This window comes from Elaeis guineensis, chromosome 1 (genome assembly GCF_000442705.2).
Source record: "Elaeis guineensis isolate ETL-2024a chromosome 1, EG11, whole genome shotgun sequence".
Classification (NCBI taxonomy): Eukaryota; Viridiplantae; Streptophyta; class Magnoliopsida; order Arecales; family Arecaceae; genus Elaeis; species Elaeis guineensis.
Window position 1 is genome coordinate 156552761 of NC_025993.2, and position 144179 is coordinate 156696939.

The following is a 144179-nucleotide window of genomic DNA, read 5'->3' on the forward strand; positions in this document are numbered from 1 at the left end:
CACCGTCGGCTGGTTTGGCACATTGCGGGAGTCGGACGTCGGCTGCCAACTCCGTCCGACAGTGGGTCGGTAATCTGGGCTCCGTCGCTCGGCTAGTCGGGAACAGAACGGGTCTGTCCGACCGGCATACCTTCGGTCGGATGATGTCGGCTGCTACTGTCGGCAGTCGTCGGTCGGCGCAGTCGGTAGAGTCGAGCATCGGTCGGACAGGCCCGAGGATGAGTCGGCGTAAAAGGGGTCGGTCGGTATATCCCAACAGTTGCCTCCCCCCACTCCTGAGTCGGATGTCGTGCTGGCCAGCGTTCCCGCATGGGCGACGGCTTCGGATGAAAGGAGTGGATATCCATCACATCATGCTCCGACTCTGACGATCGTACCAATGATCAATCCGGCGTCAGACGTCCCATTGGTGTCAAACGTTCCATTGGCATCAGACATCCCATTGGTGTCAGACGTCCCATTGGGAACAGGAACCGTCATTTCCATCGTTTTCTCGGAAATGCAAACCGCCGTCGGTTAGTGAATCCTGAGACGTGATTTTTTTCGCCACATGGCAGGGGACCATTGGGCCGAACCCGTTTAGGCAGATGGAGGCGACGTGGCTTGATCTGGGGCAGGTACGTCGAATCGTCGAACCGAGGAAAGGCCCAGATGCTGCCACATGTCAAGATTCGGGAGACCCTCGTTGGGTGTGCTCTCATCCCGACCGTCGAGGGGCACTATATATAGGGTCACCTGTATCCAAAACTCCACTTTTCACAGCCCTATTGTCGAGACTCTGGTCGAGTGGTCCCCCAGTTTCAAGTTTCAAATAGTTGTGCCTGTCTCCCTCCTCGAGGAGCTTTCTTTGAGATTTCTGTCTCTTTGCATCTTTTGTTTCCTTCGCTTCTTTTGGACCTTCTTTCTTCTTCTTCTCCATCCTCCGACCTCGGTTCTAGCATCATGGCCAGAACCTCTCCAAGAGGGAGTCAGTCGGGGAACCCGACCGATGACTCACGGTCGACCCCGAAGGTGGAGGTTTCTTCAGTTTCGGGGGCAAACGTCGAACGGCTCAGGGAGCAATATAGTATCCCGGAGCAGTTCGAGCTCTTCGTCCCTTGGGCTGAGGGTCGGGTTAACAACCCACCTCCGGGCCAGGTGGCCTTCTATATCGAGGACCTTCGGACAGGTCTTCGTTTTTCGATTCTGGATTTCGTCCGGAACGTCTTGGATTACTACGGGCTCAGTCCGGCTGGTAATCAGTTTCGCCTTGTTGTGTCGGCTTTTGCCGACTCATCCTCGTATTTTTTTCTTTCGGGCATTCTTTGTCCTCCGACCCCATCCGAAGGTCCGAGGGTGGTGGTTCTTCAACCCCCGGAAGGATCTCTCGTTTATCACTGGTCTTCCATCGTCAATCCACGGATGGAAGAACTAGTTTTTCTTTGCTTCTTCTCCGCTTCCTTGGAGGTTCCCTTCCCGCTGGGGGGACCCCCGGACTCAGTCGAATGAGAACAGTCGGGTGGAGGACGAGGATCGAGAGGACTTCCACCGACTAAAGGATATCTCGGTGCCGAAACAGAGAGAGCTCGTCACCGAGCAAGCTCTGTACGATGCCGGCCTAAGCTCGGTTCCTCGTTTAGGTACATCTCAGTCTGTCATTTTTTATCTTTTTTCTCTGTCATTGGACTGGTGCTGATCCTCTGTTAAAATTGCAGGTATGCCGTCGAGGGTGAGGCTGACGGATGCCGACATTCGGCAACATGCGGTGAGGAAGAGGCCAGCTACCAGGGTCGGGCCCTCACGGCCTCCTAAGAGGCCTCAGATAGCATCGCCGACCGACCCCGCGGCGACGGAAGCGCAGCCCGACTCCGAACGTGCGTCAGGCCATGAGCCGGTTATTGCACTGTCGGTGCCAACGATGCCTCCCGAAGCACCGTCCAAAGAACGGGCGGCCGAGGGAGTAGCCGAAGATGTGCCGGCTGCACAGCCCATAGAAGAGGTTCGGGCTAAAACACGCGAGCCCGAACGACCTGCGTCGGCGGCCGTCGCGGCTTCGGGAGGGGCCCAGTCGAGCTCGAGCCTCCCATCTTTTCCTGACTTCAGGGCTTAGGAGGCCGAACGAGGGAAGGCCCCGATGGCGCCAGGCGACGACAGAAGGTCGACAGGCCGTGCCGCATCATCCGACGTCCAACTTCCCGAAGGAGCGTCGGCGCTGGCCAACCATGATTTGGCCAGGATGTTATGTCAGGCGACCATTCTCCCGACCGACCGGGAGATCATGAAGAATCGGCGGGTGTCCGACATGCTTTCTTCCTTCTACTTGACCATGATCCAGGTGAGCTTCTCTCCTTCACTTTTCATTCTCATCGTTGTCTTCTATCAGTTCAGTCCTTAGACGATCGACCTGTTATTTGCAGTTGATCTACAACATGTCCGAGGTGGAGGCCGGATATCGAAGGTTCGGCGATTTTCGGATGGCCTAAAAGAATAGGGCCGAGGCCGCCGAGGCCGAGAAGGCGACAATGGTCGAGCAACTGAAGCAGTCAGTCGACCGTGAGGCCCGACTCGAGGAGGAGATCTCCCGCCTTACCGATGCCCTGACTGCCTCGGATGCCGAACTACAGTCGGCTCGCGAGGAAGTCAAACGAAAGTCCCATACCGCTCGCCGGCTGCGGCGTGAGCGGGATGGTTGCGTCAGTGAGTTGAAAGCCGAGCGCGAGCAACTCCGGGTGAGTCTGGGGAATCTCACCAAGGCCGAGGAGAATTTGTCCACCGCTCAAGCCGATGCGGACATAGCGAGGGCAGAGGCGGAGTCGACGAGGGAGGCTCTAGGTCGGGCAGTGGAGGACTTTCATGACTCTGACGAATATCGCGAGGAGCTCCTAGAGAGTGGCTTCGCTTCATACCGAGTGGGGTACGAGGATGCCCGGGAGGCAGTCTGGGGCCTGTATCCGGAGCTTGATCTCAGCAGCGTCGTTCTCCCAGGGTCGGAGGGCTAAGCCACGGAAGAGGTGGCTGACCCGTTGTCGGGAGATCACACTGCCATGGAGGAAGCCATTCCAGATCAGGTTACCGAAGGTGAGGCGGCTCCAACCCCTGATGCTACTCCGGCCCGAGCGGCCACGCCAATCGCCCCCGAACTTCTCCCGGTAGAAGAAGTTGACTCCGACGAGTAGTCAGAGCATCTTTTGTTTTCTGTTTTTATTTAGTATACTTGTAATCGGACTTTGGCTCAATTTTGTAAACTCAGTTCACACTTGAATGAAATTGAGAACTTTCCAACTTTTTTCTTTTATGCACCCTGGAATGTATCTTGGAATGTACGTTTCGCCGAAACATCCCCGAGCGTATAAGTCGTAGGCCCGACGTACCTTATTAGGACGTTCGATAGGATCCCGGGTAGTTAGCTGAGACAGTCGGTAGCGTGCGCCACGGTAAAGGCAGAGTGAGCTCTGATTATAGATCGACGTCCTGATTGTCGTACGGCTCGACGATCGAGAGTCTAAGTCGAGCATCCGTTGCCCAGACCTGAGTCGGGCATGTTTGTCGAGTCGGGTGTGTTTGTCGAGTCGGATGTCGATCGACCTTCGATCGTAGCTCATTGACCCGATCATCCCGTAGAGTCTGAATAGTATCTGACGCATTCGGTTAAGATGATGATGACAAGTCAGTCATCCGTTGCCCGATTCTTTGTCGGGCGTATACGTCGCGACGTGTGATAAACAGTGGTAAGCCGAATATTCTTCGACTGGTCGTGACCTGGTTGGTATGTCGCGAACGTGACGTTGGTCGCGTCGGCATTTTGCCTTTCTTGGCCGGAGCCAAGTCGGCAAGTTAGCCAGTCGTCTTGCTCGAGAGCTGACTGTGGAAGGAGCGTGGCTTCAACTTAGGAGGGTTTCATCGCCATCGTCGGCCTTCCACCAACGTAGATATATCGGTTCTCGTAAGAGTCCGATGCATCGTCGGTGATCGGGCCACAGATTTTCAATGGAACATTGGGTCCAAGTCGAGGTGTCAGGGCTCGTACTACTGGTGAGCGCCAGCCCATAATCGGAGAGTCGAAATTCTAGACTCCGGAGCTTTGAAACTGAGTTTGTATTCCGAACAAGGACACACAGGGTTCACTGGTAGTACAATCTCAGGTTGTCGACATTTCAAATCCGGAGAACGGCCATTCCTTCTGGAGTCTCCAGTCGGTAGGCTCCCAGCCTATAGGTGTCCGCTATCTTGTAGGGTCCTTCCCAGTTCGGAGATAATTTTTCTTGGTCCAGAGGCTTCGAAACTTCTGCCTTCCTTAAGACCAGGTCCCCAGGCCTGAAAAACTTCGGCTTAATCTTAGCATTATAGTATCGGGCCACTCTTTGTCGGTAGGAAGCCATGCGGAGTTGAGCCTCGTGTCAGAGTTCGGATAGGAGGTCCAAGTCGGCTCTCCGACACTCAGAGTTGCCCGGCTCGCAGTACTGCTCAACTCTAGTCGATGGTAGCTCGATCTTGAGTGGAATCATCACCTCCGTCCCATAGACCAAGCTAAAAGAAGATTCTTCGATCGGGACACGGGGTGTCGTTCAATACGTCCACAGGACGGAATTCAATTCCTCAACCCAGAGGCCTTTGGCTTCATTCAGTCGGATCTTCAGTCCATACAGAATGGTTCGGTTGGTTACTTCGACCTTGCCATTGGACTGTGGATGCCCGATCGAGGTTAGTCTGTGCGCGATATGAAATCTCGCACAGAACTTTCGGAAGTCTCGATTGTCGAATTATCGTCCATTGTCGGTGATAATAGTGTACGGTAGTCCGAACCTGAAGATGATAGACTTCTGGACGAAGTCTTCCATCTTTCGCTCGGTGATTTGCGTCAGAGGTTCGGCTTCCACCCACTTAGTGAAGTAGTCGATTGCGATGACTATAAACTTTCTTTGGCCAGACGTCGGAGGGAAAGGATCGAGTATGTCGATTTCCCACTGGGTGAAGGTCCACGGGACGACAATGGGAGTGATTTGGTTGGCGGGTCGGTGTTGTATATTAGCGTACCTCTAAAACAGCTCACACCTCTGAACCAACTCAGCCGCATCCTTTCTCATGGTGGGCCAGTAGTAATCCTGCCGTAGGACCTTGTAGGCCAAGGACTTGCCCCCCAAGTGATTTTCGCAAATCCCTTCATGCACCTCTCTGAGCGCGTAGTCCGCGTCAGTCGGTCCCAGGTACCTCAGCAAGGGAAGGGAGAACGACCTTTTGTAGAGTCGGTCATCCATCATTACATATTGGGAGGCCGCCCATCGGAGTCGTTTGGCTTCCGCGAGGTCTTCAGGGCTGGTTCCGTCGATCAGATACTGAACGATCAGATCCATCCAGGTCGGCTCGATCGTCAGTTGCAGCACCTCCTCGGCCCTATCGATGCTCGATTGCTCGAGACTCTCCACAAGTGTCCGGCCCAAAGTGTCATAGGCAGACGTCGCAAGCCTGGAGAGTGCGTCGGCCCGAGCGTTCTCCGACCTGAGAATATGGAAGATCTTGAAATACTTGAGGTGTGCCACGAGATCTCTCACCTTCTGAAAATATTTTGCTATGGTCGGGTCCCGTGCCTTGAATTTGCCTTTAACTTGTCCTACGATCAGCTGAGAGTTGGAAAAGACTCTGAGGCTGTCGATCCCGAGCTCCTTCACTACTCTCAAGCCAGCGAGGAGCGCCTCGTACTCGGCTTGATTATTGGAGGCTTTGAAGTCGAATCAGAGGGCGTACTCGGTAACCACTCCCTTCGAGTTGGTGAGTAGGAATCTGACCCCGCTCCCTCGAGCGTTGGAAGCTTCGTCGATGTGCAACACCCAGGTAGACCTGGGGTCAGGTTCGGAGACTGCAACCTCTTTGGAGCTCCCGCCTTCCAATCCTTGGTCGGTTGTCGGGCACTCCGCAATAAAGTCGGCCAAAACCTGAGCTTTCAAGGTAGGTTGCGGTCGGTACTAAATATCGAACTCACTCAGCCTCACTGCCCATTTCGCCAGTCGTCCTGATGTGTCGAGGCGACGCAAGATCGCCTTCAGGGACTGGTAGATGAGGACCACAATAGCGTGCGCTTGAAAATACGGACGGAGTCATTGTACAGACACGATTAAGGCGAATATCATTTTCTTCATCTTTGAATACCGAGCTTCAGCTTCGTAGAGCACTTTGCTGGGTAGTATATGGGTTGGTGAATTCGGCTCTCGTTCTCCCGGACGAGCACTGAGCTAACCGTCCCTGGGGAGGTTGCCAAGTAGAGGTACAGTATTTCTCCAACTTCTGGCTTTACAAGCAGTGGCGGGGAGGCCAGATATCTCTTCAGATCCTCGAAGGCCTGCCGGCACTCGTCCGGCCAAGAGAAGTCCTTCGCCTGCCTCAGGATTTTGAAGAATGAGAGGCATCTCTCAGCCGACCGAGAGATGAATCGGCTGAGCACGATGATCCTTTCGTTAAGCTGTTGTACCTCCTTTTTGGTGTCCGGGTGCCGCATGTCGATGATCGCCTTTATCTTCTCGGGGTTGGCCTTAATTTCTCGTTGAGAAACGAGGAACTCGAAGAACTTCCCCAAAGTCACCCCGAAGGCGTACTTAGCCGGATTCAGCCTCATCCGATGTCGTCGAAGAGTGCGAAAAGTTTCTTCAAGATCTTGGATATGATCTGAAGTCTGCGCGCTCTTCACCAGCATGTCGTCCACGTACACCTCCATGTTGCATCCGATTTGATCTTTGAAGACCTTATTGACGAGTCGCTGGTAGGTGGCTCCGACATTTTTCAGTCCGAAGGGCATTATTCTGTAGCAGTAAAGGCCCTTAGCGGTCATGAAGGCTGTGTGCTCCTCGTCTTCGGGTGCCATCCGAATCTGATTGTATCCGACAAAGGCATCCATGAAGCTGAGCAGTCGATGGCCGGACGTTGCGTCTACCAGCTGGTCGATTTTTGAAAGTGAGAAGCTGTCCTTTGGGCAGGCACGATTCAAGTCGGTATAGTCGATGCAGATCCTCCACCTTCCGTTGGCTTTTTTTACCATGACAACATTGACGAGCCAATCGGGATACGTGGTTTCTCTGATAAAATCCACCTCGAGTAGCTTATCCACTTCCTCGTCGATGGCCTTCTGTCTTTCGGAAGCAAAAGACCGCTTCTTCTGCCTCGTCGGCCTCATTCCAGGGTCAATGTTGAGTCGGTGAGTCATCATCTCCGGGGGGATGCCGGACATATCCATCGCCGACCAAGCGAATACGTCGGCATTGGCCTTCAACAGCTCTATTAGCTGCCATTGCTCAAGGTCGAATAATTGGGATCCGACCCAGACCACTCGTTCGGGATTCTCTGCTATCAGGACGGAAACCAGTTGTTCGATCGGTTCGCACCGTTCTTTGTCTCCCCATTGGTCCAACTTGTCAGCCGTCAAGGAGTCCTTCGCTTCATTGCCTCGAGCAGAGATTTGGAAGCATCGCCGAATGAGCTATTGATTCCCACGCATCTCTCTGACTCCATTTTTGGTCGGGAACCGAACCAGCAGGTGTTAGGTCGAGACTATCGCTCTGAGGGCGTTTAGTCTGGGTCTTCCAAGTATGGCGTTGTAGGCCGAAGGTACTTGGACGACTGCAAAGGTTAGGTGGATGGTGCTTTGTCGTGGTTCGATTCCGACTGTCACGGGGAGAATAATTTCTCCTTCCATCGTGACAGCATCTCCAGCGAAACCTACTAGGGGTGCAGAGACTCTCTCGAGCCGATCAGCCGACAATCGCATTCGGGAGAAGGTCGAGTAGAATAAAATATTAGTCGAACTTCTATTATCAATGAGGATCCTTCTTACATCATAATTTGCTATTGTTGCCGAGACAACAATAGCGTCGTCATGGAGAGTTTGGATTCCCCGAGTATCTTCATCTGTAAAAGTAATTACATCATCTTGGCGTAGCTTCTTCGTTGACTCCCCTCCAGTGATTGTCCCCCGGTTCAGTCATTTTGAGATCATGTTGATGACCCCGGTCGTAGGCTGGTTGTTTGCTGCCTCTTCAGTCGGTTGGGATCGTCGGTCGGGGATGGGTCGAGTCGGCGGGTTCCTTCGAAATTTTTTGAGATACCCTCGACGTTTGAGGGCCTCAATTTCATCCTTGAGTTGGATGCACTGTTTGATGTTGTGGCCGTGGCCCCGATGAAATCGACAGTATTTTCGCCGGTTGAGGCCCTTTGCCTTCAAAGGCAGAGGCCGTCGCAGATATTCCTCTTTTTCGATCTCCATCAAAATCTGCTCACGAGGAGCAGAGAGAGGAGTATAGGAGTCATACCTGCGACGCATCGGCCTCGGACTCCACCGTCGGGGCGATCTCGGGCTCTGTCGCTGGGGTGAGATCTGTTTATCGGTCGGGGGCCCGCTAGGCTCGGCAGGAGCCCGACCTTTCCTTCGCTTCTCCTTCGGGCCCTTGGTCTCAGTCAGGTGCCGGTCGGAAGCTCCTTCGTCTGCGCGCATATATTTGTACGCGCGCTCCAGCAGTTCGGCATATGTCTGGGGGAGGGTCTTGTCCAAGGAGTATGTAAATCAGGACCCCCTCAGCCCCCTCTTCATGGTCGAGATGGCCATGTCTTCGTTAAGGTCCCGAACCTCAAGCGTGGCCGCATTGAATCGCGTCACGAAGTGTCGGAGCATCTCATTTTCTCCCTACTTGAGGGAGAAAAGGCTGTCTGAGATTCGTGGCGGCTTCCGGCTGGTGCTGAAATGGGCCACGAAGGCATGCTCAAGCTGTCCGAAGGAGTGGATGCTCCCTGAGCGGAGGCCGGAGTACCAGGTCCTGGCAGCTTTGCGAAGTGTGGCGGGGAAGCCGATGCAGAGGAGGGCATCGGTTGCCCCTTGGATCGTCATGAGAGCCTTGTAGCTCTTCAAATGGTCAACTGGGTCGGTGGAGCCGTCGTAAGGCTCCACATGAGGCATCTTGAACCGATTAGGAATCGGCTCGTTGAGGATGAGTCGGGAAAGAGGTTGGGCGGTCTGGAAGTCGACGTCGTTCGAAGACTTATGTCCGTCCACCTAGAGCTGGGCAAGCCGACAGTCGATTTCTTCGAACCTACGTTCGTAGTCGTCGATCCACCGATGTTGGGAGACCCCAGGGGTCGAGTCTCCCGATGAATCTGAGAGGGAGGCGGACGGTGTCCGCGGCCGCTTCTCCTTCCTCGCTCGCTCCAGCTGGGAGGGAGAGGGTCGCCGAGACCGGTGGGTGTCACGCCGTGGCCGCCTCTCTCCCTCTCGGTGGGAGTGCTGAGACGACTGCTCCTGGGGTGGAGACGGAGACCGACGCGGGCACCGACGGCTGCTCCTGGACGGCATCAGGTGCGCTGCCGGTTGCCCCACCGGTGAGTGTGACAACCGGGTTGGTTGTTGTTGAAGGCTCTTGACTGCATCCATCAGCACAGTCATCTGCCGCACGATCGCCGCGATCTGCACCTCCGTGGTCACCACAGGATGCGGAGAGCTGGGTTCCGCCATGGAGGGTGGAGGAGAGGCCTCTTCCCGGTAGGAAGAGTGCCTCGTCGATCCGATGGCTCTCGATCGCTGAACCCTGGTTCTTGTCATCTCGAAAGGATTTTTCAAACTCTGTGGAGGTCGTGATCACATCCCTACCTGGCGCGCCAAACCTGTTGCGGTCAATCCCCTCGTCGCCTGATCATCGGGAATGAGCACCTGTAAGAGAAGTCCACACTGACCGGAGATGCCTCCGGCAGGGACCCTCCGACAGTCAAGTCAGAGAGGAGACTAGGCAACAGTAGAGAAGAATCAGGGGCTCGACGGGAGAGGGCCAGAGCGAGAGAGAGAGAGAGAGAGCTCAGGGGCCTCGAAAAAATCTCCTCCAACACTGTTGCCTTCCCCATTTTATAGTAGAGCGCGGCGTGGTCCCGCCATTAATGGCGCAGACAACTTGAGAGTTGTCAAATCGTCGGAGGCTGTTAGAGTCACCGCGGACTGACAAGTCACCGTGGGCTGTCAAATCATTGGGGCTGACCTGTGTCCTTGGCAGGACGATGCCCCCAGGATGGTCACATCGCATCTCCTTGTCAGGACAGCAGCCCATAGCAGTCGTACGGCATTTGGGGGAGCTGACCGACCATACGTCGGCATTCGGCTGCGGGATGTGGGGTGAAGATCCGGGGACACCGTCGGCTGGTTTGGCGCATTGCGGGAGTCGAACGTCGGCTGCCACCCCCGCCCGACAATGGGTCGGTAATCTGGGCTCCGCCGCTCGGCTAGTCGGGAACAGAACGGATCTGCCCGACCGGCACACCTTCGATCGGATGATGTCGGCTGCTACTGTCGGCAGTCGTCGATCAGCGTGGTTGGTAGAGTCGGATGTCGGTCGGACAGGCCTGAGGATGAGTCGGCGTAAAAGGGGTCGGTCGGTATATCCCAACAGACCGATTGGGTGTGCGAAAAAGATTTCGGTAAATTTCATTTACTGAGTTATAGGAGAAAGTAATATGATCATTTTAGATTTTTAAAATAATTTGATTAAGTATAGATTTTGAAAAACAGTAGGTATAATTGTAATAATGCAAATCTCAAAAGAATTTTTGTAATTTATTTTTTTTTATATGTATCTTATCTGATCCGATCTCTATTATTTATCCGATTTGATCTGACCCATGATAGATATGAGATGAATATGGATATAAAAATTTTAATAATAAAATAAGTACAAATATGGATCAACTTCACTCGTATCCAGCCCTGTGGCGTCACCTATACGACACCTCTTTATATTCACGTTGCATTCTGTCGCTTGCCATGTAGGTTAGCAAGGTTCAAAGAGATCCATCTTAGGCATTTGGTGACCCGCCATCTCTCTCTCTCTACTTTGTGTCAACACAGCCTTGTGTACCAAACGTTGTTAGTATGTGCCATATATGATATGCAGGGTAAGGCTTTTTCTCAGATTGTTCTTAAATACAATATAATAATATAATAAATTATAATAAATTAAAAAATTCGATAGTTAAATTTATGTAGCACATTAAGTATGAATTTTAATAATGGCCAATTTGAAACTCCCATTATCAATGTCGACTATAAGGTAAGTAAAAATTTCTATTCAAGTTGAGTCTCAATGAAGAAACTCTTATCATTAATACCGACATTAAGAATGTCAGACCTACATAGTATACTAAGTATTTTTTTTTCCTATTTTGGATGTTAAATACAATATAACAATATAACAAATCATAATAAATGAAATATTTCAATAATCAAATTTTTGTTATGCATTAAACAATGAATTCACTAATGACCCATCATCAATGCCGACGTCTATAAGGTAAGTAAAAATTTTTATACAGGCTGAGCCTCAATGAAAAAACACTTATCATTAATACTGACATCAAGAATGTCATCAGTCCTACACAATACACTAGGTATCTTTTTTATCTTTTTTGGATATTAAATACAATATAACAATGTAGTGAATCATAATAAATGAAATATTTCAATAATCAAATTTTTGTTATGCATCAAGCAATAAATTCACTAATGACCGGGAGAAATTTCCATCATTAATACCGTCAGCCATATGGCCAATGGACAATTTTCTCCTTAGCTCACACTTTTGTAAATGTTTTCATGTTCAACTTGAACCATGACATTCTACCCTCTTTTGTTTGAAAAATGAAAGAAAAAACTATATATATTAAAATAAATTGGCAACATTAACATTTGTCAAGTAATATTTTACACACTTATATGGACTTTCTAACATATATCCTATAACATGTTGCAATTTATAACATGTTGCAGTTCTCTAATTTATAGGATTTATAAATTACTTGAAGAAACAGTATGACAACAATACCAAAAGTTGGGATCTCCCTGGGGCCACATTAGACGGGCGAATTCCTCAACCTTCTCAAGATTGGGCGCGCCGTCCACGCGCAGGCTCTCATAGGTCATGGTGGGAATCTGACCGATGTAGCCTTGATGGGGCTTGTTTGAACCATTCTGCCTCTTGGTCTCTAGGGGAAGCACGAACAACTGCCCTATCGCCTGCCCGAAGAGCGCCTCCTTTAACTCCGGGCACACCCCATCGTAGACGGCCTCGAAGCACCCGAATGACTCCAGCTCTCGCATCGCCTAGATGCGCACCGACTCCCAGTCATCGCCGCCGGGGTTGCCCGGATCCAACCCACGGAAGTCAACCTTGGGAATTTGGAAGAGCTGTTTTTTCTCCGGAGCCCATTGAAGGCTACCTGAAATATGTAGCTACAGTGTTTTGCTCGTTATCGAAGTACACAGCACCGGCATCCTTTTATAATTAATTTAAGGTTAACTACGTTTCTAATCCCTAAACTGAGATAGATTTTCTTAATTTAATGCGGTCGTTTCTTCGGATTCTGATAATTTTTTCTTACCAAAAATCCCAACCGACACTAACCAGTACTTACATGATGAAAAACGTGTGACAAAAATGATGTGGCATAGATAACATGGCATATGAGTGATGGTATGCCATAATGGATAAAAATTTTTAATTTACTAACATGATATGGCTGATGATGTGATATCTAATCTGAAATTTTCTAAAAAAATCTAATCATCGAATGATATATCAGCACTCATAGATGATATGATATAAATAATGTGGCATGGGTAATGACGTGGCATCTGCTATGAAATTTTTTATAAAAATATCCAATCATAGAGTGACACATCAACACTCATAGGTGATGTGGTATAAATGATATGGCATGAATGATGATGTGGCATATGTTGTAGAATTTTTTGAAAATATCCAATCATCGAATGACATTAACACTTATATGTGATGTAGCATAGATGACGTGGCATGGATGATGATGGCATCGACCATAGATTTTTTTTCTGAAAATGTCTAATAACCGAGTGATATATCATCACTCATAGGTGATGATATGGCATCTGATACGGATTTTTTAAAAGTATCCAATCACTGAGTGATATGTCAGCACCTATAAGTGATGTGGCATAGACGGCGTGATACATCGGTGATAACGTGGCATACAATGTGAAATTTTTTTTGAAAGTATTCAATCACCGAGTGACACATCATCACCCAAAAGCAATACATTGGTGATGGCATGGCACGTACGGTGAATCTTTTCGAAAGTATCTAATCATCAAGTGATATGTCAACATCCATATGCCATATGATCATCCATATACTATAAATTATATTTTGCACTCTAAATTTCACAAATATTCTTAAATGGTCTTTATACTTAAAAAAATATTAATTAGATCCTTTGATTTTTTAGTATAATTTAGTTTAATCTTTTTAACATGATGGGAGAGAAGGTGATAACTTTGATGTGAGACAAGTCATTTGATGCATTTAAAAAGCCAAAAGTAAAAGTAGTATTCAAAATAGGGAGTTAGGTCTCGATCCAAAGATGGTCTTAAAGCAAATCAAATTTTAAGACTACTATTGTGAACATAGCGGCAACAACGAAAAATTATATAGGCTCAGAATTCTCAATTTTGCCATTGTCGAGCTCGCTACCACTGCAAAATTTCTTCTTGAAAAAAAAATAGATCAGTAATCATGGAGTAGAATAGATCTCTTAATTAGGATCTCAATCATTACTTTATTGTTTAAAAAAATTCTAATTAGGTTTCCTAATTTTTAAATATGATTTAATTTAAACTAATATAATTTCAAGAGTTGAAACTAATACAAAGAGATAATACATAAACTAAAAATAAAAAAATTTATTTTGATAATGTATTATTATATTATTGATTTTACTCTATTTTCAATCATACTCTTAATCCATCTTCTTTTTCCTTCTATCTTTTATTAGAATAGATATAAATATATATAAGAAAAAAATTACATCATCATGACTCATATATAACACTTCATTGAAAATATATAATAAACATAAATATATACAAGACAAACATAGTAAGTTTGATATGAACCTAAGGAGAATAAAAAGCAATAGAGGATAAACAAAAGAAAAACAAAATAATTTCTACTTTTCATTCATTTGTTCTGTTGACTTGTCATGCTACTCCAGTTAGAGTAAACGCCTAAGATTTTTGGTTGCATAGTCCATGATTATCAAACAATTTTTTTTAAGAAAAAATTTGATGGGAGTAGTGAGCTTGGCAATGGCAAAATTAAGAACATCGAGCCTGCATACTTTTTCGTTATCACCGCTATGTTCATAAGAGCGGTCTTCAAATCTCCGAATCTAATTTGCTTTGATACAATCTCCAAGTTGGATCTAGCTCCCTATTTTGAATACCACTGCTATGTTCAGCTTTTTGAATGCATCCAATAACTCGTTCTGTGTCAGAATCATCATCTTCTCTATCATGATATTAGAAAGGTGAAACTAAATCATACTTAAAAATTAAAAGACCTAATTAAATATTTTTTAAGTATAAGGACCATAGAAGAATATTTATAAAATTTGGAGGATGAAAAATATAATTAATCAAATATGAATGATGATGTGGCATGGGTACTGATGTGACAGTCAGTTCCTAATGCATCACTTAAAGATTGGACACTTTCTAAAAAAATTCATAGTCCATGTCACATCATCACCCATGTGCCACATCATCTTTGCCACAATACCTATGGGTGCTGATATGTCACTTGATGATCGAATACTTTTGAGAGAAATTGCATATCAGTTGTCACATCATCACGCATGTGCCATGCCATCTACGCTGTCTCCTATAAGTGCTGACATGTCATCCGATGATTGGATACTTTCGAAAAAATTTCGTAGCAGATGCTACATCAACCATGCCATATCAGCAAAATAAAAATATTCATCTATGATACTATAGTTATCACTTATATGCTACATCATCTATACTATATTATCTTCGTTGAATATTTAAACCATATAAGTATCAATTATTACTGGCTGGGATTTTCAATGAGAGAAAATAGTCAAAATCTTGAGAAAAGATCATATTAAAATAATTCACAAAATATATGAACTAAATTTTAATTTTTTATAGTTTAGTAATCATTTAAAAAAATATAACTTAGTTTAGAGATCCAAAATAAAATTTATTCTTAATTTAATTACTTGCCAGCTCTCCATTGTTGGTTAAAGAGTTGTTACCGCCATTATTTTTTGAATGAAATATGAAGGAAGTAAGATGCTTCCCTCATAAATATATATACTAAATTATAAAGGATGAGTACATAGGCAATAAAGAGTGGATGTTTACATTAGCAGGGTAGCATGGTGTAGGGAGAATTAAGTAAGAGGCTTATCCCAAGTGGATTGGGACAGGAACGCAGCAATGCAAGTATCAAAGCAGCGGAAGAAGATATCCATCGGGCAAGAACAAGATGACTCGGTAGTTGCCTTTCAAAGAACCTGCCTCTAATATCTGACCAAAATTTTATCTCTTATTAGCAGAGATAGATCATTAAAAGGACTTACATGTGGGTGTCACTTCACAGAGTGGATATAAGCCCTTGTGAACAGGTAACCGATAGCATTTGAAACACATGAACCGTATTTTCCAAGGACCTCAGGCAACCACCTTTTCACTTGATCCTACTTGAATGCCACCTTCCATAATCCAACAACGATATGGCTCGATGCTGATACTATTAATCTCATCCGCTTCCGATCGCTGGGAGAACTCTGAGCTAGTGGTGGAGGATCTTGAGTTCTAATATAAGGGCAACTTTGAGAAGTGAAGACGTTAGAGTCATCTGAGTCCCAATCTGGAAAGAACGAATATAGATCTACCAAGTTTGAGTTTTTGGTTCAATCTTTTGTGAGGAAAATAACCGACCAAATGGTCTCATTAAGGGATCTAGCCTCAAAGCGAAAGAATCTATTGTTTCTTTCTTTCTAGAGAGTCCATAGCGTGACTGAAGCAATAACTTTCGGAGTTTTAGATTTTATTGATTTTTGGTGTTTGTGTATCCATGCATCCCAGAGTTCATCAATGTTAAGAGGAAGCTCGGTGTAATGACAACTATCCAGAGATCTCTTCCAAACCTCAGTCGAGAAGGTGCAGTGGATCATAATGTGATCTATTGATTCATTGTCAACGTAGCAAAGGGAGAATCTGCTAGGACCATGAAATCCTTTTTTTGCTAGGATTTCAACTGTAAGTATCTTGGGGTTGTAGCACAACCAGTTGAACAACTTGCATTTCTCTGGTATTTGAAGCTTCCAAATGATTCTTCCAAATTGGGAAACCACTCCTCCATGAATAAGAAAATAATAGCAAGCTGATACAGAGTATGAGAATTTGGAAACCATTTCCAAAGTCTTCTATCCTCCCGATCTGATAAGCTGAAATTTCTCAACATTCCTGAAAGCACCTAAAAATTGGATTGGGCAGTTATTAAGGTGAGGTTGAAGAAATTTTGGGACCAACTTTCCTTGTTTAGGAAGTATGCGACCGTGCAGTTCTTGTCTGTTGCTAGCCAGTATAAAATCAGAAAGATTGTTTTGAGATTAGGATCTGAAATCTACTGATCAGTCCAGAACATGGTATGCTGTCCGTTGCCAACCTGAACTAATGTGAAAGGCGAGATAAGGCTACCAACGTCCATCACCGATCTCCAAAAGGGTGAAGCCTTCCATCTGATATGAGAAGATGCAGTAAAAGATATCCCTTTTGGATGGTAGAAGTGCTGTAAGAGAGATGTCCATGGTCCTTGGCTAGTGGAATAGAATTTATCCCACCATTTCAGGAGCATTGCCCGGTTGAAAAGTTTAAGATCTATAATGTCATGTCCTCCCAGGACTTTGGGATGACTAACCTGTGACCATTTGGCCAAGGTCTTGAAGGTCAAATAGTTCCCGTTTTCATTCTAGAGGAAATTTTGGCAAATAGAATCTATTTTTTTGATGATACCTTCTGGGATTCTGAAGATTGACGTCCAATAGATAGAAATTGTCCTAAGAATGAAATTTATAAGAGTAAGTCTTCCGGCCTTGAAGAGAATCTTTCTTTTCCATCCTGAGAGTTTCCGATTAATCTTCTCCACCAAGAAATTACATTGATTACTGGTTAAAGATTTATAATGAAGTGGGATACCAAGGTATTGAATTAGGATATCAGATTTCTTACAACCAATATAGTAGTGCATTCCAAGGATTCCTTTGAGGTTAATCCCAACCCAACCAACTGTGACTTGAAGTTTATTTTCAGACCGGATACCATTTCAAAGGAGTATAAAATGAACTTAATGATATTGAGTAGAGATTTTGCAGCGTGACAGAAGAGAATTGTATCATTTGCATACTGTAACGCATGCAAATTACTATGAAAATGATTCGGCCCAATGGAATCCAACAAGTTTTCGGTATGAGTCTGGATCAACATTCGATGTAGGATGTCAGTAATCAAGATGAAAAGAAGTGGGGAGAGAGGGTTACCCTACTTAAGACCCCTTTTGCTTTGGAACCATTTGCCTGGATTGCCGTTGAGGATAACAGCAGACTTAGAAGTCGTTAAAAGCTTTGATACCTAAGAAATAAACCTTGGTCCAAATCCTCGATTTTGAAGCAGTTTAAATAAGGTTGCCATTGTTGCCGCCATTGTTGCCACCTCTAACCTATCATGCTGCTACTAATACCACCCACCGCCTTTGCTCAGAGTCCATAGCATCCACGTCTTTTTATAATTAATTTAATTGGTTGCCAGCTTGCTATCGTTGGTAAGAGTGCTATTACCGCCATTGTTGCCACCTCGAACATGCTTCTACTAATTCAAACAAAATTTTGCAAGGTTATATGCAGATTCTCTCAGTCGACAGCTGCTTTGGACCATTCGCTGTACAACCCAAGAGAACCTCACCGACGTTCTACCAGAAAAAAAACCTCACCGACAGACTAAAAGAGAAAGTTCGGCAAGGTGAACAAATGATATTTACTCGATGAGTCAAAGAACAGGGAAAAGTTACACCCAGCACGATCCAGTGATTTTTATAACTGCTTCACTTGCTTAGAACCTTTTTCACGACAGATCTCTGTGCACATGTTAGACTTTACAATAATTAAATGAAACAAAATTTTATATCTGTTGTAGCCTGTCTCCAGCAGGATAGTCGGTTGGGAGCCGAGTCGTCGTGCCTGAGCACCGAACATCGAAAAATCAAAAGAGAATATCTGCTCATCAGAGAAAGGGCACCGTTGAGAGGGCCAAAAATAAGAGCAAGAGCTTATAATCTGGTGAACTAAAAACTAGACAGGAGTTAGATCAACTGGAGCCAGATGGAAAGACGGGACGGCGGCATCTAGAAGCGATGGCAGGACCTGCAAAATAAGTTTTGGTCGGAGCTTGCTTCGGCGAGGATCATCCGACACTCAAGTCAATTTCTAGCTCAACAAACAAAAGAGCAAGAGAGGCTGAGTTTTGGCTTATGTGTTTACCTGCGTACCTAGAGAGTCTCTTCTTACCTCTATTTATAGAGAGATTAAGGTCAAGAGGGAGAAAGGGAGCCCATTCCCAATTTTTTGGCTGTACTGAGCAGTACAAGCCATCCCTCTGACTCTGACGGTTGTCGTATCTTTTATTTGACACACAGGTGGCCGCGACGGTGGACCTTACTGCGCGTGTGGCATAATCAATGACGTTGTAGTTTCTCATCACGACGTACAGCTGGCCGCTCAGGATATGGCTCCTGGGTGACATGACTTGATATGACCCGATGGGATAGCAGGGCAGCCACGCTCGAGGTTCAGCTGCTCGGCCGATGTCCATGCCTTGGGATCCTGGCTCACAAGCGGGGGCTGTGGCCGACAGGAAGATGAGAGTCTAGAATCGAGATTGGGCCCGACGTGCATCAGAGGAAGAGGACACAAAAGTTGGCTAAATGAGCCTGTCGAGTGGTGCCACCCAGTCATCAATTTAGGTCGGCTGCAAACCAGAGTAAAATAAAGAAGATCGAAAGCAAACCAAGGTGAGCATTCTGCATACTAGCAGTTCTGGGTTGTCGATCAACAAATAATATTGGGGAGGCAGGTCGGTCATTTGCCGATGCAACATTTAGCTAAGATAATAATAATCTACTGCCATGTGTCCAGGAGATATTGAGGTCAGACTTATGATGGGCCCGTCTGTCAGCCTTCTAATGAGGTCAGTCTTCTCTATAAAATCGGCTTTCTGATAACCTTAACCTTCTAGTGAGGTTGACCTTCCGATTAGATTGATATCTGATAACCTCGACTTTCTGATGAGGTCGGCTAATCGACGACGATCTATCCCAACAATATCTTTTTAGAATAATAAAATCATCAAGGTAGAGTAATATCCTTCCAAAGAAAAAGTAAAATGGAGTGATGCGCTGATCTACCCAGCAAAGATAATTAAAAAGAGATCCTCACTATTTGATAAGTTCATGTTGGATAATTTTAATTTCTGTTATGCCTGGATCGTGCTCATATATTTATACAAAAAATCAAATTATAAATAAACCATACCTTGCACCACCGTCTATGCAATGCAACGATCACATAGCATGTATGACACTTGATCTTCTCATGTGGGGCATCTGGTCTTCTCTTTTCTCACCCTCCTCCTTAATGTGGATGATTGATGAAAATTATTCACACCCTCCTGAGAGTTGGAGAAAGGGACTAAGGCACCTCTATTTATATCTACACTTGTCTTATTCCATCAAAAGACTAACTTTTAATTAGAGTCAAACTTACGGTCCAAATCTTATTAAGAATAGATCTCTTTAATTAATTGGGCTCACCATAATTGATTTAGTATATGTGACTGATCCAAAAAGTTAAACCTGACTAAGTGATAATTAGGCCATACGTTAGGAGTCAAATCTAATATTCTTCCACTTGGCCTATATTATTACTTAAAAATAACTCTTTGATTTTTCAAAAATATTTTACTTTAAAAATAAAATACTTTAATTTTCAAAAACAACAGTCATGAATCAAATTTTGAAATCAATCCGACGAGTGCACACTCATTTTTAAAAATTATCCAATTATCTATTCCTTAGAAGATCCTTTATACTTTGATTAAGCAAAAATTACTAATGTAAATCTGGTGGTTATACATCTCTAGTGACATACTTCCTTTCATGTATCATGACATTAATAATTCTCACTTAATCCAGTCTTATATACTGGAGTACATAGGCTATCAAAAATCATAATGCCTATGATAATGGTCCCACTATTATATCATATGAATGACACTTCTATTTATTTTAATTTTGACAAAAGTCAACCATAATGTATACAAACAATAATTAAATAAAAGTAATAGTAGTCATTAAGCTATTAAGAGATCTCAAAATAAGTGTCTATTATAAATTAAATATCCTAATAATAAATGCCCATAACTTTTATATGCTTTTTGAAAATTTTGAATATCAAACCTTTAGTCAAAGGATTAGCTATCATACAAGCAGTACCAATAAATCAATAGACACCTGATGACCACTAATCCTCTTATTTATAGCAACATACTTAACATCAATATGCTTGTTTGTATTGGTCATCTTGCTACTATTAGAGAAAAAAACTGTAGCAGAATTATCACAATAAATTCTCAGCGGCTTAGAAATAGAATCCATAACACCAAGTTCTGAGATAAATTTTTTCAATCATAGAGCATGTGAGGAAGCCTTGTAACATTTTATATATTCGATTTTCATAGTAGAGTAAGCAATAATGCACTATTTATGCTCCTCCATGAATTGCTCTACCAGCCAACAGGAAGATGTAATCTGTAGTGGACTTCCTACTATCGAGGTAACTAATATAATCTGCATCTGAGTAACCAATCATCTCTAACAGATCAATCATTTTATAAGTGAGTATGTAATCCTCAGTCTCCTGAAGATAGTGCATCACCTTCTTGGCAGCTTTTCAATGGTTCATACCTAGATCACTCTGATATCTACCAAATATTTTTAAAGCAAAACTAATATCAGGATGAGTACATATTTGAGCATACATCAGACTATCCCCTGTAGATGCATAGGGTATATCCTTCATTTGATTTCTCTCAATCTCATTCCTGGAATAATGAAATTTACTGAATTTATCATCCTTAATAATTGGCACTTCACTTAATGAGTAGCTAGATATTCTAAATCTTTCAGGATCCTAGTAATATAAGTCCTCTGAGATAAACCAAGCAACCTCTTACTCCTATCATAATGGATTTCTGTACCAAAAATATAAGAAGCATCTTTTATATCTTTCATACCAAAATATTCAGAAAAAAAACTTTTAGTTTCATGCAAGAGACCCAAATCACTACTAGCTAGTAAGATATCATTCACATATAAAATCAAAATTATAAACTTACTCCCACTCACCTTCAGATACATACATTGATCACCAATATTTTTCTTAAATCCGAAAGAAGCAATGATATGATTAAGCATCAAGTACCATTGCGTGGAAGCTTGTTTAAGATTATAGATGGATTTTCTTAATTTACATACCAACCTTTTATTTTCTTGCACTGAAAACCTTCAAGCTATTCTATATACACCTCTTCTTTTAAATCTCCATTTAAGAATGCAGTCTTGACATCTATCTGATGTAGCTCTAAATCAAAATAAGCTACTAATACCATAATGATCCTGAATGAATCCTTTCCAAAAATAGGAGAAAATATTTTATGATAATCGATGCCCTCTTTTTGAGTAAATTCCTTTACTACAAGTCTAACCTTATATCTTTCGATATTATCTTTAGAATTTTATTTCATTTTAAAAATCTATTTATAATCTATAGGCTTAAATTCTTTAGGCAATTTGACAAGTTTTCAGATTTAATTTTTAATCATGGATTTTATCTCATCATTCATAGCATCGAATCAAAGTTCAGAATCATCACTATTTATGGCATCCTTAAATGAGACTGTATCATCCTTCATCCTAATATCATAATCACATTCTTGTAGGTAAACAATATAATCATTGAGAATAGTCAATCTTCTATTTCTAGTAGATCTCCATAATATTTCAGATTCAGTATCATTATTATGATTATTTTCAATTGAATCAAGTTCATTGACAATCTGTTCATGAAGTGGCGTATCAACCTTCTGTTGATGTTCCACAATCTCAAGTTCAACAGTTCATGTGGAATATCTCTAGGTGTTACTATAATAGAAAAAAATTTTCTTATTTCTTCTAACACCGTATTATGCGGTTAACCACTCTCACTATTTTTACCATCCTTAATGAACCTAGCTGTTTTAATTTCAAAAATTTTAGTGGTGTGCAATGGATAATAAATCTAAAATTCTTTGACCTTTCTGGATACCTTATAAAATAACAACTAATAGTTTTTGGATCTAATTTATTTTTTTATGGGTTATATAATCGAGCCTCTTTAGGACAACCCAAACATGTAAATGCCCTAAACTTAGTTTCCTATCTGTCCATAATTCAAAATGAGTTGTTGGAACGGCCTTACTAGGTACCCGATTTAGGATAAACATAGCGGTTTTTAAGGCTTCTTTCCATAAATTTAAGGGTAATGAGAAATTACCAATCATACTCCTTACCATGCATATCCAACAAGATGCGATTACACCTTTGAGCCACACCATTTTGTTAAAAATTTTCTGGCATAGTATACTATGCTACAATACTATGCTATTCAGAATTTGGCAAAAGATCTACGATTATGATTAGATTCATCATATCTATCATAGTATTCACCATCCCTATCAGATCTTACAACCTTAATCTCCTGTTCAATTGATTTTCTACTTTAGCTTTGTATAACTTAAAAGTTTCCATAGCTTTAGACTTTTTATGCAACAAGAAAATATAACTATAATGTAAGAAATCATCAATAAAGGTGATGAAATATCTCTGCCCTCCAAAATAAAGTAAAAAATAGTCACAAATATCGATATGTATCAATTCTCAGAGTTCTTGACTTTTAGTGGCATGTCCTTTATGACTTTTAACTTATTTTTCTTTAATACAATCTATACAATACCAAAATCACTAAAATCTAGTTTGGTAAAACACCTTCTATAACCAATTTAGTCATCCTTTCTTTTGATATGTGACCAAATCATCTATGCCATAATATTGAAGAGCTCTCATTCACAATACCATGTTTAATTCCGATATTGACATTCAAAACAAGTAAAAATTCAGTATAAAAAAGTTAATAATTAGCAACAACTAATTACCATCACTAATAGTCAGTTTGCTGTCGCTAATGCTATTAGGGACAGCTGACCATCGCTAAAAATCTGACGATAATATCTTAGTCGCTAATTACCTTTATTAGCAACGGTAAATCCATCATCACTAATAACAAGTATTAGCGACGGTATTAGCTATAAAAATATCATCATTAATAATTTTAACTTTTTAATTAAATTGATAAAAAATTATTAGCGATGGTATTTTTGTCACTAATATCATCACTAATAATTTTTAATTTTTTTATTAAAATTCAAAAAAATATTAGCAACAGCAAGCTAGTCGTTAATACCATTGCTAATAGTTTTTTGAAATTTAAAAAAAAAAATTAAAAAACTATTAACGATGGTAACTTTCGTCACCAATGCTGTCGCTAATTATTTTTAATTTTTTAAAAAAAAATTAAAAAACTATCAGTGGTGGTAGTTTTCACCACTAATGTCGTCATTAATAGTTTTAAATTTTTTTTAAAAAAATTATAATTAAATATTTTAAAATCTACTTTAATCATTAATATTTTTTAAAATTTATTATAAATAAGATAATAATTATTTAACATAAATATAAATATAAAATTAATTATATTATATTAAAAATATAAATTATATAATTTGACATATAGATATTGCTTTACAAGTATCAAAATTGCTTACATATCAAAAAAAAATCATGTAAGATCCTATTCATCCTCCTCCTCCTTCTATTCCTATACGTCCTCTCCAGCAGCTAGTGGATGAGAGATGGATATCTCAGCATCCTATAATGAAAAAAAATAAAATATTATTAATAAGTTTCGATACGAAAGCGTATATATCGATATGGAGATGTATATTTCAATATACTACTTCAATTCTTGAATAAATTATTTCTATATATTTTATTTGATGATATGAAGCTATAGACACTCTCAATCCATCATTTGAATGATTAGATTAAATTTTTACCTCCTAAATTTTATTTTTAAATTATTAATAAGTTACAATATGAAAGCATATATGTCGATATGGAGACGTATATTTTGATATACTACTTCGATTCTCAAACAGATTATTCCTATACATTTCATTTAATGATATGGAGCTATAGACACCTCTAGCCCATCATTTGAATAATTAGATTGAATTTTTACCTCCTAGATCCTATTCTCGAATTATTAATAAGTTTTGATACGAAAGCATATTTTTCGATACGAAAACGTATATTTTGATATACTACTTTAATTTTTGAATAAGTTATTTTTATATATTTTATTCGATCATACAGAGCTATAGACATCTCCAACCCATCATTTGGATCATTAAATTAAATTTTTACCTTCGAGAGACTTAAGTTTCAATACGGAGGTGTATCTTTCGATACACTCCTTTGATTCTCGAACAGATTATTTTTACATATTTCATTCGATGATACACAGCTATAAATATCTCTGGTCCATCAATTGAATGGTTAGATTAAATTTTTAACTCTTAGATCCTCTTCTCCGACTCTAAGCCTAAATATGTGAAGCTTCTAAATATGAAAACTTAAAATAAATAAAAGAGTTTACTAATAGAATTACCTAATATGATAGCTGGGATAAATAGCCCTACTGATCATGCAACTATAAGTCTCAGAGAATCTTCTTGACTGTATCATGGATGGCATCTAGAAAACTCTTAGAAATCTCGAATCGATAGTACATCTACAAGTAGAAGCAACCGTATATTAATAAGTAGAATACAAATCTACAGTAAATTTAAAAATTAAATATGTTTGACTTATCTAGAATATCTCCTAGACTGCATCACGAGCTCCAGACGATCAGCTGGAGAACTTGTTCATCGACCCCAATATTAAGTATCGGATGATGTCAGTAATCACATGAGATACTCCAGACTCTTTAAACATGCTACAAAATTAATTTTAAAAAATAAATATTATCTCTAGAATGGCTAAATTCTAAACATATTAATTGAAGTTATAGTACTTACGAGTGGCTCTGAACATAGATGAGTTGTCTGTCCTTTGGTTGAGTTGAAGGTGCCACGAGCCGGGTGGGTCCTCGACCATGGCTCTGTGTCTAAGTTTCGGTCGCTACTACATGTGATCGTGGGGTCACTGGTGATCCCCTGTCGTCCGAATCTGAGCACAAAATATCTAATATAAAGAATGTTATATTAGTTAACAAAGAATAAAATAACATAAATGAGAATATCTAAAATATTAGAGTTTACCGTCTGATGTGAGAGGTGCATGAGAACCATGCGAGTTGGCCACATGATCGGTCTCTCCTCGAGAGCTTTGTCCTCGACTGGCATGGCTCCAGCCTCTGAAAGATATGATGTATAATCTTTAAAAATAAAAATAAATATATTTATCAAATTAATTATATAATTATGGATCGTAATGAATGGTTCGAGACTTAACTCGGCAAACAGTCCACTAACCTTTTCTTCCTCTCTCCTTTGTTGGAAAACAAGTATAATACACTTGAGTAGCAAACATATTTCAATGGTTCCATGCAATGAATTTTTTTTTTAAATTAACACTTAATTAATTACTTAAATTAACACCCTTGGCCCTGTGTCTGCAATGCTGCCCAACATCTTCCATTGGCCTGAGCGTGCAGGGCATACGAGGGCTAGATGCTTTGGACGACAGTTAGGACCCGAGGCCCAAGTGCGTAGGGCACGCCCCGACTCCATATTTGTAATGCTGACCGGCACCTTCCCTCGATCTGAGTACGCAGGATGCAGAGAGCTGGATGTCTTAGATGCCAACTGAGATCCGAGGCCCGAGCATACAGGGCATGCCCTGACCCTGTGTTTGCAATGTTGCTCGGTACCTTCCCCATCGAGACCCAAATCCCATACTTCTAATTAATTAATTAATTAATTAAATATCTAACTAATTAATTAAATAAATATTTAATTAATTAGTTTTTAATACTTAATTTTACTTAATTAACATAATTTACATAAAAAAATAATTTTTAGTGACGCCATTAGCCGTCGCTAATGCCGTCGGTAATTCTCACAATAGAAGGCAGGCTACCATAGGGACTGAGAGGCTCAGGGATGACTAGGGGATGGGATGCTGGCTTGGGGACGGCTCAGGGCGCTCTGTGGCAGGAGAAGAAAGGGAGGGGAGGGGGAGGAAAGAGGAAGGCGGGGGGAAGAAGGGGGGAGGTGGGCTGGGGGCTCAGGGAGATGGGTTGGGGGCTCATGGAGGTAGTCGATGGGGGCAGGCTGGAGACTCGGGGAGGCAGTCGGGGGGCTCGGAGAGGCCTGAGGGCTCGAGAAGGCCTAAGGGCTCGGGGACTGAGACGCGAGGGGAAGGGGAGGCGGCTGGGGGATCTGAGGGGCTCAAAGAGGCCATCGGGGACTCGGGAAGGCGGCTAGCTGGGGCCTCAAGGAGGCGACAGGTGGCTCGAAGAGGCGGTTGGGGGCTCGGAGAGGCGGGAGGCAACCGGGGACTTAGAGAGGCAAGCCAGGGGCTCAGAGAGGTGGGAGGTGGCTGAGGGCTCACGATTGGGAGCTCGGGGAGGCGGGAGGCGATCGGGGGCTCACGACCAGGATCTCGGAGAGGCAACTAGGCGCTCGGAGAGGCGGGAGATGGCAGGGGGCTCACGGTCGAAGGCACGGGGAGGTTGTCGGATGCTCGCGATCAGGGGCTCGAGGAGGCGGGAGGAGATCGGAATGCTAGAGAGACAGTGCGGGGAGGGAGGATAGGGGGGTTGAGGGGGTTTGGGGTTGGTTTGAGCACCGACGAGAGGAGAATCAAGAAGGAGAGAGGAGAGGCATGCGAGCGAAAGGTTTTTCCCCCACGGTATTTGTATTTTAGGTGAAATATTAGTGACGGCAAAATGACCGTCACTAATACTGTCAGTAAAAGTATTAGCGATGGCTACTTTCATCGCTATAAACACAGAGCCGTCACTAATACTTTTATTAGAAAAAAATATTTTTTCATAAGTTTTTAAATATATTTTTTTTAAATTATTAGCGATGATAAAAGTAGGCATCGATAATTAATTAATTTAATTATAATTATAATAAAAAATATTTTAAAATTTTAAATTTATTTGTAATAATTTTTTTCATCGCTAATAGTCAGTCTTCCATCGCTAATATTGACTATTAGTGACGGCAAAAATATCGTCGCTAATAACCCTTTCTGTTGTAAGTTTTATACTTCACTACTATAATAAGGGCCTATGACAGCAGTTGATATGGCAGTGGTTGATAAACTACTGCTATACAATATATGATAGTGATTCTGCAATCGCTGTGATAGACCTTTAGCAGCAGTTATTATGCAACCGTTACTATAGAGGTAAAATATAATTTTTTTTTAAAATATGATATAATTTTAAAATTTAAAATTTATCTTCATTATTTATTATCTAAATAATTATCGTTAAAGTATCATCATAAAAGATCACCTCGATCTGGTAGCCCTAGCTATATCGATCAATAAAATTTAATTTCGACGATCATGAATGATCATATAATGATCTAATAGATAGAGACCATCGATGAATCTAAAAATTTACAATAATATCGATGATATTTATAGTATATTATCAAAATTTTACTTCAATCAGATATCATTATCATGATCAATTTAGCACGAAATGATTTCAATCATTAAATAAAAAATGAGTGATCAAAAGATCAAACGGCATCCGATTAAGATGATTTTTTAGATAAATGATCTTTGCTACTATTTTAATTATTTATATGATGATGATCATAAAATTCAAACAGTACATATATGAATCATCTATATTAAGCAAATCTTACAAAAGTATGATTATAATTACTTAAGGACTTTAAGAATGAATATCAAGAGATATATAGTTTTAGATCGTTCATATACATGTAGTTTGAATTTTATGATCATCACAATATAAATGATCAAAGTAGTAGTAAATATCATTTATCTAAAAAATTATTTTAATCGAATGTCGTTTGATCTTTTGATTACTCATTTTTTATTTAATAGTTGAAATCATTCCGTGCTAAATTGATCATGATAATGATATCCGATTGAAGTAAAATTTTAATAGTATACTTCAAATATCATGGAGATTATTGTTGCAAGTTTTTAGATTTATCGATGGTCTTTATCTATTAGATCATCATATGATCATTCATAATCATCGAAATCAAATTTTATTAATCGACATAGCTAGGGCTACCAGATCGAGATGGTCTTTTGTGATGACACTTTAATGATAATTATTTAAATAATGAATGATGAAGATAGATTTTAAATTTTAAAATTATATCATATTCAAAAAAAATTAAAAAAAATATATATTTTACCTCTTTTGATCACTCATTTTTTATTTAACAGTCTAAATTATTTCATACTAAATTGACCATGATAATGATATTTGATTAAAGTAAAATTTTAATACTGTGCTACAAATATTATCAAGATCATCGTTGTAAATTTTTGGATCTATTGATTATCTCTATCTATTAGATCATCACATGATCTTCGTGACTGTTAAAATTAAATTTTATTGATCGACATAGCTAAGGCTAACAGATCGAGATGGTCTTTTGTAATGATATTCTAATAATAATTATTTAAATAATGAATGATGAAGATGGATTTTAAATTTTAAAATTATATCATGTTCAAAAAAATTAAAAAATTATATTATGCCTATTATTAGCGACGACAGATACCGTCCTAATACTCATCCTGCCATCATTAATAAGTTTAATAAATAAAAAAAATTATTTTTTATGATGGATGCTCCATTGCTAATAGTACCATTGCTAATGATTATTAGAGACGACGACAACCATCGCTAATATTCTTTTCATAGTCGCTAATAAGTTTAATAAATTAAAAAAAAATTATGATGGCTATTTCTATCGCTAATAGTGCCATCACTAATATTATTAGGGACGGCAATCATTGTCACCAATACTCATTTTGCCATTGCTAATAAGTTTAATAAATAATTTTATTTGCAAAGGCTTATTTTTTTATCACAATAGATGGTTGATAAAAATTATTATTAGTGATGGCTTGTTTGCCGTCGCTAATAGCCGTCGATAAAAAAATTATTAGCGATAAAAAAATTACCATCAGTAATGCTGTCGCTAATATCCACTAATAGTGATGGCGAAAATACCATCGCTAATACCTTAATTTCTTATAATGATTATGTAAAAAAAATTCTAAATTTATTTTATATAATCCATTGCATAATATTTCAGTACCAACCAAAATAAAATTTTTTATTATTTTAAAACTTAAATTTATAAAAATAAATAAAAAATCTTTCAAATCAAGTTTTGATTAAAAAAATTAAATTTTTAGATACTGAAGGAACATAAAAAAATATCATGTAGATCTAATTGAAATCTGGTGTCTATGATAAGTCTGTAGGTCCTAACTGAAATGATCTTGGACTTCATCTGGTTCTTTATAAAGATCCATCGCTCTCTATTATTTGGCTTCCGACTTGAAATGAATCTCTGTAATAAATTAGAAACATAAATTATAGCATACGAATCAATCCACCAGGTATTAGAAGGAACATCAATAAAATTGGTTTCGAAACAAATAAGTGATAAGAGAATATCCTTCTTTTCAAACTATTTTCTCTTTTTCTCACAATCCTTCTTGATATGTCCCTCTTTGTTATAGAAGAAACATTTCAATTTGTAAAAATTTTTCTTTGGTAGATTGCTGGATCCTTTATTTTCTTTCTTAGCCTTCTTTCTTTTAGGACGCTCCTCTGAAACTATATGAACAACTAGGACTCCTTCCTGTTTCAATCTCTCTTTCTCTTATACACACTGGGGGATGAGTTCATTTATTGACCATGATTCCTTATGTGTGTTGTAGTAAATCTTAAATTAGATAAATTGAGATGGAAGAGAATTGAGAACAAACTAGATAAGAAAATTTTTAGATACTATCATACCTAAGTCATTCAATTTTCTAGCTATATCATGCATTTTCATAATATGCTTTGGTACTCCTAAAATTCCATCATATTTTATAAAGGTTAACTTGCTCATTATGGTACCAGCTAAGACTTTACTTGATTTGGTAAATTGATGTTCTATAGAGAAAAGGTACCCAGAGACCAATTCGTTATCAGGAACAGATGCCTAATGTCACTCGCTGTAGTACTTTTAATGATCATGAAAGACAATCTATTAGAATGCTCCTACTTTTTATATAATTCCTTCTTATCAGAAAAACTAGTGCGAGTAGGTGGATCAGGTTAAGGCTTATGAAGGGCCAAATCTAAATTTAGGTATCCTAAGATAATAAGAAGCTGCTCGTGCCAATCAGGATAATTAGATTCATTCAGTATGGAGATACTAGATAGATGCGATGAGAGTGAAGTAGGGATTATAGCTGTAAATAATAGAACATACTCATAATTACGATCATGATGTAGATTTTATAATACAATTCTGTTAATAATACTTATTATATAACTATAATAAAATACTTATTATATAACACTTAGTATATAATAATTGTCGCAACTACTTTAATCATAAATTTAAACATAATAAACAATGCCAAAACATGCATCACATAAATCATAATCAATAATAATATGAAATATGTAAGCAAGAACAATAATTATGGCATGAACACATAATTTTTGTTTAAATTGTGACCCATCATATTAGTTACACTTTCAGTGGTTTAACTAACTACGATTACAAGAATCTAAGATTCTTCCTATCTTTGAGTGTAGAACTCTCTGTCTTTATGCAATTCAAGTTAGTCAACCTATTTTTATTAATTTTATATTCGATTACAGTCACCTTTAGGTCAACTATAATAGATACACCTTTATGTAATTATAAATCTATAATGAGAGAGAAAATCATGAGCCCTCAATGACTTAGCTACCCAAGATCCATAGAGTGCTTTGAGCCCTTTGATGCTATACGAAATATACATAAACATTGCAATAGTGAGCAAAATTATCAAATAAATAATTTAAATATTTTATATTATGAGAAACTAAATCAAAATATTTTTCAAGCTATCATGAGTCCAACAGTTCAAAAATCGCTCAAATCGAATGTAAACAAATAAGATACAATGATTTTACCAAAAACTTTAACAATAAACAACTCTACCATAAATAACAGAAAAAAAAAACTTTTTTGTAAAATAGTTATTTCAAAATAAACCTATCAGCAAAATGTAGGAATCTATTTATAATTAACTATTCTTCAGGGGGTTATTTGCAAAATAGTTTTAAAAATAGTCCTAGATTACTGGGTTCGAGTCTAATTCGAAACCTTAATGAATCAAAACCTGAAACCCGATAGGCCTTAACGAGTGGATCTGAATTGGAACGAGTTCGGATCTGGATCCGTTAAGATCCAAAACCCAATACCCAAAACCCTTTTCTTTTTCCTCCAATGCATTTCTTATTCTGCATCACATGAGCGGTCGAACAGTCACCCCTTGCTACCCCAGCCGTCGGAGAAGACCGCAGGGAGGGTGGCAGATTGCCGCCCTCATAGGAGGGCAGCGGGAAGACCCACTGCCACCTATTTGCCACGACACAAGTTGCAGTTCCTCGCGGCTGCACGAGGACGTGTGGGCGGTGGACTGCTGCCGCCGCCACTGCCACCATCGAGGACCATAGCTTCCCTTCCCTCACCATTGCACCGAATCACCGCTCGCATGGCGGCAGCCGTGGTTGCTTCCCCATTTGCTGGATGATGCAGGTCGACCTACACGACCAACCCCAATCCTTTTCTCCTTTTTTTTATTATTTTTTATTTTATTTTATTTTTAAAAAATTAAGCAAAAGCTATAATTTAATTTTCTAAACTTTAATTTGAAAAATTCAAAACTTTAATTTTAATATTTCAAAAAATAAGCCAAAATTTGTCGAAAAAATTTTTACATGAATACGAAGCATAAAATCGGAGCTCTAATACCACATGTTAGATAATTTTAATTTTTGTGATACCCGAATCGTGCTCCTATATTCATGTAAAAAATCAAATCTTAAATAAACCATACCTTGCACCATCGTTTATGTAATGCAATGATCACATAGTCTGTAGAACGTCTGGTCTTCTCACATGAGGCATCCGATCTTCTCTCTCCTCACCCTCCTCTTTGTTCACACCCTCCTGAGAGTTGGAGAAAGGAATCAAGGCATTTTTATTTATATCTGTACTTATCTTGTCACATCAAAAGACTAACTTTTAATTAGAGTTAAACTTTTAGTCCAAATCTTATTAGGAATAGATCTCTTTAATTAATTAGGCTTGTTACAAAAAATCAAGCCACTGTGGTACATCTGAGATTAATCAGGAATAAGAGAGAAGGAGATTAATGATGCCCTAGGACGTACAAGAGGAGAAGAGGAAGAGAAGAGAGACAAGAGATTGGGATAAAGAGCCAAAATTTCATTCACCATATCTACTTAACCCAATTTATAATGTATAAATACTATATAAAAGGGTCAAGCCCAATGCTCAAGAAAACTCCCGAATGGCTAATCCGATGCAATGCAATCTTCGAGCCCATGTACATCCATGACTCACATGCACACATCCCATTAGACTAAATCCCAACCCAATTATATGATTAGCCCTCTTTAGACCTATCAAACCAAGGCCTAAAGTCTCTAGAATCAAATTCGATCCTAAACCAAAATAGAAATCCCATACAGCTTCAGCTTGTGAACTGTATCAGCTCAACTGAAACTGAGTCGGCTCGGTATACCACTTAGTCGACTCATTCCTGAACTGAGTCAACTAAGTCTGCTGCCACCAGCAAACTCTCAAAAATATACCTTTTTGTTTGTTCTCAAAGTTAGCCGACCCAGAATATGATTGAGTCGACCTACCTGAATTGAGTCGATCCACAAGAAACTGGGTCGACTAAATTACCATGCCATGCCAGAACTCCAATACATCATGCTTCTGTCTGACGATTTTCTCAAACTTAGTCGACCCATGCTGAGACGGGATCGATCCATCTTTAACTTAGTCAATCCAGTCTGAAGGTGAGTCAACTAAGCTTCTGCTGTTGTCATCTCTCTAGCTTCTTCCTTTTACTGGCCTTCTTATTCCTCTGAGGCTTTGGAGTGCCATATCAAATTCTATAAGGCTCACCGTAATTGATTTAGTATATATAATTGACCCAAAGAGTTAAACCTAACTAAGTGATAATTAGGCCACACATTAAGAGTCAAATCCAACAAAGTTGACATGGAAGTTTGTGAGAAAATCTGCCAGCTTGATTTGCCAAAGAAAATAGAGTTATATCGCCAAGGAATTAAAGAGCAGATTTGATGATTGAGTTTTTTTAAAAACATATTATTTTTTTAAAAATTGATTCCAAAAAATATCATTAATTTAAACTTATTTATGGATCTATGGTTGTTTAGATTACATAGGATGCCATGCTTGAAATCGTGGCTCAAACCCATGATTTCACTATCCAGGAAGAAATCATGGGTTCAGCTCATTATTTGTTTTTGCTAAATTGGTATTGAAATCATAGGTTCAATCCATAATTTTATTTCATATTTCCTCCCTCTTGACAGTCCCCTCTACTCCCCACTCCTCCGACTGCCCCTACCCTCCACTCCTTCATCAGGCCCCTCCTACTCTCCACTCCAACCAACCCCCTACTCCCCATTTCTCTAATGGATCCCCTCGTTCCTCTCTTCTCGTGGTTCCCTTGTTCCTCTATTTTCATTTTTCCCCTCCCCTCTATAAGTCATCTTCATTTATTTTGATTTTTTTATTTTTGTAGTATACTAAATTTAGTTTGATATTTTGAATTGTTTTATGTTATAGCTGTAGTTTTGTGTTTGATTAGGAATTGTCTCTTTACCCTTCTGTTTATTATTATGTTTTAATTTGTCTTCATGTTTAATGATATTTTTTTACTCCTTGGTTCCTAGATGTTAAATAAACAAGGTTTGATAAAACATGCTTTATTACATTTTACTAATTCTTAGGTTTGGCGAGATGCCAAGTGGGCATTAGGTAAATGAAATATATTTGATCTCATCATAGACATAGAGAGAACCATATTTTTCAAAAAAAATATTCTTATAAATTGACATCCTACATAGAAAAAATCAAATTTAAAAATTTAAAAATAGCTCCTTAGAGTTTTTGTGATCTTGCTCAACTACACAGGGTTACAAATGAATTTTACTCTTAAAGATTTGAAGTAGTAGATTTATTTTGTACTATTTTAGTGTTGTATGTTTATTTGAGCATGCTAACAATAGTCATAAAATCCAACTTATTTAATATATAAATAGCAATTTTATGCTAAGCAGGCTAAACTTACTCTATTTATTGTATATATAGTGAAATATGAGAGAAACCATGCCAATCCATCCTGAACTTGGTGGTTAAACTCTATTGCGGTGACTATCACGGCCTTATATTATATTAATGATTCTATGGTTAATGGACTATATGGTATTAAGTATAATGGATGATCGCAAAGGCTATTAGGATTAAATATGAAATAAAATTTGAGGAGTTGAAGAATAAGTTATACAAAGTCTTCTGTATAAACAAAAAAAAATAAAATAATGATAATATATAGATATCCACACATTGTGCAGTCAATAGTATTAAAGTATCAATCTATTCAGATTATCAAAGATAAGAATATTGAGATAATCTTTTCAACTGCAAGTAAGGCTGCAAATGGGTCGGGTTGACCCGCAACCCAACTCGACCCATGGAGATCCAACCCAAACCATTTAAAAGGATCCACAAATCCGAGTAGATTTTAAAATTAGACCCATTCTATTTTTCGGATCGAATCTGGATCTACTGAATTTTGACATGACCTAATCCATTTGAATTTCTAGATTTATATAGATCTTATGCTAAATGACTCAATTTGACTTGAATCCATTATATAACCCAAACCTATTTTATACTAGCATAAGCTAGGCATAAATTACAGTGAGCTACCCATCTACATAATATTATCTTCTTCCTTTTTCACCTCCACAATTGAGTAGCATCTACTAGTTCAAGCTGATGGAGTCCCCAACAAACATTATCTTCTTCCCTTTTTACCTCCACAAAAAACTTCACATCAAATCTACACAACCTTTCCAACTCAAGAAATTTAGAGGATTAGTAGGAAATAAAAATTTTACTTCTAGTTGTATCCCACGATCGGCTTTCATATGTATATAAAGTATATCTTGATAGTTTCTTAGGATGTAATTGTGACATATTGATGACCACTCCAAAAATCATTGCATCGTAAGTATCATTGAATGGTAAACTTGTAAGATCAACTTCACCAACACTCATGAAAATCGATTGAATAGTTATAGCTGATACCTGTTAGTTAATTTGACCCATGATCCAACCCAGACCCAGACCCAATCTGAATCCGAATCCGAATCGGATCCATATTTTATAGATTAGGATCGGATTATACATGAACTCGATCCGACCAGAATGACCTGTTGGGTCAAAAAATTTGATTATGAATCTGATCCGATCTTTTATTGGGTCGGATATGGATCCAATATCAAGATCCGATCAAAGAACAGAATTAGATCGAGGTCACTCATGACCCAATCTGATCCGACCCATTTGTACCCCTAACTGTAAGTTCTTGTCATATTTATTTGATACAAAGTTGTACCTAAATATATAATCTATTGAAGACACTGGATTTGTTCATGATTGGAATGATTATGAAGCAGTTGATCGGGACATAGGATTGCCAACTCAGGACAGCTAACAGATTGTTTGCTTTAGTCCATACATGGTGGATAATTTTCGAACGGATATCAATTCAAGACATACAAAGGATCAGTTCCTTATAATAGACAATGATGCACTACAAACTATTATCAAACAAGCATCATTGTACATAATTGCTGATGATATGGTTTATATAAATAATGGATTTTTTTAGAAAGATGATGTATCTAGCAAAAATAATATGAAAGATGATGCTCAGCAAGCTGGCACATCATATAATGTAAAAAGTCCATATGACATAGGAATTTATATGATAGAGGAGTCCCAAATTCTTCAATGTTTGAAGCTCTTTTTGAAACATTCAAGAGGGTTGATTGGGCAGCTGCTAATGTATCAATGTCTTCTATGTTGTAGCACAGTATAATATATGAAAAAGAGGTAAAGAGTTATGTAAAAGGCTTTATTTTATGGATATGGTAGAACTACAAACTGCAGTAAAATAGTATCTAATTAATAGACATCATAAATTTAAGATTCTTGAGTCAAAGCCAAAGCTTTGGATTGTTAAATATAAAAGTATATAAGGAGTTGAGATGCAATTAGATGCTTCGAGTGATTAAGCACAATGATTATTTTGAAATCACATGATATGTTGGTCTACATACATATGCATCAGCTATGCTTTCTCAAAATCATTTTAAGCTAGACCCCAACTTAATCACCAATGAAATGCAAGATCTTATAAAATAAGTACCCATAATTTCTATCATCGGTATTGATGCCATCTTTAAGAATAGATTCAACTATATCCCCAATTATAGAAAGTTATAAGAAGCCTAATAAAAAGCAATGGCTATGACACATAGATATTGGTATAAGTCACATGACTTATTGCCAAAATGATTGTATACTATAGAAGAATTTAATCCTGATTTTTGGATGAAATTTATCAGTACTCCTATCGATCCCCCAATGTATGCTATATTTGATCATATTTTTTAAAGTTTTGCACCATCAATTGAAGGCTTCAAATACTGTTGATCTATAATCAATATTGATGCAATATTTTTATATGAAAAGTATGAAGAGAAAATGATAATTACAACCGCTGTGGATGGAAACAATCAATTTTTTTCATTTATATTTGCTATAGTAAAGAGAATGGTCAACTTTAACTTAGAGGATTCAATGAAAACATCAAATGAAGAAATTATTCAAGATAAATATTGTTAACTATTATACAATAAAATCCTACTTCGCTCCTCAACAAATCTCATCATAATTATAAAAGTCTTCCTCATTTAAAATATCATCTAGTAATCATTTAGACTATTTTGTTTCCATTTTCTACCTTTTTAGCAAGAGAACTAAACTCTTCCAATTTTCCATTAATTACAAACCTCATCCATAACTTGCTACGTGATAACCCTCAACAAAATTAAAATTGTTATCGATAAATATATAAGTTTAGAATCTCAAAAATAAACTAAATGCTAATACAACATTATACAACTCATCTAGATTACTCAAAGTATATCCTCGTTTGTCAGTTATTTAACTTCAATGATTTTTTTTCCAAAATTTTAACTATGTCAATCTTCTATGCTTCAATATTAAGGCCCATATCAGACATTGTGTAACAATTCCATCGACTTTCAATACCAGTAATTATATTGAGATATCTAACCAAAACATAAATTCTACCCCACTCTCACTTACCTAAGTTTCTATGATCCTAAATCTAGCTCTGATACCATTTGTAATAATCCGAGACCTTATCCAAAAAAGCTAGCTAGAAGGTGTTATTTAGGTTCCTTGCTCCTATATAAATATTCAAGATCTTACTAGCGAATAACCGATGTGGGAGTAAATATACGTCCGCATGGATCCTCACATGCTCCTCCATTTAAGCCTTGGCATTCTCGTCAAACTGAAGGTCCAAATTCATCCATTCATTCATAAACACCGCAATCAATCCGTGGTCAGCCCAATGAACTCGTGCTGTAGTATCTCTAGGTCCATATAGTTATAGGCTGGATTCATTCTGATATCATTTATAATAATCTAAAATCTCATCCAAAAAAATTAGTCAGAAGATATTATTTAAGTTTATTAATTTTATGAAAGTGTTTAAGATCTTTTCAATAAATAATCAATATGAGACTAAATACATGTCTGTACAGATTTTCACATAGATAGCCTCCAAACACCCAAATGACTCCAGCACATATATCGCCTGGACTGCACCGAATCCCAATCATTGCCATTAGGTTGCCCAGATCCAACCCACAAAACTCAACCCTGAGAATTTGGAGGAGCTAAGTATTTTCTCTGGAGCCCATCAAAGTTTGCTTAAGATCTGTACCTGCAGCATTTTGCTCTTTATCAAAATCCACATCATCCGCATCTTTTTATAATTAATTTAATTGCTTGCTAGCTTGCCATCATTGGTAAGAGTGTTGTTACCACTATTGTTGACATCTCAATATGCTGCTACTAATACTACCACTACTTGTACTATCTCTTTTTCACCGTCCCACACCCTCCCCCCCAACCCCCTCCCGGGCATGTGCTAATGCACCATGTGTTATTAGTATAGATACATAGGATATGATTTTTTTTTTTTGATTTTTTTTTTTCAATCATTCTTGGAATACAATAAGCAATGTAACAAATTATAAAGAATGGAAAGCGCCAGTACTTGATAGCTAATTTTTTATTATACATTGAGCGATGAACTTCTATAAAAAATTGAGTTTTCATACAAAAACTCTTATCATAAATACTCACATCGCAAATACATATTCTACATGATGCATTAGGCTTTTTTTTTTCTAATTCTTAAAATACAACATACCAGTGTAACAAATTATAATAAATGAAAGATTTCAATAGTCAATTTTTTTACCTACTAAGCAAAATTTTTTAATAAATTAAAAAAAAATTTATCATTGATACCGGCATCCATAAGGTCAATAAAAAAACTTTCTCCCGAATGCATACATTTGTAAATGATTTCACATTCAACTTGAACCATGATATTCTCATCCTATTTCATTTTTTAAATTAAAAAAAAAAAACATCCACCAAATTACATCACTATATATGTTAAAAATAAAATGGAAACATTAACATTTATGAAGTAATATTTTCAAAAACACGGGCATATTATGTTCTTATGTAAAACTCTCATTAAGCGGCAGCTCTTCTTTCTGAGATTAAAAAAAAAAATCAATTGCATCAACAGATACAGCCAAGAATCATAAACAAATACATCATTTTGCCAAACCATCTTAATGATATGGCCCTCGATAATAATGACCATTGCTGTACTTGCTACGGTTCTTGTTATTCCGCAACGCGCAACACCCAACACAGTAGACGATGTTGAGGAATACAAAGAGGGCAATGTTGAAGATGGCAAACTGCTTCCATTTTTTCTTAACAGTTTCTAGCACTCCTGCCTTGCATGAGTTGCATTCGTAGCACAAGCGTTGCTGATCATTGTTCCACATTTTACAATCAACATCCGTTGATTTAAGCCCAGATTCTGGGATTGTCCAATATGTAGCGTTCTTATACACGTATCCGCAGTATGTAGGCGGTTTGCAGCAGCCAGACTGTAATATAAAATTCGTAAACAAGATGAGATGACTATCACTCAACATAACCATATAGCAACGATATTGACTTTAAATAACAAAAATGACAACCGTAGCACGTGAATATACACATGTACGTAGTTGTATAATAAAGATATATGAATGTCTACTAATTATTATGACTGGTTTGTGCGAGAACATATGCTCAACTTTTAAAGTAAAACAAGAAAATGAAATGAAAAAATTGAGCTCTCTTTGTAATGACCGAGTCTGGATTTTCTTTTTATATATTTTTTTTAAAAAACATATTCCAATGAGTAATAACTGTAAATTTTTCTAAAGAAAAAGGTTTAGTTCATTGTTATTTTTTTTAAGCCTATGTAGACTATATACCGATTATACTTTCTTGGTCCTCCAGCCAATACCAAGATTTTCGTCCTATGAGTTGGTATCAGATATAGGCCCAATAAAAACATGGTATTTAAGATTTAGATTTAACCCATCATGTTAAAGATAATTAGGACCTATGGATGAAATTATTGATAGCGGTGTTAGAAGAAATAATTTTAATTTTTTGATTAAAACATTGTCAGAAAATATCACTAAAAACTAACAAGTCTTTAGATTCGATAGGGATCTAAATTCAGAGAGTAAATCCAATAAGGAAAAGAATCTGAAAAACAAATCCTTGATTATCTTATCAATTTCATATTTGGATCCTTCTTGGATCCAACCTGAACACAACATGGCTATATCCTCCAATCAATCGTATCTTTTTGGAAGTGAAAGAGGAAGGAGGGAGCAGGCTCTTCCACCTCCCCATTCCCAAAAATTACCAATTGCAGATAGACTTGTATTTCAAATAAAACCAATAGGAACTATGTACTAATATAAACTTCTTTTTTTAATAAAAAAAGATTCATCAATCTGAAAATTCAATATGAAGCACCTGTAAGGGTGATAGGTGTTGCTTGTAAAACTCATCAGCCTTCAATCCAATTTCAGTGTGGAATCCTCCACACACCTTGGCATCCTTCAGGCAACTTTGGATATCCTTCCAAGTGTTATCTTCCCCCACCTTTTTCTGTAGCCAATTTGAGTAGTCCCCAAGCCTATACTCCTTATACCCCGTCCCTGATATTGCCTGCCCTACGCCCTTGTTCGTGACAATAAAAGCAAACACCGTAAAGCCAAGCATCCCAAGGATCAACACAAACATCACAAACAGATAGATCCACAAGAGGAAGGACACACGACAACATGAGCCAACCATACCAAAGAGAGACACCACCATTAGAAATATGCCAAAGGAGAACATGGGCAGCTGTAGGAATTTTCCACATTCGGTGGATGAGACAAACTTGAACCAGAACCCGATGCCGATGATCGGGAAGGAGATTAGAAAGGTTACAAAGTTTAAGAGGCCTAGAAGGCTGTTGCTGAATTTAACCATTGTTAAAGCTAGCTAGTAGACCTCAAGCAATAATGCCAACCTTGTGCTATTAAAAACAATGATCCAAAGAATGCATCACAAAAGAAGGTTTGGAAGGAAGAAGGCAAGAGATACGTAAGCAGAGGAGATGGTGAGAATCTCTCTCTCTCTCTCTCTCTCAATATTACTGTGAGGGATAGGAAAAGAGGAGACAATGTAAAAATGGAGGATGAGGTGGCTGATATTCCATACCACAATAGGGAGCCAGTTTTGATAGGGTTTTTTTTTCTGAAAATGTCTCTTTGTCCGTGGAATCTAGTTAGATTTTCTCCTAGGTCGTTGGAGCACACAACATAAATGTCAGTGGTGTTGCCATAAAACGGGCGTTAAAAAAGGAGAGGCATTAGGACTTGGGAAAGTTGTTGGAGTGCAGCAAGATAGGATAAAACGGGCTGTGGCTTGGCTGGATTTTCTAAAACGGTGGCAACCGTTGGAGCAGGAAGAGGGAGGGAGAGAGAGAGAGAGATCTGTGGTAACGGGAGCGGCTGCACCGGCTCCCTCGGCAACAGGGCTCACTGCCTCACAAAAGCTACGGTAGATTATGCATGACAACAGTTGGTCCATGAGCAAATATTGTTCCCTTACCTTAAGAAACACAACTATTTTTCCTATGGTAATCAGTTCCATACGATGAAGAAGCTAAGGTTATGATCATAAATGGCAAGGACAAAGTTCCCTGGCACACTAATTCTAGTTTTTACACCGAGAAGTTACCTATGGTAACCGGTTTCATATTAGAAGCAATATTCATGATATTATACGGCAAGGACTAATTTCACTCGTACACTAGATATATTTTCTACGTCCAGATATTATCTAGATCACGAAGGCAGAATTCTGTGCGCTGTTGTGAAAGAAACGTAATGGCTTAGACTTATCTGATTTATAGCTGTTAGGGAAAACTCTGGCATATTGTAGATGTAAATAGCATATATACTGAACAAAATCTTATGATAACAAATATTACATGATATGGCGGTTATGTTGCCTGTAGTCTAACATTTCCATCGTCCATAAAATTATAATATTAACTGATGTAGAGAAATCTGACCATAATATCAACTATTAGTGTTTATTTGGAAAGGCAACTATTGAGTATCATATCCCCATTTATAAGACACCTGAATATCCCATAAATGTTGCAACACTGGGACAACTTGGGAATTATAGTTTAACAAACATGAAATATTTTATAATTGTGCAAGAGATAAGAAAGTAAGCAAGGGTCTTGAAATAATTTCCCCAGGGAAACTAGCTTCTAATAAGCCATTGACCTTAACTTTTCCGTAGTGCTTGACACAGCTCGCAAGTTCATTATCATTGTTCACTGCATACTATGAGGATGCAAGAGAACAATTTATAATGCATATGGAACTGCACCTATTTATAATGCATATGGAACCACATCCATCCATCCCTAATTCTCAGAGAGCTTGGCCATCTAACCCCCATCAAGAAGGTCCCTCAAAGTTATTAAGAATTTCAAACTAGCATCCTCAAAGCCCTAATTATACCACTGAAACTTGCTAGCTGGATCATACTTATAAAACTTTGAACTAGGAAAAGTCAACAAAATTACAAAACTAGAAGTAATATGAATAGATTTCTATCACTATCTACAACAAGGGTATCTTCTTTCATTAAGATGTAAGCAATCAAAATCTACATGTAAAACGTCAATACAGCATATATGGCCACATGATCAAGAAGAACTAGAATTTGGTAAAGTGGATTTTAACTCAGATATAGTCACTCCTTACCAGATAATAGAGATCCAAACAGATAATCTGAGCCGCTGAATGTAATATACTATTTCTAAATTATTTGCACACTAAAAATCATATGATTTTAAGACTCTTAATCTATATAATAAGACATCAAAAATAAATAACACATACAATATAAAATAATGCATATTTATTACCAATTGATATATAGGCTAGAAATATCCAAATCATATAATTTTTAATATATAAACAGTTCAGTAGTAGATCACATGCAACAACTCTGATTATCAATAACAAATTGCTATCATCCAGTCAAAATTGACCAGATCAAAATTCAAATCTCGTCAACAGGATTCTCATCCACCTCCCATGTAATCCATATAATTAGAAATTCTATAATTTACAAACAAAAGCATTAAGTTTGAACTTCTTTCCAACATTATACGCTCAATAAAAACACTTGGATAAATCAATCAGATAATATTCATAGAAGAATATGATTCGAGTTGCAAATTAATCATTGCATTTGTATTGGAAAAAAAAGGAAAAATCCACATATTAGCGGAAGCGCTGATACAGCATTCGGAGATCCCTGCAGTGAATGCATGTCCAAGGAACCAATGGAGGATCCAAACAGCAAGAATGTACCCAGTGCGTCTGACATATATGGCAGCTTATGAGAAGATCCTCAGGTTCACGATTGTGGCATTGATAACAAACAAAATCTGGGGTCTTCGGAAGTTACACAGAAAACAAAACACAGGTTAGTAAAGAAATTGGTATGCACTAGAGGTAAATAGATGCATACAGATCTTCTGTTTTTAAACAAAAAGACACTGTAGATCAAAATCAAAATATATCTCACGTAATCTGTGGGTTATCAGGAGGCATTTTAGGGGATGAGTTCTCTTCTATTAACCCAAGAAACCCAGTTTTACTTGAACAAAATATACAGGTACTCTGATATAGATGAAGATCCAAAGTTTTAGATTATACAAGTCATACTCATAAATGTAAAGCCTCCACAAGACTAAATTGTATATCGGATGCATAAAAGATGTCCAAGCCCAAGCTTACCCATGTTTCCAGGTTGTAATTTCCTTTATCAAAGAGCGTCAAATCTGTGTTTGAAGACCCACAAGGAATAGTTTGCGAGTATATCTTCTGGTCAGGAGAACCAGCCTCCATCTTTCTAATGCTTGTGAAACTAGCTTTGCAAAGAGGGCAAGTCGAAATTTTTCCTCTTGATGCCTGGAAAATCATCATATAGTTGTGAGGGCAGAGAAACATCAAGGTAGAATAAACTCAAAAACTAATTAGCATAAATTGACACATTAAATAAAATCCATGACAATGTATGTTCCGTGCCACTAGTCATACTTCACATGTCCTTTTTTCCAGGACAAGCACACAACCAACATTTATTGCATCAATGCTTGAATCCAAGATATCATGAACCAGGAAAAAATACACTACATAACAGAACAGCTTTAAGCAAAATGGAGAAACTGATTTAGAAGAAATAATAATGATTTAATTTTACTTAGAAATTGCTTGCAGAAAAGCCCCATCTTTACATAGCCTACAACAATAATGCTGAAGGTTAAAAAACACAGAATTCAATAATTCTCATTGCCTCAGTCATTTGCCAATGGACAATCAAAAGATCATGAAGTATATTTGTTAATGATTGAAACAAAATATTCCGACCTCCTGCAGGAGTATTGATGGTTGATAAAAAGCATAACAGCATTACCTCTTTGTTACAAACTTACGGTCAGTAGGACCAAAGGCTTGACTAGATAAAGACATAAGCAGATCTTGTTACACAAGAAAGGAAATCCTTTTCAGACATCATAACCTTGAATTCCAACTCAAAACTTTGAAAAGAAAAAAGGTCTACAATTTGTCATATAATACCAATTTTTCTCAAAAAGCAGCTCAACTGCATAAATTTGTATCTCATTCTGAAATATTTAGGGTAAGGGGAAGAAGGACAAGATAAAATCATCTCAACATTTGAATTATCCCATACAATCCTATCATCTGCATGTTTCCAGCATGTGTAGGTAGATATGCCTGTCTTCTAGATGCAAGGGGGAATGCAAGAAAACCTGTAACTCCCGGGATTCTAAACCATGGAGTTTAACCCCAAGCAACACCCTACATCCATAAAGCATATACCAGAAGTGAATGCTTGTCATCTATGATTACAATACATATTAGAAATCTGTTAACGTGAAAAATATAGCCACACATGCATTACTCATGCATCTCAAGGTATAAACAATAGAGAGATATCATTATAGTAGTAAGCAAAGCTGCAAGAGCACATAAGAGTGCTGACTGCTGAGTACTGCTATCTCCCTAGATTAACAATGTGAAGATAAGCACATCTTAATCAATAATGGTAGCCAAAAAATTTATTGTGCGCATAAGTCCAGAATGCCAGATAATAGTATGTCATTCGGCTAACATCAAAACTCCTGCGCATATTCAGATCATGCTTAAGGCCTGTATTGAACATATAAAAAGTGAAGGATACAACAAAAGCTTTTGTTGATGCATATTCTGTAAAGAGAGGTTACATACCATACAATCAGCCCATCCTAGAATGCACAAATAACAGAACCGATGCCCACAAGGTAGAACACCTCTAATTGAAGAAAAGTCGGTCCAGCAAATCACGCATGACAATTCAGCTTGTTTACATACACTGCCTGATTCAGATTGATTGTCTTCTTTACTTTGTTGATCATGATTCATTCCAAAATCAGAAGAATCAATATTTTCCCTTGTGTATTGACAGTGCTTGTCCTTAGAATTTATTTCATGCTCCAACAATGCATGGCAACTTCTTGAACTCTCTGGCACTTCCGAAAGAGGATGGTCTCTTGGCCCTTCTATGTCCTCAACCTGTTCAAGCCCTTGTGTCCTATTTCCCTCATAATCAAGCAAATCAAGATGGCCACTGCTTTCTGTTAAGTAATGTTCTTGCCTGGAGTCTGATATGACATCATTCAAATGATTGAAGGATGCATTTTTCTTCACAAGGCGACGACTTCTGTGAGCTGGCTCACCGGTGACATCATTTTGTGTAGAATGAAACAGGCTCCTCTTGTTCCTTGATGAGCACAAAGATGAAAAGGAACTAGACTCTTCAGGCTGTTTTCACAAACACATTTATAACCATACTCAATGAGTTTTTAAATCAAAAGGAAAAAGAATTTTCATGGAAGAAATAAAGCACAGTTCGACTAAATTTTGTCAATGATAGAAATCTACAATGGAGTGCAACCGAGAAACTACCAAACTTTTGACCCAGAAGCAAATGTAATAAATGAATCTCTTTTCCCAACATATGTCAACCTAAAAACCAATCGGGATCGTTCAATACTATTATGCTAAAGAAACCATGGAATTTTGACAAAGGTCTAAGGCAATTTAACACAAGTAGCTCCTCATTTGATGATATAGCCTATTTATAACCAATATAACTGCAAAACTGTTATATGCTATCTATAACATTTTGTGTCATTGAGCAATAGCGATCAGTAGTGTTCAAACAGATTAGAGACTTAGAACTGTTCCCTAAGACATTCAGGGTTATCACTTACCAGGCAAAATTACAAACAACTGTTATGCTTAGTGTGATCCATAGCTAATAATGGTCAATTCATTTATTTGAGAGAACTCCAAAAACAATCATCTTAAGTTTCTGTATAACATATTTTCAAACTGCTCTTGAATTAAATTTGTCCATGACTACTGAAGAACAGTTCTGCTGATGACATCGTACTCTTATCAGGAAACTAGATTTTCATGAATCTAACCATCAATCCACAACCCAACTGTTTAAAATTCACTTTGTTAATTCTTATTTGCAAGTTGTTCCAGTTAAGCACAATAGCTGGTATTATTTTAAGCTCCTTCAAATCCTCTGTTCCAACTTCCATCTATTTTAGCTCCAATGTCTCCCTCATCTAACAAGAACCGATTTCAGCACTTCTCTGTAAAAGGCCTCCAAAAACTGCCCTGCACATGCCTGCATAGTCAACTAGTTCTCCTCCACTAACGTTAAGTAGACTACCTAGGTCAGAGTTTTCCCTCACTGCCCAGAGGCCTTGAGTTCAAAATCATCAAAAGTTAAACAGAAAATACCAATCTAGCCGAGAAAGAAAAAAAACTACAGCTTAAGTTCCCTTATCATAATGTATTAAGTGCTAGGTGAGGCAGCTGGATCAGCTGGATCTAGGAACTATTAGATGCCTGATCAGCAAGAATACATTTTAAGCCTGGCCAGCATTCCCTAAGACAGGAGCAAACTAATGTTTATCAACAGGGTTTTTTGTTTTTAATCTAGAATATTATATCTGTTAAACAAAAGATAATTTGCTTCCATATTAGTATGCTCTTTAAGAAGGTTTATTAGATACAAGTAGACTAGTAAATAGAGATTGCCACTAATGAATATATATCCTTTTACCTGTCAAAGGAAACAGACACTGTCACCTGGCTTCATTTTGTTGGTCGAGTAAGCAAGTGAGAAAACTACAAATCATAACCATAACTCCCTATCATGGAATTAAATCTATGGAGTATGTGCTTTTTAGATTGCTGGCAATATTCACAGTACTCAAAGGTAAAAAGCAACTGTTCTCAATGGCTAAATTTGTTGATGCAGCAGGAACAAATATTGTGATTTATTTCAGGTTCCAACTACTTTACATGGAATTGTATTAGGAGATCGATTTTATGTATTATTTTAGGGTCCAACTGATTCTTGGAAGATGATGTTTTCAGATGAAAAGCAGGTGATAACGTCTGGGATGATGGTGCCTTTATAAGAATCAAAACATTGCACTGACTTGTTCCAAGTAACCTTGTCTACTGTGGGAACTCCTTACAGAAAGTTAAAAGATGTATGCAGCTTCATCTTTGCTCCTTATTTTCTTGGGTAGAAATTTACTGAACCATCAATTTTTTCCATTGTTGCCCTCTGGACTTGGTTACACCTGATAGTCAACTTTGCAATCTAGTAGAAAAGATAATTTAAGTCCAAGCCTAACAATATGGACACTTGCATATATCCCAATTCATGAAATGTCCTTGTTATTCCTTTCTTTTTTTGGAGTCCGATAACATTCCAGAGTCAATTTAGAGCATATATAGGCATACATAACCATTAACGCTGAACTATGAAGAAGGATGAAATGTAATATATAATTAACATATCACCTGAGGATATAGACGAATATTAGGTGGACCAAGATGGCCTTTATTGCTTGATTTGGCACCCTGCTTTGAAGCTTTTCTGATTTTTCTAACATTCTTGGAACCCATCATCTCAGTGTCCCAAGTTAGAAAAAAGTTCTGCACACACAAACAAGAATTGTTATAGAAAATGGTGACTATAGAGTTCATTTAGAAATCTAGAAATTCATTAAGCTATTCAGGTTAGCTATCGTCTTTTCAGGAAGATCCGAGTAAGCTAGTGTCATCATGGTTTAAGCAGAAGAAACTTGAACATGTGGAAGCATATTTTGAATAAACCGGTTCCCAATGTGAAGTTCAACACGATGATATTTTAGTGCATGCTAAATGGGAGTAGCCCAATTTGCACACCCAGCCTCCAAATGTAGGACATTCAAGGTTCATAACTTGGGATCTGTTTCCCCTGAGTATTTGGACTGGGGTGATTCCACCAGGTGGACCTTCCCACACTTTCTGCATATACAAATCTCTACCACTACAAAACAAATACTGGTTTTGGACTCCACCAATCTTTACTTGTTTTAATATTTCTTCCAATATCAGAGGTATATCACATGCTCTCTTTTCTCTTGAGCTTCTTGGACTCTATCCAGAGCACTCAACTTAACATTTTATTTCACTCATCCTTTTCCTTTTCCAAGGGACTCTCTCTCTCAAAAACCTCTTGATTCCTCGTGTAGTCCCCATTTCCCAAAGGGCTGTCTCCCTCTTTCAAAACAGAAAAAAAACTCAGGTTACTTTGTCTGCTACGACCGTTGAGTTTTCTCTTTACCATGACTCCTGTGCTTCTTCTCATGGAGCATATCCAATGAGGTATTCATAATCACAGGCTTACCATATCAAAGGTCTAGTAAAATATAAAATAACAGCTATATAGTATAGGAAATCTGTGATATCCCTTGATTTGGAGGAACACTTTTCTGAACTGATATTTGTTTACAGAAAAGAAAAATTTGTTCATATTGTTATTTCGCTGAATATTGAAAATACGAAGGAAACCATTATACAGCATAAGGAACTTGCAATATGGCTTGATGTGAGGGAGCACTTCTTCTGAACTCCCCAAAGAAAGTAAGTTTTATTATTGATATTTCATTGAATATTACAAATACAAAAAGCATCACTGGTACAGGAAATCTGAATTATAGTTGTGTTTGGAGTAGTACCTTGCGGAACAATTTATTCTTTTCCAAAAAGCTGCCTTTAAGCTTTAACATACTTTGATCACAATTAATCAAAAGAATAGTGTCTGAAGAACGTGTTTTATGACCGTATGTTCCAGTAAGATCTCAACATGAGACTGGAGGCTTGCCAGCATATTATGCATCAGCAATATACTTGGAACTTTTTGGATGAAACAGCAAGTACTGAGAACCATACATGCAGAGAAAAGGTGTTAAACTTACTTCTTTTAATAGGTGTGAATCAGACCAATGCAAGCATTCAACATCAAAACACCTTGCATCAATCTCTGCTGCTCTGCTACAATTTGAAGCATGAGACTGATCAGATAACACATTCCTTTCTCTGGTTACAACACATTTCTCCTTGCCATGAGTGTCCAAAATGGCAGGCACTTCCCATGATATTGGCCCTGCTTCCCACCCACTGCGAATGGCCACAAACAACAGAAACATATGCATGTAACTATACATTACAAAATGTTATATTTCTAGGCTGCAACTTGAAAAGCCAGGCAAAACTAGAAGAATCATTCTAAGTGAGGGTTAATCCAATTCGATAGTCCCTATGTGGCCCATCATTAGTTTGGAGAAGAAAACTCGAGGTAAGCAGAGATTCATGAAAAGAAATACAAATTTCAGAGCTGATTACAAAAGGAACCACTAGAGTTCACAGTAGACATACTTCAAATTGTCTCTCAAAGCATCACCCTTGCACAAAATGGTTTGGCCATGGCATGCATAAGTAATATACTAATGACTCCTCAACTGCGCTGACATGAGCCATAATAGATAGCTAAGGCTTAATCTTGTATGAGAGTCATCTGCAATCTGAAGAGGTAAACAAAAACAAGTTGCATCTCTACTGTTACACATTTTGGGTAAGTTGCAACTGGGTACACATGATCTAAATGACATATTAAATAGTATCAATCTTATTCTTGCATAAACACTCTTCTGCAATTAGCAAAAAGAAAAAATATGTCCAGAATTTTTTGCTAAACGCCAATCCCTGAACTAAATTGTACTTCTTGATGCAAGCCCCATGATATATTACAACAAAGCTTTCTAAGATTTTTAAAGAAGGCATGAAATAGATTAGAACAAAAAATAAGTGATGGACCCAGAAAAGAACACCATGCTCTAGAATCTAATAAACAAGAATTGGAACAAAAGTTCTAGTTTTCTGTGATACTAAGCAAATCATATTAGTTTTTCTTGAGAAAATGGGATAAAAGTTACAAAACCTCTGCATGGTGTAAGGTCCCTCAGGTAGACGCTTCCCTTCCTTCAAGCAAGCCTCGAACCAGCAATGGTTGATTGAATGTGATCCAATATTCCTTGCCAATTCATATTTTTTACCTTCAAACCGCCAGCATACCTGTGTAGAGCAAATAAATATATAGTTAGAATGCATCAGCTTACTTTTGTGTATACACGTCTCCAATTAACCGCATAGGATCTCAAGCAAATCGATAACCAAATCTGAGACTATGAATCCAAACACACCAAATGAGTTGTGGATCTTCCCATAGCTCCCACAAAACTAGCACCAGTTTGTGCAATAAGCTTGATGAGTTTAAACCTCTCCGTACCATGGTATCCACTCACCGTAACGATGACAGACTCCATACCTGGAATTGGACGGATCCCATCACCTGAAAGAAGGATATGATGCGTGCTCTATTAGCCAATGAAATAAAGAGAAAATATATTACCATCAAAATCTGCATTTCTAAAATACATTAGAAATTTTTTATATATAAAAATAGAATATTGACGAAAAGTAAAAGGAGGAAATTAACATTATCTGATGATCGCAGATGTTGATCAATTTTAAGCATTGGTATGCACCGAAAACTATGGATTGGAACATTTCGTATGATAAAATTTCAGTTAAAAAAAAGAATCGTATCAAATTAACTAAACACCGAGTGTCCGATGGAATTGGCTTGCCGAGCTATGAAGAGAAATTGAAAGGGAAGAGGAAATTTTCTCTTTTCATCGCGAATTTAGTTGTTCCATGAGTAGAGAATAGAAGGGGGGAGAAGGTAAGGAACCTTGAGATCGATCGGTGGAATCGTCGTCTTCGAGCAGGATGGGTTCCATGGGGTTGGCCCTCACCTTGTGCGAGCGTTAGGGCTTGCCGCAGATAGGTGTTTTCAAACGGAGGAGCAGGGACACGGACACGATGGGAGTTCTGATTTAAAATTGTCCGAGGTGGCGAAATTTGCCATCGGAATTGTATTCAAAATAAAAAATTTGCCATCGGAATTGTATTCAAAATAAAAAATTTGCCGCGCTCGAAGCCCAGGGGCACAATTTCTGGCCCGACCCGGTGATGCATCGAAACCCATGCGAAATAAACCGGGTCCATATGAAGTGATTTCATTTCATAGCTGACAATTGCATCTTGTCCGGCTTAGTTGTAATCCATTCGATTATAGACGGATAAGAAACGCATTTGTCTCTCATCATAGCTTCAACGGACTTTTGGAATTTAGTTCTCAAATTTCTAAAACAGTGTTGATACGCAATGAGCTCAATGAATGGTTACAGTGGTGGATATAATTAGATGATTGTAAATCAGAGTAATTTAGGGAGGAAAAAAAGATACTGATTTCTTCTAAAATGAAATTTTCAGCAATATTTTATTCTGAGTTTTTATCAGCAAATATTTTTAGGAAAAAATATTTTTTTTCTGCAACCAATTTCTTTCCACCATCCAGATTGGAACATTTCGTACTTGTATCGTTCTTTCATTCGCAAAAAATTTTAAACATGCCTGGTAACTATGCTATGTTTTGCATATATTAAAAATAAATCAAAATTTATTTATCATGTATAAATTAATTATGAAGATGAACATGCCAAAGCCAAGTCATGTTGTCCTATACTTCAGCTAAATCGAATAATCAAGCATATTTGTAATACCCCATTTATGTCACCATTCAACAAACATACATTTCGATGATTGGTTGGAGAATTAGAAAAAGATCTTTTAAAGAAAGCTGCAAAGGGCATTCAAAATTATGTAAGACAGGCCATATTCTTGCTGCATTTGCACTTTGCACTCTATGAGAAAAAAATGAATTCAGATTCGAATCAATTGGAATGAATGCTATTAGAAGTCACATTCAATATTGACTAATTATCAGATTTGAGTTATCTTGATACTAGCATATAATTTTAGGGGCCAAACAAATTGAATGATAATCTAATTGGGGGAAAGAAAGTAATTTCTTCAATTTGCTTAATTTAAACTTTTCAAAACTTGAAAACATTTCCACTTTTCTCATTAATGATTCATAAATTGAGATATAAATTATTTATTTAAAAAAAAACTAAAATCCAAGATGAGATAAATCTCGATTTTTATATTGATTCTGTCTTCAATTGTTTTATCCATTTTTTACTAGATTATGAGATATGTCCAGCCAATTTTTTTTTTCAAAAAAAAAATTTAGCTTGATCCATTCATTTGAAAGTTCAAAGAATAGAATTTAGGCTTAATCACTAGTTGCACTATATCTTTAGGAGCCGGTATTATATCGCAAAGTTCAAAAAATTATCTGATTTAAAAAATAAAAGATTATTTTGATTGGGCATCGTATGGTCAAATTATAGCCTTCAAAAAATTAGCGACTTCTAGATATTATACTTTTTACTCTTGAATCCAATCCAATCTTATCTATTGTGCCCAAAATAGTCTGTATGATTTTCTTTTGGATTAAGTGATAATAACTTTCAAAACTAAAGGGACACTTATTACAGTATATTTTAGATATAATAATTTTATGACAGATTGTGATACAAAAAGAAGCAAGATATGGAAGATAAATGATTGAGTTTGTCAAACAATCCAGTTACTTTTGAAATTATATACAAATTCATATTTATGTTTAGTTTGATGATATAGAGTCAAAATCAAAGTGTTAAAATCATAATGCATAAGAGTTAAGCGAATACACACACACATACATACACATACATACATGATCCCAATCTTGAAGCCATCAAATTAACACAAATCATTATCTAGTTCTCTTAATATTCCTATATATACAAGGGTTATTGGATTCAAATGCAACTACATCCAAGTTTAAATTGACGACAAACTGAACCCTATATACATAATCCAACATTGACCGGATAAATTATTGAAAATTTAATATGGATTTATATAATCAGATCAGGTTATCAAGTTTTGGTGCATCTTTTACACCATTGTACATAATGCCATGTTTAACCATGCATTCCTATATTAACCGCAAAGCTTTTCCTTATAAATCATGGTTGTTTAGATTTATAATCAAAAAATTTCCTTATGTAGTGGCCACTAGGAAATTGTTAGGGATAAGGATTTATTTAGATGATTTGGCTAAAATTCTAATGCAATTTATGGATTGGGTCAGTATAATTAACAAAATCATTAGATTACATATTGGATTTGGCTTATATTCATAGATATCTAAAAATATTTTTAGAGTATATTAATCCAAATTTTATATAGAGATAAAAATTTTCAAAAAGTATTGAAGTATTTGTGAATATAGGTCTAATACAGCCCATAATTCAACGATTTTATTGACCGAATCGATCCAATCTATGAATACTATAGGATTTTCAATCTAATAATTTAAATATACCTCTAAACTTTGTTAGTCTCCAGGGGCTTGCACTTCCATCAATTTTTTTAATCTTTATATATTTTGGCGAATTTGCGAGGCTGATGATACCGTCTTCGCCATATAATCTAAAATTTTAATAACTACAATAGCATCAACAATGGCTGCAGCCAAAACAACAAGAACAACATAAACACATGCTGAATGCTGTGCATGGCTAGACATCGGATCAGGCTCTCGAATTTTTCATACTTGGCGTATTTACGGATTTGCTGTTTAAAAACGTACAGCAAACCCGTACAAATTGCTTCCGGTCGGCGGGGGTATAAAGTGTCGAACTGGTCCTCACCTTTCCTTAATTTTTCTCCTCCCGCTTCCCATCTTATATCCGCTCCCTCAGCAGCAGGGACATAACCGAATCCCCTTCCCATTTCCGATCCAGGGTTTCGTCGCTGGCGCCATGGCTGCCTCCAACCCCGGGAGTCTCAAGGTAAGTCCCGTCCAAACCCTAACCCTGATATCTCCTTCGTTGCCAAATTCTTTGCTAGACGGATCCTCGAGAAACCCTAGAGGATTTGATGAATGCTTTAAAGAATATTTTGATTTTTGCCTTTGCTTGTCTTGCTTCTTCATATCATTATCCTTATCACGGTCTTGCATGGAACCATTATGCCTTCTTCTTATCGATCTGTAACATCATGGCTTGCCTCTTGTGGATCTGATTCTTGATTAGATATGTATCCTCACATTTTCTCAAGAAACATCAAGAACCGTGAAAATGCAATTTAGTTGGCTTTGTCGTAGTGTTGCGGTATAATATTGAGGAGTTGGGACTTTGTTTTCTTTAGTGTGTTGAATAGTGGATCATGGATCTGTCTGCTAGTATATGTTCTTTCAAATAAGTTGTGTTTGGGTATTCTCGGTGCGAGATTGATTTTTTTCTGTCAAGTGGAACATTAGATGATGCTGGATTTTTGCTTGCTCCATCAGAAGCGAGAACGTATAGTTAGTATGGCAAGCCGTTCTTAGATCAATATGGATCGTCAGTTCCGTTAATTGTTCCATTAGAATAGATGGATCATATCTGGTTTGTTTCACACCTCTCGTTGCTACTGATATTGCACGCTTTTTTAAGTAATGAACAGAAAAATTCTTGTTGAATCAATAGATTAATTCAGTAAAATTGCAAGTTATGAATATAATTTTATCAAGAATAGCAGAAGGGTGCATATTGCCGGGAGTCATTTATTTAGCAGCTTATGTCACCTTTTCACACATGGAACCTTGGGTAGGAGGCACTCTACTGGTCATATGCGATAATAAGTTGCATCCATGTCTAATAGGGGGCATTTAAAGTAGTCCTAGGGTTAGCATTCTTGAAATACTTGATTTCAAAAATCAAAGATGCTATTCAATAATTCAGAAAAAGCAAGGAAAAGAAAGAGATGTTATTCAATATGATTGTTCCTAGGGTTGGGGTTGTATCTTTCATGTGGAAGAAGGATTCACCTTGCTTTGCGCAAAGCCACTGCGGGATCACCACATGGTTGCTTTGAGATTTGTGCAGATGGATAAATGGCAGAGCTCGGAATTCTTTGAGATTTGCATGGTGGGTGATCCATTGGTGGATTTGTGTGAAAACAGGTAAATCCTTCTTTTGTGCGAAAGATATGACTCCTATCCTTGTTCCTAGTAAATCCAATCAAGCACTAGTTTCCAATCAATGATGAAACTAACCATGTGGATCTTCTTTTTTTTTTTTGTTTTAATAAATATTTCCATCTTGTAAAAGAAAATAAGGTCTGTGAAGGTTTACAGGTAACACAAAGTATAAGAGAGCTGGAATTTTGTTATTTTCTCACCTCTCTTTCCATATTCATCACCTATCCTAGAACCTCCTGAACTACTGCCTCAACCCATATACTCTAAAATACATCAATTATTTTTGCCCCCCAATTATCTCAAATGTTCCATCTTCTTCATTCTCTTTGATAAGACCATATAGTTTGGTTGCTGAACTGGTATGATCCATGACTATTGAGGTGCGCTCTGATTGCCGGTCAAGAAATCATCATCATCACCACCACCACCGCCTCCTTTTTGTTGTTGTCGTTGTCTATTTGGAGCAATGTGGATGCCTTTCTTATAAAGTATGTGGACATATATTCATATGAAGTTAAAGGAGCATATTTTATGCGTGATTGTATGTTTATATATATTGAAATATGGATCAGTACTTCTAGGATGCCATGTAGCCTTCTATTTGCTCTTGCTGGTAAGCTTGTAGTGGCACCAATAATGGCAGTGTTTTCTACAAGACTTTTGTGTTTGCAGGCCATTTAACTTCCTGCAGCTTTCTCCTTTTGGCACCAGCCTGTTTCCTTTTCAACACTAACCTTGATTGCCAAGTTGGGTGTATAACTGGGTAGAATAGGGGCTTTTAACCTTCAAAGAGCACTATTTGGCCTTGAGAGACACATATTTCACATCATTATCTCAGCTTCACCCATTATCCTGTTTGGGTTGTGATGCTCAGCAAGTTGTACTAGCACCTCCTTTCGATGCTAAATAGAGACCAGAAAGACACAATATGTCCTAAGTCTTTGGCTTCTTTTTGTAGCATGAAACTAGAGTTAAATTCTTCTATTGTGCCATGCTAAAAGATATAGTTGTCAATTCTCCAGCTAAAAGAGAAAAATGTGATGACTTGATGTTGTTGGTGAAAATAGTGGAGTCATAATAATGCAACTATATTACAAACTCCAAGCACCTAGTTTGTTTTCTAAATTTGAGTATTCTGTTGTACACGAGATGCATCAAATGATAGAGACTTGCACATAGTTTTAAGGCTACAAGCAATGAGGATTTAGACAAACTGGACTCATTTTGTAAACCTTCAATATTTTCATTTGTTCAGAATTAGGTCTGGTACTCCATTTATCACATCTCTCGATGAACAAACTCACATACATGCTTCTGTTAGATATACGTTGAACAGCTACAAGATATCATATGTAAATGATATTTAAGATGGGAAAGTGGTCTCCATCTTATATTTTTGATAAGGGGAAATTGTCATTGACATTTAGGGGAATTGTCTAGTACAGCTTGGAATTTCAAGTGTGACCATTTTCATCATGTTATTCCTTTATGGGAAGGATTTTGACATTTGTAATGGAGCTAGTAAGTATCAGCTTTTTGAAGAAATGTGATGTTAAGTAGGTTCCCAAGGATGGAAAGTTCAAATAGCTGTACCTTTAGTACATAATGCAACTTAAGTTATATCACTGCTGATGGAGGATGAGATCTTGTGAAAATTACTGATTTCCATGTAATTTGGAGTTGCAATAACTCCTTCCTACAATGCATGATAATGGAAATGTCAACGTTGCAATTTTTTGAGAAAAGAATCAGGGTAGTTTTATAGCATGTCTTTTAAAAAAAAAAAAAAAAACTTAGGAAGGAGTGGGGCAATTACTTATCTCTAGAAGGTAAAAAGAGTATTTTTCATCATTACAGGTTTCCTTTTAAATATTTATTCATGCACCTCTCTCTCTTTTATAAATCTATTACAGACCTCTAGGAATGACTTAGTGAGAGTGGTAATAGACTTGTTAAATGATTACAGTTGGGGTTTTGATGAGTAAATCCAGAATTTCATAGTTAGTGGCACATCAAGACCACAATTAATGATTCTATAATCCCAATACAACATTACAAGCATCACTTTTCAAAATGGACTGAAAAGAAATATTTTTGACTTTGATTTGTTTTTATAAGTATGCTATATGGAGTTCACTAATCAAGTCTTCACGAAACTGAGATGATTGTTGATGAGCACTGTTTTCTTAGCTGTTTTCTCAAAATAAAAAAAGGCAATTGGGTGCTTCTCCAATTCTCTCTGTTTTTTTCGATCTAGCTGGAGATTTATGTCTGGCTGGATGGGAGGGAGACAGCTCTATACTCAGGGTGTGAACATAGTAGACAACACCTCAATCCCTATCACATGATAATATGGAATCCTGCATCAGCTGGTTTCACTTTTCAGAAAAAATGAGAGCTTGTTTTTTTCGGCTTTCAATATTTTCTAGATATTTTAACTCCATTTTTTATATTGAAATACTGTTACAAAACAGGTTTCAAATCTCATGTTGCATGTTTTGTTTTTTCCAAGGTAAAAATAGGAAATGGGAGTGATGCCAAACATACCTTTATTATTTGGTGGCTGTAAATTGCCAAAGTTTTCATTGGACATAAGATCTTGCATTTAGAAGATAACATAGAACTTGTGAGCTCTGGTTTTAATAATCTAATTTTGTTTCACTGCTTGTTTTCTTCATCAGTTGCTTTGGTTATCTTATATCATCATCAGTTGTTGATGACCTATGTCATACTATGAGTTTGTGTTTCATTAATGTCTTGCTCATACGATGTTTAAATCATGTTTGGACGCTAAGCTTTTTCAACTTCATGACATGTACGAACTTTAAGATGTTATTTCACTGATGTTGGATGTCTGGCTTACATTATATGTCAACTTTGCTTTTTTATTGACATCTTCTGTTATGATGGCTTCTATCTGTTGATACTGATGGCAGACTGAACAAGAATCCGAAGGTTCAACACAAACCACTGCAGATATGACAGCATTTGTAAGTTCTATTATGGTCACATTCTTGATATTTTAGAAAAATAAACATTAAACCTAGAATTTCTTTTTCTTTTTCTTTTCCATGATGATGAAACAATTGCTTAAAATTTAGGAGTTTGTTCCAAAATCAAGCTCTTAATTGAACTGTGAAAATTTTAGACCTGAAGATGCATCCAAGGATTCAATTCCTAGCGAAACATCCCACGGGACATCGGGACAGGATATCATCCCATGTATCGAAATAGGGCCGTCCCGCTAGTATTCCAGTTTTCCGATTAGGACGTCTTGGGATATCTTCCGTCCTAGGTATCAGGACGGGATGGGATGGCGGCGCATCCTATTCTATGGAAAAATCGGGATAGTCCTGTCCCACGAGATTTAAAACCTTAGATGCATCCCTTTCATCTGGAAACATTTCAAGGACTCAACCACCTAAGCATGCTTTTAGCTTCATGTTGCGGAGGTTTCAACCTTGGTTTTGATGTCATAAACATAACTGTAAGTTCTTAACAAGAATTGTAGCCCTTTGTTAATTTTCTCTTCTTCCTTCTCAGGTACAAAATCTCCTTGTGCAGATGGTGAGTTTCTCACCCCTATTAGGCGCGAATTCCATTTACACTTTAAAACATGCAACCTAGCCTCTTTTTCTAACCTTTTTTGTTTTCTTAAACCCTCTGCAGCAAACCAGATTCCAGGCAATGTCAGAGAGCATTGTTTCGAAGAATATCCTTTTTTTATCATTACTCTTTGCGGCTACCTTTTTGATATTGAAGCAGGTTTATGATGGGCAAATATTAGTTGGTCGAAGTGCCATGTCTAATGTGCATCATATGGCGGCACTAGAATTGTTATGTGTAATTATCCGTGTCAGTAGGATAATTAAATTGTTAAACAAGTGACTACCTAGGCAATTGTTATAGCCAAAGGCAATTGTTAAACAAGTGACTACCTAGGGACTGGGATGTAGTAATTGAAGAAGCAAATTTCAGATTCTCAGGAGTTAGCAAATATTTCTGATTGCTTTAACTTGCCTATAGCAGTCACCTATTAGCATTACTCATTGTGCTTTCTTTCAAGATTTATAAACCTGTCAAATTATACAATTTTACAGCTTCAATTTCATTTTCAATTTATTACAAGTTCTATTATGTTTTGTTTTCCTGTGTTTTAGTATGAGAGCTTAGCTTGAACTCAGAAGTCAGAACTCACATTTTGGTGACATACAAGAGTAACAAGAGCCGTGCATGCATGATGTATGGTTATAGGGACAAAAGGTATATATACATATACCTGAGTATGCAGATATGCACTCTCGCTGTGATGGCAACTAAGTTTAATTGTAAAGAGTCTTAATCACATTTCTTTTGTTCCTTACTTGAAGCAAGTCCTGATTGCAACCCAGTTAATTGCAGGTTCCACAATGGGAATAAATTGGCTGTATGTTTAGTTCTGTACTTTAGTGTGAACAAAGGCTATTTTAAATTTTGATCAACTCCATAGTCACTTTGTGCTTACTCTTTATGTTGTGGATCTACCACTAAAACAATGCTGACAAAGTTTGGCTCTTCAGGAAAATGCAAATATTTGTTCCTTATTATTTTTTCCTTTTAAAAACAACTCTTGGTATCTTTCTGTCTTAGCGGCTTGCTGATACATGAAATACTGCATTTCTTTTGTTGTAACTTTTTTTAATGCAAATCTGGATTCTGTATATCTTAACTGCAATGCACTAGATGAAATGGGAAGCAAGATTGATGAACTGGAGCAAAGCATCAATGACCTGAAAGCTGAGATGGGGGCAGAGGGTGCAACCAAGCCAAAATCTGACGAACCCAAGCCTCCAGAAGAGTCAGCATAAGCTACAACAAACAGGTGTTTGTGGGACTCCATGGCAGCTGTTAATTTTAGTCATAGTCCCATTTGTTGTCATTTTCATCTACAGGTGTTTTTGAGATCATTTAGATATCGAAACCATTATGGTCCTTTTCCTGTTGAATTTCAGGTGTCTCTGAGGCCATACCGATACCAAACTTGAGAGTGGCTTCTTATGGTGATCATTTTTACCTATGTTGGTTTGTGTAAGCTTCCCTTTGTTTTAGATGATAGGACAAAACAGGGATTACTGTGTTTACTTGTTTCTGGTACACTGAAATAGGCTGCTGACAATGCTTCATTGCTAAGTTTCGGAGAGTATATGAAGGGATCATGTCTTAGTATTGTTAATTCTGCAAGACCAACTACTCAACATATTATGTGATTGTCATAGTGAATTTTGAACGTCAGAAGGCTCTTTATCCTTGCCATGTGCTTTAAAAAAGTCAATATTTTAGCTATATGAGGCTTTGCTAGGAAACTGGTTATATTGTATTTGTATTGATCTTATTTTTCAGATTTGTTCGGCATATACTTAGTCCTGTGTGAGCAGCTCTGGTTTTTGAAGGCTTTTTTTTGGATATTTTTTTCTCGTGATTTCTTTTTTAACCCCATCTGATTTTTTTATGGAATTATTTTTAAAAATGAAAAGAAAGAAGAGGTGAAGATTTGGAACATCATATTTTAAGACTCGACTGTTAATGTAATCACAAACAAAATGGTTGGCTGATGCAAAGCCTTTACCCTGATATTATAGGATTATGGCATCTCGTAGGTGTCATTGATCTGATTTTTAATGTAGTGCAATGAGGATACCAAATTTGTGTGCTTATAGAACACCATTTGTTTAGTGATTCAGTTGTGCAGGCAGGCATCTAGCTCTGCTACATATCTAACACGTTATTATTCATATCTCCCTTTGGTATGATCAGTTTCTTTTTATTCCTGAGACTTGTCATCATCATGCTCTCAACTTGTCTCATTTTAGACCAAGTACAGATTTTCACCACTACATTACTTATATTTTATGTATTAATTTCTGCAACCATTCTTCAAGATGCAAGGGTATAGAAATGGGACTAGTCTTCAGGATACGGCATTTGTAGATTTTATTTTACTTCACGGCTGATGGTATTGATAACTATCGTGGTGACGAGAAGATAGGTATATGTTGGCTTTTTGAAATAGTTTTCAGATTTTTATCTTTCTGACATATTTTAGAAATCTTTTGGTGTATTGCATTTCTTTTAATTGATGGTGATTTGCTTAACTCTTATCCTAAATCTTTTTGTTAATAGTTTCTAGCATGAGTTGGATCATGCCATAGAACAGCTAGTATCGGAGGCTATGGAAAGAATACTTCTGTCCATTTAGTGAGCAAGTGGTGCTTGAACAAATGCAACAGTTGAAATGGTCCAGCTATTTGAGATGTTAGTAAATAAAAGTGAAAGTAGATCGGATAATATTTATTTGGATCTATTTTTGTATATGAATTTATTTGAATATGGTTAGAAATTTGTAAATCCGATTAATATCTATTTTTGTATTTATATTCATTAAAAAAAATGAATATAGATATAAATAGATAACTGTTCGATCTGTATCTAAATATTCAATTTTATTTATAATTTTATTTAATTTTGATATAATATTTATTAATTTTTTTAAAAAATTAAATGATTATATTAATATATTATTAATTTAATTTATCATCTATTTAATAATATCTTTGGTTCTATGGGTATAAAATTTAATCATTCAACTTATATCTGTGTTTATATTTATATTTTTTTGTATCCGATCTGTATTCGTATTCATTTAAAATAAATATGAATATGAATTATTATATTTGATTAATTTTTATATTTATATTTATAAAATAAAATAAATATAGATATAAATATATTAGCATTAAATCCATATCTTATTCATTTTCAGCCCTATTAGTAAATGTGGTTTTAGTATTATGCAGGTTGGAAAGCAAATGCCGTGGGTTTTTGTTTGCTTTCGTTTTCGGGTGTACTAGGTTAAGTTTATATCGAAGTTCAATAGAGTTTTGGCATATATATGGCTGCTTTTGTCACATCTGTCTTGAAGGATATGGTAGGCTGCTGAACTTGAAAATTTTGTTTTATATAGACGTGTCTCCTGTCTCTATTATTAGTCATTCCTGTGCAACCTGCACGTAACCAAACTACCGCAATGTCTTTCAGAAAACTTAGCCTCATAAGCTGTATAAGATCGTTAGGGTGCACAGGCTATTTTGCTTCCTTCTTTGTAATTAAACTTGAGGAGGTAAGTACATTATAACTCTACAATTCTTTGAATTTATTTATAAATACGCAATTTCTTTTGGGTGAATTTTCTAAGGCATAAAATTCTGCCCAAAATGCTGTCTAGAGTAAATTAATAATGCTCGCATTACCATGCTGCAGTTGTCATAACTTGCATTGTTTCACCATAGAAGAATATCTTTTGACAACGTGGATCCAAAATCCTTTGACATCTTAAAGCACATTAGCAAAGTGTCTCAATGATATAAATTTATACTAATGAAGTTGGACTCAAAAAATGTCATGCTAATATGTTTCAAAGGTGGATATCCACAATCATAACCATCAAGATTGTCCCACTTGAAGTTTGCTTGTTTGCCCATAATTTCTTTATGGGTTATTGATGGTATTCCATCTATTCTTATAACCTTCACCATAAATTTAAGTACCTTAGCTTTTATTGCATATATGCTCAGACCATCTCAATTAGGTCTTTGTTACCTTTTTCACAATTGATATCGTGGGCGTGTCCTTTCTAACTTTACCACGATTCCTTCTCAACATTTTCATTTCCTACATTCGTTGTATTTTCTTGAGCTTTTGCCTAAATATGGAGTGGTTCAAGTTCTATTGTTTTTTCTAAGTTACCATTTTATGCATCAATTACATAGCACTTATGATTACTTTGATGCATTAACATTGAGTAGCATCTTATTTTACTTCTGTCTGTAATGCAATAAATTTACAATTATTTTGACTGTACAAACAAAAAACTTTATCCTTCAAGAGTTCATAAATCCAACTAAACGTGCAGTCTCATACTCTTCTTTATATTTCGGAGGTGTTTGGTTGGGGCAATTAAAATCTAGAATGGAAATCAAAATAGATAACTTCTATTCCAACTGTTTGGTTGGGAGGAGTTTCATTTTGATTCTCATTTCAGAGAGGAATGAGAATAGTCCAATTCTTCCATAACTGAATCTAGATCATCCTCAGGAAAGTTAAAGTCTCATTTCAATAAAATTTTTAAAAAATATCTATCGACGATGGGGTCTCTTGGAAGGTGTTGGTGCCGATTATATGAGGGGGACCTGCCCGATGATGGTGACCATGGGGATAGAGTCGAGAAGGATGTCGGCGAGATCGAAGACCAGGTTAGTGGCACTGGGATCGAAGGTGACGATGCAAATGCTAGGACGGCCGGTGGAGTGGGCGTAGTCAGAGGCGGTGAAGACCTCGCTCTGTCCATGGTGGAGGAGGTGGTTGATGATGGAGGGAGAGCGGGTGACGGCCTAATGGATCTCCATGAAGGCATCGTCAGGATAGGTGAAGATGTTGGTGACGCCCTTGCACTTGAGAGCTTCAACAAGGATGTACGCGCCCTTATAGGGCTCATCGGAGAAGAAGCGGCGGAGAGAGGAGGGGGCGGCGGTGGAGGGGGTGGAGGTAGGGAAGGCAGCAGAGGGATGGGTGACGGCGGAGATGGAGAGGGATCTCCGTAGGAAGTGGGCAGCACCGGAGATTGAAAGAGTTTTGGGGTGGGCCGAAAGAAGGATTAATATCAATTTTTAAAATAATTAATTTTTAAAAATTTTTAGTTAAAAATAAAAATAAAAATTTGAGTTGACTCTGATTCTTATTTTTTATATGAGTTAAATAATAATAATAAAAATCATTCACTCATGAATGAAATATTTTAAAAAATTTAATTATTTTAATTTCAATCTATTCTGATTTTTATTTTCATTTTGATTCTCCCCTTCAACGTTATGTCACTTTCTTGTACCCATGTTATGATTATCTTTGGGCACGCTAACGACAAACTTATCTGTGCTTAGCGTGAAGGCATGGAGATACAGCAGCTACTCAGTTTATTCCCATGACTGAAGTGTAGTAATCAAGTTATAACCATAACTAGGGCTGATTCCTCCAGCATACAAATTTTCATAAAATTTAACACTTTATCACACGTACACTTTCATAATGCCGCAGCCCCACCCACCCTCCACTTCCCCACCCCCACCCCCAAAAAATAAAATCTTAAACATAATTTTGGTTTATTTGCTGTCAAAATTGTTTAGAATGATTTGTGGGTTTAAGTTCATGCTAGTCGGGAACGTCTTGTATTTCACCTTTTACTCTAACAAGCAAGTACCCTTTTTAGCTTTTCAGAACTTCATCAAATAGGTCGATAAACCACAACAATTACCTCATAAATTTCAAATCTCAATTGGTAGCATATGCAATTTTAAGCCTAATTCTTATGCATGTTTTACTTGGAACTATTACTACAAAAAGTTCCCAAATGGCAGGTCAAGCAAATTTGACAATGTCTATTGTGACTAAAATAAGAAATTTTGTTTTACGACAACAACGATTATTGCCGATAAAGGCCTTCACACTTTTAGTGCCAAAATCGTGGATTTAGGCCCAGCTAGGGGTGTTCACTGAGAGCAATTCTTTGTGCATCACGCACGGTATAAAAAACTATGTGCCGCACACGATAATTTGCTCACGCATGGGCTCGGAGATGTCGGTGGAAAAAAAAAAAAAAAATTTGTCAGCCCCGCGCGAGAGCGAATCACCGCATGTGGTGCATGATTTTCTGCATCGCACACGGTGCACAAAAAATTTCGTATTCACTAAATAGTTCAAACCACCGCATGTGGTGCATGATTTTCTACATCGCACGCGGTGCACAAAAAATTTCGTATTCACTAAATAGTTCAAACCGTTAAATCAAACTAGGCCAAATCATTTTTATCAGTATGATATTTTTTATCAGTATGGTATGGTTTGAAAACTAAAATAATCTAATTTGATTTATGAATTTTCATATAAAATGATGTAATGATCTAATCTAATTTTACAAAAATATTAGACCAAACTAAATTGTAAACCGTAATATGTATATATATATACACACACTAACACATAAATCCTATAACAGAGTTTAGCTTTTGGTTGGCTCTTTTATCTTTGGCTGCCCACTTTATTACCTCCATCCTCTAAGCTTTTCTCTTTCTATTATTGAAGTATGAACCAAGGAGCCATACTTCTCCTTCGTTGCAAAATCACTTTTGCTTCGTTACAAATAATTTTCATAGTGCAGCACTTTTAATTTTTAGTTAAAAGATTAAAAAATTGAATGTCCAATTTTTAGTCTTTTGATCTCAAAAATTTTAATGCTTTCTTTTAGTAATAGTAAATTTACTTTGTACTTTAGAGTATAATCTGAATTCTCTGAAATTTATAGGCATTTTGTTTCGATTGTGTATTTGAAGATTTCAAATAATGCTATATAATTGATGAATATACCTATATAACAGCAATAAGATATAAAAGTATAATCTTCATTTTAATGGTTTTAGAAATGGAAGCTATACATTGATGCAAAAGCTATCCTGATAGTTTCAGTCTTTATTTGGCTAGAATTTTTTCTCAAGATTTTCATCTTTTGTGTTGCAATATGTCAAACCATTAATCAATCAAACCAAACCATAGTTCATCGATCTGGTTTGGTTTGATTTGATTTGTAAAATTGACAAACTATAATTTGTTGGTTTGATTTAAGAATATCCCCAAATCAAACTGTATACACCCCAGCCATCCAAATAGGCTCTAAATCTTTTTCTCCTTTGGCAATTGACATGGTTTTGTCATATTAAGGGAAAGAGGAAAGGAAAAAATTGGCCACTTTTAGGGGATCAAACTGCCAAGATAACCATAAGGGAATAATGATTTTAATCAGCATAATCAGTCATATGGTATCTACATTCTTCTATGGAACTTCAGCAAAATTAAAAATAGTAAAAGTATTCCAGATTACGTCAATCCCGAAGATTTTCTTCTAATCAGCAATAAATTAAGAAATTATGCTCAAATAAAGGGATTCATATCAGATTACATCCATCCTGAAGATTCCCCAAATCAACAATAGAATAGAAAATTATGCTAAAATAAAGGGATTCATATCATATTCGTATCATTCCACCTCTCTTCAAAATCAACCTCATCCTCAAGGTTGAAAAGTAGGAAATTTCTTCTATAGAACATACAGATGGTCTCAAGTAGCATCCTCTGGAGGTGTGTGTGATCATTAAACCAATACTTTAGTAACTGCATGATTATATTTCTTGAACATTTTCTTATCTAAGATTGCAATGGGCTCCATGCAAAGTACTCCATCCATAGAGAAATTAGGCAAAGTGTCAGAAATAGCCATCTTGGGTCCAATTCTCTTCTTTAAATTAGAGATACGGAAAATAGGATGTACTTGTGACCCAACAGGTAGCTCTAACTTATAAGCAATAGGGTCAATCTTCTCCAAAATTTTATATAGACCAAAAAAACCAGCAGATAATTTTAAATTATCATGCATAGCCACTGTAGCCTGTCAGCAAGGTTACAGACGGAGATAAACCAGATCACCCATTTCAAATGATTGCTCCCTTTGTCTGCCTGCTGCTTCATACGAGTTTGTGCTGCATGAAGATTCTCTTTATGTAAGCAAAGAACTTTATCTCTATCTTGCAATGCCAAATCAACTTGATGGACAGTGGTAGGCCATGGAACATATGAGAGCAGCACAGGAGGAAGCTGTCCATATACGATTTCATAGGGAGTCATTCGGATAGAGATATGGAAGGTGTTGTACCATCATTTAGCCCATGGAAGCCCTGAGCATCAATTCTTACGCCATTGACTTGTAAAACACTTGAGATACGTTTCCAAACATCGGTTGATCACTTCCATCAAATCCATTGGTCTGGGGGTGATAAGAAAAACTCATGCATAATTCAATCCCATGTAAACTAAATAATAACTCCATCCAAAAAGCACTCACGAACACTTTATCTCTGACAATTGAGTTAGGCATACCATGCAACTTGAAAATAAATTTCACAACTGGACAATTTGGGAAGCAATACAAGGATGAGCCATAGAAATGAAATGAGCATATTTAGAGAGTCCATCTACAACTACCATGATGGTAGTCTTTTCATGAGAGGGAGACAAACCTTCAATAAAATCCATGGAGATGTCTGTCCAAACACCTTCAGGTATGGGTAGAGGCTGCAACATCCTGGGGGGAGCAACATTCTCACTCTTGTTCCTTTGACAAACATCATAAGCAACAACATATTGCTTAATATCTTGCTTCATCCCAATAAAAATTTCTCGAAACCCTCTTGTAAGTGTTCGCCTTCAGCAGAGTCATACAAAAATTTCAAAACTTGATGGTGCCACATAGAATTTGTGCCAAGCACAACTCTAATTTTATAGCGTAGCAATCTATTTGTGAAAGTATGATGTGATGACAGACTTGATTGATCTTGAATAGCTCGAATAATTGCTTGCAATGCATCATTTATTTTAGTTTCAGCTTATACTATCTCTAATCATTTAGATAGAGGACTAGAAATAACAGTAATTGCCCCCTCCATCTGGCACGATAAGGCATTAGCTGCTGAATTATCAATACCATGCTTATACTTGATCTCATAATCATAATCCATTAATTTTGCTGCCCATTTGTGCTACACTTCAGATGAGAGCTGTTGCTCCTTTAAGTACTTGAGGCCATGATGATCTATGTAGATTACAAATTAGTGATCCAGCAAATAGTGTTGCCACTTATTGAAGGACTACCATCATCTCCTTTTCATAGGTAGATAGCCTGTAATGTTTTTCAGATAAAGCCTTGCTAGTGTAAGTAATAAGACGATCGTCTACATAAAAACTACACTAATGCCAACCCTTGAAGCATCACATTGAATCTCAAATGGCTTAGAAAAATATGGTAGGGCCAGGATGAGAGCTGTTGACATGTTGTGTTTGAAAAGATTGAAAGCAAACTCTATCTCACTATTCTACTGAAAGAAATTTTTTTTTAATAAAGTTGTAAGTGATGCTGCGATCTTCCTATAGTCTTTCACAAATTTCCTATAGTATCCAGTTAGTCCCAAAAACTTTCTCAAAGCCCATAAATTTTTAGGGATAGGCCAATCCAGTATACTTGACACCTTTTTCGGGTCTGTAGCAACACCTTTTTGAGATATGATATGCCCCAGATATTCCGCTTGTTATTGTCAAAAGAACATCCTGTTCATTTAACAAACAATTTATGCTCACATTAAATTTCAAAGATTACCTTTACATAAGCTAAGCACTCCTCCTAAGATACGCTGTAGATGAGAATGTCATCAAAAAACACCATAACAAAATGCCACAAAAAAGGTCTAAATATTGTGTTCATAAGGCTCTGAAAAGTTGATGGAGCGTCTGTTAGCTCAAAGGGCAAACTAAAAACTCATAATGTCTATCATGCATGCGGAAAGCAATTTTAGAAATATCATCTTTATGGATACGAACTTGATGATAACTTGATCAAAGATCTAGTTTGGAAAAATAATTAGCAGCACCATGTAATTCGTCTACTAATTCATCGATTGTCGGTACGGAGAACTTATCCTTCATAGTTATTCATCTTCAATCAAGAATAATTGTTGTGTCTTATAGAGATGTCCGATGCCATATTTCTCATCACAATTAAAATATAGTCCTTTTTCTCCTGACAATTGCTCATCTTTGAGTCTGGCTAATCTAATAGCATCAGTCATATAAGTTGGTCGAAATATACGCATCTCATGCTCAATCTTATCCTTAAGTCTGCTAACAAAATAGCTAATAAAAAATTCCTTAGACAAGTCAAAAATTTGATGAGCTAGTTACCCAAAACATGACTTATGAGAGTGGCCTAATAAAGCTTTGTGAGTTCCTGAATGTAATACTTGAATATGTTAGAACCAAAATCAGCACAAAAAGTATCTACAAATTCTTTCCAAGACAAATTCTCTTCAAGACAGGTTGCGACTTTTCTCCAACCATCGATACCATTGAAAAGCCTGATTCTCCAAGTAATATGATGCTAATGGGACTATTTGCACCTCCAAAATCAAATTAAATTTAAAAAATTGCTCAACCTAATAGATTCATCCTATTGGATCTTCACCATTAAAACAAAGAAATTCAATTTTTGAGATTTGAGGTTGGACTAAATTTCCAAACTCGATTGTAAACTCAAAAACTTTCCATCGCAACAGATTACCGTTCCTATTGCCATTAGAGGAACCCTCAGCCGTAGTAGATCACGTCTGCATCTGAATCTAACTACAAATCCAGACATGTAATCAAAGTCTTAAGATTAACAAAGGCACAATTATGGTTAGCCAAAAGTCTCTTATTCTACTCTGATATCACTGCTAATTATTGTTGCATCTGTACACCTCTCAATATGTTGAAAATGAGTTCCTTAAGCCATGGCTCGGATACCAAATGATACTGTTCTTCCATATCAAGAGAAAGAGGAAAGAAAAAAATTGACCACTTTGAGAGGATGAGACTTTCAAGATAACCATAAGGGAATAATGATTTTATTCAACATAATCAGTTATATGGCATCTACATTCTTATATAGAACTTCAAAAAAATAAAAAATAGTAAAAATATTCCAGGTTACACTAATCTCGAAGATTCTCCTAATCAGTAATAACTAAAAAATTATGCTAGAATAAAGAGACTCATATTAGATTACGTCAATCCCAAAGATTCTCCTAATCAATAATAGAATAGGAAATTATGCTAAAATAAAAGAATTCATATCAGATTCGCATCAGCAATGGACCAAGAAACTTTGCACCCAATGCAAGCCCAGGTGGGTCTATTGATTCTATTCTCATCTCATGAATCGAATGAGATTATCCAAACAGGCCTTCGGTACTTTGGAATTGTGGGGATTGAGAGAAGCGAGGCGGGGGTGGCGGACATCGAGGTAGGATGGCTAAAGCCATGGCAATTTCTGTAACATTTTTTTGGTTCAAATCTAAAACTACAGATGCATATATGCTGCACTAATCCAAAAGGCTAATTGAGAATTACCTATCAACACTCTGATATCTTATATGCCCCGTCAAACATTTCCTTAGCCAGTGGTGCCTTTCCGTCTCAAATTCAAACACAATTTCGCAAGGTTGTATCCAGATCCACTCCATCGACAACTGCTTTGGACCGTCGCTGTACAACTCAACAGAACCTCACCGACAGACTAAAAAAGAAAGTTCGGCAAGGTGAACAAATGATATTTACTCGAGGAATCAAAGAACAGGGAAATGTTACACCCAGCACGATCCCGTCATTTTTATAACTGCTTCACTTGCTTAGAACCTTTTCCACAGCAGATCTCTGCGCATGTGTTAGACTCTGCAATAATTAAATGAAACAAAAATTATATATCCTTTTAGAATAATAAAATCATCAAGGTAGAGTAATATCCTTCCAAAGAAAACGTAAAATGCAGTGATGCGCTGATCTACCTGGCAAAGATAATTAAAAAGAGATCCATCACTATTTGATAAGTTGACAAAGAAATTTGTGAGGAAATCTGCCAGCTTGATCTGCCAAAGAAAATAGAGTTATACGACCAAGGAAAGAGCAGATCTGATGATCTACATGTCTAAGAAATTTTCTGTTTGAGAGCAAACCTCATTAAGAGGATCAACTTTTGTAAGATCATCATCATAACTATCATCGTCACCCTTGGTAATGTGGAAACAGGGGTAACAAACGTCAAATCAGTCTGCCTAAGCACTCACAACGTACACACAACACAGACACACGCACGCACATACAGAGAGAGAGAGAGAGAAGCGGAGAAAAGGCAATTGCGTCCTTACCTCATCAAGAACTTTCGCCATGGCATCAAGATGTTCGACTGACGGACTCACATGTGATGGGACAGTTGATGAGTATAATATTTCTTGTGGTATGCCACCATCATCGTCTGGAACTTCTTCCCAGTCACTATCCTGTTACGTTAATTGGCATGAGTGGAGATTCAAGTTACAATTTTATTTTGTTGGTTTGTTATAAGATTTAAACTGTATGCAATACCTCATCATGATCATCATCATCCAAAGCTTGCTCTTGAATCTCAACTAATGTATCTGATAATAATGAAAAGATCTGCAGGAATAGCATATATCAGTTTAAACACCAAAGAACAATAATAGTACTTGCTAACTGTTTCACCGGATGGTCAAGTCCTTGGGAAATAACCAGTCTTAAAAAAATAGGCACCAAGATCCAATTTCACTCTACCCTGTCCGGTCCAAATATAGTTTCATGAAAGTCTGTGAGTTGAATTAGATTAAGTGCTTGTAAGTTTTCTTGTGTATAGATCCATTCTGTGGTTTCATGAATTGTGAAGTCTTACAATATAAGCAGTTCATGACAGCTCCTTTTTTTCATAATTTTCAGTCGTAAGAATTGCTAAAAATCCAAATAAAAAAATTCAACATTGTTTTTGGTGTGGCAATCAGCAAGCTTCTTTCACAAGAGGTAAATTAAGAAAACTGTTATGCTAAGACCAAGTAACCAGATGACATCAAAAAATTGTAGATGTCACTGAGTTAGAGTTGAACCAACCTAATAAAAGATGTAGAAGTTGTCCAATACCTTTGCAGGAAGAGGAATTATGGTCCACCGGTCTGGGGCTAATTTAGCTTTTGAACGAGTAGTTATACCTGCACCAGACTGGATGAACACACTAGGTAAATATTTAAATACTTGAATGAAATTCCCGTTTTTCTGCATCAGAATCTTCAAACCTTTATAAGATGGCCTTGGACATTAATTTTTGCCAGCTCCACATGACGTGTGGATAACAATAAAGCCAGCGCAGTTGTTGTAACCTTTATCTGGTAGGCTCCCTGGATTTCACCTACACTCAGAGAACAAGAATAAATTAGATAAAAAGAGGAAAATATTTGTGCTCTATACAATTATTTCTCTCTCTCTCTCTCTCTCTCTCACTCAGACACAAACACTCTCCCCCCCCCCCCGTCCTTCCTGGTAGGGCCCTACCAACAACTGGTTCAAAACAGTTCTTCCCCTACAAGTTAAAACAATGAAAAAAAGAACTCATAGAAAGCTTTATTGCATCAATTTGTGAATAATTATGTGGACCCTAACCCGACACCTAAAAAGATGAAGAGCTTTATTCCATCAATTTGTGAACAATTATGTGGATCCCAACCCAGTACCCAAAAACATGAAGATACCAATTAAGTGCAGCAGGATATAAGCTGCTCAATTACCCAAAAATACTTCTTTTGACAACACAAGGACAGGTTAATCATATGTAGACGTAAGACCATAAGATTCATGATACAAGCTTGTCTGATAAATGCATGATTATTCTTTAACCAGTTGCTTCTTGGAATTTGTCCAAAGATACAACCAATACATGACCAAATAAAAAAGCAACGATGAATAACTAACTTCAAAAGTAATTTGCAATTTGCTTTTTTTTACAATGCAAGCATTCAAAATATTCTTTTGAAGACTGTTCTAGAAAATTGGAACTAGAAGAGTGAATTATCAACAAAAAATGCTTACCCTGTAGTTTTGTCCATTCTGACATCACATAAGCAAATGAATTTTCATAGCCTTTAGCAGGAATTGTAAGCAATAAGTTAATGAATTGATCAACATCTGGGGAACTAATATGTACCTGCAACAATAGAATAGAAGTATTTATTTTGATTTGATGAAACAGGGAAATTGGCAGTATCAGAAGGTTCTATTGACCCTAGTTCCGAAAAGGCATACACATGGTAGTATTTCAAGAAATAGAAGGAAGCAAAGCAATGGACCCATGAGGCCCAGAAATGTTGGAAGGATCCATAGTTGAACTCTTTCAATGAGGATAGCCTTGTGAGTTATTATGGTTCCTATCTGTTCTAAGGTGGACCTAAAATTTATGCCCGATTCCTGATGTCTTTAATCTGACCGGACAGAAAAAATTAATTACCCACCTACTTCTAAATGTAACTTCAACAAGGAATATAAAATTCAATCACCTGCATTCAACAACTGTCCTCAGGAAATGTCTCAATTTTCTTTTTCAGCTCCATATGCAATTTATTCTGCCAGCTTCTTGATAACAGAATTAAGTGGATCGAAATGATATCAACTGTATCATTTCTGCAAGTTGTACTAAGGTTGTTTTTGGCACCTATCATCATGGACCCAGCAGTTGCAATCATCGTACATCACATGCCATAAATTTCATCACTATTTTGAAAATAGGATCCCACTTTGGAAGATAAAAAAGTTCAATCCTACCTAAATTGCTCGACAGTGTGACAGATATATACCATATAGTTGATGTGAAATGATGCCATTTGACCACAGAAAAATGATCAGTGCAAATGGCAATGAGTTATCCATAGTGTTGGCCAGCAAAGTTCTGGAAACAGCACCACCCAACTAATGGGATTCAACAAGAGAATATTCATGGTAAAATATAATAACAAAACTACATAATAAGCAACTAATTTTCATTTTTCTGTGACTTTTAGATATTTAGTTTTGCTGTAATAACTCTACTCAAAGTTGACAAAATCAATTAAAATGATCAGATATTCATAGTCTAGAATTAGCAAGATTAGATCCTCTTTCATTTTTCCAATTTTCCTCCTCCAATAGGACCACTTTGCAACACTTATTTAGTCAATTTGGACATATGTTTTGTAAGCAAAAACCCATTGATAAATGATTAATAAATCCTTCTAAACTTCTCAGAGATATCTCAGGAGCAAATGCCTAAAAAATAAACTGTAGACTACCATACAATGAAGAAATATTATAAGTCGCCATCCAATTATTTGCAACACAGCCAGTTTGTGCATGTGCTTTATGCCAAAAACCTATTAATAAAGATCAATGAATCCCTCAAAGGCCTTCACCCATATTTTCAAGAAGCAAGTCATGGGTTATTGTAAAAGAAAGGGATAACAAGTTAATATCCATTTACATTTTCCACCCCACATGAACTTTGTCTAATTCTAGCAACATAAAGCTGCTAAGGGATAAATAATGGAAGATCAAGTTATTGAAAGTAAAATTTGTCCGGTCAAGAAAGATCAGAATGAATCCTTAGTAAGACAATAAATCTTTTTTGCAACGTGGTAGACTAATGTAGATAAAAGTGAAGAAGTAAATAGAATAAGATGCACAAATACAAGTACTTTGGCCCCCTTCCAGAGACCACTGTTGCTAGCAAACAATCTCAGAAGTTCACATAACCCATGGAACTTTTGTAAATGGTACATGCAGATGAAAATACTGAATTGAGCATTTAAGTCATCAAAATCAACAATAGAATTGATTGAGAAAAACTCCTATTGTTTGCATGCCTCCTTGAGTGTTGCATATGTCAAAAAAAATTCTAAGTTAGCATGCCTCATGTAGTGTTGCATTTATATGAGCCTCCTAGTAAATCTGAAGCGAAAGTGACAAAGTAGAAAAATATACATTTAGAAAACATTTTCTTCCAACATAATAGAGAATCACCTACATAAAAGGTACCGAAAAGCTTAAATCAACAAAAAAATTATCGTCTGGACTCAATAGAAAAAGGTACATAGAATGAAACTCACAGGAGAGGAAATTACCAGTCTAGCAAGAATAACAATCAGGGAACTTTTCAACCCTGCTATTTCACAAGACTGCAAACGTCTCACAACAGCAGCAACGAGCTCGCGAATGTGCACAGACATTTGCGATGGCAAATGTAAAATAAGTTGCAAAATGTAGCTGCCAACAAAAAGTGATCCTGAACTTTCTAGATCTGGATCCAAAAGTCTGCAGGGATCAAGAATTAGTAATCAGAATCCAAGGGTTGTCTAGAGCAAATAGGTAGTCATCATGACACAGTAGATCTGACAGAATATCAAGACTCACAGTACCACAATGATAAAATACCACCATGAGAAAATCAAACTACTCTTGGTCTATCAAAGAGATTAACATACAAACTGCACCTCAAGTGCATAATGATCAGAAAAGAAAAATATTTATTTTATCATCCTCTGGCACCATAAACAATCTAGATTCTATATGACTATAATCTGACTCACCCCCCAAACTCCCACCCCACCTCCACCCCCTGCAAGAGAGATTTAAAAAGCTAACTTTTATTTAACCTCAACCAAGGTTTTAAATCCTGTAGGATAGAGATGTCTCGATATCTCCATGGAACGAGATGCCCCGCTGTCCCATTCCAATAGCTGTCTCAGTCATATATCCCAGCAGATATCCTCCTTTTCTCTCCCCTTCTTTCATTTCTTTCATTTCTTTCCTTTTTTTCTTTTCTTCTTTTTTTCTTTTGATTCTATCTTCCTTTATTTTCTTTTCTTTTTGTTTTATTTTCTTATCCTTTTCTTTTGCTTATTCTTTCTCTTTCCTTTCTTTTTCTTCTTCATTTTTCTTCTTCTTTTTTCCTTTCACTTTTTTCCTTTCTTCATCTTTCTTTCTTTCTTTCCTATTTCTTCTTCTCCCCTTGCATGAATGGGTTTCGTAGTCCTGAACCCATCTCGATCCCATTTTCTCACAGAAATGAGATGGGATGGCCCTGACGCCCCTCGTCCTGCCGGGACGTAAAATCTTGACCTCAACAAAGGAAAGAAGACTAATAAATGCTTGCATATGTTTTTACATAAGAGGACTCCGAACATATTTCTTCCTGGATTATCAAGGAAGCGTTTCCTATATCTGGTTTTCCATTTAACATGTCCAGATTTCAAGATATTAAAATATTTTATAAAGCCAACATGAAGTTCTCTGACAGCTGGTATCGAACAAACAAAATTAGGATTTTACTTTCAAAACCTTACAAATACAAAACATGGTAGTTCAGGGTAATAGTGAAAATGGCTTCCTCAATTCTTGCATAATTAGATACACGCATGGTTGACTAATCCAGAGAACACAATAATTATTTTCAAAAAAGCTTGACATGATATGCTAGTATTACAACAACGTAAAGGTCAATAAAGCAATATCAGATATTGGATACAATCTTGCCAAATGTTAATGCTTGAGTTGTTCAAGAAAAATTGGTATTATAACCTTATAGGAAAATAAAGTTGCCTAGATATTTCTATTGAATATATGGCTTTACAAACTGCTATGACACGATACATCGAAAAATATGTCAAAGGCTGTTGCTGCCATGCCATTTCAAGCTGTTAAAAAAAGGTGCTTGGGACAATCAATAAAATGTTTTTTCAAATCATATTATGCAAATACTGTGCATTAAAATTGCTTCTCTAAGCCAGGGCTTGCAATTTGGGTGGGTTAGGTCAGCCTAGGTTTTGGCTGGATTAGAAAATGCTTGGTCCAAACATAACTTGAATTTCGACCAAGCCATGAGCTTATAGAGCCTATGAAACATGTTCAAGTTTGCACAGACCAATTAGAAATTATATTAAAAATAATTATAAAAAAAACCCCACTAACCTCCATACCAATTGCCCCACCTCTTTTCCCCTCAACCAGCCCCTCAACCTCATCCTTGAGTCCAGCACAACCCTTTAACCCACTTCTCCAAGTTATCCCTAGTAACATAGATACAAGAGTGCATGACCACCCTGATCTCCATTCAAAGTCGCTTCCCAATGCCATGTACCTCGAGTTTCCAATTTTTATTCTGAGAACTCTATCTAGCTCTACAAAACCCAATTTGTCCACATAACTCTAGCATCATCCAACAAGCCACAACTTGAGTCCATAGTAATAATGCTATGCTACCCCTACCACATGCATTGCCCTTACAACCCCAGTACCTCAACAAACAAAGTAGCCGATCTCTATGTAACCCTCCTCAACATCTCAATAAACCAACAATTTCATGTCTCAGCCACTTCGTTCATCTTATAAAGCTTATTCAAATATAAGCAATTGTACTTTGCATCTTGTGATCCAATGTTATACAATGAGAAAACACCCTTGGCTTTTGTCATCCTTGTTTTGCCTAATCTCAGCTTTCCCTCACCTCCATCATAGGAGCTGTATTGCAGAAGTCTAAACCTTTGCTTTCCATTGTCTCCATCCTAGGAGATAGATTGCAGAAGTCCAATATTTTGACATATATGGCACCAAGCACCTTGGTGCTACCATCACCTTCACCAGAGCTAGCCCATTTGATGTTCCACGAAAAATCCAATTGCAAAGCTTTTTGCATCTTGGTCCGCAGGTCTTCACCTTGAGATTGCATGACAAGTTTTGGATGCCAAATCTTCATGCACTTGAAACCTAGCCACATATAGACATGCCTCAGCATAAATAAAAACAAGATTTTTTTCACCTTGAACTCTCCGACCGAAGCTAGAAGGCTTTCACCTAGCGAAGCTTCTGGCCCCTATTGTTAACGAGCAATCCTTCAGTGGTCAAACACATTAAATGTTGTCTTCAAAACATGCTCCCCCCACTTCAAACATTGCAACACAAAACAGATACAAACATCTAGACTTTAGACAACTTTGTATCTAATTCAACTTCAACACCCTCGTATTGAAGATATCCAACATTCTACAGTACATGCTTGGATCTATATCATCATTCGCCTCCAATACTACACTATCATGGGGTAAGGTGTTTCCTTGCTGACCACTCATGGTGCCCCTCTACACCACCAAGGCTAGCCCTCTTAAGTCTACCTGGATATACATCACACAACTGTACAACAGTCTAGCCACATGATTAAAAAGTAAACCTCTTTACTCCCTACATAACAACATGGTAAATCTGAACTCTTGTAACAACCACGAATGTCCATGAACAACTCGACCATGAGTCAAGCAGAAATACATTCGCAGATTCATCAAATAGAATGAATCTCCTTAATAGCACATCACATTGAGCAAAGTACCCTCCATGCCATGATTTATCAACTACTCCACCAATATGCAACCTACCACACCACTTTGACATACCCAAAGTCCAAATCCATATAGCATGGCCATGCAATGTCACGATACCATGCATAGCTCCTGGACAGGCCTAATGCAAATGTTGCAAGGGCAGTACAACAAGCCCACATAAGCTGCAACTCAAAGCCATGGAAGGTCACATCCAAGCACCCTCAAGCACTCATGCCATGATATTGGCCTTGCGTTGCTAATATGCTTTTCTCCATAGCCATACCACTCAACACTTCAATGTTCATGATCTGTTTGCACAAACCTTGTATGCTGTTAGGATGCTCTGCAACCAAATTTGCCCACCAAATAAATGTTAACCAAAATTGACAACATCTCTACACGAATCTCCACTCCTTGGAACGATCCACTGGATATCCAGCCACTTTGCCCAACTCATGGCTCACCATGCTATAATGCCGAGATATCGCTAGCCATACTTTGCTTCATGGCCCCCTGCATAGCACCACAATGGTTCACAAAGTCATGATGCCCATGATTCTCGCCTGTTAAGATAGGCTAGATCCTTATTTGAGCATCTCTGACCTTTTTATATGCTTCATTATAAAGATTTGACATGCATAGGATAGACAGAGTAAAATCTAAGGAAAAAAAATCTCAAATAATACCCCTCTACACCACATAGCTGGCTACCCAACCAATATTACCCCATTTGTCTTCATGCAAGAATGTCTAGGCAGCACGCCATCTTGCCTTGCAAGCATGCCATGGTGGGCTCATCTCCTACAAGCTTATGAGAGCTAGGGCACTATTCTTAGAAGGCTTGAATCCAATGATCACTGTATTGATAACGGCTGCCCGATAGCACGGTTTAGCATGCCCCTTGTGCCGTTCCATGCTAGGCCCATACCAATACAGTAGAGAGAGCAAGGGAAGGGAGTATGGAGAGAAAGAGAGACAGAGAGGGATGGAGAGGGGAGAGAGGGAGGGAGAGAGGAGGCTAGTGGATATCCAGGGAGCGCATGAAGGGGCAGAGGAGGGGTTCCACCGCCAATTCCCCTGTTTCATTCAAAACAAGGATCTTAGAGGGGGGTTCCTTTTTTTTTTAATTTTAAAAAAAATTAAGTTAATAAAGTTCGTGCAACTCTCTGGCACTCCACCGACCATATGCCACCCTCTCTCTATCTTCCTCCCTCCCTCTCCCTCCCCTCTCTCTTTCCTCCCCCCCCTCTATTGCCGATTTCTCATTTTGCTTGCCAGAATGTTCTGATCTACTATTTGTACGGCATGGTACACTACAAGTCAAGCAATTTGGAATGGTTCCGCCGTCCTTGCTTGAACCCATCTTTAAAATCCAAGGAAGACTAGATTTTGAATAATTTTATTTGTTGGTCTCTAAGCCCCAAGAGATGTTCTACAAACCACCATCTTGCCTTGCAAGCATGCCATGGTACACTCATCTCCTACAAGCTCAAGGATGTTGGGACATTAGAAGGCTTGCAACCCATCCTTAAAATCCAAGGTCAGCTTAAATTTCGAATAATCGTGGTTGCTGGTCCCTATAAGCCCCAAATTTAGTTCCATGAGGCCCTGCACCAAGCCATAGAACACCTCCTTGCTATGCTAAAGAGCATTTAATACTTGGCACCTTGCTACCCCAATGTTTCAAAGGTCTGATAAAAGAATATGCACTTGACATGATGGCGACTCAAGCCCCACCCTCCAGTGTTTGGTGGAAACATCATTGCTACTCTAGTCTCCCTAGCCATGAGATAAACTCTAGTGTCCACATATTCTTTTGTGCTTCCTATAGTCACCAAATAATCATTTGTCATATGGCAAGAAAGTAAGAATATGTTGGTCAATGGTTCAACTTTGAAAAATATAGTTAGAAATTCAGCCATGCAAAACATGAAGAGCCAAATTTTGCAGATGAACATATTTGAATATACCAAGGAATCACTTAAAAGTTCGACACTAAAAGTTAGGCATATATACATATATGTGTGTTTGTATATGGGTGTGCATAGGTAAATAGAGATAGAAGTTAAATTTATTCATGAGTCTAATTTTAGCTTCCAAATTATGATAATTATCCATAAGGAAGAAAAGCTAATGATAAATTCAAAATTTAAATTCTACTTTCAAAATAAATCACCAATTACAAAATGAGCATTTTTTTTATACATTACAAATGAGTATTTTTTTTGGTACATTACAAAATGAGTAGTTTTGATGGCATCAATTTGCAAACCAATACAACCATATAGCTCCCAAGATAAAAAGTAACAGACACAAGTAATACGAAAGTATAATGAGAAGTCTCTATACCACAATCAATCTAACAATAGTCTTTGAAGAGTCTGAATATGAAAGGGAAAGCTAGACAACACATGGCTCGATGGACTACTTAGAATAGATACCCTTTCTCACTAGGTTTTCTTTTCCACATAGGTCATATTACAAACTATATATTGTGGGAGTGGCATGATGCTATTGGATTGCTCATTGATCCCATTGAATTTACTCGTATCTGATCATGGACAATTCAATTTGAATATTGAGTAACTTACTCTGAATTTATCATTAGCTCTACATGGATGCTTTAATTAAAAAATTGAAATATGAATTGTGATTTTGACCTATTTCTCTAGTTATTTAGATGACATGAAATTATGTCCCCATACTTTTGAAGTCATATATAATACTAAACAGTCTAAACCTGAATCTAATCCAAGCATTGGTCATTCATGTTTTATTATATTATATTCTTTAATATAAATCAAATTATACATGAATGTGTATTGTACCAAATACTTTCTGAATTTGTAGTCAATCATCTAGCTAGTGCTTAAGATTTTGATCAGTCACCTATCTCACATTATTTTACCCAGAATTTGTTATGATTGTTGTTATAAGAATCATGTTTTTTGTATGAGAATATATTTCAGGAATCTTGAGCAGTCGTTGTTGGGTATTTATGCATGTTTGTTGTTCCACTAATGGTGAATAATAATTGGCCTTATGAAGTTGGTATGCTTTACTTTGTTATCTTGGACCTTTTGCTTTTGACTTGAACTTGGTTTCATCAAACATTTCTATACATGCCATGGTCCATTAAGCTACACAAATAAGCATCTTTCAGTACTCATATGCAATACCAATGCATAATATCCAATCATTTACATAATGCAAATTATTGGCTTAAGGATTAATTTCTGTATAATTCACTTTATGATGTATGAGGTTGAAATTCATCCATACTTCATTAGCCCAGCATGTAAGCAAACATCAAAAAGTAGAATCTTGATATAATATGCATCAATAATAACCCTTCATGGACTATTCAGGAACAGAACAAACTAAAACATGCACGAGTGTAAAACAATAGGATGCAACAATTCCATCATAAGCATGAAGGAACAAAGTTTGCATAGCAAACAAATATTCCACAAGCTACAAAAGAAAGGTATCCACCAAAATCTACCTAGAAGCAGCATCAAGCAGACTTTTCATGGTAAGCCCTGGATCACCACCCCATTGAAGCAAGTCTTGCCTTCCACCAGATAGGAATGCAGCCAAACATTCTGTTGCATTCTAAATTTTACAAATGGAATATTAGAAAGCTTGATGTATTGATGTGCATATGCAATACAAAAACAATGCTGATAAAGTGACTGCACCATCAACAGGAATTGTATGATCAAATATTACCTGCATCTCACCGTGATCGTCACTTTGAAGGATAATTTGGATGGTATGATTGAAGCAGATGTCAAAGACTGCCTTCACCACATCAAGAGGAGCATTCTGCAATACACTAAGTTCAAATTAATGCATGCCAGAAAGGATGTAATAATGGACATAAACATAACATATTATTTAAAATCATCATCATCTGCAAATCAGGAAATCACCCGGCATAAAATCAGAAAACGTACTTTCAGTATCATTGTCAAGAGATCCAATGAGCCAGCAACTAATCCAGCAGGCTGTGACTGTGGCTGATGCATTCAGGGGCAGATAATATAAGTATGTAATCTGACAGAGATAAAATCTGATCAGTGATGACATTTCCTTAACTGACTCAAACATAACTTACTTTCTCTAAAATAGATCTGACATATGGTAAAATCCGAGACACCAATGGCCGTATACATCCAGGAGCATTCTTGATTGCCTGAAAAGCTAGAGAAGTCAGCGAGAGAACTAACTTTAGCTGTTGCACGTGAACATACTATGATTTTTTAATAGAATTTTATACCTCAAATAAGCATACAAGAAATACATGAGCAACAAGTTGTCCTACAACTTAAAAAATAAAGAAAAATTTAAATCCCATAATATATAAATGAATGATTTATCCATGATCCCTGCAATAGTGCCCTTTATTAAATACCACCACTGATCATCAACCATCAGGAATGGTTTACTAATCATTCAATGCTCCTGCACATCACTTCAACACATCAACACCTGGACTTCATTTACATACTGCTTTCCAGAAGTTTGAACAGGAGGGATCTAGAGGACCTGTCGATCCCAATATATTGGGGATCTCTGCTTATAGATGTCTCATCTCTTGGAACACTTGAAAGTAATATATTCCTGCTAGATTAGGAGCTGAAGCTACATGCCTTATTTCTGTTAATTGAGCAAAAGCTAAACACCTTACCAGCAGAATGAATACTAATAAGCAATCATGTAGCTTAAGCATACTTTGCATATGTTGTATAATCATTTCCCACCACATAAATCTTGTACTAAGATATGATGGCAACAAAAACATCAAAGAACCCTGTACATTAATCCACAGCTAAATAAATTGAGCTTGATTGCCACTTTGTTTTATGAAGACTGGAGATCACTGTTCATCTTTAATTGTTGAAGCACATGAGTAATGTCTGGCAAAGATTTCATAATTACACAACATCATTCCTTAACCAAATCTCACAACACATGAATAATTTGACTAGAGAAAAAGACATCAGTCGTACAATAGATTCATAAAACCACAGCCAAATTTTCCACCATCTAAGTTTATTCCTGTCAAATTACTAATGTTCTCCATATGTACTACCTGCCGCTGATATTAAAAAAATACAAGGAGTTTGATCGATACTTCCCACTAATATCAACATTTACATGAAAACTTACCTCCAAGACCTCCACAGCATCAATACTGGTGAATGGATCTGAAACATTTTGTGCCCACACATTGAGGATGATAGGAGAGATAACTGGCTCAATGGAAGTTGATTGCTCATGACCTGCAATCCCAGCAAAAGACACAAGCAAAGGTTATAGTATCACAAGCACATCCATGAAATGGGGAAAAAACTCAAATCCAAAATTCCCACGAAGTTGAATAAACAGCAATAAAAATAAAATCAAAACAACTTAGCTAGGTACAAACCTGCCTTGACGGCTGCTTGAAGTGTATCTAGAACAAGATGCAGTGTTTCATCTGATGCCTGAGGAGATGATTTCAAATGCTAGTGATGTTCACTTTAAAAGACAAACAAGATATTTTAAAGTTTTTGGACAGTTCAACTACCTGCCTTAGAAGTTCTGTAAGAGATGAAAGTAAACCCATTATGTAGGGTTGAATAATTTCACGATTAGATTCTGGCAGGAGTTGGGATAAGGCCCTACAAGCACCGACTTTAACTGGTGGTGGGCTGCCAAATGACAGAATCTCCATAAGTCCTAACAAGTAAGGCTTTCCAATAAGAAATAGCATGTGAAGACTGAAGATAGGGACAAAGTCCTTACACATCTAAAGCTATAGCTTGAGTAGCATTGTAGAGATATTGTTCACAGATTCTCTGATTAATCTACAAATTTCTCCAGAACAGGTTAGTCCAAAAATGCAGCAGACAAATTGGAGCAATGTAGAGGAAAGGCAACGGTAGATACCACGGAAGAAAACTTGGCCACTGTGGAGAAGACACGTGCATGAAGAAATGGATATTCATGTATCCCTGGCATTAGGAAATTGATATTGGTAAATATTTGTATATTAGCAATCAACAAATGTTTAGGCGGATGAAAGCTTCAATTACCCATTCCCATGTCTTCAGTGATCATCTGCTCAAGAAGATTTCCTAAATGGAATTTTGTCAATCCTGAATCCTGGAAATATATCGAAAAAATTATTACCAAAAAATATCAGAGAAAGAAGGGAATCAAGAAGCACAAAACAGTTTCTATCTTAAAAAATAACCAGCATTAAATCTTGTATGTAAATTTACCATTAAGGGCCTGTTTGGATGCCCCAGCAAGCTATCCATGAATTATACCATATATAGTGGGGGCTGGAAAGAAGTTAGTGGAAGACAGGGAGAGATTTTTTTTTTTTTTTTTTTTTGATTTAGGAGGTTTACAGGTTTTGTCATCCATAAAATTTAGTGACACAGCATATCACATTTTTAACCAAGTGGACCATCTGAGATTATCAAAATCGGCAGGACTCTTTGCCATCATGAATCTCTTAACTTCCTCTCTCCTTATACTCTCTTTGCTCTAACCTCTTGAACATCTGGAGACATTATCGTCAGATAACATACTCCAGCATCCAAACAGGCCACAAATGACATATATCGTTGTCACAATTATGGAAGTACAAAAACATATAAACTTAATGAAATGTCATTCACCATCAAAACCAGAAAAGAAACAGACCTGTGCTTCAAGCAACTGTTCTGATAAAGAAACCAGCACAAAAAGAGATGCTTCACGTAACTGCCACAATGGACTTTGCAAGTTAAGTATAGATGGCAAAGGGACAGCATAAATGATATAGATTCAGCTTCAAAGACAATATTAGCAAGAAGGAAGCCCTTTAATAAAAACAGTCTACTGTCAGGTAACAAATATGCATTACACACAGAGATAGCACCAACAGAATTGGAGAAATGGAAATTAAAATCATTAAAAGAATATGAACAGAAAAGCATGACTACAAGGAACACCATACTCATTGATGACAAAATTTTCAAATGCCAACCATGGTTTAAGATTTGGACTCGAGATTTGAATGGCAAAAATCCATAATGAGATTCGATAAGATTTGTTTTCAAATGCTACCCGAGCCCCCCATTTCATTCTCCATATACAACAAACCCATCCGGACCAAAACTGATAAGTGATAACAACAGATTCATTTTATCTCGAAATTTGGATCAAATTGAAGACGTTTCATCGAAAGCCAACATCCTAACTAATAAGCATGGTCATCAATTAATCGAGTTCTCAGGAAGCATCTCTTTCAACATTAAGTGGCTTAGTCATTGATCTATGTCGGTAATCCCCGGTAGGATGCAAACAAGCCAAGTCAAGCAGAACAGTAGGCTGCTCAGACTCGGCTCACTACAAGAAATACAAGCTTGACACAGTATTATCAAGCTTTGTTCATTTACCATTTGAAACTGAGCTTGAACAGGGATCTAGATCAAGCTGAGACAAACTTCTGTTTGATTTTGCAACTTAAAGATTTCAATCTCAGTTCATTTACGAGCCAAATTTTAAAAACATTCATACTTGGCTCATATTCTAGTCGAACTGAGCTCAAGTGCCCCAGTACCAGGCTGAATCCAAGCTATTCATGAACAGCTTGGTTCATCAGCAGCCCTAATCTCAGTCAGCATGCATTTTACTTCATACATGCATAAACACATACATAATAACAAGTTTTTTTAAAAATAAAGATTGGAGAATATATCCCAGTTGCTAGAAATCTCCATCATAAAGTAGCTATTAACCCGTAAATATTTCAATCATTAGACCAATTTTCAAAAGTCAAGGTTAGTTGTACAGTACAAAAAGCTCAAAGCCTTCACTCCACTCCATTAAAAGAAGCCCCATTATCTTAGTTCTTAGTCTCAATTCTCATCAGCTCTTAATAGTTAATCCTCTTTCTTTCCACATTTCTCTAACATTGATTCTAGTCCACCTTGTAACATCATTGCTCAGCCTTCAAGCCATTCTCCTCCCCAGTATTAGTCCTCTCTAGCAGACCCAAATATGACCATGATACAATATTGTTGGATATCTGAAAATTTTTCAAGGCCAACTTAACTTGAGTTGCTGACTTCATTGTAAATCGGGGAAAAAAAAAAATCACGATCAAAACAGGGATAAGTCATCCTCGTTTCAATCTAGCGGAGGCTGGGGAGATGGCCATCTGGGGGCCTCCACAGCCTTCCAGCAGCCATCACCAGCCTCCCCCTCTCTTTCCCTCCCTCTCCCTCCATACCCCCCTCTCTCTCTAGTTCTCCCTCTCCCCCACTCTCTTTGCTGTGTCGGTTTGGGTCGTGCACGGAAAGACATGGACCATATCGAATGATACCACCAGCCGGCCTGTCCAAACTCCGACACCAATATGACAAATCTTGACCCAGAACCTCTCCTAAAAAGACTAGCCAAAAGGTATTGCTTAGATTCATTAGCCCTATGTAAGTGCCCAAAATCTACCCAGCGCACAACCAATGTGGGACTAAAGATACATTCACATGGGCCCTCATGTGACGTGCAAGTAAGACATTCCCATGGTACATATGAATTATGATGCTATGTTATGCATTAACTCTCTCATAAGGCAACTCGATTGGACAGATGAAAGGAGCAGGATAAGGGAGAGGATTTGGTGGTGGTGGCAATGGTAGATGTTGTACCCATTGGATCAAGGCATAAAGGGAAACTTGATAATGTAGCATGGAACAAAGATTATTGTAAAGCACATGCATCAGATCATACCTATTATAAGTTGGCAGGAAAGGAGGAGCATACATCATTTTCAATTTTATGTCCAATTTATAAATTTAGAAAGGGAAATTTTTCTCATCTTTATCAAGGATATATGTAGTTTGGTGCATGCAATGCAATAGCCCAGTCATTGTACGGACCTACTCAAAGTAGATTACTAACACTTAGGATGAAACAATGATAACTGGAATCACTACAATCAAAGAAAAAGAACTTCAATAGTACTGGATCTAAACAACAGTGAACTGAATTCAATAATGCCTATCATATGTAATCTCACCAACCATCTCCATGCAAACATTAGTTTAAAAAAATAGCAAACAGGTAATATATACAACATTTCCACAAACACATGCCTAAAACTAATTCAATGCATAGAACAATTAGCATAAAAAGTTTCCAAAACCTTTAACTGTTTCATTCATTACAAGACATACATTGTTTGGACATCAACATCTTGCATGATTAGTTCAAGCCTTGGAATAGTAATAGTTGATATATACTTGATAAATGTTCTTTACATAAGGAAAAAATAAAGAAAATTAGTAAAGTTCAATTCAAGCAAGAAGAACTTTAACATGTGCTGGATGGCAAGAGCACCATCATTTTACACAAGTGTCAATAACATAAGGAAAAAATAAAGAAAATTAGTCAAGTTCAATTCAAGCAAAAAGAACTTTAACATGTGCTGGATGGCCAGAGCACCATCATTTTAGACTAGTGTCAAAAAAAAGGCATTTGTTTCATTGAAAGAATTTAAATTAATCTACAACCCTCTAAGGCGTTAATTTTGGCTCAAAAAACATTAAAACTTCAACACATGATCAGAATGGAACTGACTATATCAGATGCATGGAAAGAGAAACCTAGCCAGCAGAAAAGATAAAAGCACCGGATCATGGGAAAAAAAACTGCAAGCTCAATTTACTCACTCTCCACCAATCTGCAGAACCAGCAACTTTTGCTTGACGTGACTCGTTGAAACGCTTTTCAGAAGCCTCAATTATTGAATCAATTCCTTCTCCATCAAAAGCATTAACAATCTCTTCCAGCAGGAGAGAGCCTAAAAATATGGTGATTTATTAAGGGCATAAAAAGAAAGACAGTACCAATATTTGGTTATTGAGATTCACAGATAAATGTTTTTAATATTAATTCCAGAGGAGAATGACATTACAGTGATATATGACGCAAGTGAATATCAAGAAGCTACACATCATCATGTTCAACACAAACTCATTGAAGTACAAGCTCAGCTAGGAGCCTAGGAGAACATATATTCCACTTGTTTGAGCCAAAAAGAAAAGCCAAAATGTCATTTGATCAAATTGGTTCACCAAGAGGGGCGAGAGCTACTTCTATGGAGGCACAAGATAGTACTTCTATGGTGGCACAAGATAATGCAGTTCTAAGATTCCATTTTGTGTCAATGATACAAGTTAACAGTACGAGACTAAGTCAGTCCTACATTTATTGCATGCATCAAATTTTGATGGAGCTAATAAAAGACAGACATGAGAATATGAGGATTAACATGCTAGCACAAAAACCATGAAGAGAGACTCAGATAACAATGAAAGATAGACTCCATTGAGCCTTCAAGAGATGATAATTAAAAATTTAAAAGATATTAAAAAAAAAAAAAGAAAAGAATGGTAACAGATGCAGGAGACAATCGAGAACAGATAGTTCATGTTTAATGAGAAAGATTTTACTGCTGGTTTCTATTCTGCCCCATCAAGTAAAAAAGACAACTTACGGCAACGTACAACCGAACATAAGCAAGGGGAAGACAATGAACATGGTTACCATGCACAAATTGTCACATATTCTAGGGAAAGAAGATGCCACATACAAGAGCTGATGGATATGAAACACTAGTGCATTCAAGAATCAGCTTGCCTAGGGTAAAAAAATCTTTTGAGCTCATATGAGAGTCAATATATTAACCATTACATCTAAAACAGTCATGAATGTTTGCATGAGACACTCCAAAGTTTATTCACCAAATTAGTAAGAGAAACTAGAACTTCTGATTTGATTTAACAAACAGTAGTATATCAAAGAAAATCATCATATGATAACATAGCAAGTTCATGACCTATTCAGGTTACTTGCAATCACCACATGCATCCTACCATCTCTATTGAGTACAGGGTTCATGTTGAGAATATGGAAAAACCAAATAAGGTGAGATGCACTTTTATGCTCCTCACGTTCGGATAGAAAGAAAGGCCACAAGCAAACTAATCAAGATTGACACAATACTTTTAAGCAAGCAAACAAACAATTGCAAAGCTGTTCTACACATATGAATACATAGATTAAACAAAACAAGATTTATAAATTTAGACATGAATAAAAGAAAGTAACCATTCATTGTGGCAACATTATATCAACATATATTGTATGACCAGATAGATTTGTACGCATGTATTCAAGTAAAGGTCATGAATATATATGCTCCCCGAAATTCTCAAAGAATACAACCATCTAATGAATCATAAGTCATCGCATTTTAAGCCATGACCTCCTGAAGTTCCAATGAAAGACATAAATATTTCATGCAAGGTATTGAGAATCCCATGCAATCCTATAAAGAATTAGTACCTGACACACGACAACTGTAAGTAACATCATCCTCATCAGCAACATACTGGTTAGGATCTAATGACCATGTATGTATCTACAAAAAGAAAAGATAGAATAGGTCATTACACTGGGAATGCTTAGAAAGGAAGAACAACATAATGAAACTAACTAGTCTTACCGAGAGATAATTAGTGATGGCAATTTCAGTTTTAAAATCTTAACTATGGGTGAGATTTAGCTTGCTGAAGGTGCAAGTGCTATGGTCATTGGTTTAGATTTATCATCCACTACCTACAAATGTTAGATGAAACAAATAATAATCTTTTGCCAGAACAAATCAGGCATCTGTACATTAAAAGTTTCAAATGTATGTATCAACAAAGAATCAGTATAAAATTGAACCAATACTACTCATACTCAAGGATTCAGATCCCAGCAGGATGTCCCACAAGACACTGAGATAGGGTACCATCCCGTGTCAGGATAGGACATCCCAATATCCCGATCGGGATGACTTGGGACATCCTAAGTACCAAGTGTCAGGACAAGACGAGACAGAAGCAGTGTCCCATTCCATTGGAAAACCAAGACAGTCCCGTCCTACAGAATTTAAAACCTTGCTCATACCATAATTCCATATAATATGTACATAGTTAAATAGCAAGTGCATATGTTACAAAACGAAATTGATATTAATAAAGTTTTAATTATTTATAAACACTTTTCACGGGCCTTTTTTCATTTCTTCCACATCAATAGCACGAATATCTCCGAAACCAAAACAAACAACTTAATAATGTTGATATAACAAAGCTTGTAAAATAACAGCCCAATCAGATTTTTAATTCATCCTATTTTCCTTGCTAGCACATCTGTAGGTCTATATGCACTCATGAACCTTCAAATAAGTCAATCAACTTTCCCAACATCGTTTCTTTCCTCACCAACTCCAGTCACCTCCATAACCTCTCAAACCAATCATATCAAGATGTTCATTGAGGCCCCTTCCCTCATTTCATGTTTGGCCCGAGCTTCTGCAAAGCATCCACTGCATCAGCTTATTCAAATTGTGGCACTAAACAAAAAGAAAAATAGCTCTAACAATCTTAATCTTCCCAACCTCTCAAATTTATGGACAACATGAGATATCAGCATCACCACAAAAAGAACATAACTTGTTTACTTGCTTTCTTTATTATTTGTCCACTGCAACCCTAGAACCACATTCCTACATGTCACTTCCCTCTCTCTTCTCCAAGAAAGTTCTTAATTGCAATATGGCGAAATGCCCCACAAGAGCTGCTTATCTAGTATGCACAATTCCTCAATGAACATCAACTATTTTTTCGTTCTTAAACAACCTTTAACCTTATATATTTTGATTGCTTTCGAATGCCTAATTTCTGACTCCAGGACGTTTTAGCAACTAATCACCATGTCCTATACAATGCAATATGGCAACATGCGCCACAAAAGCTGCTTGTCTAGTATGCACTATTCCTCAATGAACATCAACTATTTTTCGGTTCTCAAACAACCTTTGACCCATATATCTTTTGCTTGCTTTCAAATGCCTCAACTCATAAAAGTTGACTCTAGGATGTTTTAACGACTAACCACCACAGACATGGATGAAAGTTGCCCCCATGCTCTAAACCAACCTCTTGTTCGTCCAAAAAGACCCTGCCACAAGCCATTACATGCTAGTCTTATCCATGGTTTTTATGCACTAGCAACCAATTGCTAAAAGGTGCTAGATAGGTGACATGGACCAATAAGATCCCAAAAGTAAGGATTAGACCAGAGCTTTGCCTCCATTTAGATTTGAATCTGCGTATGCCATCATAACTAGGCATTTATGCCTATTCTACCCACACTTGTTTTACATGAATAAAACAAGCAAACAGCCTTCCAGAAACTCTATTGAAGCATGGGTTCGTGCATGTGTATACGCATGTATGAATGTATCCAACCTTCATTATCTGAGGAGAAAAAACTATCTGCTAATTTATAATAATTAAGATACTTTTGAGCAAGGTATGCTGAACCGGTATCGTCGGCCATTTCGGCCGGCCGGCGGTATGGTTCGGTATGGTTTCATACCGTACCGAACCGACGACTTAAACCGGAAGAAAAAAAAAGAGAAATAAAGAGAGAGAAAGAGGAAGAAAAAAAAGAGAGAGGGGAAGGAGCCGGCAGGGCCGCTGGACGGCCTCCGACTGGCCACCGTGGCCACTGGAGGGCGCAGTCCACGCGCGCGGTGCCACAGGCGTGAAATAGGAGCATCGCCCCTGTTTCACAATTTTTTTTAAAAAACATGGTTTTAAGTGAAGTCGGCAAACGATTTGCCGACTTCACGATTTTTTTTTTAAAAAAAAAATTTCTTGCCGACTTCATAAGTTTTAAAAAAAAAAAATCGAAACAAACGTCGTCTGTTTCGAAAAAGAAGAAGGGGCTCCGCCCGCTCGACCGCCCTCAAGCCGTCGGTGTTGGCTTGCCGACCACCGGGAGCCTCGCAACGGAGGCACCGTCTGTCCGGTAGGTTCTCCGCCCCCCCTTCGAGCACTCTCTCTCTCTTTCTTGCTCTCTTGAAAACCCTATCGGATGATACGGGGCTCAGAAGCCCTCCGACGGCCGCAGCCGGCCACCACCGGCCTCCGGCGGCTCCCACCTCCCTACCTCCCCTCCTCTCTCTCTCTCTTTCTCACTTTCCATTCTTTTTTCTATGGTACCGCCGGTGTACCGATTTTATCGGCCGAATCGTGCCGGTTTCTTGCCGGTCCGATACGAGACGAGGTGTACCGGTCGGTTCGGCACGGTATGGCAAACCTTGCTTTTGAGGTTGCCTGTCAAAGATTGAATTACTAGACACACGTTACCAAGTCTAACAAATCCACAAAACCTGGACTAATAAATCTAGAAAATCTTGACATGCAACCCAATATTTTTTGACTTGATTATGTAAAGATACATCTTATACATCATGACATAAGCAAGCAAATTAAACAAAAAGAAAATCACCATACTTGTTCTTCAGTCATCTGCAGAAAAGCTATAGTGTAATACACCAGCTCTTTGATGTTCATCCTGATGACCTACAACAAGAAATCCCCAAAACATTATTTCATTATATGGACATGCAAAAAACAAACCTGACTATCAAAAGCATTCGAGCAATGTACCTTTGCCAATCTAGATGTTCCCACCATAGTTAACAAAAATTCGAATAACTGGGATTAAGGACGACATGTCAGTGATGAATCATAAAGTTCTCGAGGAATTTTAAAACAAAAAATAGAAGTAACAGATTCATGTTGCATCCAGTATATGTATTAATGTCTTCCAATGAACCTTAAAAACAAATAATGGAATTGTCATGAGTTCACATACACAAACAAAAAAAGGAAACTCATTAATTAGACCTCAAAGACTGAATCTCAAAAAAATAGAATAAACCTAAGGTGTACAAGAATGCATGTGTGTGTGTGTGTCTATAGTACTGTTAACTTAGATTCAGTTCAGAAATTTAAAACTTTAACTGATAAAAAGGCAAGCTGCTAACAGATTCAATAATGCAAAGTAACTTAACCAGATATAAGGTGAAAACAACATTTAAACCAATAAGTTAAACATCTCAACAGTTGAAATATTATTTGGCTATTGCATGTCCATAAAAAATCTTATCAGATCTTTTGGTAATGGATTACAAAAGAATCAAAACCATGCACCTTATGTATAATGTACAAAAGGGAGTAGTATCACTTTTTATATACAGGGAGCAATATTAAGTGTTCACTATTGTTTTGATTTAATTAAGGAAGCAAATTAAGACAAGTAATATCCCAAACAAAGCTGAAATAAAGTCATCTGTCAATACTTTAGTTGGCAAAAGAATAATTTCCCGGCAGCTTAAACCATGAACAGAAATATGAATGAGACAGGTGCAAGAAAACCATTGGTTATGTTTATATTTTGCAAACAAAGAAAACCCGAATAAAGTTGTTTTATTGCTCTACATTCTTTTTTACGTGACTTTATCCTGTTTTAACATGAATAAGTCTAAAATTCTGTGTGGTAGGAAATTGCACGTACACAGGAATACCTACAAAAGATACCATAATGCTATTATTTTCACATTACAACCCACAATAATTGACCCCTGGAGCTAAAAGAATGGACTAGAGTAGGAGTGTGGAGAACAATCTACTAAGGGACTCAAAGATATTATAATGATCACACTTCAAAGAAAGATGAAACAGAGGAGTTTTTGGAGAAAAAGCATCAAACTGTAGTTTGTCAAACATTCCTAAGGTAACATCATTTGCCTATATTGACAATGTCTGAATACTGATTTTGCCTAAAATTTGTTAGGAAAGGAGTGATATAACTTTTTTTTATCGTACAAACAAATGTTTTACAATCCAGGAACATAATGGAGATAACCATAACAACAACCAACAAGATAAATCCATATATGAATCAATGGCAACTAAAGACCTTGATATACTAGGACTAGATCACAAAACAAATTGCAACAATTAGTTTTGAGTGTTAGTTTTGAGCATCCAAAGAAATCACCTGAAACTTAAGGTCAACAAATTGAGGTCCAGGCAAAAACTCAAAGTTAGATCAACTCATTGCTCTTATTGATAGCAGGTTATTTTTCTCAACTAGCAAAGGCAAAAAGATAAGCATGCGAAGGAATCACAAAAGTTGATCGTTTAATTAATGCCCTACATAACTATTTGTGCCATCATTTCTATATCTGGATGATAGAATAAGAGCTTGTTCCCCAAGGGATACTATTACCTGAATGACAAATGATTCAAGACTTTGTTCAACACCATCAGAGTCATATCTCCCAGAATGGGAATCCTCACTACCTTGGATTGAAGATAACTGATATATTTCTAAAGAAGAAACAAATGTCTGCCACAAAGGTGCAACAATGACTGGACCAAAACTAGATGTCAATTTTCCAGATAAGAAAAACATGGAAACTACAAAATTAAAAAAAAAGGGAAAAAAGATATCCTTGCCAGAAAATTGTGCTTCAGTGAGACTTGGAAAGTTCTGAGCAAACTGGAGTAAACATTTGAGCACCTGATGATACAGGAAGAATACATATCAGATAGTTTCCTTTCTAATTTTTTTGAAGAATGATTAGACAGAGCCTGATCAGCAAATAGCAGCCAATTTTCATTTGAGCAATGATTTGAGTCTCAGTAGATCAAAAATACAGCTACCTCCATTCTAATGCTCCAGTCATCAGGATCTTCAGAGCGCACTGGAGGTTGTAGGATGATGGAGAACTGCTCCATCAATGAACTAAGCATTGGCATAATCAATGCAATAGTTTCTGACTGCACAGCAAAATTTGAGTCACTTTATAGGAACACATGTAGAAACATTCATAATACACAAACAAGAAAGAAAGAAAAAGCAGACTACCCTGTACACAGCACTCATTGACCCCAAGACAGAAATGCAGGAGTGGATTATTGAAAGAGCTTTTGTGCGCAGAGGTTTTTCATACAGCTGCTAATAAAAAATAGAAAATCATGAAATGAAGTAAAGCAAATAATAAATGCAATTTTAATATGAATTGCCAGCCAATTTCATGCTTCATCACAAATAACAAATGAGAAAAAGAAGCATATAAAGCCAGTTCATTCAGATGATTGGCATGGTTATTTTAAAAAAAAATGCCACAGAAACTCACATGAGGGGATGATAAAATTGTATTCAAGTATGGGAAAAGAGCAGGGACTAATCTTGGAACCAAAGTATCATCCAAATCACCAGAGAGAAGAGCTAAACATCTTAAAGCTCCACGAACTGCAAGGAAGAATGATAAAAACAGTAAAACAACCATAGACAAATATTTTAAAAAAATAAAAAATATCATAGATAGATGTTTCTTTGTTTTAAGATCCATAAGATTCAACTCAGGAAGTCCAACATACATGATGCTGTGCATTTCACGATGATTTACTATTGTTTACAGTTATTCCAACTATGGACCTGATTAAATTCTGAGAATTTACCTCCACCTATGTTGCTCTGGTCACTGATCAGCTTCAGGAGAAATGGCAATAATTCAGGCCAATCCTCTGGCCAATCATACTGTGCAATCGATACCACTGCCATGCCAACAGCAGTGCGAATTTTCCCATGAGAGTCATCCAACGAGGGAAGCAGAAGTTGACGTATAACTCCCTGACAATTTTTGTGATTTAGAAAGAGGTCATCTAATGATATATGGAAATTAATGCCAATAATATTTGTAAATGAACCGATATACAGCCTGAAACATTTGTTCCTCATGAAACTGAAAGCAGCAGTAGTAAAAGATTCAGCAAAGCAGTAACCACATGCAGAGAACTACATAAGGGAGCAAAGCCAAATCCATAGCGTCAAGAAGTTCTACAAAAAAATAAATAAATAAATAAAAAACAATGACATTGATCATCATATGATCATCATGAGGTCAAAGTTTTTCAAAGATATTTTAAAATTTAAGCACATTGCCAAATGCTCGGCGGTTCAGCCCCTTGAATTTGTATAATATATCACAAAAACAAAAGGAACCAAAAACAGACCTTTTCTGCAGCTGAAACAACAGGATGTACAAAAGTCTCTTCATCTTCCTGCCAATGTTGTTTTATGAACTGCTTTAGCAAGACAGCTGCCAGGTAGTGAATGTTAAGTCTCACAATGAACAATCTTTCTTACAAGGTTTGCGATGTCAGCACTAACCCTGTACCGCTACCATGTTTGTACATTATCGGTATGCACAATATGGGGGTCGATTGACTGTATCGACACTTGGTATGCCCCTTGTATCATTTCAATATGGGTACAGTCCAGTATGCCCGGCCTGTAGCAGTACATACCGATACTGCAAACCTGGCTTTCTTAGCACAGCATATCAAAATAATGTATGGGTTCAAGCTCCGCAAAATTTTTTAACAGAATAAAAGGATGAGATGCATGTGCATGTATGTATCAGCATGCACATATAATCTCTATGTACTTCAAAGACCAGGATATCTGACGTAATCCAAATGCAATTTCCTTGTTCACAGTAATCTTGGCAAGAGCAGCTCCAAATCCTTCAAGGAAACCAAAAATATAGCACATTGTATTAGTTTCAGACATCCACGCACATAAGGAGAAAAAGAAAACAATGTAGCCAATAAGCAACACTTGTCATGGAGCAAATATAAGGAAAAACAGACATGAATGCACGTCGTTCAAAAGTTTGGAAAGCAGGGACCGAAAAATACCAACTATTCAACGCTTGCCATCCAACAGCACAAAGAAAACTGCAGACTTGGTTGGCTTCCGAAGCCAATCAAGAAAACAAGTCAAGAAAGAAGACAACCAGCCATTGAATAAGGTATCAAGCATCTTGTGTTTCGGGAAACAAGAAGCAAGATGGTATTAGAAGCTCACAACCTGGCCGTGAGCACGGGAAAAGAACACATTTTTTGCCAGCAAAAAGACGAAATTGCCAAAGAAAAAGAAGTACCTGGAGGGTTCTTGAGAATTATCAGCAATATAATCAGGAAAAAAAACTATCTAAGTGGGTGGCGAGCAATTATATCATTGAGATTTTGAAGTTTTCTTGATCAGATAACCAGGAAAGTATATGATGTTGGAGGAACCTTGACGGACAGAAACGAGGAAATATGAAGAAAAAGATTCTTTGGAAAAATCACGAAGAGGTTCTTGGCAATAACCAACAATCATGCTTTCCGGGAAATATTAGGATTTGAACTTTTCTTGATCAGAGAATCAAGAAATTCAAGGTTTCTTGATTGGAGGAAGCTTGAATATAGAAGCTCAGAAGGCATACGGGCGAAGCAAGAAGAAAAAGATCGACAGTGAAGCCTACCTGATTGTAATGAAGCTTGTTGCAACGAGGCCTCGGCGAAGGATCGGACCTCGCGGTTGGTGTCCAGCGTCGCCGTCAGGCAGTCGATAAGCCATTTCTGGTCCTGATCCACGACGGCTTCCATCCAGAAATCCTAACGAGAGAGCCCAAGAACACGGAGATCCCGAGGGATTGGCGAGATGTTTTCGAGATCCCTGGATCTCGTCGCGGTCGGGACGAGGGGAGGAGTGAAGGTTTTCGCCTGGAGAGGATTGCGGAGGGAAAACGCGGAAGGGTTTTAGGGTTTTTATAGCGAGTGGGGGTGGCCAGCGGGTTTTAGCATAGCGAACGCGCCCATAAGAACGTCGCGAGACAAGTTTGGTGACAGGGCTGTCGATGGGGCCGACGGGCCCGAGCGGTCAGAAAACCGTTTAAAATAAACCGAACTTGGGCTCACCTTTAGACCAAAGTTCGAGTTAACCGGTCTACGGTCTGAGATAGGCTCTACGATTGCTTTGAGCTCGTGGTGTCACTCCATGTTGTTAGGCTTGCTACTAGCATTTTAGACCAGTCCCATGTCGACTGGTCCACACTGTACTAACTAATAGGTGTTGGATATAGACTTTACTAACGAGACATATAGCTTTAAGTTGCAGCATGCAGAAGGAGAAGGAGAAGGAGAGGAGGAAAAAAAAAAAAAAAGTGAAAGAGAGTGTTGCGGCCAATCGCCTCATCGTCCGATCGTCGGAGAGCGTGCACCTGCAAAAGGAAGTCCGCACTGACCGGAGGCGGCTCCGGCGGGGACCCTCCGACAGTCAAATCAGAGAGATGACTAGGCAACAGTGAAATGTAGACAGAGAGCTCTGAGAGATAGAGAGAGAGGGAGAGAGGAGCGAGCCTGCATTTTCGGGAGAGATGGAGCGGATCGATCCTTTGCACTGTTGCCTTCTCCGATTTATATAGTGGAGCACGGTATGGCGCCGTCATTAATGACGCGGACAAGTGAGGAACTGTCAACTCACTGTGGACTGTCAGAGTCACCGTGAAAACGTCATGTCGCCGTGTGGCCGTCCAATCACCAGGGTTGACCATGCTCTCGGCTGGACAATGCCCCTAGGAAGCCGTGCCGCATGTCGCTGTCAGAGCTGACAAGGTCTGGCGGCTGTACGGCGATCGGAGGAGTCGGCCGACCCTGGGTCGGTGGCCAGCAGAGTGGCGTCGGGTTCCTCCGTCAGTCGGCGAGTTTCATGTGAGTCGGCTACCAGACCTCCGGGTTCAGTCGGTCGGGATGGATACGTCCGACATACCCCCGGTCGGCAATGGACCGTTGAATGGCCGGTAGTTAGCCGCTGATGGCATCCGTCGGCCGGTCGCCCCGACCGACGATCGGTCGATCTGTCGGCCAGTCGGAGTCGTCCGTCGGAGAGGGTCGAGCCGCCAGTCGGTCGGTCGGGCCGTTAGCCGGTCGGTCGGGCCGCCAGTCGGTCGGGCCCTCCGACAGTCGGTCGGTCGGTCGGTGGGTATCCCCCAACAGAGAGAAAAAAAAATTTTCAGCTCTTATGCATAACAAAAAATTCTCATATAAAAATTTTTTTGGATTAAAATTTAGACATAAAGATTTATTCTGTCTTACACGTTTCATCTACAAAAATATTTGATGCTTTTGAAAAATTAAGATTTATGTCATCGAAAGTATATCTACAAATTTTATAAATTAAAAATTTATTGATATTTTTTTCATAAAATATTTTTTTTAACTTTTTAAATTTTTTTTAATATTATAGATTTTTTTTATCCATCATTAATTTTTTTAATATTATTTTAATATTATGAGCCTCTTGTATTCTTCTTCATTGATCAGTAGATTTGTATTTGATATCCTGTAATTATTTTTTTTTGAAAGTTTTTTTGATATTAAAAATTTGATATTTCTATTCTATTGATTATTTGATTTTATTATTTTACTGATTTATTAATTATTATTTTATATTAAATTTATGAAATATTATTCATAATTTACCTAGAAGAAATAAAAAAGAAGCACCTTTCCAACACCTGTATCGGTGTTGCGTGAAAAGGCAAGTAGCAATTCTAAGTTCATGGAGGAGTTTGCTTCCTTCGCTTGGTGTCATTTATACATCTTAATCGTACCTCACCACGTGAGGTGCAAACTATGATCTTGCAGGTGGCAGAAGTGCCTGATGTGACTTGCTACGAATGTGGGTGGACACGAGGGCGTTGAGAAGGAACCACGAGAGGTAGTAATACGCTGCTTTGCTATAACGATTGCTATATTTGTTTTACTTAACGTACCTTGTTAGTTGCCACGAATATCTTGGTTTTTTCACCCTTACGAGGCGTATCAGTACTCATTCGAGCATCCAGGGATATTTGAGAAGTTTGGGGTGCCCACATCCAGAGGCATGCTTCTCCATGATCCTCCGTGGTATGGCGACCCACTGCTGGCCAAGGCCATTGCTAATAAGCGCAATGCCAACTTCATCAGTTTGAAATGCCCTGTGCTAATGTGGTTTGGGGAGAGCGAGGACTACATCCGAGAGCTATTTGACAAGGCTTGTCAATCTGCACTATGCATACTATTCTTCAATGAGCTTGATTCAATTGGTATTAAGGTATCAAATCTCCCATCAGTCAAATCAGTATGCCGAATATTATTTAAAGTGATACAATGATATCACTAATTGAGCATTACTTGAATTTGATTGGTTGCATCAACTGATATACATGTCGCCGCCCAACGAGCCTTTGTACCAGAAAATTTTCAAAGCATGCCTGAGGACGTCACCATCTCGCTTCATGTAGACCTCCCGGCATTGGCACAGTGCACCAAGGCATTCAGTGGTGCTGATATTACCGAAATTTGTCAGTAGGCTTGCAGGACATAGTGAGGATAAATTTAAGCGGTTTAATGAAAAGTTCTGCATGAGATACATGCTAAGAGGTGATTTAAGTGTGTTACTTCGATGCTTGTAGGATTTGAGAAGAGAAACAGAGGGGTTTGGAGAGGGTGCGGCCGGGATAAAGGGGCTCATTTCAAGGAGGTCATGAAGCTTGCTCGGTGGAATGTGAGCGACCGGGACATATTGAAGTACGACATCTTTTCCCAACAGCTGAAGCAGTCACAAGGGCTTGGATCTGGCCTGCCTTCAGATGAGAAAAATGTCTGTTGATCGAGCTCTGGATGAGAGGTTTCCTTGCAGAGAAGATGTAGAACTTTATTGAAAAAGTATATATTTTTCATTTTATTTTATATTTTATGGTGGTCAGTTAAGTGACACTGATACCTTCAAAAGTTCGTAACCCTCATTTGTTAGTCATGGAAAAAGAAACTATTTGGACGAATCAATTGAAGGCTGGAAAAGCAAGGATCGTGATGTTACTGCGAGCGCTTAGCCTAGATCTTTGCAAATTGCACATCCTGCACTCTACATCATCTACAGGGCTATAACGGCAAGTGTTGCGGGCATGCAGTCCGACTTGAAACGTGATGTATATGATATATCCAAGGCTTAGACAGATGAATCTAACATAGTCCTGGCTAGCAATTACAGATGGAAATTAACCTAAAATCCCAAATATAATTGATAAACTTTAGCTTGGAAATCTTGATTTAACAACTTAAACCTAGCCCGCACATCAAAAGAGATTTGATCTGTTGGGACAATCGATTCTGCTATCCCAATTCACATTCGGCGCACGATATCTTCAACTCGACAATGGCATCCGACTATGTGTCGCCAACTGATGTACGACCGAATGATCTAATCGATCAAAGGAGTTGACAATTTACCACACCGACTACATTATCAGCATCCAATGCTGACAACCTATCATCGATCGTCTATTCAAGCCATGACTGGCTAAAACGACTCCACATCCAGTCGGTAATAGCACCCTGTCGGCATCCAGTCGATAATGACATCCTACCGGCATACCATCGACGATATCATCGACAACTCCGATATAACATTGGGATCGCTGACTATTAATCGGTATCACCGACCCCAGTCGGCTTATCAGAAACCGTCGGCACAATAAGCACGTAACGATTACTTCCATGATCAGACCATAAGCTAAGTAGGCATTAGCTATCTATCCCACGATCGCATAATACCGGAATAAGCAAGATCCATGTGCCTAACCGTTACGAATGGTTATCTACAATTCATCTATAAAAGAGAGGTAAATGACCAGCGTGAGTAAGATACTTCTGGACTGATACTCTGTCAATTTTAATATTCTACTTCCTACTCGATCACTCCCTACTGATTTAAACATCGAAAAGTCTCCACCAGACACAACTCCGATCAGTGTGGACTTCTTTTGCAGGTGCTCTTCATTGACGTCAGGCGCTCCAGAAAATTGACCGTAATAGATTGATGCACTAGATAGGGGAAGAAAATGAATCCAACAATGATAAAAATAAGAGCTCAAAACTCCACCGGTTCCGCCACGCAGTCTTTCCATTGGAAAAATTTTCCTCTTCCACCATCAGTAGCAGAGCTCAGTTCCTCATGTTCGGTCATCACTACGGATGCCCAAACTCAACAACTTGCTATGTTAATGCAGTAAATGAAGATACTGATAGAGACAGTGCACAGCCTCCAACAGCAACAAATATAGCAGCAGCAGCAACAACTGATGACAGAGGAGCCGGCGGTCATACAGTGCCATCCAGGCACAGTTGTCGTGCTCCACGATGATCCCTTTCTTCGTTGTCAGAACGACGATCATCTCGACACTTTCACCATATCGAGCCAGCACCTTTCCGGCACTCTCACTGTGTCGTTCGTCATTCGCGACAGTCTCCTTCTCCTTCACACCGACATAGCATCAAGAAGGGAAAGAGATCCGTGCATCCTCGACTTTTCGATCTTCGAGTTCTTCAAGAGACTCTACCCTTGGATTCTCGCAGCAACAACAGCTCATTGACTATGAGCGCAAGTTCAAAAAGATTGACCATCAACTCATCCTACTTCAAGTAGATGGCGAGGATCCTCCAGTGACTTTGGCTTCCACACCGCTCAGTCTCTCTCTCAGCGCATCTTGGATGAGCCGATTTCATCTCGGTTCAAGATGTCACAAATATAGCTCCACCAATCTGATTGACCATCTGGAGAGCTATAAGGCTCTTATGATGATCCAGGAGATAACCGATGCCCTCTTATACATTGGCTTTCTGGCTACCATTTGGAAGGCTTCTTGGGTCTGGTATTTTGGACTCCAGTCAGAGAGTATAAACTCCTTTGAGTAGCTCGAACAGTCATTCATGGCCCACTTCAGCACCGACTAAAAGATGCTGTGGATATTCGACAGTCTCTTCTCCATCAAGCAGAATGAAGGAGAGACATTGAGAAACTTCATGGTGTGTTTTAACACCGCCATACTTGAAATCCGAGACTTCAATGAAGATATGGGTATCTCAGCCATAAAAAGGGATATGAGGAGATCCAGATTTACTTACTTCCTGGATAAGATTCTCCCTCGAATTTATGCAGAATTTTTAGAGTGTGCGTATAAGTATATTCGTGCAGAGGAAGGCATTATTGACCGACGTCAAATAGAAAGAAAAGATTAAAAAAAGAAACAAAAGAAAAATAGAGCTCCGAACAAATCGAGTCAGCCAACAACCAATAAGAGAGCTTCACCCCATCAATGGAGTCCAAAATTGAATAATTACAGCCACAGGTATGATTTCTACACTTCTCTTTCTACTCTCCGTGTGCAGATTTTGATGGAGATTGAGGAAGAGGAGTACCTCTATCACCCCTCACCGATGAAGACACCACCGAGGAGCCGCTATAAGAAGAAGTATTGTTGGTTCCACCATGATCATGGTCACAGCACCGAATAGTGTATTCAACTTAGAGATGAGATTGAAGTCCTGATTCAATGATGCTATCTTATCAAGTTTTGATGCAACCGTCCAACTCACACTCCTGTCGATCGACAGCCACAGCCTCAACCTAAGGAAGCAATCGACAATCGACCGACGGCAGGAGCTATCAACATGATTTTCGAACGATTGAGAGACTGAAGGGCAACTTCCAAAGAAGAGTCTGCAAAGAAGCAACAACTTGATGATAATGTAATATCTTTTTCGAAAAATGATATTCGAAGAATATAGACTCTTCATGATGATATGTTGTCATCTCGACGATGATAGCAAATTATGATGTAAAAAAATTTTAATCGATAATGAAAGTTCAACAAATATTTTATTTTATTCGATTTTTTTTCGAATGCCACTATCGATTGATTGACTTAGAAGAGTCTCTACACCCATAGTTGGCTTTACTATAGATACAGTCAATGTGGAAAGAGAAATTACTCTTCCACTAACTGCGGGAACAGATCCATAACAAAGCACCATCCTCTTGATATTTACGGTTATCTGAGTTTTTTTGGCTTATAATACCATACTTGGACGATCGGAACTTAATATGTTAAAAGTGGTGGTGTCGACATATCATCTATTGATCTAATTTCTGACAAAAAATGGAGTTGGAGAAATGTGTGGGGATCAACAACTAGTCCGACGCTGCTTTATAGTTTCTGTCGAAAGTAGTAAGCTTGAAGATTCTCTGTCGGTTGACAAACTGGATCAGGAGAAAAATAAAGAAAGGGGTGAGCCAGCTAAGCAACCGGTTTCGATCAAACTAAGAGAAGATGATCCTGCTAAGACAATGCAAATTGAGTTGCAATTACCTAATCCAGAGCGAAAAATGCTAGTAAACTTACTGAGGGCAAACATCGATATTTTTGTTTGGTCGACAGTCGATATGCCAGAGATTTCTTCAAAAATAATAACTCACCGGTTAAACATTGACTCCAAAGTTAAACCAGTGAGACAGAAAAAAAAAAAATTTTGCCCCTGAAAGGTAGAAAGTCATCGACGAAGAAGTTGATAAGCTCCTCACAGATAGCTTCATAAGAGAGGCCAACTATCCCGATTGGCTCATCAATGTGGTAATGGTGAGAAAGATCAATAAAAAATGATGAATCTGCATCGACTATACCAATCTAAATAAAGCTTATCCGAAAGATAGCTTTTTCTTATAAAAAATCGATCAATTAGTCAATGCGACATCGAAACATCGACTTTTGAGCTTCATGGATACCTTCACTGGCTACAATCAGATTCAGATGGCACCCAAAGATGAGAAGCATACTGCTTTCATAACTGACAAAGGCATCTATTGTTACAAAGTGATACCGTTCAATTTAAAGAATGTTGGAATGACTTACCAATGGCTGGTCAACAAGGTGATCAAGACACAAATCGGATGTAACATAGAAGTCTACGTCGATGACATGCTGGTAAAAAATATCGAAACTTTTGATCATATTCGAGACCTAGAAAAAATCTTCAACATACTTCGACGACATCGGATGAAGCTATATTCGATCAAATGTGCATTCGAAGTGACTATCGGAAAATTTTTGAATTTCTTGTGTCACAACGAAGAATCGAGGCTAACCCAAAGAAGATAAAGGCTATCATCGATATGAAGCATCTCAACTCTAAGAAAGAGATACAATAACTCAACAGAAGGATCACCGTACTTAGCCGATTCATCTTAAAATCGACAAAAAGATGTTTGTCTTTTTTCAAGACCTTGTGGCAAACGAAGGACTTCTCATGGTCGGATAAATGCCGATGGTCCTTGAAAGATCTGAAAAAATATAAGACATCTCTCCCACTACTCACAAAATTGAAGATGGAAGAAATGCTGTATCTTTACTTGGTGACTTCCGCAAAGGTACTTAATTCGGTGTTTGTCTAAGAGGACGAAAATTGGATTCAACGATCAATTTACTACATCAGCATGATACTCCATAATGTCAAAATATGATATTTAAGAGCAGAGAAGATAATCTACGCTCTAATTATATCGATGCAACAACTTCGATTGTACTTTTCAGCACATTCAATAGTGATTTTGACAGACCAATCATTGAAGGTAATTTTGTATTGACCAGATACCTCCGGTCGGATGGCAAAATGGACAATCAAACTCAGTGAGTTCGACATCCAATATCACCCATGATCATCAATAAAGGCCCAAGTTTTAGCCAACTTTGTCATCGAGTGCACCATACCCTAGGACAGATCTGATAATAAATCCGATGATAAGTCAGAACAAGTTAAGAATCCTAAGGTCGAACTTACATCAATATGGATGCTATATATTAAGGGGGCATCCAACATCCAAGGGAGTGGAGCTAGCCTCATCTTCACCAACTCTGAAGCGACTATGACCAAATACGCCCTTCGATTCAACTTTAAAATATTAAATAATCAAGCCGAATATGAAGTCCTACTAGCCAGCTTGAAAATTAACAAAGAGCTGGACATAGATAGACTGAAGGTCTTCACCGACTCACAGCTGATCACTGGACAAGTCAAAGGCGAGTTTGAAACTCGAGACTAGACTATGATGAAGTAAGTACCTTCAGAAGGTGAAAGATCCTACACCAACCTTCAAATATTTTGAGATCTTACACATTCCAAGAACAAAGAATGTCTGAGCCGATGCACTGTCTCGACTTGCAACCACTTCATCCAACTTACTCGATCAAATATTCATTAAATATCTCGAACAGCCGAGTATTGATAAAGTTGATGAAGTGCTATAAATAAATGATGAACTAAGTTAGATGGATCCGATCATCTAATACTTGATCAATGAGACTTTGCCCACGGATCCTTTGGCAGCCAAATGATTAAGATGGACAGCCTTGTAATATATCTTGATGAATGGATAACTTTACAAAAAATCATTCTCCCTTCTACTGCTTAAATACTTGGGATCAACTGATGCCGATTGTGCTCTCTGAGAAGTTCATAAAGAGATTTGCGAAAATCACTTGAGGGGTAAGTCATTGGCTTACAAAGTCCTGCGATAGGGATATAGGGCTAGAAATGGATCGGACTGGATCGGGCCACACCTCTACCCGACCCGAAATATTTTTTTGGGCTTCGGGCCGGGCTTAGGTCCGAATTTTTTTAAAAAATTCAGGCCCAAGCTCGACCTGAACTCAATCGGGCCGGCCTAAATTATCCACCCTGTCGCCTTTTGAGAACCGTTCATTGGCCCCTCCACCTTCGAACACCATTGCATCTATAGAATCCCTTCATCAGCCCCTCCACCATCGAGTCTCGTATGCGGAAACCCTCACCAGAATCCACCTTGATGCCTTTAGATCCTTAAAGAAGTTTGGGATCATCAGTGGCTTCTCCACATCAACGATGGTTGGCACAAGGCACAAAATCCTCCTCCCCAATGCATCCCCTAGCGCCCCCACCAAACCCACTAGAGATGAATCCACGATGACAGACGGATGAAGGTGAGATGGGGGAAGATCAGAACATGGCGGATAGATAAAGGCGGCGGTAGGCAAACGAGGGCTAGGGCGAAGATGGTGATGGGGGAGATCGAAGGAGATCGAAGGTGGTGATGGAGGAGATTGAAGATAAATCTACGACGGTAGACGGATGAAGGTGAGATGGGGGAAGATCGAAAGATGGCGGATAGACGAAGACGACGGTAGATAAATGAGGGCCAGGGTGAAGACGGTAATGGGGGAGACTGAAGGCAGCGATGTAGGAGACTAGAGGGAGATCGAAGGCGGTGATAGGAGAGATCGGAGGGCTAGGGCGAAGGCAGCGATAGTTCGCCCAAATTTGAGAAAGATGAAGAACAGCGATGCCGGTGCCATAAAATGGGAAGCAGAAGAGTTAGGGCTATTTCAAGCTTATTTGAGAACCCAATGCCAAGTCTAATTCAAATTAGGTGGTTAAGCTTAGCCATCTTTAACATTTAGATCTTGACTTGGGTCTAAATTTTGGGCTAAAATTGGGCTTGCAATCAGGCTTAGGCTCGGGCTCGGGCCGGGCCAATAGTAGACCCGAGCCCAGTCCGAAAATAAAACAGACTCTCTATCTTAGCCCAAATCCAGCCTGATTATGTTCGGACCTAACCCGAAGTCCGATCTGTAGTCAGGCCAGCACAAAGCCCATTGGATCGGTCCGAGCCCATTTCTAGTCTTACAGGGATACTACTGGCCCATAATGAAAAAAGATGCTGTCAAGCTAGTTTGGAGGTGCGAATCATGTTAAAAATATGTTAATACACAACACCAATCGACCAGTCAATTGACATCGATCGTTGCACCATGACTATTTGTGCAATAGAAAATCGACATACTCGGTCTCTTCCCTTCAACGTCTGGTCAGAAAATATTTTTAGTGGTCGCCATAGATTACTTCACCAAATAGATAGAAGCTGAACCCCTGGCATAGATCACTGAAGGCAAGATAGAAGGCTTCATTCAGAAGTCCATCATTTGTAGATTTGATTTGCCGCATACCATCATCACCGATAATGATCGATAATTCGACAAATAAAATTTCAAATAATTTTGTGTAAAGCTTCATATTACATACAAATTCATTTCAGTTGACCATCCACAGTCTAACGATGAGGTGGAGGTGACAAATCAGATGATTCTACATGGTCTCAAGATCAGATTGAATGAAGTCAAAGATCTCTAGATGGAAGAATTATATCTAATCTTATGAACGTATCGGACGACTCCTCGCATCCCAACGAGAGAATCGTCGTTCAACTTGACCTATGAAATAGAATCAGTGATCCTAGTGGAGATCAGACTGCCATCGATGAGGATCGAACGATATGCAGAGTCAAGTAGCTCTGAATTTTGAAGAGTCGACTTAGACTTGCTTCCAAAAGTTCGACAGCAAGTACAAATAAGAATGGCAGCATATCGATAGAAAGTAGTCCGGTACTATAACATAAAAGTCAAATCGAAGGTCTTCTATCCAAAAAATTTGATCTTGAGAAAAGCAGATGTTTCAAAATCTTTGGACTAAGAAAAATTATCTTCAAACTGAAAAGGACCCTACAGGATGACCAAAATCTTTTGTCCGGATGCATACCAACTAGAGACTTTTAATGGAATGACTATTCTTCAGATATAGAATGCAGATAATCTGAAAATGTATAATCAATGAAGTTGTCCACATGTATAAGATATTGAAATGAAATGATCGGATAGTAACTCTTCTTGGATACTCAACTATCTACAAAATGATATCTGATCGATGACTAATCGGCCAAAACATACCGACTCCGATAGATGACTCTACATGCCTATTTCGATCGACCGAATCTATATGTCGACTCGACCTTAGTCGAGTAGAATATTATATCGACTCAGCTACGGCTAAGTGAAATATTATGCCGATTCAACTCCAGTCAAGTAGGGAGTGTACCAATTTGACTCCGATCAGTCGAAAGCTATTTAGCTAACCCCCATCTATCAAATATTTAAAAAAATTTATAGCTAAAGCTTAATCGGCTAATACCTGGCTAGTAGACAAATTCTATGACTATGACTACAGAACGTCATTTGGTTTACCGATTGATAATCGACAATCCGATTGACATTCGACTGCATTGACAGTGTCATCTATAATGAAAAGCAATATGCCAGAAGTTCGACACTTAGAAAATTTTTGTTTTCATTTGTAAGCAAAGGATTATAAAATTGGATCCAAAATTCAATTATAAAAGGTAAGTATTCAACACTTAGAAAAATTTACTTTCATTGCTGTAAAAAATCAAAGGGATTACAAAAAGCGGACTAAGGTCTGAATACAAAAATAAAAAAAAGCTACACCGACTCCCTTCCATCGACTCCATTGGCTGTCTCTCCAATCGTCGCTACTGCATCAGTCTCTTGGACCCCGACAGCTAGCTCTTCCTCAGCAGATGCCGGAACTACCTCAATAGTAGGCACAGTTTCTTCTTCAGCAGCTGGGGCAGTGTCTTCCGAAGCCTCAATTTGAATGCTGCTCAGATCGAGGTTCGGATAAAGTGCAACTATTGCCTCTCGACAATCTTGGAATCCGACCGAATAAGCTTGATGGCTGCCTTCGAGGATCACTTCTTCGAAGTCCTTGGACTCCTTATAGTCCTTGATGGCCCGACTTAAAGCTTTTTGAGTAGCCTTCGTCGACTCCTTCACCGCAACCGACTCCGCATCAGCCAGTGCCAACTACTCTTCAATGGCCTGATGCAACTTTTGCAGCTTCTCCAACTTCTGGAGACCGTCATTGTACTCCTTCCTAACTCGCTTGATAGTCTTTTTCTTCTGCTGAACTTGGGCCTTGTGAAATTTGATGGACTTTTGATCCGTCTCCAACTTGGCTCTTGTAGATTTTAGTTTCGCTTTTATCGACTCCAACTTGGCCTTCAAGTTGGAGGTCTCTTCTTGATGCTTCTCCTCCAATTGAGTCACCGATTGTACGACGGCATCTTTTTTCACATTTGTGGTTGTCACTTTGTCGGACCACATCCGATGAAGATTCATAAACTTCTAATACCCTTGCTCCAGCAATGACATGTCGTGGGCCAACTGAAAAGAAAGAAAAAAGTCAGAATCACAAAAATCAGTGAATGAAAAATGGACGGATAAGAAAATATTGACTTACAGTGAGGAGAATAGGATAAAATGAAGAAAACATCTTGGATACAATCTGATCTTTCCTATTCTTCCGATCCATCAAAAGAAGTGTAGCCTCTATGAGCTTCCTGGCCAGTCTTGGATTGCTCAAGGCCGACTCGCTTTCGGACATTTGAATGTCGAAATGTTCCGTGAAGCCCTCAGAAACATCTCCGCCAATTGTGCTATCAGAAAGTTATGGTACCTTCCCATAATCTTGAGCTGATGGCCAATCGATCGGAGCCAACAACTAGTCGGGAGTGAAAGATTGATGCAATGTGGAAGGTGCTCGAGACGTCATCGACGTCGGGGGTGGTTCAACGACTGTGACATCACCACTGTGAACGCCCGCTAAAACCTTGGCCATTGCTAGAATTGTCAGAGGAACGTCGGCAATCGATGGGATTTCAGGAACTGGCAAGGCAATGACAGAATCCACTCGCGTCTCAGAAGGGCCAACTACTGAGGATGTGTTGGGCCGGTCCTTCTTCAATTCCCGAGATGGACCTACACCACCAGGCCTCTTCCCTACGGCAGCCTATTGCTAAATCCTTTCCATTGACGATAGCCTCATGCCTATAAAAAAAATAACGACTCAGTGACAATTTTGAAATTAAATTGACAAATAAAAAGCAACAAAAGTTATTTAGTTATACCTACAGCAGGAACTGGACCAAGTCCAACATTGTACAAGTGCTGCTCTATCAACAGCTTCTGTTGTTCAAGGATCTCTATGTCCTTCAATCAGAGGAAGTCTTTTCGATCTCCAACATCTATCCGATCGTTGTCATTCGGACATAACCTGGGATATTTTCGTGAAAAAAAAAATTCAAGATGATGGAGAAGAAGCAAAGAAAAATTCATTCTTCCATCCATAGATGGAAGAAGGAAGGTTGGAGATAAGTCGAAGACCCTATCTCGGAACAAAAAACCACCAACCCCTCACCTTAGGATGGGGTCAGAGAATAAAAAATGCTCGAAACAATGATGGACGGGGATTAGTCGGGATAAGATGGCAGAGCAGAGAAAAGGAGATGATAAGCCAAATACTATTTGGCGCCAACTGAGCTGGATATATCCCATAATAATCAAACAGATTCTAGACGAGCTCCGGGATCGAAAAGTAAAGACCTGCTCTGAGGTTCTCCACATAAATCGATATCTGACCAAGAGGAGGAGAATTCATTCGACCACTCGAATCAGATGCTGAAAGCCAGAACTATTCCAGGATGCGATACTGCCCCCGGAGCCGAACGACATCGAACTCGGACAAGGAAGAAACTTTCACGTCCGGACTTGGAAATGAATCATCAATCGGATTACCCGATCGACTATCTCGAGGAGGTTCTGTGGGACCATCTACTGGTTTCTTACCCTTTCTACCCCTACCGAAAGCCATTATCAAGAGAAGAAGAATAGATAAAGAAACAATGAAAGAAAAGAAAGGTGAAGGAAGATGAAAGCAAGACTGGACTCCCGAAACATGAAGAAGGAAGAAGAAAACAGCTCCCTACATCCATAGCACTCAGCTCTCTGTTGCAGCATAAGAATGCTCAATTGCAGCAGAAGATCCAAATGATAGGGACGGCAAATCTTATATAGACCCCTCAATGGCTGAGATGATTCTGTCTAACTTGAGATATTCACGAATCCTGACATATGGCAGCATTTGAACCCTTCGACACACCTGCCGTCAGATCTTGACACGAGGGCACAATTCGCATGAATCATCAGGAGCCAACAACCATCGGACATGTGGCAGTTATCGACAGATTGAAATCAAATCGAATCAAATCATTCTGCCGTCTGATCACCTGCAATATCAAATGGCTATCTTCTCAAGGTGACACTCAATAATGATTGTACGGCCTTCGAAATGATGATCAATGAAATGACAAAATGGATGATGGTTCAATTTTCAAAGAAATCATGAAGCCAAAACGATCGTAGAATTCAGTGCCAAATCATAACAGAAGATACTCCCATCATCCAACGTGTCAAGTTACCTTAAATTTGAGAGTGGGAGGCAACTGTTGGGACAATCGATTCTGCTACCCCGATTCACACTCGACGCACGATATCTTTGACTTGACAATGGTATCCGACTATGTATCACCGATCGATGTTCGGTCGAATGATCTAATCGGTCAAAGGAGTTGATAATTTGCCAGACCGACTATCTTATCAGCATTCGACACCGATAATCTATCGTCGATCATTTATTCAAACTATGACCGATTAAGATGACTCGATATCCAGTTGGTAGTGGTATCCTATTGGCATCCAGTTGGTAGCGGCATCCTGTCGGCATGCCATTGACGATACCATCGATGACTCCGATATAACATTGGGATCACCGACTACCTCAGTATCACCGACCTCCAGTCGATTTTTCAGAAACTGTCAGCGCAATAAGCGCATAACCATCAGTATAATAAGTGCGTAACGGTTACTTCCATGATCAGACTATCAGTTAAGTAGGCATTAACTGTCCACCCTATGATCACATAGTATCAAAATAAGCAGAATTTATGTGCCTAACCTTTACGGATGGTTACTTACAATTCGTCTGTAAAAAGAAAATAAATAAACAGTATGAGTAAATTATTTTTGGACTGATACTTTATCAATTTTGATATTTTATTTTTTATTCAATTATTTTTTATTGATTTAAATATTAAAAAATTTTTATCGAATATAATTTTGATCAATAATAATGTCAGATGGCTTAGAGGATTGGCCGTAATATGATCCGATATGAACGGTTAAGTAATGGAAGCTTAAATGACAGTCAAAGTTTTTAGTCGTGATGGAGGCAAGTTGGACTCATGCTGGAGGGAAGCACACCTCAATCCACTCCCAACGCTTGCCGGCAAGTTCAATTTGTCGGTGGAGTTGTTGAGTTGCCCTCATATCATATAATCACTAGTGTTGTGACCTGTGGCACACGCAAGGTTTGTGCAGAAGGCTCCGAAGATGGAAGTACCCTGCAAAATAACATTGTTTGAAGGAAGGCTTCCTCCTTTCAGCACATTTACTAAGAAGCAGCAGCTGCATTTAGTGGACTTGACGTGTTGGACTTGTGGACTTTGGTATTAACGATGGTAGTCCTCCCACCAATCCCCCAACCTATTGCAGCGGTGGAGATTATTTTCTTCCCGGGACAAATGACAAAGGTCGGCAACATAAAGATGATGCTACTCATAAACAGGCACAAACTTTGTTAAATTGAAGGTCTTACACGGTATGATGGGTTGTTCTATTGATTGGTTGGATCGGTCCGTTATCCTAGCTACGCTTGCAGTGTCAAAAACCATGAGAAAATGGTAAAATTGAATCCATAGGTGAGCATGTTTCTCACAAAAATAGGACTAAACAGCCGATATATGATCTTGCGATCCAGGTTCAATTAATGCGATCGTTTACGACTACATTGGATCTATTGACGGACCTAAATTGCATTAGAAATGCTAATATGACGTATCGACGGCCCGTCTTGTCAAGCACGGGCCGGGGATGAGGAATCCGGACCCGGTCTCGAGCCACGCACCTACCCATCCCTGTCTGGGACGGTCAGCATCCCTCCACCCACCTACCCGCAAGACAACGTTCTTCGCCCAGGGAAAGCACCAACGATTCCACCCCTCTGCTATGATCGCCCATTGACGGACCACTCGAAGCCGCCACCCCTCTTCCACCTCTCCTTCTCTTCCTATAAAACTGAACAATCCCAGCACTTTTTCTCTTTGTATCCCATAAACCCAGCTCTGCTTTCTTCATTCCCTCCCTTCCCCGCTCGCCGATGGCTCTCCCCCAATCCAATCTCCTCCAAAAACCTTTCCTCACTTCCAAACCCCAATCCCCTTCCCCCGTCCTGTCCTTCTCTCCTTCCTCCCTCCCGTCTCTCTCTCGCTCCAGATCTCGTCCTCTCGAGATCAGAAGCTCCATCGCCGCCGCCCCCTCGCCGGCCGCCAAGGCCGTGAAGGAGTGCGCCGTCAAATCGGTGAAGGCGAGGCAGATCATAGACAGCAGGGGGAATCCCACGGTCGAGGTCGATCTCGTCACCGACGCTCTCTCCCGCTCGGCGGTTCCCAGTGGGGCTTCTACTGGGATCTACGAGGCCCTTGAGCTCAGGGATGGCGACAAGAACGTCTATGGCGGCAAGGGAGTCCTCAATGCCGTGAAAAACATCAACGAGGTCCTAGCCCCAAAGCTCATCGGCGTCGATGTCAGGCAAGTCGAGATTTATAGCCTATCTTGGATTATTATTGTAAAGTTAGCAAGAAGAGGACCTGGAACATGAAAATGAAATAGCTACAAAATTCTTGCTTGCTTACATACTTGAAAATTGTTTTGATTTTATGGTTCTCAGCTTGAGTTTTTCTTTTCTTTTCTTTTCTAAAGTATTATTTCTTGCGCATCCTTATAGGAACCAAGCTGATGTTGATGGGATCATGCTTGATATTGATGGAACTCCAAATAAATCGAAACTGGGTGCCAACGCCATTCTTGGGGTTTCTCTGAGTGTGTGCCGTGCTGGCGCAGGAAGCAAGGGGGTTCCTTTGTATAGGCACATCCATGAACTAGCTGGAACAAAGGAACTTGTGATGCCTGTCCCGGCTTTCAATGTGATAAATGGTGGTAGCCATGCTGGTAACAATTTGGCAATGCAAGAGTTTATGATATTGCCAGTAGGTGCAACTTCATTTGCCGAGGCTCTCCGTATGGGCAGTGAAGGTAATCAAGTTTACTTTCTTGTTATACTCAAATTTTCCATCTAATGAATAACATCCATGTCAACGAGCAACAAATGTTAATTATTTGCTTTTCATATCAACCTATTAACTTAGTTGAATATTTAGATATTTTGCATCTCTGGTCATTGTCACTTTGTTAGTTATTTCATTGAATTTCAGTGGTTACTGCTGAAAAGCAGCTGAAATATTAAAATACAATTGGATACTTGTGACAGTTTATCATACTCTGAAGGGCATTATTAAGGCAAAATATGGGCAAGATGCATGCAATGTGGGAGATGAAGGTGGCTTTGCACCCAATGTTCAAGACAACAGGGAGGGCCTGGTCCTGCTTATAGATGCTATCGAAAAGGCTGGTTACACCGGAAAGGTAGTGGCACAATAGTATATCATGTCATCTAGCATGGATTGGATGGTTTGCATTTAGCAAACTTTTCCTCTTACCAGTTTCTTCTGCTGAGAGCAGATCAAAATAGGAATGGATGTAGCAGCTTCAGAGTTCTACACAAAGGATGGGAGATATGATCTGAATTTTAAGAAGCAGCCAAATGATGGAGCCCATGTTCGCACAGCTCAAAGCCTTGGTGAACTGTATAAAGAGTTTGTCAGAGATTTCCCTATTGTGTCTATTGAGGATCCCTTTGACCAAGATGACTGGAGCTCTTGGTCATCACTGCAGTCGTCAGTCGACATCCAGCTAGTAGGGGACGATTTACTGGTTACCAATCCAAATAGGATTGCTGATGCAATTCAGAAGAAGGCCTGCAATGGTCTGCTATTAAAAGTAAGCATTTTTGCTCTATTATATAACTATCAGATCAAGTATCAGATCACATAAGTGCCCATATTTTAGCTATACAGGGATCAGCCTGAATTTATTTATATTTGTTAAAATTATCCAAGGCTTCACTGAAACATGTGTAGTACCTCAGTTGAATTAGATTGCTCTGAAACAATATATGCTCTTCACTTCCATTATTTTTTGCTCTTAATAATTTCAAAAAGAGTGTATTCATCATAAATTTGCACTTGTTGGAATCTATAAATATAGGTCGGTACAGGACCTCTCCAGAACGTTTCATGCTACCAAGTAATGTTACATCGTGTTGTACATAATTTTTGGATTTGAACTAGTTTGCAGAATGACATTCTATAATGGAGCGATCCCTCCTTATACTTCTGTTTGATTCTGTTATACCGAAGTTAGTCGAACAGTTTATTCTCTGCCATTAACAAATGAAGCCTTGGATTGCTGCCCATCTTTATTGTACTTGTAGTAGATAAGATATTTGGTGAAGGAATGATGTGATGATTAGTGAAACAGCAACAAAGGAACACTCTTAAAACAGAAAGATTAGTGGTTATTTTATAATATTAGGTAAATGTGGGCGAACCTTGGTGTAATGGTAAGGTTGCTCCTTTGTGACTTAGAGGTTAGAGGTCATGGGTTTGAAAGATGGAAAGTCTCTCTGCACAGGAATAAGGCTGCCCTTACCTGACACTTCCTAAACCCTGAAATAGCAGGGAGGCTGATGTACAGGGCTCCCTTTTTTTGGTAAAATTAGGTATACACCTGCTCGGATGTTCATGGTATGTCTGCATTTGAAAGACCAGTTACTCATGAATTGAATAATTATGCTATCTCAGCTTGGGAATAACTAGCCAACTTTTGGTTCTTAAATATGATCAATTACACTGGTGTACTCTTTTAAATTCAATATACCTTACAGGTTAATCAGATCGGCACTGTTACCGAATCCATTAAAGCTGCACTTGATTCAAAGGCTGCTGGCTGGGGAGTAATGGTCAGTCACCGTAGTGGTGAGACAGAAGATAATTTTATTGCAGATCTCTCTGTTGGGCTGGCAAGTGGACAGGCATGATCTCTGATACTCCAGATCTTTGTGCAAAAATTATCTTATTGTTGCAGCAGATTATTTCAATGGTTAATATTACACAGTTTGACCTTTGCTAGCCTCCTCTGACCTACAGATCAAAACTGGAGCTCCCTGCCGTAGCGAGCGGTTGGCAAAGTATAATCAAGTAAGAAAGATGTTGCTGTTCTTTTATGTGATTTTCTCCTAGCAGGTTGTCTATATTTTACGAATTTTTACACTTAAAATGAAGACTTATGATCCTACTAGAGTTGATTGATAAGAAAGTTTTCACTGTCTTGCAAACATAAGTGGGTATGCAGCATGGATGTAGACATATGTAAGTATGTCGGCTGATGTATTCTAAGAGGTTGTGTTACTTCATCTGTTGTAAGAATTCCACAACCCCCTTGCCCCATCAACCTGCTGTGCTTTCTTTTAATTGAATAGGATGTCTGAAGTCTATCTTGAAGATTACGCACCGATAGTTATAGTTTTGAAAGCAAGTAGATGGAGTCTATCTGTCTATGTCCGTAAACTGTAACACAACTGTAACCAATGTCACATACCTTTTTATTTCCATCTTGTAAAATACAATTATGTTTTTGTTGTGTAGCTTTTGCGCATTGAGGAGGAGCTCGGAAATGTGCGGTATGCTGGTGCAGCTTTCAGATCTCCATAGATGCTGATACAGAAGTTTTCATTCTGAGTGGAAATAAGGTACTGGACCAAACTCATCCCAAGTAAGAAGTCTGCTGTATGTCAAAAGAGGACCAAATATTTTGTAGCTTGCCCTAGATGCATTCTGAAAGGGTCATTTCTTGATAATTGCTGAATTTTTTTTCCTGAGGGGTAGCTTGAGTGTTATCGTATTCTGAACCTCTCTTGCTCAATGAAATTTTGGGCTGAAATTACATGCTGTGTGCTGCATTTTGTGACTTTCGCTGGCAACTTTGAATCCTTTACTGGAGATAGGGATCTGGATCAAAATTGAGCAATTGTAGCTCATCTCTTACTGCTGCGTTTGTGTTACATGTAATTTGTTTCATGTGGTCCCATTGTTAGTAATCTGACAAAACAATGAAACGTTGGTTTTGGGACTAGCCGATGTACCCTTGTCTAAGATTTGACCGAGGGAAAGGTCCCATACTTTTCCAGATAAAACAAAGGCAATACATTTTCAGCATTTTATCAGGCAGAACAAAGTAACATGTACTTGCCAGTGCGAAGATACCTGGCAACGGTATTTCTGACAAGTGAAGTACGCCAAAGCAGACACGCATGGTCATCATGGTCTTAGAAAAATAAAAGAAAACAAATGACGACATCTTTTAGACTGGCCCGGGAAGTACCACCCAACAATGTTTTTTTTCTTAAATGCATCGCCTACCGTCATTGGTTGTTAATCCCAGTCTAGATTTAATTAAATTAATGGTGGGTATGTGATGCAGATTTCACATGATTGTCAAAACATGAAATTCTTCCATCTAGCATCTGATTAAAAACTTTTCTGATGCCAATAACTTGATGAATATGCTACCACTTTTAGCTGGCAAAGCTGCTCTTTCCTTTGAACCCAGCAAAAATGAAGAAATGTGGGGCCTTGGAGCTTGTCGATAGGGTCCTGAGGCCTCCCCCATTGATGTAGCTCCTTATGTTGATGATAACTTGGTTTTGCGGATGCTGCAATTTACTAAAGAACAACTCCATGCTTTGGATCATTATTTAGAGGAGAAAGTCTTTGTGCATCGGGTGTGTGCGCGCAATAAAGTTAACTTTATTGCTATTGAAATATGTAGGTATTATTTTTTAATATATATTTAATAATATATTTAATATTTATAGTTTTATTTTTTTATTTACAATTTTCAATGATAAAAATATATATATTTTTTAAAATTATGATATCATGTGATTATATTATAATATTTTATGATTAAAATATGATTTTTTGAATGTCATAATTTTTTTTAGACGTCATGGAGATAGAAAGATATTTTTGATATTAAAAATTTATAAATTTTTTAAATAATAAATTTTTTTTATGATAATTTGTGTTCAAAAAATTATAATTTAATTGAAAAATATCATAATATAGTAACATAATATCATAATTTTTTTAAAAAAATATTTTTATTATATTTTTTTATATCGAATGTGATGGATAAAAGATTATTTTATTTAGAGAAGCTGACCAAGTTGCCTTCCCAATAGCATCTTATATAAAGGGGGTATCCTCTGTCTTTCATCAATCTTTTAACATGACCCACAATCGTTTGCACAGTTCATTGAGTTGACTATCTTCGCTAACGGCTTCAATTCATCTAGAACAGAGGGGCATTCAAGGTAACACAAGAAGCAACATCGTGATGCCCGATTTCTTGTTGTATGGGACATGTTTCTCTTGTAGAGATGGTCACGAACATTGCCTGGCACAAATTTTCTTTTTGTTGATTAGTTGGGGAACTTTTTTGGTTTGCATGATGAAACCTCACCTTAAAATTGAGTCTCCTAGTCCATGTAGTAATACAGTGAACCTTTGGCGATGTATCTTGGTACGGTTCATACTTCATGCATCTAAATCTGAATAAATTCTTTCTTTTTTGATAAAAAAGGCTTCGTAGACAATGCACTACACAATGAGGAATGCCTTTCTAAGTACTCCTAATCCTTTAAACCCTGTTGAAGGCGGGATTGAATCCCAAATCATTGGTACAACTGCCAAAGATTTTACCAACTCCCAAAAATGTATTCGTGCTCTGAATAATCCGTCCTGGTTTAGTTCCACAAAGCTGACAATGTTTAAGTTTGTTTAGTGTGCGTGGCCAAACTGAGTCACGGGGCTTAGAATTGTATTCACAAGCTAGACTCAAATCTTATGTTGCATTTGGTAGCTGATAATTTATTTAGATTGTTGGTAATTTAAAAGAGTTCTATTAGATAATCAAGTTTGGTATATTTTTTGAATTGATAATTTAGATTATCACGTAATTCAGATTATCTCCAACAAGATAATTTGGATTATTAAGGAGATGGGTGACTATTCAGATTATCAAATATTTGATAATTTGACAATAAAAAATTTGGATAAAATTGTTCCCATCAAACCTAAATCTCTCCTCATCCTCCCGCTCGTCGTTCTCCTCGTCCTCCTCACTGTTGAACCATTTGCTGTTGCATGGACGGTCGTTGAGGCTTAGGGGAGAGGTGAGGGGGGCGGTGGTCTCGCGGAGCCGGGGGTGGATGGTGGGTGCGGATAGCGGCAGATGCACCATGGACGGCAGCGGGTGTGGCGTAGATGACCATAGTAGAAGGGTGGAACGGGCATGAACGGCCGGGGGGGAGGGGAGGGGGGGTGGTGGTCTCGCAGAGCCGGGGATGGACGGCGGATGCGGAGCGAACGACGGCAGATGCGGTGCGGACGGCCGCGACAGAGGGGCGGAATAAGCGCAAATGGCCACGGAGGAGGAGAGTGGGCGTGGTGGTCTCACAGAACCGGGAGTGGATGGTGGCGGGTGCGGCACGACGACCGTGGCAGAGGGGTAGACCGTCGGTAGAGGGGTGGAACGAGTGCGGTAGAAAGGTGGAACGGGCCCGAACGGCCATGGCAGAGAATGGCGTTGGAGCAGGGCCGAAGGTGGTGCATTGGAGGGGGTGGGTGCAGCGCCGGCAGTTGAGAATCGACTGAGGTGGGGTAGGGCGGAATGGGCGATCGGTCGGGGTTGGGGGGGTGGGTGGAAGAGAAAGGAAAAACGAGGGAAAAAAATAAAAAAAAGAGAAAAAGAAAAAGAAAAATAATAAAATATTTTTATTTTATCAATAATAAAAAATATTATTTGAGTGATAATAAAATATTATTATTATGTGATTAGTAATATTATTTTAAAATATTTGATTATTATATGGAGAATTATAAGACTATTTGATTTATTATTTGATTTAATAAATTTATTATTTGATTTAATAAATTTGATTTATTATTTGATTATTTTAATTTATTATTTGATTTAATAAATTTAATTTAAGGATATTTTGAAAATTTGATATTACATTATCATAATCTGATTGTCATACTAAATATATCAATCAAAATTTTCAGTAATTTTACTGCAACATTATCTGCGTGTACTAAATACAGTAATCAGCATTATTGATAATTTATTCAGATTGTAGGTAATCTAGACTGTCTGGTAATGCACCAAATGCAACCTTAAGATTGATGATTATAGTCAGAACTGGCTAGTGGCTTGGATCAAACCATGATCCAAGATTAGGATCTGACCTGACCTAATCCTTTTATGGAACCTGGAGACAGACCCAATTGAATTATTTGTTCAGACCGAGTCTAGCTCAACTAAAGTCCCGTACAGGTTGGATTAGACCCAGTTAAGGTACACTTTGAATTTTGTAGTTTGTGGTCCATCCGAGTGCTCTCACTAGTCCCACTTTTTATAAGACCTGCAAGGCTGGACCTGGGCCTGTAATCAGACTCCAATCTTCTGTTTTTTCCTTTTCTTATTTTTTATTTTTTTGGGGTCAGAAACAAAGAGACGCCCTTATAATCCATTATTAATTTATTATTTTTGGGTCTACATAGGGTTAAGGCTTCAAATGGGGTGGGATGATCCATGATCCGACTCAGTCCGATCCACTTAGACCCAATTCAATCCGTTTTAAAGGACCTCAGGGCTGGGTTGGGTTTTAAAATTAAACCCGTTCAATATTTCGTGTTGGGTCTGGATTTATTGAATTCGGTTCCAATCCAATCTGATTCGAATTCAGTATTGAATCCAACATGTAAACTATAGAAATAATAATATGGGATTAGAATTCTAAATGTTCTTGTAGTATTATTATTTTTCATACAGTTTTATTCAATTTGATCGTGAGATTTAGAAAAATTACTTATAAACTAATAGTCAAAATAAAATAATATTTATTTTTTTTATTATAAATTTCGTCTATGTTGATTTATCATGCGAACAAGGTCTGATCAGAATTTGGATTCGAGGTAGACCAAAAATTTTTAGATTGAGATCGGATTATACATTGATCCGATCTAACTCAAATGATCCAATGAGATAGATTTTTTGATTATGGATATGATCCGATCTGATTTTTAATTAAATTAAATTAGAGTTTAATATTAAAATTTGATCAAAAAAATTAGATCAAATCAAGATTATCCATGATTCAATTTTCATTTGCACCCCTATATAGGGTTGGCCGAATACAAAAGCGATACCCGTCCCTCAAAAGCGATGCCCGTCGTTCTCCCTCTGGCCGCATTTTCTTAGCCTGTTTCAATTTTGTCAGGCCTAGATCTGTAATTTTAAAATAGGGTCCATCATCACGGTCCTTGATTAGATTATATATGAACACACTAGGTGGCAGATAGGTACAGGGCTGGTGCCGACTCTGTTTCACCTGCGCCCATAGATTTATATTTGTGAAACGCAAAGTACCACGAACCCAGTTGCGTTGCTGCAAATTGTTGAAGAAAATAGAAATGGCAATTTATTACCCGGCTGCGAAAACCTGCACATTGTTTTATCCAAGTTGAGCGAGCTTGGATTTGTCATAGAAGGGTTCAGGTTCTAAAAAGGTTGAGTTGATTTATTCAATTTATTAAATAGGCCCGGTACAGGTTCACAGTTCTAACCTTTTTAACTTGTTTCGACCAATTTAGTCATTAGATCGAGTCAAAATAGTTACGTTTTGACTTGTTTAAACTATGGTTAAGTCCTTTTTAACCCACTATCATTTACCTGACTTGATCCATTTGTTCATCGAGCAGGTTAGATGGACAGCGTCGGATTACTTGTTTTAAATTTAGATTTAAATTTTTAACTTATTTAATAAATAAGATGACTATAAATTGATATTTTTTTTTTAAAAATCTGTATCTCAATCTAAACCGATCTTGACCCAATTTAACCTATTGCCATCCCTATAATTGTAGGGTTTTATTATGTCGCAAAAGAAATCTCAACAAATTTCTTAAATAGATGTGTGCACATACTAGTAATCTGCACATAAAAGAATAAAAATTTTTTATACAATTTTTTTTTGAATAATATATTATTTATATTGGGATAAATTAACCGACTTCCGACTTCGACTCTACATCGGTCGAATGAACATATTACATCGACTCACAATCGGTTGATCCATGGAGAGTCGGCTATTATCGATCAACAACAGATGACTTAATTAACCTCCGATCGAAAACCATCGACATATCAGAGTTACCAGCCAATGGACATTCGAATCTTCTACCAACTTATTAGTATTACCGATATAGAATCGGCTTATCTGCTCAACATACCCTAACTGTTATGAATAATTATTAACTACATGTCATGGCCATTAGTGGAAATAAATAACTCACTAACTCCACAATTATAATCTGATAATTTAACGGCATAAAAAGCGGGATCACGTGCTCGACGGTTACATCAGAATCATCTATAAAAGGAGAGATAAACGAGTAGCACGGGTCAGATAATTTTGGGCCAAAACTTTACCACTCTCAACATTCCTATTAGCTGTTCACCAACCCCCTCTTTGACTTAAGCATCGGAGGGTCTTCGTTGGACACAACTCTAGTCTGTGAGGATTTTGTCTTGCAGATGCTCTCCACCGACGACAGGTGATAAAAAGTTGGCCGCAAAAGATTGACGCACCAGATAGAGTGCAGCCACAGTCAACCATGTCGAGAACCAGAGCTCAACACTCGACTGGATCGACGAGGCAGTCTTCTCACCGGGAAGACGTTCCTCCCCCACTTTCGATGGCAGAGTCCAGTCCCTTGTGTCTTATGGTTACTACGGACGTACAGATTGCTGCACTCATGCAGCAAATAAAAATTTTGATGGAGACAGTTCAAAGCCTCCAGTAGTAGCAAACCCAGCAGCAGCAGCAGCCGCCGATGGAGTAACCGATGGCTCAATCAGTGCCATCTAGGCACAGCCGCGGTCCTCCATGGCGCTCACCCTCTTCGTTTCTGGAGCGACCGTCTCGACATTTCCACCGAGACAGACAACCATATTCTCAGCACTCTCATCGTGCCACCCACCATTCACGGTGTTCTCCCTCTCCTTCTCGTGCACACAGCATCAAGAAGGGGAAACGACCACGGATGCCTTTTGTTTCTCCTTCGAGTTCTTCAGGGGGTTCTACCTCCGGAGTTTCTCAACAACGATGACTTGATGATTATGAACACAAATTTTAAGAGATTGATTGTCAGGTCGTCCGACTTTAGGTAGAAAGTCGAAAGTCCTCTAATAACTATGACTTCCATACTGTCCAGCCTCTTTCTCAACGCATCCTGGATGAGCCGAATTCCATCTCGATTCAAGATGCCTCAAATGGAGCCATATGATAGCTCCACCGATCCGATCGACCATCTGGAGAGCTATAAGGCTCTTATAATGATCCAGGGGGCAACCAACGTCCTCTTATGCATTGGCTTCCTAGCAACCCTTCAGAAGATTGCTCAAGCTTGGTATTTCGGACTTCAGTCGGAAAGCATTAATTCCTTCGAGCAGCTTGAGCATTCCTTTCTGGTCCACTTCAGTACTAGCCGAAGGCCGCCACGAGCATCCGACAGTCTCTTCTCAATCAAACAAGATGAGACAGAGAGGCTAAGAGACTTTGTGGCTCGTTTCAACGTGGCCGTGCTTGAGGTTAGGGACCTCAATGAAGATATAGCTATATCGGTCATGAAGAGGGGTCTGAGGGGATTCAGATTCACCTACTCTTTGGACAAAACTCTCCCCCAGACCTATGCTGAACTTTTAGAGTGCGTGTATAAGTATATTTATGCGGATGAAGCTGCTTCTGACCGATGCCAAACAGACAAAAAAGATTAGAAAAAGAAACAAAAGCAAAGTGAAGCTCCGATTGAATCAAGTAGGCTGACTGTCAATAAACGAGCTTCATCTCGAAGACGGAGTCCGAAGTCAAACTATGGTAGGTATGATTCCTACACTCCTCTCTTTGCTTCTTGTGCGCAGATCCTGATGGAGATTGAAGGAGCAGAATACTTACGACACCCCTCACTAATAAAAGCACCATTGAGGAGTCGAGATAGGAAGAAGTACTATCGGTTCTATTGTGATCATGATCACGATACCGAACAGTGCATCTAGCTTAGGGATGAGATAGAAGTCCTGATTCGATGAGACTACCTTGAAAAATTTCGAAGGGATCAACCGACTCAACCTCCTGCTGATCGACAGTCTTAGCCACAAACTGAGGAGACTATCAATAATCGACCGACTGCAGGAGTAATCAACATGATCTCCGGATGACCAAACTGGAAGGCAACTTTCGAAGAAGAGTCGACGAAGAAACGATGACTCGATGATGTAATTACTTTTTTGGAAGAAGATGTTCGGAGAATTCAAACTCCCCATGATGATGCCGTCGTTGTCTCGACAACGATAGCTAATTATGGTGTAAAAAGAATTCTTGTAGATAATAGAAGCTCAATAGATATTTTGTTTTACTCGATTTTCTTTCGAATGCGATTACCGACTGATCGACTTAGAGGAGTCTTGACGTCATTGGTCGGTTTTACTGGAGATGCTATTATTGTGGAAGAAAAAATTACTCTTTCCTTAACCGTAGAAACTGAACCACAATAGAGTACTGTACTCTTGACATTCACGGTTGTTTGAATTCCTTCGGCTTATAACGCCGTACTCGGATGATCTGGACTTAACACCCTGAGAGCAATAGTCTCGACATATCAGCTGTTAGTCCGATTTCCAACAAGAAATGAAGTTGGAGAGATGCGTGGAGATTAACAACTTGCTCAACACTGCTTCCTAGTTTTCACACAAAATAATAAACTTGAAGACTCTTTGTCTGTTGATAAATTGGACCAAAGAGAAAATGAACAGACGGGTGAACCAGTCGAACAACTAGTTTCCATCCCATTAAAAGAAGAAGATCCTGAGAAGACGGTCCAAATTGGATCACAGCTGTCCGATCCAGAGCGACAGTAATTAATAAATCTACTGAGGATAAATACCGACATTTTTACTTGATCAGCAACAGACATGCCAAAATTTTTTTCGAAAGTAATAACTCATCGACTCAATATTGATCTGAAGGTCAAGTCGGTGAGACAGAAGAAAATGTCTTTTGCTCTTGAAAGACAAAAAGTCATCGACGAAGAAGTTGACAAGCTCCTCACAGCTGACTTCATTAGGAAAGTTACTTATCCCGATTGGCTTGCCAATATAGTGATGGTGAGAAAGGCCAATAAAAAATAGAGAATCTACATCGACTACATAAATCTAAACGAAGCTTGTCCAAAAGACAGTTTTTCTTTGCCAAAAATTGATCAATTAGTTGATGCGACTTCAGAGCATCGACTCTTGAGCTTCATGGATACCTTCGTCGGATATAACCAGATTCGGATGGCACCCGAAGATGAGGAGCACGCAGCCTTCGTGACCGACAAGGGTATATATTGCAATAAAGTGATGCCTTTCGGTTAAAAAAATATCGGAGCCACTTACCAATGGCTAGTCAATAAGATATTCAAAGCACAGATCGGGTGAAATATGAAAGTTTATATGGATGACATGTTGGTGAAAGTTTCCAAACTTCAGATCATGTTCGGGATCTGGAGAAAATTTTCAGCACACTTTGATGACATCAGATGAAGTTAAATTCGACTAAATGTGCATTTGGAGTGACTTCCGAGAAATTTTTTGAATTTCTTGTGTCACAACGAGGAATCGAGGCCAATCCCAAAAAGATAAAGGCCATCATTAACATGAAGCATCTGAGCTCAAAGAAAGAGATATAGCAACTCAATGGAAGGATCGCTGCACTTAACCGATTCATTTCGAGATCAGTTGAAAGATGCTTGCCCTTTTTCAAGACCCTGTGACAAACAAAAAATTTCTTATGGTCGGATGAATGCCGGCAATCTTTTGAAGATCTGAAAAAATACCTTGCATCCCCGCCACTACTAACAAAACTGAAGGTGGGAGAAACTCTGTATCTTTACTTGGCAACTTCAACGGAAGCGGTCAGTTCGGTACTTATCTAAGAAGATGAAAATCGAATTCAACGACTAATTTACTACACCAATAAGATACTTCACAATACCGAAGTGAGATATTCAAGGGTAGAGAAAATGATATATGCTCTAATCATATCGTCACAGCGGCTTCGTTCGTACTTTCAAGCACACCCCATTGTCTTGACAGACCAATCGTTGAAGGTAATCTTGCACCGACCTGATATGTCGGGTCGAATAGTAAATTGGACAATAAAACTTGATGTATTTGATATACAATATCGTCCATGTCCATCAATGAAGGTGCAAGTTTTGATCGACTTTATCGTCGAATGTACAATACCCGATAATAAATTTGAAGATGAAGCCGCAATAAAGTAGGCCACAACTCCTGAACCCGACTTGATGTCGGTATAGGTGCTACATATTGATGGAGCATCTAATGCATAAGGCAGTGGAGCTGATCTCATCCTTATAAATTCTGAAGGGGTTATTACCGAATACGTCCTTCGATTCAATTTCAAAGCTTCAAATAATCAAGCCGAATATGAAGCACTCTTAGTCGGTTTAAAAATTATCAGAGAGCTTGACATCAACAGTCTGAAGGTCTTTATCGATTCATAATTGATTGCTGGACAAATTAAGGGCGAGTTTGAAGTCTGAGACCCTATTATGATGAAGTATCTTTAGAAAGTGAAAGATCTAACTTCAATATTAAAGTATTTTAAAATTTTTCACATCCCAAGGATAGAAAATGCTTGAGCCGATGTACTTTCATGACTCGCAACTACTTCCTTCAACTTGCTGGGTCGGACATTCCTCGAATACCTCGAACAGTCGAGTATTGATAAAGTCGAGAAAGTGCTACAACTCACTGATGAACCAAGCTGGATAGATCCGATTGTCCAATAGTTGACTGATGGGACTCTCCCTGCTGATCACTCAGAAGCTAAACAACTTAGATGGACGGTCTCTTAATACATTTTAATGAATAGTCATCTATACAAAAGGTCATTCTTTCTTCTCTTACTAAAGTGTTTGGGACCAACAGATGCTGATTATGCACTCAGAAAGGTTCATGAAGGGATTTGTGGAAATCACTTGAGAGGCAAAGTTCAAGCTTACAAGGTCCTACGACAAGGATATTATTTTCCTATCGACAAGTCAGTTAACATCAATTGTTGCGCCATGGCTCTTCGCACAATGGGAGATTGATATATTTGATCCTTTCCCTCCAGCATCTGATCAGAAGAAGTTCATAGTGGTCAGTATCGACTACTTCACTAAATGGATAGAAGCTGAACCTCTGACATAAATTATCGAGAGTAAGATGGAAGACTTCATTCAAAAATCAATCATATATAGATTTAGTTTGCCACACATCATCATCACTGGCAATTCGACAATCAAAATTTTAAAGAGTTTTGTACGAAATTTCATATTATGCACAACCTCACATCAGTCGGCCATCCATAATCCAACAGAGAGGTGGAAGTAACCAACCGAATAATTCTGTATGGACTCAAAATCAGACTGAATGAAGCTAAAGGCCTCTGGGTAGAAGAACTATATCTGATTTTATGGACATACCGAATGACTCCTCGTATACCAACGAAAGAATCGCTATTCAATTTAGCCTATGAAATAGAAGCGATGATCTCACTTGAGATCGGATTATCTTCAATAAGGGTTGAGCAATACAATGAGCTGAGCAGTTTCGAATGTCGGAGAGCCGATCTAGATCTACTTTCAAAAGTCCGACAGTAAGCTCAATTTCAGATGGCAGCCTATCGACAAAGGGTACCCCGATATTATAATGCAAAAGTTAAATCGAAGGTCTTCCATTCTGGAGATCTGATCTTAAGGAAAGTAGAAGTCTCAAGAGCGCTTGATCAGAGAAAGTTATCTCCGAACTAGAAAGGACCCTATAGAATAACGGAGATACTTCGACTGGACGCATATCGACTAGAAATTCTGGAGGGAATAACCATTCTCCGAATATGGAATGCAGACAATTTGAAAATGTATTATCAATAAAGTTGTCCATGTATACATTATTCAGAATGAAACATTAAATTTCAGAATCACAAGTTTCAGTCAACTATAAAGTGATAATGGACCGACAGATGGACGGTCAATTCATCGACTATTGACTATATTTTGATTTTTCACTGTAAAAATCGGTATATCAATTATACTTTGGCTTTCTCTGTAAAAGCCACAATACCGATTTTATCTCGGTACCGAACATATTTCAACTTTTCACTGTAAAAGCCGATCATAGTCGAATGACTATTATACCGACTTAGTCTTAACTAAGCGGAATGCTATGCTAATACGATCAAGATCAGATTGGAATTATACCGACTTGACTATGGTCGATCGAAAAATTTTTTGTTTGCCATCGATTATCAAATAACTTGACATACTAACTCGACTAAAATCGGACACAGGGTATTCGGCTTATTACTGTTTATCCTAATGCTTAAAAGTATATCAAATGGATATCCGACTAATGGATAATTCTACAAGTACTATCAAACATATGGTTTGTCGATTGATTTTCGATAGTTAAATGAATATTCAACTAACAGGTGAATTCTACAAGTACTATCAAACGTTCAGTTTGCCGATTGATATTTGGTAATTCGATAATTACTTTACAATATTACAAATACACAGAAGAGAGTTTATACTTAGAAAAATTTTTTCTATTCATTGGAAAGAGAAGATTACAAAATTAGACCGAAGTTTGATTACAAATATTTGATTACAAAAAAAAATAAAAAATTACATCGATCATCAGTCGCCATGTCCGTCCCTTTGCTCTGGTGTAGCATCGAGGACTTGGACAACTTCTGGTGCTGTCGGTGCTCCATCTTGAGTCAGCACGCCATCTTTTTCAGCAGCTCCATCTTTCGATGCTGGAGGGACGATGCTGCTCAAGTCAAAGTTTGGATATAATTTTTTGATCGTATCTCGACTATCCTCATATCCGACGCAGTAGGAAGCAAACCCACCTTCGAGGATCTCTTCTTTGAACTCTTTTGAATTCTTGAAATCCTTGATTGCTCGATTCAGGGCCTCCCTTGCCAACTCTGCTTCCGCCCTAGCCAACTTTGCTTTAGCTCTTGCGAAAGTCGATTCCTCATCGGCCAGTGCCAACTTTTTCAGGCTGGCCCGATGTCGTCCAAGTTTGGCTTTGAGTTCAAGGATGCATCTGTCTCTTTCTTATCGATGACGGTGGATGGAATGCTTCTTGCTCTTGATCCGCAATTCAAGAGCCAAGATGTTTTGACGAGCCGACTCAAGTTTGGCTCCAGAGGATTGAAGGTCGGCGGACAAATGGTAGACTTTCTCCTGAAGCTTCACCTCTCGCTCGGCCGCCACCCAAAGTTGCTCAAGGGCAGCCGCCTTCTTAGCATTGACGGCCGCCACTTTATTCATCCATGTCTGAAGGAAGTCGGCAACCTTTCTGTTGCCGCCTCCATATCGAACATGTCATGTACCAACTACAAATAGAGGATACGTCTGATCAGATCACAAAAAAAAAGTATGAAGAAAAACTTACCCCGAGTATCATCGGATAAAAAGAAGAGAACATCTCGACGACAGTTCTATTTTTTCTGTTCTCCCGATCGGTCGGGAGAAGAGCAGTTTAGATGAGTCACCTGGCCAATATCGGATTGGCTAAGGCCGACTCATCCTTGGACACTCTGATGTCAAAGTGAACCATGTGACCTACCGACGTTGCATTATCCACTGAAATCATCGGTGCCTTCTCCCAATCGTCTGTCGGTGATCCCACATTGGAAAATACGGAGAAGCTGGAGCTTGACTGTGCCCGAGAGAGCCCCACTAGGGGAGCGACTGGTGCAGCCGCTGATTGTTCGGGTTCGACTGTGGCTTCCACCTCGGCTCGAACCTCAGTTGGTGGAGTTATCGATGTTGCTGCGACAGTCCCGTTTTCTTTTGCCGCCCCCTCTTCAGCAGACGGCGCATTGGGAAACACTGTCGGAGCCGACAGCACCAGAACTGGCTCAGGAACCAATGCTGATGGTACATTAGATTCTCTCATCGGTGCAGATGTAGTTGCTCGATCCTTCTTCGACGGTCGGGAGGGTCCAGCTTCGGATGCCGCTGCCCTCTTCTTGGCAGCATGCTGGTGAATATTGACGGTCGATACTCATACTCTCGATTGTATAGCTACAATTAGAACAAGAAAGTTAGTACAATTCAGAAATAAATAAAAAAAAAATAAAAATAGAAGTGATCGACTAGGTATACCTAAGGTGGTGACCGAACTAAGGCCGGCATCATAAAGAGCTTGTTCGATCATCAGCTCTCTTTGTGGTGGAACCACCATGTCCTTTAATCGGTGGAAGTCTTCTCGATCGTCGACCTCCACCTGACTATTCTCATTGAGGCCAATCCTCGGATCACCCTAGTGCAAAGGGAAGCCCCAAAGAAGAGATGAAGTAATAAAAAAGAATTGGTTCTTTCATCCGTGAATAGATGATGGAAGATCGATAATGAAGGAAAAAACTTTTCTTGGGTTGAAGAACCACCAATCCTTGACCTTAGGATGGGGACGGAGAACAAAGAAGGTGCGAAAAAGAGAAGGACGAGGTTCGGTCGGTATTAACCGATACAACAAAGCATAGCTAATTATAAGCCAGACCGAATTCGGTGCCAACTGAGCGGGACAGAGACCATAATAGTTCAAAAATTTTTGGATGAACTCTGAAATCGAAAATCAAAGATCCGTTCGAAGGTCTGCGACAGAGAAGGCTATCTGGCCTGAAGGAGGGGAGTTCATCCGACCATCGGCACCAGATTCAAAGAGTTGATATTGCTCTGGGATATGATATTATTTCTAGAGCCATTCAATATTAGGTTCGGATAGTGAAGAAGCCTCCACTTTCGGACCCGATGGGGAGTCGTCGGTCGGATTTTTCGACCGACTATCCCGAGAAGAAGAAGCCCTAGCCATGGGAGAAGAAGACTAAGGAGAACAAAAAGGAGATGGACCCAAGGAAAAAAGACAAGAACACTTGACTTGAAAACCAAGAAAGAAGATGAAGAAAAGACTTTGGAGTTTTCTGGTGCTGGGGCGATCTTCCGGCAGAGCTTCCACAGTAGAAAATAATGATAAAATATAAAGCAAAAGTTTGGCCGAAAGCGATCCTATATATATAGGATCCCTCAACGGTCAGGATGGAAGCGATCAAATCGAAGTCTCATTAGATGACGATACGTGACGACATCCGGATCGACCATTGATCGGACGGTTCGACGCACCTGCTCCTGATCGTGCCATCTCACCATCATCCATGTGAACAGCTCCGATCCAATGATATTCGGACACGTGGCTAAAATCTACTAGTCAGGATCATATCGTCCGGCATCGAATTATCTTCTTGAAACGATGTCCAATGCAGACGTCTGATATCGAATTATCTTATCGACATGACAGTCCAATAATAATTTTGCAGTAATCGAAAGATAAAACAACCAAAAAATTCTCGACTAGCAGTCAAGTCGGAGCTTGAGGCAATACGTAATGAGAGACCACGTGATAATATACACGTCGGATTATCTTGGACTTGGGAGTGGAGGGCAACTGTTGGGGCAAATCAACCGACCCCCGACTCTGACTCTACATCGGCCGAATGAACATATTACGCTGGCTCACAATCGATTGACCGACCGAGAGTCGGCTATTATCGACCAACCACAGTTGACTTAATTAATTTTCGACCGAAGACTATCGGCATATTAGAGTTACCAGCCGATTGATATTCGGATTTTCTACCAACTTATCAGTATTACCGACATACAGTCGGCTTATCTACTCAACACATCCTAATCATTCTGAACGGTTATCAACTACGTGTCACGACCATTAGTGGGAATAAACAATCCACTAACTCCACAATTATAGTCCGATAATTTAGCGACATAAAAAGTGGGACTATGTGCTCGACGATTATATCAGAATCATCTATCAAAGGAGAGGTAAACGAGTAGCATGGGTAAGACAATTCTGGATCAAAATTTTGTCATTCTTAACATTTCTATTAGCTGTTTACCAACTCTCTCTCTCTGACTTAAGCATTGGAGGGTTCCCGCCGGACACAACTCCGGTCTGTGAGGATTTTGTCTTGCAGGTGCTCTCCACCGACGACAGGCGATAGGGAGTTGGCCACAATAATTTATATTTTTAATTTATGAAAATTTTGATTATAAAGGCTTTGTTCTAATCAAAAATAATTTTTGATAAATAAAACTTTCAATTAAAGAAGATATATTATAAAACTTTTATTTTTGTAGAATTCATGGGATTAGGAAAGAAGAGCAAAGTCATTTGAAATTTGTGATGCGGAATGCTTGCTTCTTTTTTTCAAAAAGATTTATAGGATTTTTATGGATTTTGGAGAGGGTTAAGTTTTCTCTCCCTTGTTGGTAGAGATTTGTAGGTCAAGGATACTCACATGCACCATGAGCCTTGAATTGCATGAAGGCTTCACATGTAAATCAGATGAGATCCGCAAAGACGTTGACGTGCATTGGTCGCGCCCTGAGAAATTATCTTTTTACCTACTTCGTAATATATGTAATACGATGGCAAGTGCAACAACTGGAACATAGCGTTCTCGTTTCGCCCAGCCCCCTTTTGCCCCTTCATCTCTCTCTCTCTCTCTATATATATATGGTGGTTATTTATTGCCATCTAGATTGAATTTTGGACTTCTCATGAAGAGTTAAGTGCTAATCAACTGAGCCAACACCTATGACCTTAAGATATTAATATGTTGGGTGATCTCCTGCATGGTTCACCTGTTGCATAAACCCAAAGTGCTCTTCAGTTACATTTCGTTCGAAAACTTCCATCGTTCATACATCTCATGGCATCCAAGTTCAGTCTTACTAACAAGGTATATACCTGGGGTTTTGACATACAGAATCAACTACGGGAAATAGAGAGTTTTTTAATCTCGAATGCAATTGATTCTCCACTAGTCACACATTTGGGAACTTGGGTTTCTTATTTGGAGGATATCTAATGAGCCTTTCTTGAAATAAATTAGTCTTCTAATGGAGAGTCTCATGTTATTTTGAAAGATTTTCTGGATGCATGGAACAATATCCAGAGGAGGGTGCCAATGGTTGAGTTGATGAAGGCGTTTAGGGCATGTTTGAATATTTTTATAAGATTGGACTGAAAATTTTATAGGATTCATGAATTGGGAGAATGATTGTGTGTGAACCAAATAATACTCGGTCCCAACCCTGTAGAAAGAAATAAAAAGTTCTCCATAGATCTTTTTTTTTTCTTTTTAGATGTAGTCTAAAGGCTAGGACTTGTGATGGGTTTGAACAGGCTTTTGAAAAATGCAAGCTAGATAGACCAATAGACTCAATTTCTATATAATTTTCAGTCCAATTTTGTACAAATATCCAAACAGCCCCTTATTGTTCTAATCTAGGTTCAATCCCAACCTTACCTTGCTTTTCTTGAGCTTCCTCCTATCATGGTTCTAAAAAATGGACCAATTTCAAGTGTGTGCAGGCAACATGGATACTCAGTCAATCACCTAATATATTGTCCCAGGCTCTATTGGTAGTCGCTATCTGCCTTTAGCCTAATCTGATGAAATAATTTATCCTTTTCATGCTTGCTTCAACTTCTCTTAGCTAAATTCTTCAATCATTGATTTAAACAAAAAGAAAAAAAGAAAAAGAAAAAGAAACTGGCATGTAACTTTACCGTAAGTGTCACATTTCTCATGAGGAACTAGTAATTGTTTGCACCTTAATTAAAGAATTCAATCAGCTTCATCATGACCTCTTCTACTTGAGACTATCTGGTTCAATTCACACCAAGGTATGTTGGAGATTTGCATTTTTTTTTTCCATGAAAGATCATTTGTATATTATTTAAGTTTCGCGAAAATATGATTAAAGATGAGATTTTTGAATGGTAGGAAGATGTAGAAATTGCAAGTAAAAGAATGATCAGGGGGAACTTCAACTAGGCCATTAAAGATCAGAAAAGGATTGTTTGTGCCAAAGCTGCTATCAACACTTTGGTAATGCGATGGTCCACACGCTATGAGGAGAACATGATGGCAAGCCTAAACGTCTAAGAATGGATAGCAACTATCGAAGCTAAAATATTGATTTGCTTTCATACTTTTTATAAATATCGAAATAGTTTAATTGCTAAAGATGATGGTTCTACTGTGACGCTCTTAATCGATTGTTCATATGAACAAAAAAAAAAAAAAAAAAAAACACAGCTATGCATGCACTTTTGTTCCCCTGTAAATGCTGTAATGTGCTTTTGAAACACAGCGCAAATAAAAGACAGATGAGGTTGTAAAGCAGCAGAGGTTGAATTAAATTAAACTACCTTTCCTGACCAATTAAACGGCATGGAAACTTCCCTCGGGAAATAAAAAATAGCCTCAGTAATTTTTTTTTTTTTTTTAACCTTTTTCCTTGGCATGGGATTCCATCATTTGCGCTTTCTTCCACTGGTGGTGAGTCGACATTGTTAATGGAGAAGTACCAGCACTTTGAAAGAATCTCACAGCCTCACTTTGAAGACACTTAATGATTAAGGTTCTGGTCATATAATTTAATAAGAAACGTGATTACACCAAGAAAATATTAAATAATGAGTTAACAAATAGGGAAAGGCTAAAGGAAGATATCCTGCCGTGATTTCCTTTGCTGAATGGGCATTGCCGAAGAATGCTTGACTTTGTTGGACTGTATTGTGCCGTAAAGCAATGGATGTTAGAAAACTAGAAGGGAGACAGCTTGCTGGAGGATTTCAGAAAACTAAAAGGGAGACAGCAAGCTAATCCCAACTTTCACCAGCTAGTGCTCAAATGCTCAGATTCAAAGAGAACATAAAGTGCTCTCTTGACAAGCGTAGCTTTCCCATTTAAATTACCAAAGTGTACTTGTCCATGAGAAACAACATTGATATCTTAATCAAAACTGTGCAACCTTTGATGACTCCAAACTTTATTAGGTGATCATCGAACATGCTCCATCCTAGTTCTTCGTGGAGTCCAGAACAACAAGGATTGCACCTAAAATACGGCAAGTATTAACAGCATATTATATATTTAAAAAAGTTTGCGGGCAAGTGAAGAGTCATAAAACACATTATAGATAACTAAAGCTTCTTGCAATCCTATGGTAAAGTGCTGTTCTAACATTATGAATTGCATGTCTCAAACATCTCTGACTTATTTGACCCATTTTTAATAGTACCATTTAACCTATTTTTTAACCAGCTGAACTCACTTAAAACTTGCTCAACCGATTTAGGATCCATTCAACATGACCTTTTTAACCTATTTAAGATCAACTCGGTCCAATTCAAATCCATTTAATCCATTTAAGATCCATTTAATCCATTTATCCTGAATCACCCTTTTATCATATCGGTTATGCTAGTCGGATTACATGTTTAATAAAAATCTTAGGTTTGAATAAATGAATAAGATTTGGGTTCACAAATTTTTGATCTGATCCATATCTATCCGACCCATATTCAAACTAACCGACTCAATTGCCACCTCTAAACGGAGTAGCCATGACACAGAATCCTTGCACCACAGGCCTCTCTAGAAAGCACCTGAGGAGGGCTAGACAGGAAATTGGTGTTACCTTGGCACTTCCACCACCCTTTAAGCCATGCGTCAAATCATCAAATCACCACCAAAATAGTGTGGAATAATCCGGCAAGGGTCCTACCATCCCCATGAGCCAGGGGAGGTCCCTTCCCTTTAACGAGCCGCGTGTTACGAATTTACGAATTTACCACCACTAAAGCTCAGCCTGACAATCCATTTGGCTCTTTCAATGGTGTCACCAATTTACCCTGGCATCTCGACCATCCTTTAAGCCATGCGTCAAATCATCCAATCTCCACCATTCATTTGGCTTTGAATGGTGTGGACTAATCCAGCAAGGATAACACCATCCCCATGAGCTAGGGGAGGTATCCCTTCCCTATAAATATACGTGTCCCTGCACTCCCTCCCTTCAAAACAAAGAGAAGCTCCTCACTCTCTTAACAACAAAGAGGAGATCAGGGAGGAAGAAAAAAGATATGGGAGGGAGAAAGGCCTCTTCCTTCTTCTGCCTCTTCTTCAAGTTCTCTGGGAGGTCGCGCTACAGGGACGTCGACGATGATGATTGGGAGCCAAGGTACACAAGAAAGATACGTCACAGTGACGAGGACCGGTGGCGATGGGTTGGCGAGCCGGACGTCGACAAGAAAGCTTCAGACTTCATTGCTCGATTCCACCAATCCCGTAACCTTGTAGCTTGAATTCCTTGTACGACTAGCTTGTTTTGCTTTCATCTTTGAATAATTAGCTCGATGCGTACCATGTAGTCCTGGTATGAGAAGAATAAGATGACTAGTCGGTTTGTAGCATATCCTAGCTCTAAATATTCTCGTATATTTGGCTTTCATTTCTCTACAAGATCTCGAAAACCATAACAGCCACTGTTATAGACGTGACGCCTACTGCTATGGTCTCCTTCAAGCAGGGCTTCATATGTCTGACTTCTTGTTCGTATAGCATCATCACCTTTTCCTTTTCTTCTTTGTAGTAAATACAAGTACCTTCTTCAATATGACATCTTAGGCGAGCATAATTATCTCATGCAACTTATTCCCCTGAACAGTGCAGAATGATCATCTTTACAACGAACCTTTTTTCTTTTTTTTGGCCTGGTGATGGTAACTAATCTATCAGTAAGCCCTTGATTTCCTCATACATCTATCTCGGTGCTACCAATATTTCTGCTTCAGCCGGTGACTTTCTTAACTTGCTTCTCTCTGATTTTAGGGCGTCCAACACAGTATCTCTTGGGCTGGTTGGAGTAAATAAAATAAGGCAGACCGCCACCTAGAATTAATGCTGTTGATCTATGAGTTGATCTCTGCCTAACTAATTTGCCCATGAAATATCACTTCTTCTCATTTCACTTGACAAATTAAGTAATACCGGTGTATATAATATAAAACACAAAACGGGGATCATGAGCATACAAAAGCATGCATGCATATCAGCATGCTCAACAGGGTTATTCTCGAGCTTCCATGAGATGAGACATGCTTGTTTTCTTTTTAAATGCCAGGGGGAAATGGTGTTTTCCCCGAGGATTCATTGGTTTTAGAAATGGTCGTGTGTACAGTGCTCTCGTGCTTTATGTACAAAAGGGAACGGCCGGGGTTCCACTACTTGACGTGACCACGTTGTTAGTGGCATGGAAAAGTGGGAGTAAAGTTTCAAACTCGTCGTCTAAAGTTGTGTGGTTGTCATTACTGCGGAGAAAAGCGACGTGTCCGCAGGACCGATACCGGGTGGCCGCTCCTCGTGCAGAACCCTCACGTTCGTTAAATCCAGCGCCCTTCGCACGTGTCCCTGACCAAACTCGCAGTTCCTTCGCCCCTGCACGTACGTCTCCCTGCTCTTCCGGCCATGTATACGCTTGTTGTGGTAAGAAATCAAAGATCTTGGATTGAACTTGCTGGGCTATGATGAGCTTGACGCTCGTTTCGTAGGGACCTCTAACTCAGAGTTAGATCAGCTATTGCCATGACTCCAATGGAAGCACTCCTGAACCAATTTATATTTCTTAAAGAACTTACACCGCTTTAGACGTTTATACATCAATATCTTCATAAAAGAAAACATGATGCATCCACAGAAAATTAAGACCATCACTTCCTCACCAGCATTCACTTCAATCTGCTCATTTTTCAGCCCTTAGCTCTATGCAGCAATCTTTTCTCCGTGGTTCTCAAGAAAAGAGGTTACGGTCTTGTATACTTGACCCACGAGCTTTGTATCCCCTTCTCCCTGTCACCGGCCTCACTTGTCACCTTGATCCTCTTTTCCTCTTGAGAATTTCGTCTATTTTCATCATAGTAATCATCGATCAACTCTTGTAGTAATTATTTTTTGTCAAAAAAAAAAAAAAAACACTTGTAGTAATTGTATTTTCCCCCACAAGAAGAGCAGTGAGGATCTCGCCACCTTAGATGAAATGATAACGCTTGCAGTACTTCAAAACAAACTACAGCTCGATAGCTTCATCTTGGTTGGAATCTACGCATGTATGAGCCAACCCTACGCATTAGCCCAAAAAACGAAGGAGAGCATATGTTTGAAATGAGTAGTTGGTGGGACAAAAGGAAATCCTCCCTTTTAACTCCAGCAACAACGTATCAATGAACCTATATTTCCAAGATTTTAGTTTAGCATGTTAAGGTTTAGACTTCAATTTGACTCTAACAGGAATTTGAGTTGGGTCAGGTTGCCCAAACATTTGGCGTGAACGTGACCCAAGTTTGAAATCGGGTCGACAATTCTAGCCCTGCCCCAACCCGATCAAGACTCTATAAATTGCAATCCTAAATATAGCTGGTTTGTGTTCTAAATATCGTATTATTATTATTATTACTACTACTACTACTACTACTACAACAACTACTACTATTATAATAACTGGTTTATGTTCTAAATATCATATTATTATTATTATTATTACTACTACTGCTGCTGCTACTGCTGCTACTGCTACTACTACTATTCCTACTACTGTTACTGACTACTACTGCTATTACTTTTGCTGCTATTACTACTGCGGCACTACTGCTGCTACTACTACTATTGCTGCCATCATTATTTTAAAAATAATGATGGGGACACCACCAGATATATCGAAAAAAAGATGCTAATTTTGGATAACCTCCTCTCATGTGGTGAAGTTGCAAGTATTAGGCAATAGCCCAGTTTGTACAAACTTTTTTTTTTTCTTTTCATATATATGGATGGTCATACCATTCTGATATGAGAGCAATTTAAAAAATCAGAGTACAAAAGATCTTGTAGGATAGTTCTCGTTTTGTCGTCAAGTCCAGTCTTCGAAATACTCCACTACATACGACGCAATCCAATCTGTTGCGCTGTTCGTCTCCCGAAAAATATGCCGCACCGCTACCATAGCAAAGAGGCAAAGTGCAATTCAGATATCAGAGAGAAGCAGATGGGCTTCCATCTATGTTGTGCTAGCACGAATCCATCCCATGATGGTAGTAGAGTCCCCCTCAATGAAAATTCTCTCTACCTGCAACTTCTACATCACAAAAATAATACCCATCTAGACGGCATGAAGCTCATCATCTGAAGTTGAAGGCTCGAAGAGATGAGAGCCTCCTATTATAGTTTTAGGTGATTAGCATGTAGATTTTTTTCATCTTATGAAATTACATAGTAGAAAGGTAAGATTAAAATTATTTTAATCTAAAGCATGCTTAGATCTAATCCTAAAATCACTTATGGATCGTTTTAAACATGCTATGAAATAAATATTTTAGATCTGAAAAAAAATCAGGGAAGGAAGAACGATTACCTTAATCGCTATCCTTTCTTCTTACTCAGATTGGATCCGATGGATGTCCAAGATTTCTATTGTAGCCGCGCAAGCGTTCGATCTCTGCTGGTATCCATACAGAGATGGTCTGATCGAAGCACTGAGGCCATCGGAATGCTAGCACCTTACAGATCTCACTCCTTGACTTGGATTCAGATCTTTTTCTACAACTCGAAGAAGAAAGCTGCAGCACAAACCCTTCGTGCTGATCTAACGGGATCTGAACAGAATGCCAAGAAGAGGAAGAAGAATCCTTCTTCTTCTCTTCCTTTCTCTCTAATCTCTCTCTCTTTCTCAGATCAAATCTAAAGAGAAGTTGGGATGTGGAGATGGAAGGAGAGGAGGAGGTGTGGAGATGTGATTAGCGGTAAGGAAAGAACCCCATCTCAAATTACCGCACGCCAACTCCCTTTTTATTTTCTTTTATCACACATAATGACCTCCCAATGCTGCCTTCCAGATAAGAATTGATCCTCTTCCTTATATGAATCGAATTCAAAAAGGAAGCAGAGTCCAAAAGGGAAGGGACAGACCCATAAAGGAGGGGCACTAACTATTGGCGCCCCTTCAGCCTTCACACATGCAAGGAAAAAAGGGTGTGCATCTTCACGCACCCCTCCCTCTTGGCAAGAAATAGGAGAGAGAATCTCAGTAAAAAGAAGATTTGGCTTCCTAATTCGATTCGATTTCAAATTAGATTTAATTCGAATCTAATTCAAATCCGATTTGAATCAAATTCAAAAAGACTGTCAATCCTAATCTAATCAGGATTGAAATTCAAGTCCAATTTGGATAATTAAAACTAAATAGTCTTAAATTAAGTCAATTTTAATTAAATTAAATTTGATTTAAATTAATTAGGACTTGATCCATAATTTAATCAGGTCAAATTGTATTTCAATACTTGTAATTAAATTTCTTATGCTAACAATTAACAGTTACTAAATTTGTAACTTTACAAATTGATCAAAATCATCAATCCAATTGATAATTTGATCATGATTCAAGCTATTGATCAGGTCGTACTTCTTTTGTGTGTAATCACTCAAGTTCTATTCTGTCTGGTAGTAAGATATACTGTGATCTCCATCACAGTATCATCAAAACTCTTTTCGATGGGCTAGAACGATTCTAACTCAATCCAACAAAAATCACTGATCCAAAAATCATCATAGTGAGTTCTCACAATCCACCAGTGATATCTAGCAGCATATAATGATAATCCAGCAAAACAGAAAAATGAATCCCTAGGTGTAGTTATCGTATGATCAAGTTCTTCTATCGAGAGTCCCGATAGGATGCAAGTCATGAAAACTCATCAAATCCTAAGCATCCGTCATATGCAAGACTTAATTAGCTTGAGTCCAATTGTGAATCTCATGAAATTTTTTTTTCATTATCATGCTGCTGTGGCAACAGATTCAAGAACTCAGCCTTGTAGGTTACATAGGACTACTCCTCAATTACTAATACCGATAGATCTCCTATAAGTGCACACACTATTCCTATAGCGAACCTATTGCAACCAACGAACACCGTAAGGCCCCGAATGGCTAGGGACCATATTTTTGTATTGTCAAACTATAGCAATCCGACTGTGAGCAGTCGAGGCACTGCAGGTCAAAAAACTACTCACACAACTACAGATCAACTCAGACCTATGTCTGGAACAAGGTCACATCTCTATGTTCTCTTCAAATCTATCAATTTTCTTATTGCACACATCCTGATGTAGACTCTCTATCATCAGTGTCAGACGTAAACTCTGAATCTGTGTATCCTTAAATCTTATAACTCAAATCCTCCTCCAAAAATCAATAACAAATCCTTAGTGCTTCTCAAGTACTTAAGGATATTTTTCACCGCTATCCAGTGTCGTACATCTAGATTCGACTAATATCTGCTCGTGACATTCACGGCAAGATTATATTAAGTCGAGTATATAGCATGATATTCATGAGGCTCTCTACAGTCGAAGCATAAGGGATCTAGTTCATAAGCTAAATCTCCTCAGATGTGTTTAAACACATCTTCTTGGAGAGATACATACCTTGCTTAAGGGATAAAAATCTTCTTTTGGAGTTTTCATGCTGAACCTCTTCAGCACCTCCTTTATGTATTTTTTCTATGAAAGGCCTAGCATCCTTTTAGATCTGTCTCTACATCCCAAAGATATAGAATACTTTCCAAGATTTTTTATAGAGAATTTCTTAGGTAATCATATTTTAACCGAAGTCAGTATGAAAACATTCTTTCCAATCAGAAGAATTTCATCCTCCCACTGACCCTAGACACTCGTTCTTGATAAAATCAAACAATTTGATCACATTGAATATTTCGACTCCGAGATGCTTGTTTCAGCCTATTGTAGTTTGTTTATCTTGTGATCTCTATCACTGAAAGCGAAATTCAAAAAATTAGCCATATAGATATCTTTCAGCCTATTGTAGTTTGCTTATCCTGTGATCTCTATCACTGAAAGTGAAACCCAAAAAATTAGCCATATAGATATCTTTCATAAGATATCCATTCAGAAAGACAGTTTTTATATCTATTATCAAATTCATCATCATGGTATACCGTAAAATCAAGTAGTGTCTGGATGGATTTTAGCATGACTACAGACAAAAAATCTCCTGATAGTCAATGCTTTTGCATTGACTATAATTTTTCATCATAAGTCTCGCTTATAGGCTTCTACCTATCCATCCGAACCTATCTTCCTTTTGTAGATCCTCAAACATCCAATAGGCACTATACCTTTTGGTAGATCTGCAAAGGTCATACTTGATTGGAATACATCAAGTCAATCTTTGACTTTATTATTTTCATCCATTTCTTGAAATCGATGTCTAACATCACCTCATGGTAGGTTTTAGTTAGGATCATCTCCATATTTCTTATTTTTCATGAGGAACATTTTCTCTACTTTTTTTGTCAGAATACCTTTTTCTCATGAGAAATATTTCCTCTACTTCTTTTGTCATAATATCTTAAGTATCTTTCAAGAAAATAGAAAATCCTACTCAATCTATGAGGTAGAAGAAGTCCTACACTAATTGACTCAGATTGAATGGATTCAGTCAAATCTTCAGCTTGTTGCTTTTCAGAGATTTTCACTTTGAGCTCAATTTTCTCCCACTATCACCATCTTGGATGAACTATTTTTCAAGAACATAGTATGATGGATCATAATCACATTATGATCCAATGGAAAGTACAATTAGTATCCTAACAACTCTTTAGGATACCTTATAAAGTGAGCCTTTATAGACTTAGCCTCTAACTTGTTTGCTTATTGTCTTTCGATATGGGCTGACATCCCCAAATCTTGAGAAGATCAAGATTCGATTTCTTACCATACCACATGTCATATGGTGTGGTAGGAACGAATTTAGAGAGAATCCCATTCAATAGATTAAAATATGTCCCTAAAGAAATAAGAGTTAGTGAGTGAGTGAACCTTATCATGGACTGGATCATATTTAATAAGATCCAATTTCTTCTATACCCATATCCAATTAGTACCTAGAAGAGTCCAACATGAGACTATGTTGTTTGTATGAGATAATTTTAAAATTTTCACTAAGGTATTCCCCTCCTAGATCCAATCGAAGAACTTTAAGAAATTTTTGAATTTATTTTCTACTTCATGTCTGAATTTTTTAAACTTTTCAAAGGCTTCAGACTTGTATCCCATACCATAAATAATCATCGATAAAAATAATAGAGTAGAAATTACCATCTCTGACCAGCACATAAAATGAGCCACACACATCAGTGTATTCTAAGGCAAGTATGTCAGTGATCCTCTCCTCATGTCCCATAAAGGATAGTTTGATCATTTTTTCTTTAAGGTAAGATTCACAAACTAGATATGACTCAGAATT

At 38.4% G+C, this 144179-nt stretch overlaps 7 protein-coding genes across 15 annotated transcripts in view; 2 read left to right on the forward strand and 5 right to left on the reverse strand.

The window, feature by feature from the left end:
- Nucleotides 1-5939: 5939 nt before the first annotated feature.
- LOC140856722 (deoxypodophyllotoxin synthase-like) lies at nt 5940-12091 on the reverse strand. Its single transcript, XM_073254955.1, has 2 exons — nt 11791-12091; nt 5940-6052 (listed from the first exon to the last, which is right to left on the reverse strand). The coding sequence occupies exons 1-2, from the start codon at nt 12089-12091 to the stop codon at nt 5940-5942; spliced, it is 414 nt and encodes a 137-aa protein (XP_073111056.1).
- Nucleotides 12092-38972: 26881 nt separating this feature from the next.
- LOC105039214 (tetraspanin-8) lies at nt 38973-41053 on the reverse strand. Its single transcript, XM_010915291.4, has 2 exons — nt 40418-41053; nt 38973-39486 (listed from the first exon to the last, which is right to left on the reverse strand). The coding sequence occupies exons 1-2, from the start codon at nt 40919-40921 to the stop codon at nt 39160-39162; spliced, it is 831 nt and encodes a 276-aa protein (XP_010913593.1). The 5' UTR covers nt 40922-41053; the 3' UTR covers nt 38973-39159.
- A 1973-nt stretch (nt 41054-43026) lies between these two features.
- Nucleotides 43027-51346, reverse strand: LOC105039215 (uncharacterized). The gene is made up of 8 exons (XM_010915292.4): nt 51203-51346; nt 50652-50800; nt 50390-50523; nt 49368-49569; nt 47926-48060; nt 45280-45852; nt 43765-43938; nt 43027-43419 (listed from the first exon to the last, which is right to left on the reverse strand). The coding sequence occupies exons 1-8, from the start codon at nt 51249-51251 to the stop codon at nt 43246-43248; spliced, it is 1590 nt and encodes a 529-aa protein (XP_010913594.1). The 5' UTR covers nt 51252-51346; the 3' UTR covers nt 43027-43245.
- Nucleotides 51347-54066: 2720 nt separating this feature from the next.
- On the forward strand, nt 54067-60706 carry LOC105039216 (heat shock factor-binding protein). The gene is made up of 6 exons (XM_010915293.3): nt 54067-54260; nt 58369-58422; nt 58976-58999; nt 59102-59144; nt 60152-60293; nt 60424-60706. Exons 1-5 carry the CDS (start codon nt 54231-54233, stop codon nt 60277-60279), a joined length of 279 nt encoding a protein of 92 aa, XP_010913595.1. The 5' UTR covers nt 54067-54230; the 3' UTR covers nt 60280-60293; nt 60424-60706.
- Nucleotides 60707-70503: 9797 nt separating this feature from the next.
- On the reverse strand, nt 70504-97901 carry LOC105039218 (uncharacterized). 3 transcript variants are annotated; one of them, XM_019848693.2, is made up of 33 exons: nt 97610-97901; nt 96763-96824; nt 96312-96404; nt 95757-95928; nt 95432-95547; nt 95161-95250; nt 94956-95072; nt 94749-94812; nt 94519-94661; nt 92892-92939; nt 92736-92804; nt 89728-89803; nt 88050-88180; nt 85036-85095; nt 84417-84486; nt 84271-84335; nt 84127-84188; nt 83909-84032; nt 83768-83825; nt 83509-83621; nt 82454-82531; nt 82293-82355; nt 82066-82161; nt 81839-81948; nt 75085-75274; nt 73025-73139; nt 72235-72347; nt 72083-72160; nt 71519-71590; nt 71302-71433; nt 71110-71163; nt 70942-71022; nt 70504-70828 (listed from the first exon to the last, which is right to left on the reverse strand). In XM_019848693.2, exons 1-33 carry the CDS (start codon nt 97731-97733, stop codon nt 70778-70780), a joined length of 3090 nt encoding a protein of 1029 aa, XP_019704252.1. In that variant the 5' UTR covers nt 97734-97901; the 3' UTR covers nt 70504-70777. The 3 variants fall into 3 exon arrangements, with proteins under 3 accessions (XP_019704252.1, XP_010913596.1, XP_073101237.1); XM_010915294.3 differs by having other exon boundaries at nt 95161-95247; nt 97610-97900; XM_073245136.1 differs by having other exon boundaries at nt 94519-94812; nt 95161-95247.
- Nucleotides 97902-113732: 15831 nt separating this feature from the next.
- Nucleotides 113733-117685, forward strand: LOC105039219 (enolase 1, chloroplastic). Its single transcript, XM_010915295.4, has 7 exons — nt 113733-114373; nt 114570-114877; nt 115113-115267; nt 115364-115681; nt 116628-116774; nt 116890-116940; nt 117388-117685. Exons 1-7 carry the CDS (start codon nt 113943-113945, stop codon nt 117451-117453), a joined length of 1476 nt encoding a protein of 491 aa, XP_010913597.1. The 5' UTR covers nt 113733-113942; the 3' UTR covers nt 117454-117685.
- Nucleotides 117686-135730: 18045 nt separating this feature from the next.
- LOC105039220 (GCN5-related N-acetyltransferase 7, chloroplastic) overlaps nt 135731-144179 on the reverse strand; it is a 22897-nt gene continuing 14448 nt past the window's right edge. Inside the window, exon 6 of one of the 7 annotated variants that reach the window (XM_010915296.4) lies at nt 135731-135920. In XM_010915296.4, coding sequence (XP_010913598.1) covers nt 135770-135920 — 151 coding nt within the window. In that variant the 3' untranslated portion in view covers nt 135731-135769. Of the gene's footprint in view, nt 135921-138444; nt 138768-138931; nt 138963-139574; nt 139854-139964; nt 139993-140020; nt 140073-144179 lie in introns of those variants that run through there. The other 6 variants (XM_010915297.4, XM_010915299.4, XM_073245149.1 and 3 more) reach the window with 6 other exon arrangements.

Bases quoted from the DNA above. Each gene is read 5' to 3' on its own strand.
- LOC140856722 (XM_073254955.1), bottom strand. From the start codon at position 12,091: ATGCGAGAGCTGGAGTCATTCGGGTGCTTCGAGGCCGTCTACGATGGG. The intron at 6,053-11,790 runs GTAATTTATAAA...CGTATTTTCAAG, and splicing joins TTGTCATACTGTTTCTTCAA to CGCACGCTATTGTGGTCCTC.
- LOC105039214 (XM_010915291.4), bottom strand. From the start codon at position 40,921: ATGGTTAAATTCAGCAACAGCCTTCTAGGCCTCTTAAACTTTGTAACC. The intron at 39,487-40,417 runs GTGCTTCATATT...TTTATATTACAG, and splicing joins AACACCTATCACCCTTACAG to TCTGGCTGCTGCAAACCGCC.
- LOC105039215 (XM_010915292.4), bottom strand. From the start codon at position 51,251: ATGGAACCCATCCTGCTCGAAGACGACGATTCCACCGATCGATCTCAA. The intron at 49,570-50,389 runs GTTTTGTAACTT...GGCCATTCGCAG, and splicing joins GGACCTTACACCATGCAGAG to TGGGTGGGAAGCAGGGCCAA. The intron at 43,420-43,764 runs GTAAGCTTGGGC...TAACTTCCGAAG, and splicing joins ATTACAACCTGGAAACATGG to ACCCCAGATTTTGTTTGTTA.
- LOC105039216 (XM_010915293.3), top strand. From the start codon at position 54,231: ATGGCTGCCTCCAACCCCGGGAGTCTCAAG. The intron at 58,423-58,975 runs GTAAGTTCTATT...CTTCCTTCTCAG, and splicing joins CTGCAGATATGACAGCATTT to GTACAAAATCTCCTTGTGCA. The intron at 59,145-60,151 runs ATATCCTTTTTT...ACTGCAATGCAC, and splicing joins AGAGAGCATTGTTTCGAAGA to TAGATGAAATGGGAAGCAAG.
- LOC105039218 (XM_073245136.1), bottom strand. From the start codon at position 97,733: ATGGAAGCCGTCGTGGATCAGGACCAGAAATGGCTTATCGACTGCCTG. The intron at 95,548-95,756 runs GTAAATTCTCAG...TCTTCCTTGCAG, and splicing joins CCAGAGCAACATAGGTGGAG to TTCGTGGAGCTTTAAGATGT. The intron at 84,487-85,035 runs GTCTGTTTCTTT...ATATATTTCCAG, and splicing joins AACAGTTGCTTGAAGCACAG to GATTCAGGATTGACAAAATT.
- LOC105039219 (XM_010915295.4), top strand. From the start codon at position 113,943: ATGGCTCTCCCCCAATCCAATCTCCTCCAAAAACCTTTCCTCACTTCC. The intron at 114,374-114,569 runs GCAAGTCGAGAT...GCATCCTTATAG, and splicing joins CTCATCGGCGTCGATGTCAG to GAACCAAGCTGATGTTGATG. The intron at 116,941-117,387 runs GTAAGAAAGATG...TTTGTTGTGTAG, and splicing joins GGTTGGCAAAGTATAATCAA to CTTTTGCGCATTGAGGAGGA.